This window comes from Anastrepha obliqua, chromosome 2 (assembly GCF_027943255.1).
Source record: "Anastrepha obliqua isolate idAnaObli1 chromosome 2, idAnaObli1_1.0, whole genome shotgun sequence".
NCBI classification, from domain to species: Eukaryota; Metazoa; Arthropoda; class Insecta; order Diptera; family Tephritidae; genus Anastrepha; species Anastrepha obliqua.
In genome coordinates, this window is record NC_072893.1 from 75,080,830 (window position 1) to 75,225,008 (window position 144,179).

Genomic DNA, 144,179 nt, shown 5'->3' on the forward strand with positions numbered 1-144,179 from the left:
AACAAAGAAAAGTGTGTGCCTGCAAAAGGATTCGCATGCATATAAAAAGTAAGACTCAACCCGAATTATGGCCACAATGAAATAATTCAGAGAATGAATTATTCATTGTGATTAAAAAAAATAAAGAAAAACACAAAAAGAAACAAATAACAGTATTATTAAATAACTGTAAACAACTTGAGTAATACGTTGTTCGCGCTCTGTGGCAGGCTCTTAGGCTACAGCAATCTGTTGGGGCACCTTGCTGAAAGTCTGCTCCTTCAGTTGTAATGGATGTTCTTTCAAGAGCTGGAGAATTTAAAATGATAATACAAAAATAAATATTACTGACATCAATTTTTTTCATTATAATCTAGTAGATAATTTTATGGCATTTATTTTTTTGAATGAAACATTCTCTCAAAAAATTACCAGTAATTGCTCAATAAAACGCAAAATAATTGTTTAATCACCAAAATTTATTTTGTCGTCTTCAAAATTGGCTCCATTTGGAGCAATACACATATGCCAACGATTAGTCCATTTATCAAAGCACCTTTTAAAAGCGTTTGAAGAGATCTTCTTCAGTTCCTTCAGCGAATTCTCTTTAATGACCTTTATCGACTCAAAGCGGCGTCCGCGGAGTGGGCCCGAATTCACTTGCTCAAGCTTGTCTTCAGCCACCTTCCGTTGAATTTTTTGAAAGAAATTCAACTCTCTTGGAACGAATCGAGAAGCCACGCGACTCATGCCCAATTGATGGTGTAAAATGTTGCGAATTGATTCGTGAGACACACCAAGGTCACGAGCTACCTCCCTCAAACTTCAATGATGGTTTACCAGCACCAGTTCCTTGACTTTGTCGACGTTTTCATCCGCTGAAGACGTGGATGGGCGACCAGATCGGGGTAAATCTTCTACAACTTCCCGGCCCTCTGAAAAAGCCTTATACCACTCGTAGACCCGTGTTTTTGATAATAGACACTCGCCATAGGCTTTCTGCAACATTTTCAACGATTCGGCACACGAAATCCCGTTCAAAACACAATATTTAAGACAAATTCTTTGTTCGATATTTTTATCCATAGTGAAAAACGCAGAGCACACCTGCGGTTGACTGATATAATTTAATGCCCAAAAACAATCGATCAAACTGTGCGACACTATAGAGAACAGCTGTACTAACATTCCAGCAAAAAAATTTAGAGATAAGTGTAACGCGCGCTTTTTAAATGAACAATTCCCGATAATTTTTTGACAGAATGTAAGAGAATGAGCTCGCATCCAAAAGGGTGTAAACGCCAATTAAATGGACTACTTTTTCCAATTAATCTGGCCGTATGGCGTCAACGGTGGCTTGCATATTGCAATAATCTATTGTTGGGCTTCTCTTGTTGCAACCAAATGTCGTTGATGTTTAGCTGATTAATTTGTGGAATAGAAAATTTAGTTAGCATGCCTCGATAGTACTCGCCATTCACCGTAATGGCAGCGCCTTACTCATTTCGAAATACATAAGGGGGGAGCCTGGTTTATGAGGTCTAAAAATTGCATCTCTTTGCGATTTTTTTTTAAGGAAAAAATTAATTTAGCACTGCAAAGTTTTTTCTATCTTTTAATGAACATTTAAAAAGTATAAAAAAATTTTGTACTGGTTAAAATAAGTTGAAAAAAATGTTTAACATAGGAATTGGTAGAGCGCTGCAACGCTGGAGTTTCCAACTGGCGTACAAGATACAGCTCGTAATTATTATCTAAAGCAAAAAATTCAAATGGATTTCTAATTATCATAATTTTTTTAATTCTAGATGAACTAAGAAAACTGAGAGAAATTCCAAAATTTCAACTTTTTGGAGGTTTTAAAGAAAAAAATTCATTTCAAAAGGTTCATTAGTTTTTTTTCAGTCATGTACGCCAATTCAAAGAAATCATAAAAATGAAAGGTCGAGAAAAGAAAATAAAGTTTGTACTACAGCTGTCCGGTCACAGCGTAACTACCTAACGCTCGCCTACCTTTGGCTTTGTATCTACGGAAATATTGAGAATTAGGCTTTGTAACTTTGTGTGAATATTTTGAAATATATTAGGAATCGCTTAAAACGAAAAAAAAAAAAATGATTTTTTTGACCTTATAAACCAGGCTCCCCCCATAAGGAACGATGATGTCGCCAGTGCTCTATGAACATTGCGAACACATTTTTTTTTCAAAGTTAATTTCTACAAGGTGGAAGCACTATACGTTGCTGAACAGAAATGTTAACACAGTTTGCCATTCTCAGCTGTCAAACCTAGTTATCGATTTGGATAGTTCTCGTGCAGCTAAAAAACACCCGATAGAATTTTCATAGTAGCAATAAAGTTCGAAAATTACTTAATAAATGTAATGTTCAGGATGTGCAGGATATGATGAAAGCTTTCCGACAAATTTCAGTAGGTAGCTGGAGTAACTGCCGCTGTAAACAACGGTACATGTGGGCGAAAAATAAGACTCATTGTGCTACAGTAGTTGACATTTATTTGTGCTTGCAAACGTTCGCATTTTTTGTTTGTGTTTTTTTGTTTCTTGTGTTAATCAAGCTCAAATACTCAGACACAATTTGTTAATTGTACTAAAGGAAGGACATCTGCGATAGTTTACGGAAATCGCTCACCTTTATTGGCAAAGGGCAGCAATTTGGACATTTGGTGCTTGTTTAGTGGAAATATGAAGTGATCTCGGAATTTTTATAAAATTTTTTGTTTGAATAAAGATTCAATCTGACAGAGGTTTTCGTGATATTCAATCTGCATTTCCTTTATCTATATTTTCTATTTCCTGTGTGTATTAGGGTACATTCCCAACATCAGAGCACCGATTTGAGTTTTTATTTTGTAGTTTAATACGTGACGATGTACTATAAAAGTCTGAGTCATATAGACAAAACCGTATTTATTAAAAATAAAAACCACTAAATTAAATACGTACATACATATGTACTAGTATATTAAAACAAAATCATAAAGCGAATGTACCCCAAATGACAATTGGTTGGTTGGTGTAGCGCTTCCGCACCATTTTGTTGCCACCTCCTCGTTACCAACTTGCTTAACAGTTATTTACAGCATGACTATATCCAGTCTGTGCGGTTTAGGAACCTTATTAGTCTATTAACCCTATTAACCTTTGGAAAAACAATCATAGCGATTTTTATTTGTTTTCATCCGCTAACTATGCTCATAAGTGAATGCATTAATTTTAATTTTCGCAAAAACTATCGGAAATATAGTAGTTTGGGGAAAAGTAAATCCATAATTTTCTCGATAGATGGCTTTTGTTTTTTTTTTGTCCCGGGATGACGTCCGTGAAGAGGGAACTCTTATGAGTACTGCTATACCGGCATAGCAGTATGCACGACTTGTAGCCTCACAGCTACACCTACGTACTAAACACCTCTCCACTATCTACCACTCTCCCCGCGGAACTGTCCAAGAAGGAATTACCTCACGGGGCTGGTTGGCTCATAGGCTTCTAGTTAGTTCATCTACGAACCTCCGCGCGTCTTAGATCATTGTGGATATATTTTGCATGAGCGCAGATTCGCGCCAGTTATCGCTCGATTTTAGCATAAAATTTATAATTTTTTCTCCGTTTTATATTCAAGTTTCGGGAGCATAGCGTGGGCATTGGAACAAGCGTGGTTAGCGTCTTCTTCCCTATCCGTGCAGACTGAGGAACTGTCATGGCCGAATCTATGGAGGTATTTTCTGAATACTCCGTGCCCTGAAAGAAATTGGGTTAGGTGGAAGTTTGTTTCCCCATGGTTCCTTTCTAACCACGTCGTAAGAATGGGTATTAGCCCATGCGTCCATCTACATTTCGGTGAACTGTTCCACCGGTCTTGCCAGCGGGCGATCGATCGACGCCTTTCTTCTTCTGCAATAGTTTTACGACTTGTTCAGATAGCCTTATATACCCTGCTATAGCGAAGGAAGCATCGTCCGAAATTGTACGGAAGCCGCAGATAGTTCGCAAAGCGCTTAGCCGATAGACGGCTGTCAGTTTTTTTGTCAAGCTTTTTAAGTTCAGTGCATCAGCCCAAAACGGTGCGGCTTACAAAAGAACTGAGCTGACACCCTCCTGCTATATAGCATTCTTTTGCTGTGGCTAGGTCCACCATTGTTTGGCATGATTCGCGACAGGCAGGACTGCACACTCGATGCTTACTTCACTGCGTATTCCAGGTGCGTTTTGAAGTTTAAACGGCTGTCAGCCATCACTACTGCGTATTTTATAGCGGGTTTTGAACTAATGGTTACAGAACCAACATTTACATTTATAGTTTCTACTATCTTCCAGCTGCTCATTAGAACTACGTCGGTCCTATTCTCAGCTAATTCCAGCTTCATAGACCTTAGCCAAGACAAATGGCTGTAGTGATCGATATGTCGCAAATTATCGGTCAAACTATTTAAAGTACATGCTCGTTGTCAAGGTGACATTTCACACTAAAATCATTATTTTGCTATTTTTTGTTTGTTTCATTCAGTTGTAAGTTACCGGGAATCAACAATGGAAGTCAAGAAAGAGAAAATTCGGTAAATTTTATAGTTTTTCTTTGACAAAGGCAAAAATGCAAGACAGGTCGCTGAAATTGTGAATGGTGTTCATGGTGCCGATTTTGTAAATTATCTATTTGGTTTCATCGATTCCATTCAGTCATGTTTGATGTGAAAGAAAATTGCGATAATGTTGAAAAAGCCGATGAAATTACAGAAATAAACGAAGTTGGAAGGGACAGCACTCAAAGTGTAACCAATTAAAAAGCCCATGAACCTAGCTTGGAAAGTTACTTTTATTCAATTCAAAGTAAAAAATGTGTGAAAATAATACAAAATTAAGAATCAATTTACCTTTGCTCGATATGACCACATTTTGTCTTGACTACGACCTCGACTTGCAGGTATTTTGACCTACTCGCAATGGCTTTTTAAAGCGCCTCGAGACTGGTGAATCTTTTAGTTCGGCCTTGCTCGCCAAAATGGCTCAAAGAGAATAATACACCAGACTCGCTTCTGGTGAATTTGAGAGCCATTGTGTGGACGGTATGAAGTTTGGAACGTTATTTTTTAGTCATTCTTGGTTCACTCTGTGAGGCGGTGCCGAGTCCTGTTGAAACGTTCATGGTTTGCCACCAAAATGTTTGTCTGCCCACGGCTTCAAAGCAACGTCCGGAATACTTTCTTGATAATATTTCGCATTTACCTTGACGCCAGGCTCGATGCAAGCGATTGGAGAGCGCCCATCTGCGGTTACAGCGGCTCAAACCATTACCTGTAGCGGGGGCTGCCTCCTGGTGGCCAATCGATGACTCAAATTCTCGTATGAACGATCGGTCAAATAAACCCTATTGTTTTGGGAGTTTGCGAATTGCTCAATTTGAAAATTTTCTCGTCAATGTTTGGAAATTGACCGATTTCGGCTTTGGTCAAGCGAAGTAACTCCTTCGCTCTCTCAAGTCTGACTTGTTGCTGCTTAGATGTGAGATCAAGCGCCTTTTGGATTTTGTAAGGCTTGACTTTGAGTATGCGGCGGATGCAACGATCAGATATTTTCAGTTCTTTCACCATTTGATTGGTACTTCGCCGAGGATTTCGCTCAAGTCGCTTTATAATTTTTTGAACCAGTTTTCGTGACTTTCCTGACCTGCTCCATGACGTTTCCTACCAGTATCATTGTAACGAGTAATGGTGTGATAAGCAAAAGCTTTATTTATGATTTTCTTTCTTCGCGTTTACTCTCGGCAAAAGGCTCCCATGCATCAGCTGCGCCAGCGGTCTGAAGTTGGTTACACTTCGAGTGCCGGACCCTGTAGTATTCGTAGCATCGCCCAGGACCTAAAAAAATCGACCATAAAACAGTTTTAAACCATTTGCGCACAAATGTTATTTTTGGATTTTTATGATTTTATTTTCTTCAATCTAATATTTAGAACGTCTAGAACGACGTAGGCGAAGAAAAGTTGTCCTCTTTTCCGGTATGCTAAAATTTGGAAAACTTGCTCTGGTAATAAATTCTAGCACTTTTTTTATTTGTTTACATACTTTTCACTTGGTGATACTTTAACATGGTGTCAGATATCTCTAATTGGTACGATAGTAAGCAAAGGCATTTACCGCCGGAGTTTAAAGTCTCAGCAGCAAAGCGAGAAGACCAGTCATCATTATTTATATATAAATATAAATACACCCGTTTTGGGTGTTTGGCCGAGCTCCTCTTCCTATTTGTGGCGTGCGTCTGTTCCACAAATGGAGTAACTTACAGTTTCAAGCCGACTCCCAACGGCAGATATTTTTCTATAAGAAGCTTTTTCATGACAGAAATACACTGGTAGGTTTGCCATTGCCTGCCGAGGGGCGACCGCTATTAGAAAAATGTTTTTCTCAAAGTCATCATTCTTTAGTTCAGGCCAAAACGTGGCTGCTCTTGCGGTCTATATCAAATAAGCAGATAATAACAAAGAGGTAACTTTTTCTCAAATCATATGCCAATTCTTATAAAATTAAGTGTTTTTTCTCTTGGTTTATGTGAACAGTTAAAAGGAAAGTGTACCCAGAGCTGTTTCATTCTTTTTTACGCAAAGTTCCATAGAATACTTGACTGGGATATGTATTTGCGCACTAAATAAGAACCAGTCAAAATCTGATGTAGTTTCCTCATTGAAGATGTAGTAGATATTTTTAGAAACTTGAAGAGCGTTGCTTTATTGCCTTTTCTGAAGACTCCCAAAAAATAAGACCACCAAGAAAACTTAGCAATCAATACAAAAAGGCTAATTGTGTCGAATACAGTGAAACATTAACGAATTGCAATTATTGCTAAGAAAATAAAAATTATAATAATAAAATTTTACTCATTCTCTTATACTCCTGTTTTGCTTATGACAAATTTCAACTGAGTCATCACTATTTTTTTAAATATTGCAATATCCACGAACTTAGGATTAGCTGAAAAAAAACACGAGCAAATTTCCAAGAATAGTAAAACAAAGGTAAAGTTTAGTTTTTTTTGCCCGATTTCCGTAGAGAGAACAAAATATTGGCCACTGACCTGAAATAGATTTTAGATGGTACCAAAACTGTAAAAGTTATAGCTTTATAACTGAAAACTTCACCTTTATATATGTATATATGCTATGTATGCAAATAGGGCCAAGGTGAAGGTCAAATTGCCTATGGTGCGGTTGAGGAACGTCGGTATTTTAACGTATAAACTTCTACATTGCTTTATTGGGACCTAATAGTGCACTCCTAAGTTAATTTAAACATAGGTTTAATAAATGATATCAGTAAAGCAATTATACCACTCTGGCAGCTGCTTTATTATTTACATTATGCTCCGAAAAATTAATGATTATGCCCCTGAGTTTAATGGGCTAAGTGAAAGTTAAGTAGCATTTCCATTTACCAAAATAAATTTCTTCACTTAAGAATGTTTGGATTTCTATTTATTAGCATTAATTTTGCCTACCCACAGTGTTGCCAAATTTCGGGTTTTCCCAGCAAAATTCTGTAGGTTTTGCCAAAGGCAAAAAGACATTTTTTAAAGTATGCAATTTTTGCTTTACCCAAATATTTTTGTTTGCAGGCAGTGCCATCATTTATCATGAGTTCATCAGTAAAGCGCATCTAGCCAATGAAATTATTATAAAGGCACCACACATTGGCAAGTTTTGAATATCCACGTATTTATTTTTTAAATTAATTTATTTTTTTTATAAACATACACATAGTCTATTATATCCAAGACCATTATAATCCAACTTTTAAATTTTGTAAAAATGGGAGTAAGTTTTCGTCCTTTCTTAGCCAAAGTTACGGATTATTTAAACAAGTAAATTATACTTGATATTATGTAAAGTATGTGCCATTGGAGGCTACAACTTTACTCCGTCTTTCAGGCAGCATACGGATTCTTCTGACGAAAAGTTCAAGTTCTTTTGACTTGATCCATTCATTGAGCCGGTTTGCGATGCTCTCGTAGGAGTGAACCGCTCTCCATTAAAGGCTGACTGCTTTGGTCAGAACAGAGGGTAATACGGAGGGTGGGGCAAGATTTCCCAACTGAGTACCTTTAAATATTTCTGGACCAATTTAACAACGTGTGGCCTGGCGTTGTCATGCAGCAAAATCAGTTTTTCATGTGTGTACTGTCCCATTCCGGCCGTTTTTTTTTGAGAGCTCGATTCAAACGCATTAGCTGCAGTCGGTAATGATCGCCAGTGATGGTTCCACCACATGCACAACAAAACCTTTGAAGCATGAATATTTTTTTTTTACTGTCGATTTACCAGGTTCACTTGACAGGTTCGAACATATTCGACGCTTAGGGTTATCATAATAGATCAATTTTCATCGATAGTGACGATGTGATGCAGAAAACCTTTTCTTTTCTGCCGTTCTTGCACGTCACTAAACGACTCCCGTTACCTCTCTCCTTCAACTGATATGGCTCCCAGTTACCTGCTTTCTGAACCTTCCATCCAACTCTTTAGACATATCATCATATGTTCGAAGCTTCGACATGCGTCTTCATCAAGTAATTGTTGTAGTTGAGTATCTTCGAATTTTTTCGGTAGCCCCAAAGCTTTCGAGCCGCTCTGTTCTGATTTCTTGACATTCTACTAATACACCCAAGTCAAGTAGTCATCCAGATTTCGAGATAAAAGAATAAAAGGTACATCATAAAAATTTTGATACAGGAGAATTGGTTAATCGTTTAACAAAAAAAAAAAATGTATTTCCCAAAAATATGAGAATTTTTGGTTTACATTGTCGCTGTAGCCGAATGGGTTGGTGCGTGATCACCCTCCGGAAGCGCGTAGGTTCAAATTTCTGTGCATGAAACACCAATGTGATAGCGGTCACCCCTCGACAGGCAATGGTAAACCTCCAAGTGTATTTCCGTCTTGAAAAAGCTTCTTATAAAAAACCATTTGTCATTCAGAGGCGGCATAAAAACTGTAGATCTCTGTATTTATGGAAGAACAACTAGACAAGTAGGAGTAGGATCTCTACCAAATCCAAACACCCAGCAAGGGGTGTAAGCGTATATATAAGTGCATATTCATATATGGAACGAAATATGTGAGTAAAGGATCTTTCATACTCATTTACTCATCAAACAAATTTAGATATAAAATATATTCGCATGAGAATAAATATACTCAGAGGATATATTCTGGCATTTCACCGTCTAGTTTGCAACGCTTTTCCTGCTAGTCCTAGTTTTCAGAAATTATTTCCGAAGCTTGCAATGTTCCATATAGCATCCAGTGAAGTCTCACATACAGAGAGTTGATTAGTGAGCTTCTAGCTGAGTTTCGCTTAGCTGCTGAAATATATGATAAGCTCCGCTATAACATACAGGGTTTGATTGAAAAGTAATGAGCCTTCCCGCGCGGAGCGTCTGCCAAGTGATCAAACGAATCGGCTGGTGGGGGAAAATGATCGTTGGATCTTTCCCTTCCACTAGAAACCGGTCCCAGTTCGCTGGCAACAGTCAACATCGCTCCGCGCGTGAAAGCTGTTTTAAAAGTGTGTTAGGATTTTGCAGTGGCGAAAATGCAGCGATCGTTGGAGCAACGTTACTCGATCAAATTTTGCTTAAAGCTAAACCGAGTGGCCGATTCGGTTGATCGCTTGTTGATCGCAAACCCTGTAAGTTCTCTGTTTGCATAAGGCTTGACTGGGTGCCCAGGAGTTCGTAAAACCTCTCTATCTAACTTGAAGAGCCTATTTGGTGCGCTTCTAGAACGAAGCACAAACTGTTTTGCCTGCCTCTGTCATGGAATTTTCATCCAGTGATTGATTACTTCCTTTATGTGGACTGTGTACCTCTTCGAACGTATTCCCTGCCAAAAATTTCTAAACCGTGAATCTCTGCTTGAAAGATTGTTGGATAATTAATTGGGTGTCGGGGAATTTTGACCTCGGGCCCGGAATTCTCAGAGAGGCCCGGACTCGAGATTATACGTATTTATATGAATTAGACATAATTGGAAAGGGCTCGCATTTGCAATTTTCCCCCGGGGCCCGGATATGCTCTATACGGCCCTGATTACGACCTCTGATGTGGTTTATTGTGCTTGACCGCAAGGCAAAAATTGTAGGTTTCTGATGAATTTAAGTACTTCCTCAGGTTTTCTGTTCCATATTACCAATGGATTTAGAGTCTCACCACCTAGGGGTCAGTGGAAAGAAATAGTGCCCAATTTTGTTAGGAAATCCGCCTATTTATTGCCATCATAACCTTGTTAATAAGCTGGTACCCAGAAACGAAACAGTGCTCTTTGCTCCCAGGGAATTTATGACAATGAAGCATTCCGAGTCTGGATGTTATTTGTGAGAATGTGAGACTGCAGTAGGTAAAGGCTGCCTGCATGCTGTGGCTCTTCGAATGCATTCACTGCCACAAATTTCTATGCCATAGAATTCTACTTGAAAAGATGTGGGATAACCGTCCTTTAGAATACACTCAACACCAGCACCAGTCCAATCATCTGCAAGCTTTGTCTATCTCTGTACCAGATTTCTGAGTACGATTTAATGACTGCGTCAGTTTTTATATAACAATATTTTTTTGCTATCGTTATAAAATGCTTTTTAATTATTATAATATATCCACAAAATATGTTTGTTACTTGTTTTCAACTTCAAAAATTTGAACCTCTCAAAAAAACTCGTTGAACGTTCAGGTATGTCTTATGAAAATTTTTTCAATTTAGGTAGCTTTTTATTTATTTTCCGAGCATGTTTGATAGAAAAAATATTTTCGAAGTGGCATCACTGCTTGCGACTCTTATTTTATTTTTCCTTCAGCTGATTTGTGAATTCTCTCAGCCTCTACGCTTAATACCTCCTATTAATATCCTGCAGAGCTAATTATCTAATATGTGTAAATAAATGGATACCGCATCCTGTCTGCGTGTTTTCCCTTAATTAACGCCAAAGCAAACTTACCATTAAAAAAAAAAATAACACAAAGCTACAGCGATATTAAAGTCAGAGAAAATAGAACAGGAAAAAATCCAAATGAAATTAAGCATTGAACTTCATCCCATTACCACATGAAATGAATTTCTACTCCTCAAATGTTTCGAATTCAATGTTTCAAGTGCAGTTACTGACTTTCATCGTTAATAGTAGTTTGCACTTTTCCTTTACTTTTGCACTTAGTAACACCGATATGCCAGCCTTTTACCTCTGCTCCTCTTTTGTGTTGCTTTTGACGTTGGTAAATGAAATCAAAGCGTATCAGGAGTAAAAATAAAGATGTGCTAACGTTAATAATTGAGGGGCGCGCGCTTGTGGCACGAATGCATTGCATGGCCCCATGGCAATGGACGTAAAGTGATGAAACAGATGCCAAGGAAAAGAAGTAGGTGATATGTGGCAGGGTATTTCAAGTTCGAGTTTCTTCGTTGGCATTTTTTGGTTTTTGACAATTGTCGCACTTCCATTGTGTCTCTTTTGATAAATGTGGAGTGGAAAAGAACTGAACATTTAGTGAAAGGAATTCGATTTCACTCTAGAATCGTACAAAAATATGTAACATCGATCACAAAAATGGGCGATCTGTAAAAACTACATTTTATAAAATTGTGCATTTGTTCAGTCATTGCAATCGTTGAGAAGAGCCCGGCATAAAAAAAATTTATAGAAAACTTGAATCAACTGGCGCAGTTCAAGCCATAAAACCACATTCGCCCTGCCAGTTCAGTTAAAAAGATCGCTGCTGTCAGGGATGGCTGAAGGAAGATCAAATGCAGCTGAACAAATTCCACTATGGAGATAAGTAAACTGAATTGAAAAGAAAAAGTTGCAAAAGTATACCTGTGCATTTAAAGTTTCTATTATGAAGATTTCTGCATGCGAACAATTTTTCTTTATCCTTCTGAAACCCGCCGAAATGTTTTTTTGTAACTTTTGTATTTCATGTCATTTTAATGCACTTTAAGGCTCATTTTCGCATAGCTGGGTTACTTACCCAGAACTGTACCACCCTAAGCTCTCCTTTTTGTTTCATTAAACTTAAATACTTTAAATGAATTAAAAGTTTGCTCTAAAACTGTTTCGCTAAATTCATAAACAGAAAAGTTGCAACACTTCAGAGTGAACACTTGGAATTTTTTTCTTGTATGGCGATCAACTCAGTCTGAAGATGAATTAACACTAAATTGTTTCGACACTGACGATTTCGTGGAGTGACAGGTAAAACTCATTAATTGCGCTTCGGCAAGAATTCTGCAGCATATTTGTTGACAATAAATTTTTGTACCATTTCTTCTGGTATCTTTTTCTCTGCTATTTCTGCGGGACTACAAAATTTCTCGAGGTCTGCTTTTTCTGCTGCAGATGTGGAAAGCATATCATTATTATGTGTTATTATAAGGGGACTTAGCACTGCGCCCTGAAGGATCTATTATGCCCTCTTCATGGATTTAGAGTATTTCACTGAGTCTAACTTTCTCAAAAAATGTTGGTACAATGACGAAAGTATTCCTATCGTCACCAAGCCATTATTGTACTTGTTTCACTCAGCATTTTAGTGTTGAGTTAATGCTTACGACTAACTGCCTGAGGTGTGGATGTTAGTCGCCTTTTACAGACATCCGTTACCGCGGTCAAATTCTAAGCTACTGGGGTCGAGGCATGTCATAGTTATTCTTGAAGAATCGCGTGAGCGGACTTGATTTCACTTCGTGTACCCAACTGGCGCCGGTGAGCATGAGAAAGAAACGACTTGCGTGCTTTCATAAACTCGGCCAAAATCGCGTATGCGGTTATTGCGCCAATCAAGAAGAAGAGAAAATGGTGTTACTTAGACTCCGGTAAAGTTCTCAATATGCTGTCTGATCATTTTCGCTGATTTTATTAGCAAGAGTTTTATGACCTCTTCCATCTTCAGACTCATAACAGTCAATATCAATACAGCCTCTAATGGATGTATTTATTGCTCCACTTAATATGCATAGATGTTTTTCGAAAAAATCTAGCACAAACTCTTTTTCTGTCTTTATCATTTTCCAGATGGTATGACGAGGTCACGTCGTCCAAATGGATACAAACGTTCTGGCTCTGAAAGTACTCAGCGCGGTGTGAATTTTTTGTTTGTTTTGAAGCCGGTTAAACACTTTATTAGTCTAAATTTATGGTACTACCTACAATAAAAAGTACAGTAATGAATTTCATCTGAATATATATAATAATAAAATATTTTCTACAATTTGTAGATAATGATATTTTTAGTTTCAATTTTCCTTGGTTTTCTTAAAGGCTGATGAAAAATACTAAGCTTAAAAAGCGGGGTTTTCCAAAAACTTTACTTAATGAGTTTTACGATGTATGGTTTCAACTCAAAGAAAAAAATCCGGTTATTGCAAGAAAAGCACCATTTAATGCTTTTGGACTATATTTTGTTTTGTAGAACCATCTCCAAAAATTGGACTGATGTAAATTTATCAGAAGCAATTGAAGCTTGGAAAGTTAGCCATCGAAAATTTAATCAAAAGAGATATTTTCTATAGGTCTAAATACTATACCATTTATCAGTCATAACACAGCAAAACCTGCGTGACCGAAACTCCAACACAATTACACTTTTTTTTGGTTCTCCGTCATCTTTGGAAAATGTGTAAGCAGTAAGCAAACTTTATTCACATATTTTTTCTCATTTTTGCATCAGTAAAAATAAACAAACGCCGTAGCCGAATGGGTTGGTGCGTGATTACCATTCAGAATTCATAAAGAGAACGTTGGTTCGAATCTCGGTGAAAACACCAAAATCAAGAAAAATATGTTTCTAATAGCGGTCACCCTTTGGCAGACAATGGCAAACCTCCGAGTGTATTACTGCCATGAAAAAGCTCCTCTTAAAAATATCTGCTATCGGAGTCGGCTTGAAACTGTAGGTCCCTCGATTTGTGGATCAACATCAAGACGCACACCACAAATACCATTAAACTAAAACAAAATAAAATAAATACATATATAAAAAAAATTTTTTTTTTGGGACTCGAACCCAGGATTTTGGATCGGAAGCCCACATTGGCAGCCGCTTGCCTATCGCGCTATGCTATCAGCGGTGCCCTAAAGTTATTTTGTTTGTCGCTACGTTTATATGTAACTGGTACTGAAACGAATCCATATGTATGAAAAATTTTTCGCACGATTTTCCCAACGCTCTTAACAAAGTGATTGTAATGAGCCATGTTCGGTGGCCGTTTAACGGTCACGCGTGACGGTGACGTGACCGGGCCTCTTCGTGCTGGGAAATTGTAGACTCACTACTACATACATACATAAATATGTCAATGAAAAGATTGATTAATTCAAACATATTTAATTTCAATTTAAAAATACAGTTGTACCTCGATTAACCGGGTTGCTCGGGACCGGGCTCAGCACGGATAATCGAAAACACGGTTGAAAGAGGTTTTTTGAAATATTCAAAAATTTTATTATTTTTATTTATTTTTAAAAAGAACATGTAAATTTGCATCTATTAACATACTTATGAATACAGATACATATCTTATTACTGTTTTTATAATATACTTTCATATAATATACATACATATAGGTACATAAATGCATATTTATATTAATTTAAAATATTCGTTTAAAGTAGTTTGTCTTTTAGAATTCATTTGTTCCTTGAGTAAATGACTTTGTATGCGATACACTTGTATTTTGTCTGGTTCTGAAATACCTGTACCAGTATAGTTTTCTAAGAACTTTAACAAAACACTACTAGCCTCTATTGCTTGAGCTAATGTGGGGGTTTCTACCGTATTACCTCCATCTGATTCCTCTGAATTTGACTCAAGCTCATATTCTTCTGTTTGATTGACCATGTTAACGATTTCATCATCAGATACAATAGCAAACGGTGCGACATCAATATCGCACTCCATCCACTTTGAGATAGCATCAGCTGTAAAACCAGGTGGTATTAATACATCTGATTGTATCTCAATACTAAAAGTTGAATCATTTTCATCATCTTGAGATAGTAAGTTATTCCAAACTTTATTTAAAACACGTGGGGTTACAGAATCCCACGAAGTCGCTGCTGTCCATAAAGCTGACTTAATGTTCAAAGATTTAACAAATTCGTGTCGACTATTAGAATCCACAAGTTTTTGCACGATAAATTTACGGTACTGGCATTTGAAACTCCGAATGGCTCCTTGATCCATAGGCTGAATCAAAGATGTACAATTCGGTGGTAGATATTTTACTGTAACATTATCAGATATCATTGCATTTACATCCGGGTGTGCTGGACAGTTGTCTAATAGCAAAAGAACTTTGCAATTCTTTTCGAGACCAATGCGTTGTAAATGTTCTCTTACCTCTGGTACAAAATTGTTGTTAAACCACTCCAGAAATAGCTCTTGTGTTACCCAAGCTCTCTTATTAGACTTATAAACTACAGGAATGTATTTAACATTTTTTAAACATCTTGGATTAGCACTTTTTCCTATTATCATCAATTTACACTTGTGAGTCCCAGCTGCATTTGCACAAAGTAAAGCTGTGATTCTTTCCTTGGACTCTTTGTACCCCTCAATAGAATATTCATCACCACTCGCCAATGAATTTTGGGGCAAACACTTCCAAAATAGACCGGTTTCGTCTGCATTATAAATTTGTTCAGTTGTAAGTTGTTCATTTTTAATGTATTCGTTTAAGTCTTCCACAAACATCGTTGCAGACACATAATCAGCACACTCCTTTTCTCCTGTGGATTTCAGCCTACGAATTCCATGCCGATTTTTGAATTTTTCCAGCCAACCACTTACACTCGGAATTTATGTTTAATTTACCATGAAAATATTTTGCCTTCTCAGTAATCATTTCGCCTAGAAATTGCAGGAAATTTTCAGTTTATGTGGATGTCTGGATTTGAGTAATATTACCTGTAATGGGACATCCCTTAAATCTTTCTTGTCGAAACCATTCATATGTTGCAAAATCAACCTTTGGATTTTCGGATTTTTTCAGAGTATGTCTATTTTTTAAACCGTGATTGAATCACTTTCCGATTCATATTTCAAAATTTTTTCTTTGTTTTTTATTAAGTCTCGTACAGTTTGTTTGCCAACACCATATTTTTCAGATAAAAAATGAACGGATGGGTTCTTGCGATATTCGTTAATCAGTTCTATTTTCTCTTTAATTGAAAGAACTTTTCTTGCTCTTTTTGTCAGTTTACTTATTGATGGAGCCATTTTCACAAAAGCACCTGTTAAGAGATCAAATTTCACTTACAGACTGAATGAAAGTGAAATTTGATACAAATTTATTACATAAAAACAAAAAATGGGAATCCCCGAATTTTATTTCTTTGCACTTACAGAATGAATGAAAATGAAGTTTGATACAAACTTATTACATAAACAAAAAATGGGAATCCCTGAATTTTATTTCTTTGCACATTCACTTAAATTGAAAAAAGTTATTATACGCCGCACGGATAATAGAGGTAAAGCACGGTTAATAGAGATATAAAATCAAACACACAGCATGCCGGTTAACAGATGTACCCGGTTAGTAGAGGCCCGGTTAACCGAGGTACAACTGTATTAACTCGAACTTAAATGTCCCTTTAGTTTACTGCAGCCGTATTAAAATCACTACCCGATTGAGAAGTACAAAGTTGTGTGAGTTTTAAGCAGGAAGAGCAACAGTTAGTCGATTTAACTTAGTTGCAAGGACACACTTTCGTTTTTAAGCAGAGAGGCGGGTTTGTCTTTGCAAACAAACACACAAAGAAAATAAAACCAAAGAGGCAATCGGAAGTCCACTCATTTATTATCACTGTTGATTTTCGCACCACTTAAGTGAATTTCCTTTGCTACGTCAAACGCAATTTTCATGCTGAAATTAAGTTAGATGAGAATGCGGTAAATATAATATTTATTAGATTTCGCCTGTTTGCTAGAAGAATGTCATAATCGAGATTTGCTTTTTAGTTAAGTACATAGAATTGGTAGCGGCTCTTACCTTCGGTGGTGTAAAAAATTCATAGCACTCGCATTTGAGAAAATATATGTCTTTATTGTTATTTACGAGGTAATAATAAATTAAAAATTCAAGGTCTATTTTCTGATGTTTTGCTGTCTTGGGTTATGGCGTTTATACAGTAAACAAGTATTACGGGATGTTTTGTTATCGACTACAAATACTATAGGATTACGAAGGTATGTCTAAAATGTTACCTCTGAACCGGAAGTTCCCTTTATTGGTAATATTTGTAGCATTAATTTAGAACAACTAAAATGCTCTGCAAACAAGTTTAAGAGAATTCTTGATATCATTTTCGCCCGCGAAAATATCAATACTGGCATTTCTCAGTGGTATTTAGCATTCTCGCCTGTAGATAATCATCTGTCACGTTAGCTCTTAGATCGAATTTTATAAATTCGCTTCCGATAAGCCAGTGGGAAAAATCGCGTTTAACTACTTTCAATGTGATTTTTCCCGATTGCATGACATACAGTTAACTATTAACTGGGATGGCTTCTTTTCAGCTTTTGTTGCTCCTGATTCTTTTTCAACATTTAAATCTCAAAATTGTATAATATAAAAATATTCCTTTAATTCGAGGAATTCTTTTCAAACTTCCATGGTACAACAACGGATTACGAAAGCTAAAAATCTTGCGAAATAAGTTATTTAAAAACTTAAAAAAAATCAAAGGGTCAGTTGTCCTATAACAATTATAAGCAGTACCTGAAAATTTTCGATTGCTTAAATAAATTTCTTCGCAATAATTATATTGAACAGAGTATTAAATCTAGTCCTAAGACTTTTTGACCCGCTTAGCCGAATGGGTTGGTGCATAACTAAAATTCGGGAATGCATAGGCTTGAATCTCCGTACATGAAATAATAGAATTTCCTCTGCAGGCAGCGGCAAACTTCCGAGTGCATTTCTTCCATGAAAAAGGTCCTCATCAGAAATAAGAGAAGGAGCTCGGCCAAACACCTAACAGAAGTGTACGTGCAAATGTACATTCTGTTAAAAAAGTACCGGCTGCAAAGACTATAGTTGTTCAATAAAACGTTTAATAATTTTTTAATCTTTTTTATTTTGTCGCCTTCAAAATAGGCTCTATTGGAAGCAATACACATATGCCAACGATTAGTCCAGTCATCAAAACACCTTTGAAATGCGTTTGAGGAGACCTTCTTCAGCTCCTTCAGCGAATTCTCCTTAATTGCCTCTATCGATTGCCCAATTTAAGTCTTGGGAAAAGGAAACAGGGTTCTAAACCCGGTGAATATGGTGGTTGTCCGATTATATTTGACGAGGTTTTGGTCAAAAAGTGTTCACAATATGAGCCTTGTGAGACGGTGCGTTATCATGGTGCAAGATCCATGAGTTTTCTTTCCACAAATTGGGCCGTTTCCTACCCACATTCTCTCTCAAACGTCGCATAACTTCCAAGTAATATTCTTTATTTAACGTGGAACTATTTGGAACAAATTTCGAGTGCACAACACCATCATAATTAAAGAAAACGAGTAGGATATCTTTCACTTTTGAACGAATTTGACGAGGTTTTTTGGGTTTCGTCTCATGTGGATAGCGCCATTCAGACACCTGTGAACTGGGTTGCATGTCAAATTCATATACCCACTTCTCATCTCCTGTTATGATAAGCTGGATAAACGTTGGGTTCGAATTCATTTCAAGTGCCACCAGCGATGGGTTAAATTTTTTGTGACTCGGCTCAATAGATGCGGTAGTATTCCGCCAATAGCATATCGAGCTCGTCCAATGTGGTTGGTTTAGCGTGGACTAAGTATTTACTTCTTGTAGCCCCAGGGAAAATAATCGAGGGGTGTCAAGCCACACAATCGCGGCGGCCAATTGATGAACGCTCGCCATGAGATAATTCAAATTTCTTTTTTTCTTTTTCACAGCTTCGAGCATTGCGTTGCTTGTATGTCTGATAGTGCCATCTTATTCCTCCACAGGTCGAACCCATCAATGTTGCCGAACTATGGCGACAGGAAGTCGATTACCATCGCTGTGTACTGAGACGCATTGACAGAGCCATGTATCCTTAAACATTGCGAAAGAAGTAAGGTCTGTTGATGCCAAAACACTTGTGGTTTGAAGAGAATAATAATTGTAATTTTTCTTTTTGACAAAGGCGCGAAACCAAATATAGATGATTCTTGGGTAAAATATAGATTTCCGGCTAAGATGTCTAACGTCTATGGTTGCCCGGTTTTAATTCGAGCTTATGGATATTTTTTTATGGATGTAGAGAATGTGTGGGGTTGCGAGGGATGCCTTGAAATCTACGTGTTCGAATCGAAAACAAAAATAGTAGAATATTAATTGTCCACCTATCCTCCTTAGAGTTCGGATCTGTGTCTTAGTAATTTTTGTATTTTTTTCTTTGTAAATAAAAAAGAATTGGAAAATCTTTTTCAGATTTATCTGATACACTATGTGAAAAATGTATCTCACTTCAGAACGACTATACCATAGGTACTTCTCATTAGGCACCTTAGGCCGCAAACTAATTATCAGTGCCTCGTATGTTGAAACTTTCTTATAATATTACAGAAGTTTATCTTGCTAAATTACAATCTTCAGTTCAAAAGTGCAATTGATTAGCTTTAATTTTCTCCTTGTATCAAGTAATTATACCGAACTCGTGTGGCTTTGTACAACCGCTCTGACTTGTATGCACTTACATGTATGAGTTTGTTTTTGCTTCTATGACGCACCGCCTGGCTAGATATTTATTGCAATCATCATCTATCCCGGTTTTTTCTTTTTGTTTGTAATTAATATTTGATGTCTGCGGCATTAACAGACAATTTGTATGGCAGACAACTTCATTTATAGCTGAAAAGCATTAGGGTGGCAAATAGTATTGGAGATTGACTCGAGTGGCCTGGTTGGTTGACTTGAAGAAGTTGTTAATTGCTAAGCAATTTAATGACTTGTTATTAATTTAGTAAGCTTTGTGTATTCATGAAATGGACCAGTGTTGGTTATTAGCACACATAATTGTTTACTTACTAATACAAGGTGGCGCAAAAGTAACCTTGCGATGTTTTTTGGCTGTAATTTAAAAAAAAAAAATGAAAAACTTTGATTCTTCTTGTGGATTATTTTTATTTGGTCTTTTAATTCTTTTTACATCAAGTCGAGAATATGATGTCATGTAAATGGCCGCCGCCACAGTTGATTGCCATTTGAGCCCTTTTTATGGCATTTTCCATCACGTTGGCCAAAACTTCCGGCGATAGATCCTCACATTCTTGACGGATATTGTCTTTAAGAGCTGCAAGAGTCTGAGGCTTGTTGACATAAACCCGCGACTTCAAAAAGCCCCACAAAAAGAAGTCTGGAGCGGTCAAATCAGGCGGTCTTGCTGGCCTGTGCAAATCGCAAAACGGGAGATTAGGCGCCCTGGAAATGCATCCTTCAGCATATCGGTTGTGGCACGTGCAGTGTGTGCCGTTGCACCGTCCTGTTGGAACCACATATTTTCCAATCCCAGTTCATCACGTTGCGGCAAAAAGAACTCGTTGATCATTGTTCTGTAGCGCTCAACATTCACAGTAACCGTTTGGCCCGCGACGTCTTTGAAGAAAAAAGGTCCGATTACTCCTCCAGCGAAAACAGCACACCATACAGTGACTTTGAGCGGGTGTAATGGCTCTTCGTGGGCTACACGCGGGTTTTTAGTGCCCCAGAAGCGTAAATTTTGCTTATTTACGTACCCGCTAAGATGGAAACGGGCCTCATCACTCATGATTATTTTTGATGAAAAATCATCTTCCTCTTGGTGGTGATTAAGGATGGCTTGAGCGTATGTTAGACGCGATTGGCGGTCAGCAACTAACAGCTGATGGACCGTCTAGACTTTGTACGGAAACATCTTTAAATCTTGTACCAAAATTCGCTGTAAAGACCGTCGACTGATACCCATTTGCGTGGCACGTCGTCTGGTCGATGTCGACGGCGCTTCCATGACATCCCCGGCTACGGCAGCAATATTCTCTGCAGAACGGCTACTCCGGGGTCTGCCACGCCTGGCAGCATCTCGTGTTGTGCTAGTCTCTTCGAGGCGAGCGGCTAAACGTCGCAGTGTTTCACCAGTAGGCGTTGGACGGCGAGGAAATCTGCGACGAAATTCACGTTGTGCCAAAGTCACCGACCGATTATTGGTCAAATAAATAGTCAGCAATATTCCGCGTTCTGGAGCAGTGTAGCGTAACATTGTTTATTAACGTGTATTTCGCATGTGTTTACTACACAAATGTCAAAACAGAACTGACATTAGGGGCCAATCGCAAAATTTATAGCATTTTCTGATAGGAGGATTACTTTAGCGCCACCTGTTATAAACGACGACACGCCGATGTATGTTCGTATGTACATATAATGTGTAAGATTTCATCAAATACGCAACAACACTCTTGAAATACGAGGCTCAACTCCAAGCTCCACACATGTATACAGTGTTTGTTATCATTTAGGTTAGGTTAGGTTATACTGCCTGGTTGAAGCCACGCAAAGATCACATCAGAGTCCTATTTTAGCGAAAATATGCATCGCTCAGGATGTGCGTACAATTAGCGGATTTCAGGAGTCGCTCAAGCTTCAGTTCAGGGATGCATTCTAGTCTTTCAAAACCCACATTTGTTGACTGCTTAGGTCCGCTTCAGAACACAAATCGAATAAGAGCCGATGCTCCCAGTGTCAACGAAGTAAAAGCCGCTACCAAATCAGTACCGAACAACGAAGCAACAGGGATTGAGGGCATTCTTGTTGAATTCTTCACGACTCACAACGATTTTGTTGCAGAATTGCTTATCGCTCTCATCCAGAAAGCCTGGGGAAACGACAGTTTTCTGACTGAATGGACTGTTGGTATTACTATCAAAATCCAAAAAAAAGGTGGCTTGGGAGATTTTGATAATTTGCGTGGTATTTTGCGTGTGGCCCGTGATATCTAAAATTATAACAAAGGTCATCCTGGATCGGCTAAGGGATCACCTCTATACCACAATCGACTGCGCCCAAGCTGGCATTCGCGCAGGATCTTTTTGTACTGACTATATAAACGCTGTTAGAATTATCATCGAACAATGCGTAGAGTTCAGAGCAGACCCTAACATCAAGATTTTGAAAAAGCTTTTGACAGCGTGCACAGAAACTGACTTTGGCCTGCGCCGTCGAGGCGTTCCCGAGAAAATCAAACATTCAAATAATTTATCTTGGCGCTAGATGACGTGGGCTGCACAAAGGATGTATTTTGTCGCCTGTGTCATTCCTCTTAGTAACAAGGGACATCCACGAAGCAGCCTAAGGCCTCTTCGCAACTGCGGTCTTAGATGGACGATGACTAGTATGCTGCAACACATCAACTATGTTGAGGATATACACCTCCTGACACATCGCCTAACTGATCTTAAGAAAATGGGTTCCGCCCTTCATAGGGAAGCTATGTATCCTCACCGGCCTTAAAATTAATTTTGACAAGTCGCAAGTGATGAGTCTGGCAAATAAGATGGGTGGGTGTATGGGGATTGCACGTAACCTTATCGAAACAGTAGAGGAATTTACATAATTTCACGCAAAGTTGCCCCAGGCGGCGGCACACGCTCCCGAAAGAGGGGCATCGGTGGTGTTATACCCTGTACGGCGAAAGACCAGCCTGAGTTCCAGTTTAAAGGTTAGATTCTTCAAGTCGAATGTTCTGTCGGTATTGCTGCATAGTAGCTCTTCCTGGAAAATCACCACCCCTATAACCAGTTGCTTACAAGTTTTTCTCAGCCGCTGTCTAAGGATTATATTCGGAATTTTCTGGCCAAAAATAATGCCAACAAGGAATTGCTCGAAAAAGCAAACATGGAGACGCTAGACATTTTAATTAGAAGACAGAAATGGAAGTGGACTGGTCACTCTTTACGCAAATAAGACGGTAACATAGCGAAGAAGGAAATGGAATGGAACCTACTCCCAGCGAGAAGACTGCCTACCAGGCCAAGGGCAACATGGAAAAGATCTGTGGATGACCGCGAGACGGCTTACCTCGTGTTAAGTTGGAAGTTGAAGAAGGCGTTATCCAGTAATCGGCCAAAAGGCGCATCAATGTTGTTGATGCCCTAAGTCCCGTTAGAAATTCACGAAAACAATGATAATGCAAAAATCATCTATATCATCCATATTCGGCGCTTAACCTTGTTGGATAACTCACAACTTGTTCTTCCATAGCTTGAGTCGTTTTTCTCAGCTCTTTCAGAAAATTCAACAAAAATGATTAAATGTTTCTCCTTCAGGCACTCTGTGACAGTGTGCACAAAACGTTTGATGTCAAAAAGGGCAATCATTTTTCCTTCACATTTTTCTGATGAATTAAAAATTTATTCTAATGCGAGCGAAGTTTATGGCTATACTGATCTATTTACAGAATGCAAATGGTTATTTTATGAAGAGCTTTTCCATGGCAGAAATACACTCGGATACTTAACATTGCCTGCCGAGCGGTGACCGCTAATAGAAACCACTTTTTCATTTTTGCTGTTTCATGCACGGTTCGAACCTACTCATTCCCGATTGGTAGTCACGCACCAACTTCTTCGGCTACGGCGGCCGCGGTGGAAATTTTGCACCTACCAATTTTATCATTGAAGTTGGTTTTTCCTATATTGAAGTATAAATGTTTTATATAAAAGAATAAATAATATTCATTTGCAATGCCAAAATTAATCATACGCCCAGGTAAACACGAACAGTTTAACCAACAACTCCAATAATTATAAAGCACAGTGATATTCAAACAATAAAGTTGCTTAAGTAGTCTTAATCTTCAATGGTTCAAATCGATAGTCAACTAATAATAGAGTGTCAGTTTTATTTTAATATACATGCACACATATATATACATAAGCAAGTCACGGTTTTTATCATTGATGAGTTTTGTTGTAACGATTTCGAGGTAGATAAAGGTAGAGTTCTCTATGTTTGTGGCAATTCTCACGCAAAAGCGGTCGATAGCTATTCAATGAAACAAACAGATTAACTCGAGCAGAAAATTAGTGATAACAAACTTTCTCTTAAGGAAGAAAAGAGAGATACACCGAAAAAACCAAAAACTACTACTGAGTTGAACAACTAACTGATCAGAAACTTTATTGCAAATTAGAGAAGCGAAAGTTTGCAAACTAAAACGTGAAAAGTATGTTACTATGAACTCTTCAATCTTTTTACCGGTATTGCATGTCATTATATTGAATTTTATTTACGTGTTTTTGCTGAAGTGGAGGACACTTTTTGACTCTAAAGTTTGAGAACTCGTATTTAATTGGAGCGAATTTTATACATTTGTGGCGGTTTAATAAGTTCTAAAAGCTGATGTCAGCACTATCGTCGGAAGACTTGGCAACACGTACATTTTTTCCATCGAGTAAAACATCTGGCAGCACCGCGGAAAACCGATCTGTCATTGTTGACCAAATTTCTTCCTCTTCCCTTTTCCCTCAGACCAAAGATAAAGCAGGTTTTTCCTTCAAATAAAATCCGAGAAATTGTTCGTTTATACAAAAAAAAAAATGTGTCCAATATTATTTTTGACTTTTTTGACTTAATAACATTTAGGGCCGTTTTCTCGACTAATGTTACATAGTCTTTGTCAAACATTTTATAAAAGTATACTATGTATGCATCATCATATTGGAATGCTCATCTGAACACTTAGACGCCTTTACAACTATAACTATGGTTTGACAGATGAGAATGCAAACTGTGGTAACATTTCTGTTCAGTAATGTTTGGTAAGGTTGGTGCGTGACTACCTTTCGGGAGTGCGTAAGTTCGAATCTTCGTTGGTGAAACACCAAAATTATAGAAAATCGGAAATCGGTACTCAATGGCAAACCTCCGTGTGTATTTCTGTCATGAAAAAGCTCCTCCTAAAAAAACCATTTCCGTTCCGAGTTGGCTTAAGGTAGGTCCCTCCATTTGTGGAACAAAATCAAGACTTACGCTACAAATACAGAAATGTACGCACCAAATATTTATTTATTTACTTTAAGTTTGGAAAGTCATCATAAGTCGTTGAATGCCAAAAAACAAAGCTTCAAAATTGTGGAACTTTACTTTGAAAAAAAAAAAAAATAATAATAATATATGTATATATATGTGCACGAAGTTCATAGAGCAATTCGTCCATTTTACACGTCTGGCCGCATCATGGGCCCTTATTTGTTTTAAAATGAGGGAGAAGCTGCCCTTACTGTGAATGGCGAGCGCTATCGAGTCCTGCTGATTGAATTTTTGTTTTCTAAAATTAATCAGCTAAATATCTACGACATTTGGTTTAAACAAGATGGGGCTACTTGCCATACAGCCCGCTTAAAAATCGATTTAATGGACTGATCCAACGGACCAGGTAACTCGTAGCCATGGCGGATATATGCCGGATATCACATTCCGAAAATAAATGCCATGCAATTATCTACTAGATTATATTAAAAAAATTCATGCCAACAATATTTCTGTTTTGTGTAAAAAAAATACCCGATACTTGAAATACCAGTACTTCTCTCTCTGTGCAAGTTCACGCTTTGATGTCGGCTCGTGAATGATCTGCTCAACTTGAAAGATGGGGAATGCAACCTTGCAAAGTGTCAATAGTTATTGCGAAACAGCTGATTAGCAAAATTTATATAAACGATTCGCAGGTGCGTTCGTACAACAGCGCGCGTAAACATGAAATATACGCGATTCGCAAGCTTTTACCTTCTGTTTGGTGCAGCAACATCGTTGTGCGCGCTGAGTTCACATAACTGATCGATTGTTTGCAATGTAAAGGAACGGATGCTTTAGCCGAGTAGATTTGTACGTGACTTTTATTCGATACTTTTCAACTTAAGAAAAAACCAGATGGCACACCCAACGCCACACATAACTTACAATTCAGTAGGTATAGCTTTGAAATGGTCAATGAATATGTTTTTGCTTAACGCATCTCCCTAGTATCTGATAATTCAATTAAAACAATGCAATATCCATCACCGTCTTGGCGGGTTAGCGGGTTTAAGATTGCTAAGTGAATTCATCTGACAGAGGTGTGTACTCTACAGCATGTTTTCAATTAGCAAACTGCACTGAAAACGACGAACACCACGAATAGTAAAATGTTTGCTACACATCAGCATTTTCAATTGCTGCGCCTTGTTAATTCCGTTGCTACCTAAATTCACCGACCTACGTTTCATTGTACGTAGGCGTTGTTACAATCTATTGATTCGAATTTGTCACAGCAAATGCAACGGGAGGACACGATAGGCGGAGTTTACAACCCGTTGGTTGGGTCGAAAAGGTCAAAAATATCCTGAGGTCATGTGAAATGTTGTGTGGTGTTAATGAAGGTGTAGGAAAAAGTATGATAAACGCAAAAGGAGGAACATTGCTAGGTTGTGAAAATCAAGTTAGTTGTTGGCATCAAAATGGTGTTTGACCTATTGGGCGAATCATTTAGTGACGGTCGGCCAGTTGGCGAGTAGAAAGAAAAGAAGGAAAACAGGAAAATAGTGGCATGAAAGTAAAAAACAAGCTCAAATTCCACTTAGGCCAATTAAGTGCTGAAATGGGGTGTAGAATTCAAACGTGGTCGGATGTCCATAAAGTGCAATAACACCAACAACCATTGAGTAAGTGTATGATATCGTTTGGGAACATCCAAGTTTGAGTACGCATGGAATTACTGATACTACAGAAATCTTCAATGAAGGATAGAAAAGCTGGTATGGGAAATTATTGCCGTATTGGTTAATAATTCAAAAAAAACTGTGGATTAGTATTTGCAGAGCTTCCGTAAATCAATAAAGTGATAGTATATAATTTTATAAATTTATTTTATTGGAGTACGTGTATTAAAGTAAAAAAACTATTGCCATTTAAAAGTTCACATTCGTTTGCTTTTGCCTTCTTATTTTGGAATAATTTTTTTACAAACATTTTTTTACTGAAAAAAAAGAATGTTTTGTGATGAAAATATTTATTTTGATACTTGTGATTAATTGCGTGACACCCTGTTTAATGCTATGTTATGAAGGCATGCTTGTCCATATCTTGTCTCCTAATATATAGGGTGTTAAAAAAGGTATAAAACATATTTAATAGTATGAATAAAAAGAAGCTATTGCGATTTGAGAGAACCATAATGAGAAAAATCCACGATCCTATTCGGTACAATAACGAAATTGAAAAACTTATTGGTGGTGAAAATGTAATACGTTTTATTAAAGCACGGCGGATTAGATGGATTGGCCACATTGTAAGAATGGCCGTCGAAAGAATCCAAAAAAGGGAGCTTACTTTGCGTCCAATAGGAGGAAGTAAGAGGGGCCGACCAAGGAAGAGATGGCTTGATGACGTCGAAGCAGACTTAAAAGCGATGAACGTGCATAATTGGAGGATTGTTGACGAAGCTATGGTCCACCACAGACTGGGAGCTAAGAGATAGAGAGAGGATAAAAATAGGCAAAAAAGTCGAAATAAACTTGGGTCTGCAAACTAACGGTTTTGAATATATGAGAAATTATTTTTTTAGCTTCTTTGTTACTTCAGCTTTCGGGGATATTCAGTAAAAATCTCAATCTATTCGATCTCAAAAAAAAAAAAAAAAACGATGTGAAGGGGAAAGGTATACACCCGTATACCTATCCTTAAAATGGAAACCGCACCCTTTGGAGGCTTATAGTTTTTAAGTCATTCATTGTCAAAACACCTAAAAATTGAACAAAGTTAGTATGCAGCTAGGATTTTACAGAGACGCTCGACTAGAAGGGGTTAGAACTCTTTTCCGCGCAGGCCGGTATTCTTTTGCTGCTCTTCTAAAAAATAGTCCCCATCAGTCCAACTCCGGTTACGATATCCACAGTATTTTTGCGCAGAAGTCGTTTCCGCTTAGGCCCCATCGCCATAATCAAGACTGAACTGAAACACTTCATTTTTGTTCGACAATACTGTTATTGGCAATACCACACAGCCGCGAGGGCCTAACTATCTATTTTAAATTTCATCTTGCACAAAATCAATATTTCGTTGGCTTGTGACAGCTTTTTGAAAATAAATGTCTCCGAGATAAGTTAGTTTCATCAATTTAAGGGGGAAACAATTATGTATCATTTATCAGTAAGAATGCCATTACTAGTGATAGTAGGCGTGTCCTCAAAGCAGAATGGTACAATCCTTCCACCAGTCAAGATCTGCAAAAAATAGCGCCTCGAATCCACTGCTATGTTAGGACATTGAAGGGTTGCTCTTGAATTCTCAGCAAAAGCAACAACTTTTTTTTTGTAATTGCCTACTTTAGTTTCTTTCTAACGGTAACAGAATGGGCTGACCTAAATGCGCTATTGTTTCCTCTCCTTTTCCAAGGTGCAGCAGTGGAGCCTAATCGAACCTAACTTTGCATGAGTTGCATAGCACCCACTTCAAAGTATTGGGTTGGGGAATAAGTTTTTTTTGTGTGGGGTTGTTTGCTGTTTGGTAAAGTGTAAGTATTCGTTCGATAGAGCTCATTTTGCTCTACAAAACTATGTTGATTGTACAGGGTGGCTGATGAAAGCCGCTACTAAAAAAAAATTGAATAACTTTTTTTCTTTTTAAGTTATCTGTTCCATTTTTGTTTTAATTTGCAGATTGATCTTTAAAATTTATTAAAATGGATAACTGGGACACGCAAACAAGAATTTGGATAGTCCGCCGCTATCACGCACTGGAGTCCGTAGTTTTGGTACAGAGAGAGTACAGGCGGATGTTTGGCGGCGATCCCCCGAGCAGATGGACCATAATGAGACTGGTGAATAATTTTGCTGAGCAAGGAACAGTCGCAAGAAGGCCTTATCATCGAAACCCACCAGTTCGGACGGAGGAAACAATCGCTGCTGTAACTGCAGCTATACAAAGCAATCCAAGGGTGTCAGCCGACAGTCTTTGCAAACAGTAATGCACAAAGATTTAGACTTATTTCCCTACAAAATTCAAATGGTTAACAAACTGAATGCAGCAGACTTGCCGATTCGCTTGGAATTTTGCCAGAAGATCCTGCAAATGGTGGAAGAAGACCAAAACATGTTAAACTGCCTTTTCATGTCTGATGAGGCCCATTTCGATTTAAACGGCAATGTGAACAAACAAAATTGTCGAATATGGAGTACTTAAAACCCACAGATACTCCACGAGACGGAATTGCATCCTCTTCGCGTGACAGTGTGGTGTGCGGTTTCTTCACGCTGTATTGTCGGGCCTTATTTTTTTGAAGAAAATGGTCACACCGTTACGGTTACTGGAGACCGTTATTTGAAAATGCTGAAAGAATTTTTCTATCCAGAACTACGCCGAAAGAGAATTCCTTTCAACTCTGTGTGGTTTCAACAAGATGGGGCAACGTCTCACATAGCCCAGACTGTTATGACAGAGTTGCGACGAAAATTTCCCAATAAACTGATTTCAAGAAACTCCGAATTTCGTTGGCCCCCCAGGTCGCCTGACCTTACTGCACCTGACTTTTTCTTGTGGGGTTTATGTAAACAAGAAGTTTATAAAACAAAGCCAACAAATTTGGATGAACTAAAACAATCCATTCGGGCAACAATTGCGGCTATTCCTGTCGCAACTCTCAAAGCAGCACTGAACAACTTTTTACTAAGATGCCGCACTTGTGTCAACGAGCATGGGGGGCATTTAAATTCAATTATTTTTAAAACTAGTTAAGCTACATTTAATAAAATTTAATGACCTTCAACTTGAAAAAAAAATTAATGAATTCCATACATTAAAAAAAGTTATTTGAGTTTCTTAATCTAGCAAAATTTATCAGCCACCCTGTATTATTGAGTTATTTAATTTTTTTTTAGTTTTGAGTCTTAGAAGGCGAATACCCAGGAGGCATAAAACAACACTTTCGATACCTTATCTTCTTTGCTTTTCATCAAGGTCAAAAAGCTGCCCTTGACATTTGCAACGTGTATGGAGAAGGTGACTTTGACGTCGATGACACGACCCGCAGCTGAAGACCTTCCAAATTCGATAAACAATGTATCAAATAACTTTTGAAGGAGAACAGTTGTCATACCAGACCTAAATTGGGGGAACAAATGAACTGCAATCATAAAACGATTCTCAATCACCTTCTCGCAATGAGATTTACCGAAAAATTGGGAGCCTGGGTGCTTCACGAGGTCAACGAAACAACAAAGAAAGTCGCCTTCAAATTGTTTCTCAGAATCTCGCAAGCCAACAAAACGAAACGTCACGGAAGATGAGAAATGGTGCCTATACATCAATATGAAGCAAAGAAAGGATTGGCGTGTCCAGGAGATACGCCAAAGCCGAGAGTCAAGCTGGATCTTCAGCCACAGAAGATCATGCACCGGGCATGGTGCACCGGGAAATGCTCAAAAAGAATGTCATAGTCAACAAGGAGCTCTGTATTGCCCAGCTACACCGCGTGTATGGGGTTATTCGACTGAAAATACCTGGTCGACATGGTCAAACCATACTCGATGGTCACGACAACGCCAGGTCCCATGTTGCGGAAGTCATCAAAGCCGCACTCCAAGAGCTCGAATGGAATGTCCAGCAGCATCCGTCGTATTCTCCGGAACTTGCATCGACCGATTACCATCTATTCAGCTCCCTGTTAAGCCATATGAAGGATATTACCTTCGATAACAAAGATGTCCTTAAAAACTGGCTCAACAACTTCTTTGACTCGAGACCAGTCGATTTTTGGAACGACATCAACAAATTAGTCGTGAGGTGGGAAGAGGTTGTAAACAGCAGCGGCGAATAAATATTGATTAACTTATTGATATAATTATTTGTTTTTGTTTAAATAAAAGTCTTTGATAAAAACGCTACGAACTTATTCCTCGAATACTTATTAATCGAATAGATTTAATCGAAATAATCGGCTTTCGAATATGTACTTCATATGGAAGAAAATTCTCATAAATAAGAAAAAAATTGAAAAAATCAAGGTGATTTTTGAGCGACTTCTAACTTGCCCTTTGTTATATTAAAATTTAATGGGTTATAAAACTACATACCCAGAATTTTTCTAAAGAAAGTTTTGGTGACAATTTTTTTTAAATTTGTTAAAGTTAGTTCGAAGTTTAGAATTTTGATTTGAAAGGTTTTTGTTTATAATGGAATAATTTGTTGCGAAAAATTGAAGAAAAAACTGTTGATTGAAAAATATTGTGAGTATTTTAAAAATATAAAGTGGCTTAATTATGTGAACACAAGTGTATATTCTATGTTCAATTCCAATGAAAAATATGTATATCTGAACCTGTTATTTTCCTTCTCTAGCTACATTCTACCCATTATGTGGAGCATATCTATGTATAAGGCCATATGATGTGTCGTATTTAATTTATGTGCTCCACTGTAATTTCTTTGTAAATAATTAAAGCCCTCTTATACATTTGTATACAAGTCCGCTGAATGGAAAATGGAGTCTTTCTATTAAAAAAACGAAAATTCTCAACAGAATACAAAATTGGTTGCTAAAGTTCGGGCTATCAGTCGCAAGGCTCACAATTAGCATTGGCTTGAGTAGGACGTACCAGTTGATTGGCATACGAGTACATAATTACATAATTATAGTCTTTAACACTCGTATTTGATGTATATTTAACATTTGGTGTCAAGTCGTTTTTGGTGTCATTTAATTACAATTAATTAAGCGATCATAATGAAGTGGGTAATAAAATGTTTGAAACAATGGAAATTTTAATGATTATAAGCAGCGTATGCTTGTATTTTTTTACAAAGAGCTCTAGGTTAGAGTGGACCTGTTCGTATATTCCTGGAATGTAAAAGTTTGCGTGACTATTCGAAACTTGAAGAGAACGTAGGTTCGCATCTCGGTAAAGCACCAGAATAAAGAAAAAAAGTGCGAGTAGGGTAGTACACATAACACAGAAGTGAAACTTCCAAGGCAGACAAAGAAAGAGGGAGAGACCCGAGAGAGCATGAGAGAAAGAGAGAGAGAAAGAATATATATCTAATATATATCTAACTCAAGAATGATAGAAAGAAGATTGCGCCCATCAGAGAGTGCGTGACGTCACGTTTTTCGAGTTGTGCAGTATTGCCAACCAATTGCTCTTCGCAATAAATTTAGTGCTTTTTATACCGAAAATGCGAAAATTTTGAAGTTTCGTGTTTGTTTATTTTTTTTTAATTTAAAGCTACCGAAACTTAAAGTTAAAATAAAACTGTATTATTATACAAAAAAAGGTTAAAAAAGGCCACTCTGGGAAGATTTTAGTGCTAATGAAAATTAGTTGGTTCTTATAAATATTGATATTTTGAAAGTGTGAATTTAATTTTTTGCTCCTTTGAAGGTTATGCAAGAATATTAAATGTCCCTCTTTCAACTCTTCTTAAGATTGAAAACCTTTTTACACATTTTAAACGGCGTTTGAATTTACTAAATGCAGATTAAAACCATAGAGGTGTAATCGTTTCTTCCGGCTATCAATCCTTAGTGGGGCATAGGGCATCAAGAGGTGTCTTCATTGTAAAAATAAGACACCAAATACGAAAAATAATGAAACCATACTGACATTTTTACAAAAAGAGCAAATAAGTCGTTCCCTTAACAAAATAGTCTTAACAAAAAAAACTCAAAAATTAAATTGTACATAAGCATAATACATTTATTTAAAAAACGCACATTCTAAAGACAATTTGTCATGTTAGAAAATGGCATGTAGAATGTCATGAAGAAAGAACACAAACTACGAGGCTAAATAACAAAAAAAAAAAATGCTAAATCAAGTTACGAAAATGGTAATGTGGCCATACTGGAGCTAAAATCACGTAACTCCTTGTCAAGTTCGCTGAGAGCAAAGTAACGGGACCACGAAAGGCGCCATCTTATTAATCTTTCCATCATGTAGCTAACTCAATTCACAACATTTGCAGAGAATACAAATAGACAAAATTTACAAAAAACGGAGAAGGGTCGACCGGTGTAGGTAAACGCAACAACGCGCACTACTCCGAGCGCTTATCATCCGCACAGACGCAGCGATTCCAGGACCGCAGCAAGGGCACAAATTACCGCAAGGTAATACCAATAAATCCGACGCCGGAATGGATAGCACTTTATATATAGTATGCACAAGCACTAGCCAGGAAACGGAAATAAGCGCCAAAAAGGAGGCACCAAAAAATGCCAAAAAAATTGGGACCAAAATACGCCCCAAACAGTAGGCACCAAGGAAATATTACGCCAAAAAGTAGGCACCAAAAATATATTTCCTATAAGTTTGCATCAACGAACAAGCGCCAAAAAGTAGGCAGTGTTATTTCTCACTAGCAACCACGAGGAAAAGCTCAGGGAAAGTAGCCTAAGTGTATCTAAGATATACTATATACGGTATAGCCAATCCGGGTCCAAGGCAAGAGATAAGCTGCTCACCGAAACGACGACGCAGTAAATCCATTATTTCACTGGATGTATGGATGTTGTGGGGATCGCGGGCTTCAATTTCCGGCATCAAAAAGTTGTTTATCATGGCGCGATAGCTTTCGCCATTCACTGTTACATTGGCACCAGCCTCGTCTTTGAAGAAATATGGGCCGATGATTCCTCCAACGCATAGGCCGCACCAAACGATTGTTTTCAATATGTGTAATGATTGTTCTTGAATGGCTTTGGGTTACTCTTCAGCCCAAATACGTCAATTTCGCTTATTGAAGTAGTCATTAAACCAAAAATGGGCCTCATCGCTGAACCCCATAAGTTGGCCTGAGCGCGCGAACACTTTTCACAGAGCGTCGATTTGCATAATATGATTGTACGAATTGTTAAAGTTGTTGAGGCGTAAGTATTTCCATGATGAAATGTCAATGAATACTTAAAAAAACTTCCTCCAATCTGATCACCCTTTACAAGCACATTGCAAATTGGAAACTAAAATTCGTCGAATGAAATAAACCTAGAATTACGCGATTTGCAAAAAGTTATTTGTTCCTATTCCATTTCGCAATAAAATTATCCTTCGCAATGTCAATTAGTTTTGCCGCACCTTTTATCAATTTGGTGTGTTTTCAATGCTAATATATTCATTGAATTAAATGTGAAAAAGTGTGCATTTGTAAACACGTACACGATTTTTTACTTAAGCACACATCAGTTAAGTTTTTCATTAAGGACCGAAGCAGCATCGACTGTGGTAATAGATTTTTAGGAGACGTCATTCTCATTCCACTTTTTCTTTTGTAAACGACAATATGGGTTGGATGAGGGATGGTTTATTGATATGACTTTGGCCTTCAGTACTGTAATGCATACAAAGTACAGCTATCAGGAAAGTTAAAAAGTGGGGAAGTAGCAAGTGGGCAAATAATATAATTTTGTCAACAGAAGAGGGAAGACAGAAATTAAAAATAAAATTAGTTTAAATTAATATTAAAAAAACAATGAGCGTATTGAAGTGGAAGTGAATGAAGAGAAAGCGAACAAAAGGCAAGGTAGTTGATATATGTGACTGCACATACGAGCGAAGTACAAGGAAATGTACCAAACTTGGTTAATTGAATCAGCGGGTTTCGCGCAGTTTTACTTTCATGTACAGACACACAAACCTACATGTCTAGAGCATTGTTACCACTACTTTGCTTTGCAGCTGAATTAGTTCGTCTTCTGCCTACTTTCAATGCTATCAACTGGTATATCTAACATGGCAATGACCAATGGATTATCCATTGTCTGCCTACCATTAGTGTTATACAAGGTCGGACAAAATGAATTAAAAAATAGTTTTGGTGAAGAAAATCTTTATTTTGACGCGGTCCTTTGCTTGTTTGCTTGACATATTGACATATTGCAAATCAAAGCAGACGATTGACTCCACCACATTTATATTCATGTAATCCTCATATCGTGCATCCTTATGTACTTTATATATTATAACACACTTTCTTCCATTGTTAACAGCCTGTGTTTCAAAATTGAATAGAACAAACATATATTATATTATCCTAAAAATTAAAAATAAAAATATAACAATTTTTAACATCGAATAAATGACAGAATATTAACTTTTTGAAGTGAAAACTTCTTTAGAATCGTTGGGAGTGATTTGAGAAAAAGTGAAACGAAAAAAGCGACACTCTTGGCTACGTAGCGTTATATTATATGTTGATATAAACGTAGCGATGAACTAAATAACTTTTAGGCCAGCCCCGACAGCATGGCGCGGTAGCCGAGCGACTAGCAATGTGAGCTTCCGATCCAAAATCCTTGGTTCGAATCACAAGAAAACAAGAAAAAAATTTTTTGTATACAGTTATTTTATTTTATTTTATGATATGTTTATGAGGAGCTTTTGAAGTGAAAACTTCTTTAGAATCGTTGGGAGTGATTTGAGAAAAAGTGAAACGAAAAAAGCGACACTCTTGGCTACGAAGCGTTATATTATATGTTGATATAAACGTAGCGACGAACTAAATAACTTTTAGGCCAGCGCCGACAGCATGGCGCGATAGCCGAGCGACTAGCAATGTGAGCTTCCGATCCAAAATCCTTGGTTCGAATCACAAGAAAAAAATTTTTTTTATACAGTTATTTTATTTTATTTTATGATATGTTTATGAGGAGCTTTTTTTCATGGCAGAAATACACTCGGTGTTTTGCCATTGCCTGCTGAGGGGTGCGCGCTATTAGAAAAATAGTTTTCCTTAATTTTGGTGTTTTCACCGAGATTCGAACTGACGTTCTCTCTGTGAATTCTGAATAGTAGTCACGCACCAACCCATTCGGCTACGGCGTTTGTTTAATTTTACTGATGCAAAAATGAGGGAAAATATTTGAATAAAGTTTGCTTACTGTTTACACATTTTCCAAAGGTGACGGAGAACCAAAAAAAAAGTCGATTTTCAAACAAATACGAGTGCATATGTGTAATTGTGTTAGAGTTTCGGTCACGCCCCAGCAAAACCTGCGTGCATATGTATTTGTAACATTCAAAAAAATGTAATTGTGTTAGAGTTTCGGTCACGCAGGTTTTGCTGGGGACGCTCGTAATAGCAACCGCGTGTGTATTTTTATATTCGTAAATATTTTCATTTTTAAATATTTACCGCAATTATGCCGAAAAATAATGCAGAAAAGTGTCGTGAATATCGACAGAAAAAAAATCAATAAATAGCATCACGGAATTCATTCACGAAAATTTAATAAAGTATACACCAGAAGTATCGCGGATACTTAGAAAAGATTACGATAAAGTTCCAATGATTTTAAGTGGCGATTTTAACGTAAATTTTGCATTGGACACAGCGGTTCCTTCAATTGACTTTCTCAATACAACATTCAATTTAAAAATGGGTAACAATCGCACTGAATCGACAACACGATCAAAAACAACAATTGACGCGGTATTTCAAAGATATGTTGACAACATCGAAACCGAAGCATTTGTATCATATTTTAGCTATCATAAGCCACTCGTATCATTTGTTGACATTGAAAACATTGAGGATGAATAATAATAAAATGAAGAAAATAAAATATGAACTTTAAAGCAATATTATAATGAACCTATAATTATCCCGCTCCTAATGCCGCTTTCGTCTCATTCTCTCTCAGTTTGTTTTACGGAAGATTTCACTTCTATCGCGTCTAACCGTTAGGCTGGTATTTTTTTTTGTGTTCTCCAATTCTCACCACAAACTGTAGTCCAATGAACTTTGATCTGGACTTCCAGACGACCAATCTTTTGCGACTATGATCTCAGGATTATTGTTTTCTTGCCACTGCTGGATGGTTTTTGCCTTATAGGCTGGATCAGAATCTTGCTGGAAGATCTAACGCTCTCCGGCATCATTAAACTATTTTTTTTTTCGAAATTGAACAAGCCTCAACATTAAATGACGAGCATTAATGTGGCAGTTTAACAGATTTTTGGTTCCCCAAATCAGAGAAGATGTCGTAGATGACATTTGGTGTCAACAAGAAAATGAGTCAATTTCATCATTGTTTCAGGAAAGTCCAAAAAGTGATTTAAAACAGAACATTTGAGAGAAAATTCATTCGAAAATTTCAGGCGTTATCGAACACAAAAAAACCAATAATAATAGTGCTTACTTGCCTACACTTGAAAGCTATTCAATGGGCACGAAATGAACTATATAACATAAAAATGATTTACTAAACGGTTTTTGTAAACGAAAATAACAAAAATTCGTAAGTTTTAAATAATGCCCTAAAAACCCAGTTTTCAGTTTTTTAAAGAATTCCTGTTAAATTTGCTTCCACTTTTCTTCACTGATTTAAATGCATATATTAAATGCACAGCAATATGTCTAAATATTGAGTTAATGGCGCATAACCATAGTCAAATTAAAGACTATTTATTTTTATTTTTTGTGAAGGCTAATTATTTTGAGCTCATTTAAGCTTTATAGCTCATTGTCTAGCAAAAACAATTTAAACCTAACTTTAAAATTTTATTAAAAAATTAAATGAAAATTTTACGTAATTCCACGGTTTTTAGTTAGAGTTTCATGAAAGCCTTTTGGTTTGCAGTTTTATAGCCCATTGAATTCTGAAAGTGTAAGTTTGAAATTGCTCAAAAATCCTGCTGATTTTTTTATAATTTTTACCTTGTGATGAAGCGAATTTTCATCATATAAAAATATTTTATGCATTTGTTATATGACGAAAATTTCTCCAGAAATTCCTAATGAAAACCATGGAATTGGGATGAAATGTTTATGAAACTTTTGTATCCAATTTGAAAATTTTATTTAAACAGATATATATATATATATGTACAATTTTTAATAGACTATAGCTATACTTTTATAAACAAAAGAAATGAACATTTAAAATAAAATAATATAGTCAAAACTGGACAAAATGGTGAACCGCTGCCGTTTGTCGCTGGCTATATGAGCACAGTTATATAACTTTTTGTTATATGCTTCATTTTGGATTTGCAACAAAAAAAGTTTGAACTTTCGGGTATGCAATTTCTCTATTGCTTTTCAGCACATTTTTGCATTCACGTCTGATGTGCAGTTTGTGGCTTTAGCTGTTCTACTTTCAGCAAATTCAGCTCATTTGCCAGTCACCAAACGAAACAAGTAAATAACTTCAAGCATTGAGTAAGTGATTTCACTTTTTTGTTTTAATTTTACAAATGCATTACTTACTCAATGTTTCAGGTGAACAATGAGGCATAACGCTTGTTTGACAGTGTTGAGTAAACAGGTAATAGAAATTTGCGCAAAGTAGGCTGCTGGTTGGAAGGGAGGCACTAAGCTGACTTTAAAATAATATCGGCTTATGATTTTATTATTGCTCTAATTAATTAATGTGTGCTTTAACTCGGAGCTATAATTGCGCTCAAATACTTCTGTATTAAATATTTTTATATGTTTGCTAAATGGAGCTATATACCGGGTGTAGTTTTAGCTGCATAGCAACTATTGATATCTATAACTATTGCTTGACAGCTGAGAATGGAAAACTGTGTTAACACTTCTGTTTAGTAAGGTCAGTAAGGCGAGATATCATCGATCATTTAACGACAGAACAATGCATAAATATTGTGCAAATTTGTTTTGAAAAACATAAATCTGTTGGCGTAGTTCATAGAGCACTGGCGGGATCATTGGCCCTTATTTCTTTCGGGGTCATTTATCTGGATGAGGAAGGGGCTACCGTTACGGTGTATGGCGAACGCTATCGAGCGATGATGACTGAATTTGGGGTTAGAAAAATTAATTAGCAAGCCGGCGCAATTTGCCATACAGCGCGCTTAACAATCGATTTATTGCAATACTCAAGTCACTATTAACGCCATACGGCCAGATTTGTTGGAAAAAGCAGTCAAAAGTACGACTGACCGAATGGATCATGCAACTCTTAGCCGCCGCAGACATATTCGCATATCATATTCAACAAACAAATGTCATGGAATTATTTACTAGATTATAATAAAATTCTAAGAATATTTCATGCGATACTTTCGTGCAATTCACAGATAAATGCAAAGGACCTCTCATCTTGGTATTTGAAAATTATGATGGCCAACACAACACTACGACGGCGTTATACTCCTACGGAAGACTCTTTGGGTTTGAAACCCTGAATGATACACTGGTTGTGCACAGCAGTAATTATACCATCTACTACGGTATTGCAAGATGGTGGAATACCCTTGAGAACGGCGAGAACATTAAAAGAGTTGAAAACCGGTTGATAACCGGTGCAATGTCAACCACACCATCGAAAGCACTGTATGCGATATTACACTTCCTTCCGGTAGGCCTGCAGGCAAAGTGTGTGCAGTGCGGCAATAATCTGAGCACTTTAAGTAAGTGCCCGACTAGAAATTTTGGTAAGGCGGTGATTAGGCGCAAATAAGGCAAACCGCATTCCAAATTTGCGCCTCATAAGGCAGCCAAACTAGGCCCAAGTCCCGAAAGGTATCGCCACACATCTGCCTCAATAGGCGCAGGTTCGAAAAACCGAACTTCGGTAATACTCCGGATGCCCTTCTACAAATCAGTTAGGGATTCCAATTTATGCCTAAGTTAGACACTGCCACAGATTTTCGTGACCACAACCAAATTTGGTATTGTTCTAGCATGCCAATTTTTGCCTTGCCTAACGTGGGCCTGGTAAGGTAATAGTGAGGCGTGCCTCAGTAAGGCCAGCCTAATTCGGGCCTAACTGATTCTTCGGCATGCCTCACTGTAATTCTAGTCGGGTGGTCAAACACAGACTATGGCTACGGCAAAATCCTGGATGGCGCGTTGGGGCTTCCCGTACAGGTGGACTATACAGTAACTCCTAAACTTGTCATTACAACGTTCACGATCCCTCTACTCTCGAGGGAGGAGTGGGAACGGGACGTAGTAAGACAGGGCATGTCCATCCATGTATACACAGATGGCTCAAAGCTCGAGGAGAGGGTGGGCGGAGGTTTATATTCCGAGCATCTGGAGATTTTCTTCAGTTTTCGGCTTATCGACTACTGTAGTGTCTTTCAGGCTGAACTGATGACAATAATGAAAGCAGTGACACTGGTACAATATGATGCGATACCTGGAGATGATATCTACATTTTCACTGTTAGCCACCCGACGATAAAACCCCTCACAAAACAGTCGACAACCTCCAAGGTAGCTATGAAATGTCGCGCATCTCTTAACGAGATGGCTGAGTCATTTCGCTCAAGGATAATATGGGTACCTGGCCATCGCGACATTGAGGGTAACTGCAGAGCCGACAAACTAGCGAAAATCGGTACCAAATGAGTACATAGACAATGATATACGAAGGGTGCCTTTTATATTTCGGGATTTGGCAACCCTGGTGTTGCAATCTGGCAGCTGTATCACAAAGTTTGACATTTTTTGGCTTTTACGTACTCAGAACGTTTTGAAATACCAGCGCTATTTGTGTTGTTTACAGTAACTTAAAAGATTCATCTCGGTCCAAAAATGGAATTAAATCTTGAACATTTTCGTGCGATTATTTTTTACAACTTTCGACGTGGATTAACTCAGCAACATTGCATGGATGAACTTAACTCGTTTTTTGGCGATGAAGCTCCATCAAGGTCCAGTGTTTATCGATGGTATGGTGAATTCAATCGTGGTCGTACTTCACTCCAAGACGAATTTCGTGAAGGTCGTCCAAAATCAGTTGTTGTTCCAAAAACCATTGATGCTGTGCGCGAACTGATATTACAAGATCGTCATGTGACCTATCGTGAGATTGAGACAACCTTAGGCATTAGTGGGACCAGCATACATTCAATATTGCATAAACATTTGACTGTCAAAAAAATTTGTTCGCGTTGGATCCCACACAATTTGTCAATCGCTCAAAAAAAGCCTCGTGTCGATTGGTCGAAGGAAATGCTCAAAAAATACGATCGTGGGGCTTCGAAACACGTTTATGACATCGTGACCGGTGATAAATCATGGATTTACGAGTATGAGCCCGAAAGTAAACAGCAGTTGACTGTAGGGTGCTTCAAGATGAGCCAAATCCAACAAAAGTTGTTCGCGCACGAAGCACTTCCAAGCAAATGGTCGCCTGTTTTTTCGGAAAAACTAGAACAACGCAGAACAGTAAATTCTGAGTGGTACACAACCATTTGTTTGTCAGTTGTCTTACAAGAAATTAGGACAATGCGAGCTCTGACACATCGGCTCAAACAACTGCATTTTTGAGCACCCAAAACATCGAATTAATGGGTCATCCGCCGTATAGTCCTGACTTGACACCGAATGACTTCTTTTTATTCCCGTATGTAAAAAACAAACTCAGAGGTCAACGTTTTTCGATATTTGAATATTTGGTTCAAACGCATGCAAAAGTGTATAGATCTTCATGGAGAATATTTTGAAAAACAATAAAGTGATTTTCGATGATTAAAATTTGTTTTTGTTCTCTAATCCCGAAATATAAAAGGCACCCCTCGTAGGTATACCCTTGCAAACATGTAAACTACGTTCTGCGAAGAAATTGTAAGACTCTCGATGCTAAACGCACGGTTCTACTTATCTAAGAAGAGATAAGCACAGTCTTAACACACTGATTTCAGTTATTACGGGGCACTGCCTAATCGGTAAGCACGCGCAGAGAATGGGTGTGCAAACACATGACTTCTGCAGAACTTGTCTAGACGACGAAGATGAAGAGACGATCCCGCACCTTCTGTGCCACTGTTCTGCTATATCCAGACGTAGACTCGCCATTTTGGGTGGACAATCCTTTAATGAGTTGCAAGATCTCGGCTCTGTCGAAATTACGAATCTTACACAATTTTTGAAAAGTGCACATTGGTTTTAGGAGGGATAAGGGCTAGTTCCCCACGCGGCAACACAATGGGCCATGAGCCTGAGTGTGCCCCACAATGGACAATCGCTTCAACTTAATCTAACCTAACACATGGTTACATAATTGAAAATGCTAGATTCCAGGTTATTTTTGTTTAATTGTGAATTGCGCTATGGTAAAAAATTCAGATTTTTACATTCTATTATCCCTGAAAAGCAACAAAAAAGGCCTTCAAATACATTGAAACACATTTTTTATAAATGTGTTGGCCTCTTCGTACATTATGTAACAAATTACGTGCAAGACTGAATATTCAAATATGCTTACATATAATATATATATACATATACACTCTCTTCCTCTCGAATTACTTTGATCATTTGCAACTATGAATACGCAAACGCATATACACGTACTCATACCTTTTTTTTGCTTTATAGAAATATTAGTATTCTCGAATTTATTTACTTAGCTCATATAAGCAAATACTGCTTGTTTTGCATTTGAATTCTATATATGCAGGAAGAATCGATTAATGAAGCGCTGGGGAAATTAGTCTTTGGAAAAAAGTGGCGGAATATTAAATAAATTTTGAGAGTGTCGATTTTCACAAAATCAATGGAAATTTATTCATAAAACGCTATAATCGCTCATTCGTATATTCAAACAACGAGGGGGAAAACAAAAACTTAATCAAATAATGGTAAATAATATAGTAGAGCATATGAACAAAATATATCGCTGTGTAGTGATACTAAATTTTGCAGTTTCAATTTATTTCATATTTTGAAAATACAGATTTTTTTTTAACTTTTTAACACTTTGCTTTTACTTACAATATAATAAAGGGTATTTTAAAAATCGCTCCCGGATGGTGTTTTAAAATAAAACATGCAATAAATTTTTTCAACCTCCATTATTTTTATTCAAATTACGGACATTAACAATTATATCATATGTAAAAAATCCCCTAAGTTAAATGCTCATGTTTAGCAAGTCTACAGGTAAAATCCGCCAATAAGTCAATTCATGAATGCCTAATTGTTGAGAACGTCGAGATATCGATGTTGAAGGTTGTTCAGCAACACTTTGCAATATTCTCAACAGATCGTCCAGTTTTTGGTCTACCAGTTCTTTTTCTATCATCGACAGAGCCAGGTTTTTGAACCTTCGAATTGACAACTCATTCTGACGATATTTTCAACCAAAGATCGACCATTTTCATACCATATATATATTTCTAAGATGGTGATTTATATAAGGTCGATCGGTCGTTTGCGTTGTGTAGGAAGTACATTTATCAGGTCAGTCCATAAGTTCGTGCGTTTTTTACCCATAATTTCACTTTTGCACGATTTTTGCATACAAAAAATTGTTCGCGGAATATAACGGAACTATTTATATTTTCTTTGATGTATTGTGCATTCAACAAGTGATTTTAATCGCGGATAGAGGCACGTGTTGTTAAAAAATAAAATGGAATCTTCGAACGCGTACAGAGGCATATTTTGTATTTTTTAAAAAAAAGTGGTAAAAATGCAACAACTGCTGCTGCAGAAATAAACACTGTTCACGGAGAGGATACTGTGAGTGTAAGGACTGCGCAAAAGTGGTTTTCAAAATTCCGAAGTGGTAACTGCGACGTGGAAGATGCACCACGCGCTGGTCGTCCTGAAGTCTTTAACTCCGACACATTGCTCGAACTCGTGTAAGCTGAGCCAAATTTGAGAGTCGATATGATAGCTCAAAGGTTAAATTCATCGCATGGAACAGTTCACAGGCACCTGATTCAGTTAGGAAAGGTTTCAAAGCTGGGAAAATGGGTTCCGCATAGACTTTCCGTCTCCAACCTTCAGCAGAGAGTGGATGTGTGTTCTCAGCTGCTGCAACGGCTTGAAAATGAAAGTTTTTTGAACCGTGTCGTTACTGATAATGAAAAATGGGTCCTTTACAATAATCCTGTTCGCAAACGCCAATGGTTAGATAAATAACAGAACCGACCCCTAGAGATGGCCTTCACCCCAAGAAGATTCTCCTATCTATTTGGTGGGATATGGCCGGTATTGTTTATTATGAACTTCTGGAACCAAACCAGACGGATATTATTCCCATCAGCTATCAAACCTGAATGAGGCACTTAAAAAAAAATCGACCGTCTTTAGTGAATAGACGCAAAGTTTCGTTTTACCACGACAACGCAAGGCAAACATTAGGCAACCTGAACGAGCTCGGACTAAGCGGATGGACCATTTGAAGCTCTGTCGCGGTTAACATTTGCATGAAATAATCTTCGAGCATTAAATTATATGGGCTGTACTATCGATTTAAATAAAAATTTCATGCATTTTTCTGAATTTTACGTGTGTTTTTTTGAAAAACTTTCTTATAGCTCTTAAAAAATCACCCTTCATATATTTTTAGCAATTTAATGGTTTCTTGTGTTGATAATTTAATTTTACTACACTTTTTATGTTTCAGAAGGTAGTGTGAAGGCATTCGTAAGTTAAAACTTCGGTAAGAAAATGTAAGCGGCTTGAGAAAAGCGGCTAGAAAATGTGAGATTATCCTCATTTGTGGTTTTGCACCAATGGGGATGGAAAGTCTGAACACAGTTTGCAATAAAAGCATCACTTCTTTCTTGCACAAACCACAGTTTCAGCTGGGACATAAGCAATATTGGACAGCCACATTGAATTCAATTCAATTGTGTTTGAATGGAGGACATATACTTGATCAACGCTAACCCCCCACTCTTCGCCAGGCCAAGCAGATGACTGAGTGCCCAGTTAAACGTCCATTTGGTTTGTTTTGCAAAAGGTTACTAATTATTCATTTTTCTCTGGATAATGGTTTAACACCTTCTACTGACATATGGTCCATATGAACATCAAATTGAACACTAGTTTTTTCGCCTGACGCCGCATCATATAGAAATATTTGCAGTCATGTATGTAGTATGCATGTATGTATGTACTATACATATCCGTGAAGGTATTGCAGGTGCTGCTTATTTATTTATATCTAAGTATTTATTTTATTTGGCTTTTACAATCATTTTAAATATTTGAATATGATAACATTGCTGGCGTGTGCTACCGATATGGACCTCGCCAATCACGGAATTTTTCTCGACGCCAATGTATTTGAGAAAATTTTACATTTATTTAAGTATTTAATATATGCTTTATCTGGTTTGTTCGCCTTTGTATGTACGCTTCAAATGAATTCTTTTTACATTTTTATTTTGTTTTTTTCCTACTCATCAGCATCTATGAACTACATACTCACACTCACCCTCTGAAATTGTTGGAATTCGAAGGACGTGTTGTTTGTGAACATATTTGTGTTGGATGTGTGTTGGTGTATTTTTTATTGAATTATTTGCTTGCATCTCATATTCTTTGCTTTATTTTATCGTTTTCTAAAAATAACGTTAAATCTTCTTTTTTAAAGTTTAAACATCATTCAATGTATGTTTTATAGAAGCTCCTCTAAAACTGTGCTGCATTCCTTAAACGTGGAATGTGGGGCACGGGCTCACGATTTTTTAACTACAAGGTCTGGCACTCGAACACTTGTTATCAATTAAAAATACCATAAATTTAGTTTCGAAAATTACTTTTGTTCAATTCAAAGAAAAAAAATGTGTGAAAATAATACAAAATTAACCTTTTGCCTTGATTATGGCCTTGAGACGGTTTAGAAATGAATCGCAAACTGTGACCTGCAGGTATTTTAGCCCACTCACGGGCAATGGATTTTTTCAGCGCCTCGAGGCTGGTGCATCTTTTAGTTCGGACTTTGCTCTCCAAAACGGCCTATAGAGAATAATCCATCGGATTCGCGTCCGGTGAATTTGAGAGTCACTCCAGCTTTTTGAGATGGTGCCTGTTGAAACGTCCATGGCCTGCCACCGAAATGTTTGTCTACCCAAGCCTTCAAAGCAACCTCCATAATACTTTTCTGATAATATTTTGCATTAACCTTGACGCCAGGCTCGAAGCAAGCGATTGGAGAGCGGTTACAGCGGCCCAAACCATTACCCGTGGCGGGTGCTGATCCCTGGTGTCCAATCGAAGACTCAAATTCTCGAATGAACGATCGGTAAAATAAACGCTATTGTTTTGGGAGCGTTCGAATTGCTCAATTTGAAAATATTTCTCGTCCGGAAAGACAATGTTCGGAAATTGATCGCTTTCGGTTTCGGCCAAGCGAAGCAACTCCTTCGCTCTTTCAAGTCTGACTTGTTGCTGCTTTGGTGTGAGATCGTGCGCCTTTCGGATCGTGTAACGCTTAACTTTGAGATCTTTTTTCAGAATGTGGCGGATGCAACGGTCATATATTTTCAGCTCTTTCGCCATTTGATTGGTACTTCGTCGGGGATTTCGCTCAAGTCGCTTTTTCACTTTTTGAACCATTTCACGTGATGTTGCACCCACCATTGTAAGGAGTAATGGTGCAATAAACAATCGTTGGTTGTGATTTTCCATCCAAATATAATGCAATCACACTATCACTTTTTAAACCCATTACTGATTTTTTTTCGCGTTTACTCTCGGCAAAATGTTTCCGTAGGCTTGTAGACAATACTCTGGACTGTCATTTAGCCAACTAACAGACAGCTGATGCCCGCGCGAGTACCGGACTCTGTAATCTAAGTTAGTTAGTGCATATAGGCAAGTGTTTGATTTTGTCAACTTAGCTTAGGCAACTTAGCATTTTTTAACGGCTAAAAACGACGGCTGTTTTCAAAAAATAGAATTCTTTGTCATAATGGAAATCAAGTATTGCATGAAAGGCTTTATCGGATTCATTGAATGGTGGAACAAGTTGGAAGAATAAGCTTCAACGTGTTCTGAGAATGAGTTTGTTGCTTTTGCTTGAAATCGCTGTATTTCTTAGCTCCGATCACTATATCCAATCTACCTGCTTACGGAGAGAAAATATGCTTTATAACATCATTATTGCACAAAATATCGAAATTAAGACATGAAGGAAAATACTGTCTTTTTGTTGGCACACCTTTTTGATTTTATCTCAAAGTATATCCGAGTAATATTTTTTTAACTCAATTTATTAAATATAATCTGTCATTTAAAATAACGTTCAGTATTACATCTAGCTACACTTTAAAAAAGCAATAGGGATGGTAAATTTGTGGAAAAAATTATATTGTTTGGGAACATTTGTTTTTTTCATTTCTGTAAACCGGTCAGCTTTTCGCCCATTCGTGGATCACTAATTGAAGAAGAAAGACCATATTGGTGCTTACACCCTTTTTTTGGGTATTTGGCCGAGTTGCTTCTTCAATTTGTGATATGCATCTTAAGGTTGTTCCACAGATGAAGGGACCTACAGTTTTTTGGAGAAACTTTTTCCATCTAGCATGACATTGCATTGCATTTAGTCCTTACTGCCAAGTGGTAGAAATTTCAGAGGTGATTCTTCCCGTCATGGTCATCGTTCAAAAAGCAGCCCAAATCAAGGGAATAGGGTCGAACTGGTAAGTACTCGCACTTTACAACCAACATCCGTTGATAAGGTTTGATAGCCATTCGACTAAACACTCGCACAACTTCAAGGTGCTTCCTCGTCAGTGCATTTAATTAGGGTTTTTAGCAGCTATAAAATGAGCTCGGTGACAAGTCATCCAATAATCTTAAAAAAGTCTCACCGGTTTTAGTAATTATGTTTAAATTACAGTTAGATTACTCTTCCACAAACAGGTATAAGCAAGTAGAAAGCGTAAGGCTGCAGAATGGTCGAACGTTGAATTTTTTTATTATATAGAGAGAACTTTTAGTTGATTGCAAAAGTCTACTATAGTCTTAACTTAGCCGAATTCTATGTGCCACTATTGGGACTTACGCTAGTGGCAGGGAGTCCTCTGAAGTGATTACTGTAGAAGCTGTACGAATAAATATAAGCGGCAGACTGCTGAGCTCCTTCAGTGCAGCTGTTCACCACTAATGAGAAAACGGAAATACATCTTGCAAGCATTTCGACCAAAAACTTGGGAGTATCTATGTGATAACTGACCAAAGTTTTATTAATATATGTATGTAGTTTATTGATTCTCAGTTAGTTTACAGAAATTTATAATTTCATATCTGCATTAAATCAAAATCTTTTAACACCGTACTAGCCTATCATAATCTTCTAGAAAAATATGCCATTTCACACTCCATTATCAATTTCGACAATTTGAGCTTGCCAAATTTACACGTACATACCTTTTAGCTAGTCACTTTTTAGCTCCTCCGTTTTATTTTCCAAAACACTACGGCCGTTTCGTTCGTATGCTGCCCTTAATGCGAGCAATTGCACCTCATCCGTTAACTGTTCTTATTTAGGTATCTGTAAAGTGTTACATTCAAACACAAAACGTTGCCTCGTTTTGCACTACATTTTCCGTTTTTGTGCAGCTGTAAAACGACATGGAAACTGCAAGCAATCTTTCCAGAATCAAGATGTCTATGTGTTAATGGCTGGCTTGGTGAATATTGGCATATCACACCGCTTTGCGCTGCAAGTGGGCTGTTGTACGAGTATGCATTTCTTAGTTGGCCATATATTTTGCCTAATGAAGGCATGAATAAAATATAAAATTTTCAAAACTGCTACTATGCGACACCTTTCAACAGCTGTTGCCAATGCTGCTCCTGCTGCAAAATACCTGACTCGTCTTATCATCAGGCCATCTTCCTGATATATTGTGCAACTTGTCTATGTCTCTTGTAAGTATGTTCTTCTATTTTTGGTACTCGCTTTTTTCATTTTTCCTTACAACTTATTATGTTCTTTTTACCCCGGGAATTTTGAATGGATTTTATAAAAGTCCTTCACCAGACGCTTATGTTCAGCCTCCACTCAAATCTTCTCCGTCATCTCTCGTTCTGCATTAACTGGCAAAGCAACCTAAAACCTGTAACTAAACCGTCTAACTTTCAGCTCACTGCAGCCATTCCTGTTGCAGCTACGTTTAAGGATAAAGAAATTTGTCAGGATGCTGCTGCTGCTGCCTGTGTAGCAATCATTCTCTGGCCATGCTGTGTGCAGTAATAGGTTCCTTTTGGTGCTGCAGCCTTTTCTGTTGGCAGAATTTTGCGATTGCAAAAATATCTTTTACTGTGCCGCTGCTAAGACGAATTTCAATAAGTCACTAACAACTACTTGAGGTGATACGCAACACGTGCCACATTTCGTAACATGGCTAAAGCTATCAACGGGTGTTTCTTATTTCTTAGACGCGCATAACATTGGATGGATTCAGCTTTCAAGCCAACTAACTAAGTAAGGACATGCTTTTGACGTTTGAATTCAGTGCACTATGACACATCTCCTTACGAGGTTTAAAACCGTGGAAACTCACATTACCGTGCTCATAAGCGTTCGTCCGAGATGTTTATACGAATTGAACGTATCCGCGGGAATATACATCTAATCGTCGCCATTCTTAATAACTCGCTCTCTGCTCGCCCACTATCTGGAAAATAGTGAGAATATATCTTGATTGATTTATGAACCAATTAAGGTAGTACTTGAAACCATTGGACACTCGTTTTCGAAGCTTCTGTGAACGAGCTAAAACCAATTTATTTATTTTTTTTATTATTTTATTGAGAAATCACCTTCAGCGAGGATACTCATTTCTGAATTAATGATTATATGAATAACCTTTACAGGCCTCATGAGACCCCTTACATACCGAAAAGGTCATTATTTGGTTTGGTATGCATACCCGAGACATCAATGGTTCATACTTTTTTAAATTTACGGTAAAAAATAGTTGTGGGCTTTTTAATCAACTAGATGATTGCTAGGTATCGTGGCTCTTTTTAATCCATTTTTATTTCGATAGTCAAGTCGCTGGTCTACGCTGGCAAACCAACTACGATTGAAGACTAGGAAACTAATATTCCTAGAGTTCCTATCTGGTTATGCTAACAAAGGTGACACAAAATTAGATGGTCTATCTGACAAACAATTTGGCTTCAGACGGGCTAGATCGACTGTGGACTCTATTAGAACGGTGACAAATATAGCGCGCGACGCCATTAGCGAAGGACACATACGGATGAAGTTCTGTGCAATTATCACGCTAGACGTCAAAAATGCGTTCAATTCGGCGAGGTGGTCAAACATTTTGCTGGCTCTGAGAAATCTCTAAGTCCCTGGAAATCTAATACGCATAACACGAACCTACTTTAGGGATAGAATCTTGCAGTATGATTCGGATGACGGTCTAAAGACATACCTATAAAGTCACTGGTGGCGTCCCTCGAGGATCAGTCCTTGGACCCTCACTGCGGAATGCCATGTACGACGGAGTACTTAGGTTAAAATTGCCGGATAAAGCAACTCTCGTAGGCTATGCCGAATACATCGCTCTCGTGGTCACAAGAAGCTAGACCACCTGGTGGAGAAGTGTAATGATGCATCAACTAGGGTCCAACGATGGCTTTCTGCAGCGGGGCTGAAGTTGGCCGCACAAAAAACAGAAGTGGTCCTCGGAACTGCGCGAAGAAAAAAATAGTTCATGAAATTGCGAATAGGTGGCCATGAAATACTGTCGCCAGAGGCAATAAAGTATTTAGGCGTACTGATTGATGCTGCTTTAAGCAACATTTAGGAACTGTGGGTTCCAAAGCAGCGGCAGTCAACGATGCTTTTACAAGAATTCTTCCTAACATAGGTGGACCGCAAGGCGCCAGAAGGTACCTCCTGGCAAGTGTGGTGGATTCAGTCATCTTATATGCTGCTTTTATATGGGCAGAAGCTAAGCCATCGAATGTTAGACCAGTAGCTCAAGTGGGACTACTTTGAAGGTGATAAAATAGAAGTTGATGCAGAAATAAATATTTTTTGAATGGAATATTTAAATCAAATAAAATACCATCCGAAGCAATTTTTTTTAAGGAATCCTTTGTTATTAATTTTCGTAAAGCACTTTGTTAATTTTTGCACACATTTGATGCAATACCTCAAATTTAACAAATTAAAGGACGATCCGAAGCATTTATTTTTTTATTTTTGGTTTAAAATATCAGATAACGCTGGAATTTCAAACATTTTTTTTGTTTTTAAATAAATTATTTTATATACTAAATCGCTTATAACTAAATTTGCCTAACAGCATGTTTTTAAATTTTTAATTTAATTTAATTGAATTTGAAAATTTTTTTGTTGAATTTGATTAGGAAGATTTTATTGTAATTAAAAAATAAAATAAAAAAAAATTCAAGATATTTCAAATAAGAAACACCGAAAAACTCTAATTTTTGGTACGAGGTAATAAAAAAACTGTAAGGTTGTCTGACTGTGAATCTGGCAACATTGCCTGAAGGTAAACTCATGACTATGAAATTTCTCAAAGGGTGGGTTAATTTATGCAAAGTAGAGCTCAGTTTAGTTCGCACTAAGAAACTCTGCTTAATCTTGCCAAGAACTATTGTTAAGTAAAGGAAAGGTATAAAGCGGATTAAGTCAAACGAGCTTGAGTAGCTAAATGCACGTAAGAACTCAAGCAATCCTATTGCTTATAGTCCGGGAGCCAGGGGTCATTTTGATCTCATCATTTCATGCCGACTGATTTTAATACTGAAGGCAGACGCTATCCTATGGATGACGAAACCAACCGACAGCTGGTCCAGTAGCGGTGGATACGTGCGTGGGATGCTGCGAAACGTGTCGAAGAAAAATTTTTAACAACTCATTTAATACCGGCTGAAATTTTTTTTGTGTATTGTTGACATTTAGTAGAATAAAAAAAAATAGTCAGCTGCGTCATAGAGGTGGGAAAATACGTCAGCTGAACAGGCGAACTTGTAAAATAAATTCAAAAGTAAAACTACTTTATGCCGATTGGAATTTTTTTACATAATTTTGGACACATATGAAAATATAATAATGATGGTCAGCTGCGTTTATAGCGTATGAACGCAATGATACATTATTTTTTCCGACACGTTTCGTACCCTCCCACAATCACCTCCACCGCGGGTGCGCCAGCTGACGTTCACTTTCGTTATTCATGAAAGCTGAATCACAAGTATAGTCAAGAACTTAACGGTATAAAAACGCAGTCCAAAATCTATCCCTGGCTCCCGGACTATTATGGTTACTATTAGATTTAATTCCCAAGCAACCTCTTTGAGTTGGCAGACAGCTGCACTATGGGCTGGCATCAAGAAAGGTGGCCAAAAGTCGGTTTTGGAACTGGGACCAATGGAGTATATTTTTGATATCTATACACTTTAGAGCAGCTATGAGCAAAATTTCAGAGAATTTCGTTTAGTAGTTTTGCCATTAAAGGGCGATAACCATTCATACTTCGGCTTTTTTTGCACTTGGTCATATAGTTAAAAACAGTGCGAAATTCGAATATCGCTCAAAATATTTTTGGTAAATTTTACGTTTTTGTATTCAGTTAGAATATTCCAACACAGATTATACTGAAAAAGCTTTGAAATAAAGGAACTTGACGAAAAAAATTAATTTTATTCTTAAAATGTTGTTTTTTACCAAAAAGTTTTAGCCGTCGAATGCTGGCAACTTTTGGCACTCCATGATATTAACAAAATTTCAATATGAAAATATTCTTTGAAGTATCTATTATTACCTATTAATGCGCAAATGTGCGCTTTTTAGTATTTTCAGAGATAACGGTAAAAACGTATGTGCGCTCTGAACAGCTTTTGTACTGTGTCTATGTTCAAATGCCCATAACGTTTTACTGAATTGACAGATTTGAGTCATTTTTGATATATTAAAAATATTTTTAAAAAATCGTTACACAGCCAATAGAAATGTTTTTTTTGTTTACATTACAAAAGTAACAAAGTAGCCATGATAAATTAAAAAAATCGTTGGGAGAACGTAATTCTGATTGGGGGAAGGTTTTTTTAAATGTCTAGAATTTTGCTTCTAACAACATAGTAGGCATTAAATCAAAAATAAATTTCAGAAAATTCGAAACTTAGTTGGTCGGCTCATTGTTAAATGCAATTTAATCAAAGCTGTTTCATTATAATGGCGACATTCACGAAGAAGGAAATTTTAGATGCCAATGATGCTGAAAAAGGAAGCGGTGTAAAATATATTTTAAATAAATTACTAATTGAAGAAAATAAGGTACATTCTGAGGATCTTAAGCGTTTAGTTAAGATGGTTGCGTCTCTTATTTCTAAAAGAAAGGTTAAATACAAAAAAACCAAAAAAAATAATAAATCATTTACAGAGAAAAATGTCGAATGGATTAATTCACAGTTTCTCATTCCAGAATTAAGAATAAAGTCTAGTTCCGATTCTTCTTCCTTGAAACGTGGTCGCCCATGTGTTGAATTTGAAAAAATGTCAGATCGATCGAAGCGGCGGGCAATTGCAAAAATAAGCCAGCAATGTGAAAACGATCCTCTAAAAATATTATTGGCGGCACGACAAGCTGCAATAAAGTCTCAGGAGTGCGAATTAAGTTCGGTTTTGAAGAAAATCATAGAAAACCCAGAGTATTGCGTGAAAATAAAGCAATCCAGTAAAGCCACGCTTTCACTTATTGTGAAATCTCCTGAAGAAGCTCTGGCTTTTTTGATCGATAATGGGCTTTCAAAATCAGTTTATACAAATATAAGGTTAGCAACAAAATTAAGCGGAGCTGATGTTTGGCCTCCTTACGATCGATTAAAGGAAGCTAAAGAGCAATGTAGACCTCTAAAAGAATTCATTCAAATAAATGAGAATGAAGCTAAGTGCGATCTTCAAGCGCTTTTAAATCATACTGCCAGAAGAATTGCCGAGTTGCAGCAAGAAGTAGTACTTTTATATGCACAGAAGTCTAATTTTTGCGACATTGAAGCTGTTTTTATTTTTTCTTGGGGGTTTGATGGAACCAGTGGATTTCCATCATTCAAACAACCTTATTCTGAATCAAGTGTAGAAAAAGTTGATACAAATTTACTTGCTTGTACATGCATTCCTTTAAGATTAGTAACGTCAAATGGGACCATTTTGTGGAACAACGCTATTTCTCAATCTGAAAAATTTTGTCGCCCAATTTCACTTAAATGGATAAAAGAAACTACTGAAATTATTAAATCACAAAAGCAAATAATGGACGAACAAATTAATAAGCTCGAGTGCTTGGAAATTGAGGTACAACATTTTCGTATACGTTTACATTTTTCTTTGCATATGACTCTAATAGATGGTAAAGTTTTAAATGCACTTACTGACACAACATCATCACAGTCATGTCCAATTTGCCACGCGACACCAAAACAATTCAATGATCTTTCCAATATTGCGACAGATGTTTTCTTACCAATTACTGGCTCCCTGCAGCATGGCATAAGTCCATTGCACGCTTGGATTAAAATTTTGGAATGCTGTTTAAATATTTCATACAGGAAAAATATAAGAAAGTGGAGAGTCTCAAACGAAGTTGATAAAAAAGAATATTCGCGCAGAAAAGCAGAAATACAAGATATTTTGTGGAAGAAATTGGGATTGAAAGTGGACATGCCCAAGGATAGAGGTTGCGGAAACAGTAATGATGGCAATTCACCTCGTCGGGCTTTTCAAAATTCAGAAGTCTTTGCAAATTGTTTAGAGTTGAATACAGAATTAGTAACCAACTTTTCAATAATATTAATGGCTTTATCCTGCCATCTGCCGATAGATCCAAATAAATTCAATATACTGTGCCATCAGACTGCAAGAATTTATGTTGCGAACTACAATTGGTATTTTATGCCTGCGACGGTTCATAAAATATTAATTCACGGCTCTGCGATTATAGAAAATAGTATTTTACCTGTAGGAATGTTTGCAGAAGAAGCTTCTGAAGCCCGCAATAAAAATTATAAGTGTTACCGTGAGCGGCACAGTCGGAAATGTAGTCGAGAAGCTACAATGCAAGATATGTTCTTGCGTTCTATGGATTCCTCAGATCCACTAATAGCGTCTCATAGCTTGAGTTCACGACTACAAAAACGAAAAAAATTGCCTCTTCCATCTGCAGTAATTGCATTACTCGCATTACCAGAGGTTCCGCAAAGTGAAGAGTAACGGCCACTCCTCAAAAGAGATAAAAAAAAAGTAAATCATAAAAAAAATATAAAAATATAAAAAAATTAAAAAAAAAAAATCTTAAAAAAGCAAAAAAAAATATTTTCAGTTGAAATCAATTTTATTTTCCTAAAATATCTTTAATTTTCAAATTAAGAAAAATATAAAATAAAAAAATCTTAAAAAAAAATCGTTTTAATAAAAAAAAAACCAAAAAACCGTAAAAAAAAATTTAAAAAATAAAGAAAAAATAAAAAAAAATAAAAAAAAAATTAAAAAAAATAAAAAAAAAAATAAAAGTGGAGTCTTCTAAACCTGTAACCTCCTCGTGGTAGGCTCTGGAAACTGCAAATGTTCACCAAACTTTGCAGGCTAATAACAGGCTTATGAAAGTGCTGGAATTTTCAACTTAGGCGCTTGGTATAAAGATTTTTCAAATTCTGAGTCCAGATTCGAAATCAGCGACCTCGAAAACCCCTTTATGCAAATATTTGTATAAAAAATTGATTTTTTTTAATTTCGGCCACCATATTGGATCCGCCATATTGAATTTTTAAATTCTGAGTCCAGATTCGAAATCAGCGACCTCGAAAACCCCTGTATGCAAATATTTGTATAAAAAATTGATTTTTTTTAATTTCGGCCGCCATATTGGATCCGCCATATTGAATTTTTAAATTCTAAGTCCAGATTCGAAATCAGCGACCTCGAAAACCCCTGTATGCAAATATTTGTATAAAAAAATTGATTTTTTAAAATTTCGGTCGCCATATTGGATCCGCCATATTGAATTTTTAAATCCTGAGTCCAGATTCGAAATCAGCGACCTCGAAAACCCATGTATGCAAATATTTGTATAAAAATATGGATTTTTTAAATTTTCGGTCGCCATATTGGATCCGCCATATTGAATTTCTAAAATCTGATTTCAGATTCGACATCAGCGACCCCAAAAACATTTATACACCAAGTTTCACGAAAAAATGTTTTGATTTCGATTTATGGCCGCTTTTCCTTGATGCCAGCCCATAGTGAGCTGTCGTCGAATATCTTTCGAATAACTACATGTCTTTGAACCAAGAAAGATAAGTGCCCAACTGTTAGTTAGTTTTATTCCTCAGGGCTCACCCGTTTTGTCTATTTAATTTCATTCTCAATCAATTTCTCCCAGGGTCAGTTGCATGTGCTGTACTTAAGCGCGCTGACGTGTGCAAGCGAAAGCATTGCATGCAGCAAGTTTTATTATCTAAACGGATTTCTTATAAAATTAGTACGAAAGTTGAACTATGTAAAAGGAATAGAATTTAATGCTAACTTGGGGTAGAAGATGCATTTGCGGTGGGTAGGCAAAAATAGTTCATACGAAAGGCACGAGAATGCTCAGTCGACAAGAATGTCAGCCAAGTAGTAGGACACGGCGCGCCTAGGCAGCGAGGCAAACTAACTATTTACTAACTGGCAGGCAGGAAGCTGTAACGGTGAGTGTGTTGCTGCTGCTGGTAGCAGTTTGTAACCATGAAGTCGCACATGTTCCAGCAACAGTTGAATAGATTGTGATCATGTTTGTGTGTGCGCATTACTACTGCCACATGGATGACTGCGATGCTCATGAGAATTCATGTGTGTGTGCACGACATCGTGTTGAGAATATCACTCAAGTGCTGTGCGATTTCCGTGGTTTGGATAAAAGTGTATTTAAAAGGGTTTGTATAGTACGATACGAACTAGAAATAAGAGCACAAAACATATGAGCAAGAAACATTGTTGGAAAAGAAGTTTGCTGTAGAAAGTAGTAGCTGAGTATTCTTGCAGTTGAAAGGATATGCAGTGCATAGACGTCTATTGAGATTTACTCGCCAGCCAAGCAGTCATTCAAAGTCGATTGGCAGCGAAAGCGTACGGAAAGCATAATAGTCTTCAACGCTGCTACAATTTTCTGGCTGAAATGGCGAAAGCGGCAATGGTGTAAGCTGATATTAACATTTGACTTCAATTACATTTACAGAATTGTGAGCATTGTGTGGATTGTGAGCCAAAGTCATTTCACTGAGAGAAGCTAAAAAGTGTGTAAAAGAAGGAAATGCGAAGAGCAAGAAATTCATGCCATTCGCATTGGAAATACGGATTGTGCATTTTCTTTGAAATTTGGAATAAACGCATTAAACGAACATTACATACATTACGGACATGCATTTCATTGACTTTTATTTAAAGCAAATCCACGTACATACACACATACATACGTACGTCTAATAAGTGCATGTTGCGCTTAGAATTATTTGTTCTCATACTCGTAAACCAAATAAAATAAATAAAACTCCAAATCCTCATTGAGTTTTGCGTGGATTGTCTTTTGACATTTGACATTTTAGTTATTTTATTATAAAAGATGATTCAAATACAGTTATCTTTTCGATCAATGCTCAAAAGCTTGAACAAAAACCTTAATAGAAGGAAGCCATAGGATAAAAGGTCGACAGAATATGACCTAATAGCAGGAAGAATAGTTAAAGACATACTTGACAGAGCAAGGAATAAGGAATGTGGAATATCTGCAATGCTACCTGTTACCGATTAAACTATTATACAGGGTGCATACGGTATTTGAGAACAGCTTGAGAGTTAAACTAATTATCCTTATTTTGAACAAAATTTAGTGAAACGTGGTGAATTTTTTACCCAGCATTAACTTGTAATCTATATACTATATAAAAATTAAGCCGAAAAAAAGTGTGCATTTGTCTCCGGTAATCTCAGCAACGCGTGTAAGGAAAACAATGAAAGTTTCACACATTGTTGGTGTTGCTTTGGCAAAGGTTTCTGTGAAGTTTGGTTGAAATCCGATAACGCGTGTGTGTGCGGTGTGCCAGTTAAGTGAGTGTGTTTTTGCTATTTGATGCACGTATTTTTTGTACCGCACATAGCATTCATTAGAATTGAATACATTTTGGTCGTGTGTGTCTGGACCGATTATTATGAAATTTGGTATATATATATATTTTTCCACGGTGAAGGTTAGTATAATATGTTTATTGATTCCACTCACCACCAGGTGGCGCTGCCGAAGGCCAAAACGAGGACCCGGGTAACGCTAGGATGTGTTTTTACATTGTGGGTATCAAATCAGAGCTACTGATGAGTGCTTTAATACAGAGTATTTTTTAGATCTCTGAGTTACCAGGGTCTCGAGATATAGCCGAAAAGGTGGACCGAGGTACCCTTGGATGTGTTTGTACAATATGGGTATCAGATGGAAGCTGTTGATGAAAGCTTTTAAGTGAAGTAATTTTTACTGCCCGTTTCCGGGATAAAGAAAGGAGATGGAGCTGGAGATGGAAGAGGAAAAGGAATAGCTACAGGAAGAGGAGGAGGAAGAGGAAGACCACTTATTATTAACAATTAAAAAAAAAAGTCAAAAGAAATTTTAAAATGTTACATATCCGCTTATTATATAAACGTTGATCTGAAGTCAGTTATAGTGAAAAATTCATTGTACATTGCCGGCGTGATTGGTGATCGTTTCCTTAATTTTTTGCAGAAAGGTTATGCTAATATGAGATATTACCTATATCATTCATATATTTACGTATTACCTGTGTACTCACAAATATACGGTTGAAGCAAATATATGTCAGTTTTTTTACTTCGCCTGGAAAAGTTTATATAAATTTAAGAAGAGTAAATAGAACTTCTTTTATATCAGACTTCACGCAAAAAAGTCATTTGCACCTGAGCACATAGCTGGGTTAAAGCGGAGGGGAATAGAACAGTTCTCTTCTCCTTCTCCGCTTTTTCGCAGAGATAATGTCGATAATTTAACTGGCTTAATGACTTTACAACCAAACTTTTGTCAAATAAGTCAAACGAAAGAACAGTTAATTCAAAGTATTTTCCCAAATTTGCCTCAAAATTACAAAAATCATGATTGGCTTAGTGAACGAGCCATCATGGCTGGCAAAAATAAAGATGTGAATGAAATGAATACGGCTATTTTGGCTAACATACCAAGTCCAGAACAAACATATCGATCCGTTGACACTGTTACAAATCAAGATGATATTGTAAATTATCCCACTGAATTTTTGAATTCCTTTGATTTACCTGGATTACCGCCACACATGCTAAACTTGAAAATATTAGAACTGATTATTATGTTGAGAAACATAAATCAACCACGACTATGTAATGGCACTCGATTAACAGTTAAGAGATTGATGAATAACGTCAATGAAGCAACAATTTTGAATGGAAAATACTCTGGTGAAGACGTTTTAATACCGCGAATACCAATGATACCATCGGATATGCCGTTTGAATTCAAACGTCTTCAATTTCCTGTTCGCCTTGCATTCGCGGTTACTATTAATAAGTCACAAGGCCAAACTTTATCAATTTGTGGTATTGATTTAGAATACCCATGTTTTTCTCATGGCTAACTTTATGTTTCATGCTCAAGAGTTGGTAAGCCATCGGTATTGTTCATTTATTCAACAACGCATGGAAAAACGAAGAATATTGTATACCAAAGAGCATTAAAATAAAAAAAGTAATAAAGTAAATCACATCAAACGTTTTTTAATTGCTACTACTATTCAAAACTTCTTTCATTACTATTCATGCGCGAGAATTTTTATAAAATACACACAGTATTTTTCGGCTTAATTTAATTAATTAATCTAGATTTTTTTAAAGACGACCAGCGGAACGGGCGGGTTTTCGCTAGTATATCTATAAAATCGTGCAATAAAATGTCCATTAACTGCATCCATTCACCCCGATCCAGGTCCGGAAACGATTGCACGCCCTAATCAAATGCTAAGAAGAAATGGTGTTATGAGGATGCTAACGCCCCATGTGCAGTTATCAGGTGATGAAGGTCTGGGGAGTTTTTTTGTTTCTTTTCGGATGGAGGTTTAAATCAAAATATCAGAAACATTCTAAAGGTGCCGTCACACCAACGTCTAACTTCTGGGTAGAGCCGCCAGGTTTCTCTCCTACAGGCATATTAAGAAAAGTTGCAGTAGTGTTATGTCAACTCACTACCGTCTTGTCTTCTGAACGATACTGTATTGAGTGTTTCACTCAAAAAGCTGTGCTTGTCGTCGGTTCGGCAGAAACTGTTCGCCTTTTCTGTTGGTGCACCGCTTTGCGTTCCCAATCAATATGACGAAGTCGCGTCATGATCTTACCTGCGAACGTTTGGGCTGCCGCTTACCGCTGGTTGCGCACATATCTCGTATGATGGTCCGGGGGATTGTTGAAGACCTAGGGCTTGTTCAAGGATAGCTCGTTATACGCAGCAGAATTCACTCGAAATCCTTGAGTAAAAATGGTGGTGGAATGACAACACCTAAAACCATATAAGTGGATACAAACTTTGTGTGCATGACAACAGGACTCTCCGTAAAATTGGAGCATAACCATCTCTCATTTCTACGGTTGGCCTTTTCTTATTGGTCAACATTTCTTTCGTCAAAAAAAAAGAACCCTAATTGATTAAAATTAAAATTATTGCTTTCATACCATTATGTTAACCGTTTCTATCAATATTTTTTCATTATTTAAAAAAAGTGTATTTTCATTATTTAAATAATAAATATGTCTGTGGCATGAACTGAAACGCTTCACAAAGAAATTTGTTTTATCCTCATCTTAGTTTTAATTCAATCGAAAATATGAAAGCTATGAAAAATCAATTTTTATTTTCGGGTTCCACCTACTCTAATCCAGCAAGGAACAAAGTTTTAGCAAAATTCTTTAAAGGTTGCAGTTTGGTGGGAATGAAATTATTTTTTATGAAAATTTACTGCTTGTCGCAAGAAAACAAAAAAAATCTGGCGTCACTACATAGACAATTCTGCGCAGTGTTGAAATTGTTAGCATTTAAGATCAAAATTAGTGCTCTGTTCACCAAACGTTCCGTGCGCAGCGCCCAATTTATGATCTTCGTGGACAATCAGCAGATCTTTCAAATCGTTTTTTCATCCATAAACTTGAGACAACCGAAATGGTAACCACGGAGGTCGTGTGATTTAACGTCAGTCGACTACTTTTTGTTAAGCTACGTGAAATGTTTGCTATGTAGGCAAACCACTGTGACTTTTCAATTTCGATTGCAATTCCACTTTCGATCGATTTGCAAATGGCGTAATGCACGAGTACGTATGCTCCCGCTTCGCTAGACTAATTTTTCTGCATACTTAATTATAATACAACTCGAAAAGTAATTAGAATCCCGCTATTAAGCCTTCATGGACTACAGAGCATAGCATCAACAACTAATGGCAACAAAATTTGGGGTGTTTTTCAAAAATGACAAAAAAAATCGTTTTTCATCAATTTTTAGCAAAATATTTTTTTTTTCAAAAATTTGTATCAGAAAAAATTTAGCTTTTTTCCAATGCATTTTTTTTTTAAATCCAATAAAATTTTTTCGAAGAAATTTTTTTCTAAAATAATTATATTTTAAGTACATATCTTAAGATGTAAAAAAGAAAATATTTTTAAAATATTAAAAAGGACTGAATATTTCACATTGGAAAGCTCTATACCAGAATACTCAATCTTGAATAAATTGCAAAGCTATTAATTTTTTTTTTAATTTTGGCCGAGCTCCTCCTCCTATTTGTGGGGTGCGCCTTGATGTTGTAGCACAAATGGAGGGACCTACAGTTTCAAGCCGACTCCGAACGAGGGGCGACCGCTATTAGAAAAATGTTTTTCTTAATTTTGGTGTTTCACCGAGATTTGAACCAACGTTTTCTCAGTGAATTCCGATTGGTAGTCAAGCACCAACCCATTCGGCTACGGCGGCCGCCAATTTTCGGTTTTTTCAGTTTACTTTTTATTATGTATTCCCAAGCCTCAAATAAATAGTTTTCAGAAAAATTTAACATTATAAACGATTGTAAATTGCATAATAAAATAAACTAATAACTTAGATTTTTTGGCAGCAAGAAATCGCTCAGTTAGCCCATTAGTTCGAAAGTAACTTTTTGGCGGCTTTTTACAAATTCTTAAAAATCCTCACCTTTGCTTTTCCATTGGCCGGCGGCGATTGTCTTCACTTCGACCAATTCAATTCGTTATTGTCATTTGTCATTTTACTGTTTACTTTTGAAGTACTCTTAGGAACTTTGTCGCAGCTTTTATGTTAGTAACTGCGCCAGGGTGATTTATTTCTACAATGAGTAGTGGTATCTCAATATGTATCTCACTCTGCGTATGTCTATGCACTTCGACTTGAAAATTTTCTGCTACAGATATGCACTTTTCGATACTTCCCTGTTATGAAATGCCCAGCTAGTCAGAAGAAATACTAGTTTACTACTAGAATTTCCCTACTGAAATCGAACTACTCCGAAAATGACCAAATTTGTACCGAGTATAAAACGATTTATTCATGCCTGTTCTATTTGGATTCATTTTGATTAACTTTTATTTGAAAATGTTGTAAGCCATTGAAACATCGCTCAGTTATAATATTAAGTAGCCAATTGAATATATGTATTGTCGGTTCGCCCACTAAAACATGTTTAATATTGTTGGGAAAGACAAAAAATATAGTTTTTATTGTATTGTAAATCTTTTATTTTATTAGAATTTAATAAAAATGCTTTAATTTAATCTTTGGAATGATAGCAATTTTGTTATATTTATGTACAATATTTATTTTTCTTTTCTATCAATACTTAAAAAATGTAAAATTAATGTTACTAACAAATCTAAGACTGTTAAATGAAACTGTGTAATATTTTAAACTAGACTAATACAAGGTTTTTTTTTGTTTTTCATGAATTTATTTGGTTTTTAGTTACCCATTTTAATCTGAATTTGGTCCAGAATTGGGCTCGTATTTTCTTGTTTATTTTTAACTAGTATGAGACTGGTGTATTTCTGTTCGAAATCTGAAAATTGACATTTCGTAGAACATCGCCACGTAAAAAATACCTTTTGCTTGTATGCAAAAAAAAAAAAAACAAAACAGTTGTCTGACTAGTTGGGCCTGCGACTCATACTATGTAACTAGTTGTGTGGTAGTTTATAATAGTCATCAGCACATTTGACTACAGCGTTGCTCTTTTCCATCTGCGTGTCTGCACTCCGTTCACGTGCCTGTGCTTGCATTCCGCATATCCGTTTTACACGCAAAGGTTTCTGTGTATACGGAAATTGCAGTAATAAGAATCTGCCATAAGTTGCAATTCGCCACTGCGTGACGTGACTTGAACGCTTAGCTGCTGGAATGTACAATTGCTGGATGCTCGGGCTGCTAGTTAACAGAGTGACATATGACCTTAGTCAGCCCTAAGTGTTCTTACACTTTCCACTTGCTTTTTCAGCGCTGAAACTTACGAAGCTAACTTGTTTTGAAACTTTCTCTATCCATACAGTTTATGCTTACGCTCTTCACGATGTCAGCACCGGAAGAGGATCAGAAGTAGGGAAGTTGTATAAGGAAAGGAGTACGCAGTAATTTACACAGAAAACAATTCTTCAAAACTTTTAATATGTATAGCTCTTCAAGTCTCGTCTAATGTATACAGAATTATGATTTTTACTTATAGTTTTCGAAAGTTTCTTTACTTGTATGGAGGCAAGAGATATAATGCAAGCCAAATATCCAACAGGATCAACAAGTAGGGGTTGAATGTAGTGAAAATGGGCCCCAGTGTTAAGAATGAGCGAATATTTAGTGTTGGCATAACGAAGATGAATGTTTTGTATATAGAAAACTGGAGGTATTGGGTGAACTCCACACTCATACTTACATATACAGTAGTGTATGAAATGACGAATTAAGCAACCGCAAAAATGTCCGCATACTGTTTCGCTATAAAAATAAAAACTTTCCCCGAAAAAGCATTAAAATATGTACATACTATTCGCTAGCCGTAGGAAAGAAACATTGAGGGTAATACAACAATCGTTTAATCTTAACTTGACAAGGTTCAGTGAGCTATTTACTGAGTGAAAATTTCTTAGGTGGGTCACTAAGAAATTTATGGTTGAATTTTTAATAATTTAATATGTGGTTTTTCCATTCATTATTATGGCGAAATAACTTAATTTTTTTTTTTTTTGCATAAACGGAACTATTATCGGCTGTAGAGCCAACCGTTAGCTGTTTACAATACACGACGTTTTAGAATCAGTAATGTATCCTCTAGCAATCAAATTTCATATTACAAACGCTGGAAAAACAGAAGCAAAACAGTATTTTTTCCAGATTTTCTTACTGTTATTGGATATGGCGATGGATGTCAATTTAAATTGTGGCTCCCAAACCAGCATCTGTCCTACAACTGAAAACAGTTGTTTGGTTTAAATGCTATGACTGCTGATTACCTTCCATTGCTGTGTCAAATTAGCAAAAGGCGCACCCTTTTGAAAACCCTTTGCCAGGCAAGCACTCTTTCCCAGCTTGGCCACAAGAGTTTCAAATTGTTCTGCGCTCATAATATTCATTTGTAATGTCTAAATTAATGCAAATATATACATACATCTTAAAAAAAAAAGTAATTACATTTACAATTTTTTTCAGTGACGACAGAAATGCGATCATTTGAACTCAACATAGTTAGCAACTTTGCTTAGTCAGCGTATATATGTAAGATATTAAGAGTTATCGATAACAACTGCACGAATATCGATTTTCACAAGGCGATCTTATCTTGGGTTGCCGACGTTAACTATAGTAGGGCTGAATAGGAAAATATTTTGATGTACTCTACTAAACCTGGTATGCTCATTGGATATAATTTTTTCATTACTGAAATGAGGAAAAACCAAGTCAAACTTTCATGTAATAAAAATTTAAGGCGTAATTCAGAGTTACAAATATATATGGCAAACCGTTTAACGGCAGTTGGTAATCTTAACAAAAAATATTGTGCTCCCGAAAATGGCAGAAACAGAAAAATAACCAGAATCTCCATATAGCGGTAATTTCCAAATTACACAAAATACAAATTTCCGCACTGAGTGACGAGTGAAGAAAACTTACTTAAAATTAATATAAATTCACTGAAAGATTTTTATATGACTCTTTAAAAAGTATGTGTTAATGATGTATAATACATTTTTTTTCGATTTTTACGATCCCGCGATTTCGAAGACAACGGATTTAGATACTTATTATTTTGCAACAATTTAACTCGAAATTATTAACTTCTGAATACTTTTTTGCTGACGGCGTTTGGTATTTTCATCGATATAAAAAAGTGCGGAGCATTCGTTGCAATTCGTCGAGGAATGTTTGTGATATCATATTAAAAAATTTTAAGATGAATAGTTGAGTTGGTCTATCAAATTCCTTGAGTATTTTGTATAAGATTCTTGGTCCATGATGACTTAGTGCGACGGTGGAGTATCGATTTGAGAATCTTGGAGTTATTCATCCTCCAAAGTAAATATTTCCGGTGAATGCTGCAATGTAGTGCAGAACTGCACCCAGAACTTTAACCGAAACATATAGACATATGCAACATAAATATTCAAAAAAAGGCATATACAACATATATATTCATTAGATTCTGGGTCGTTAGCTTGTTTGTGTATTAAAGTACAATATGATAATTTTAACTTTTATGGAGAAGCAAGAAAAATTGTCCAAATGTAGACACATGTTTTTTATGAGCAAAACAGCTGTTGCTCAATTGTCCAGACTTTCTTGATGTTGGAAAAGAGCAGCCAATTGTAATCAGAATCGATTTTAAGTTTCGATAATTTTCAATTCTGACTTGGATTTCAGCACGACTCTGAATGAAATGGGGTGTTAAACGGCTATAAAACAAAAGGAAAACTGCTATAAAACACAGCAAAGAACAAGGAAATAAATTCATGAGAAATAATCCAAAAGTATCAGTAAATAAATTAATACATAGTCGGCTTAGGGGAAACAAAAAAGAAGTCATATAAAAGTGTTATACAAGGTGGCGCAAAATTAATCTACCTATCGGAAGACTTATGTATAATTTTTGCAAATGGTCTCGCCCGTCAAACATATTTGACACTTGTGCACTATAAATAAATATTTCCGTCACTCAAAATCATTTTTTGTATTTAGTAAAAAAATTATTCAAAAACAAATTTGGATGATTAATTTTGCGCCACTTTGTAGAAATGAGCCAATTGACCACTTCCAACACGATGGAGAAAACTAAATTGTGTTTGGAGAAAGCGATGCGTCATCGGAAATAGCGAAAATTGATTCTAAGCAAAGAATGTCTTTGATTATTGAAAATGGCTCGTACTCGTAATGTGCGCTGGGTAACCATTCACACCAACTCTATTCCAGATACTCGCAAGAGAGGTGAATTGTTTATTATGTTACCATTGTATTACGAGGTTTACGAGTTGAACTGCATTGCGGCTACAGTTGACGCATGCAGTGGTACAAACATGCAAGCAGCCCTTAACCCATCCCCTGAATAGTAGGTGAGTGGGTACCACTTTATCGTGACTAGTTGTGCAGAAACGTTGTGGCATGGCAGCATGAACTTTTCAGCATGGCTTGGTGGAGCGAAATTGATAAAGTGGCTATAATAAATTTATAATGGTGTATGTTGCTGTTGTTACTGCTGTTGCTACTGGCACCTATTGTGTTATTGTTTCGGTTATAGTAGCAGCAACACTTGCAAGAACAAACAGTAACATTTCTCTGTGCTCTAACTGCTGCTTTCTGGCATTTGACGCATCTTGTTGCTCAGTTTCCTGGGCATTAGGTTCACAATATGGGAAAATTTCCTCTTAATGGGTTGCTTCTTAATAATGAAGCTTATTGCTGTATCCTGACTTTATTGTAGCCACTGTAACTTCTTGAGGATTTACACCATTTTCATGCGATGTGAGCATGAGTAGGTGCTCAATACAAATGCACTCAGTTGTCTTTATGTTCGTGAAACCTAAATGAAATTAATTACAAAGGATGTAGAGATTATACGCACGTGCGTGGTACATGATTTCATGTACATCGAACTCAAATTACAATAGTAAATTTGTATTTAACACCCTTTGATTTGCAATCATACAAAGTAAAGCACAAGCGATCAGAAGCAATTAGAAACGAATTCCCTCAAAACATGCACACGAAATGCCATAAACAATACGTTAAGATTAGGTTGACAGCTTGATTTGTGGGTTGTTTGTGTGATTGCCGTGGAGCACCAAACCGATTGGGCTTTTAATGTTGTAGCGTTTGTTTCGATTAATTAATAGTTAATGGGAGTTTCCAATGGGAGTTTACAACCTTTTGTGTTCAAATAAAAAACAGAATAATCGAGAAATCGAGATGGAGTTCATTTGAAGAGTGTTAGTACATACATCTGTGTTCACAATAAGAGCAATGCGCCACATTATAAAGTTTTAATTATGTATTCATTTTATATTTAATTTTTATATTGGGCATGGGAATAAGTTTCCGTCCTCGTAAAAGAGGTGTCGCTGTTGATACTATTTTTGTGTTCGCTCTAGTACTGATGATTTGAAGGTGTATATGTGAGGTCTGGATCGCAGTAGTTGACATTCGTTTGAAGCGTAAAGTTCCTTTTTTATCTGACGAAAATACGGCATCTGCAGGAAGTCATGCTTCATTATTAACTTTTAAGGGGTTCCGGTGGTCTAGAGCTCGAAATTTAGGGTATATTTAAATTTTTTAGGTTTTTTTTAACTTTTTTTACATACACAAATGAAAGAAAAAAATTTTAATAAAAGTATGTATGAAAAAATATGAATTGCCACATTGTGTCGATACAAGCAAACACAAACCGATATATTGTGTAAATATAAATCAAACGAAAGCAGCTGTTTTCTACGAGCACAAGTTTTGCTCAATTTTGTGTATCTCAAGACAAACAGACAGGTAACTATCATACTACGGTAACGTCAGTGAGTAGCGCACTATAATGCTTCGTAATTTGTCACCGAGAAAATTCGGTACGACCAATACGAAGGATGATCAAGCGTGTTTCTCTTTTCCTCTCATTTTTTTGCATCTTTCATGAGTAATCATATTTGGTGCTCGTCAAATATTCCAACTCTTTTTTTCTACGTGCTTAATTTCGTGAGTCCGATAAGATTGATGTGTAGTGGCGGAACAATAATTTTTTCGTTGCCAAATTTCGATTGCCCTCTTATCGGTAATTTTTTTTATTCCAATATTGATCATGATCTCTACTGTCCATGGAGATTTAGTGTAGCTACTCCAACTGATGTTCTATATATTTAATTTGTATGTAAGATATGTATGGAGGTACTCTTCTTTCAATGTTATAGAGTGATCGATAGGTATAGATAGACCCATACTTGTTACCATTGTTCAGCATTGATATGTTGAAGAATACACAAAAAGCACAATAACTGATTCCCCAAATTTCATCCTTTTTTTAACAAAATTATTCATGTTTCTGCAGTTTAAAATTTAGAGAATGATGAAAATCACTCAAAAAACCAGATCCTTTTTTTAACAATTATTATTTTTATTGACTTTTTGATCAAAATTGGTCACGATTTTTTTTATAATTTGTCTGTGTATAACGTAATCGTAAGTAATGTTTTACATCAATATTTTTGTCACAACTTACAGGAAAAATATAAAATCATATCGCAATATCTTCAAAACAAGTTCTGACTGGATTAAATTACCTAAGATACCCTAGAAAACATATTTAGAACTCTACGGAAAATAGAAATTTTCTTTTGTATACCAGTGTTATAGTTTCATTTTATATAGATTTTCATGAGTTTTAAAATTTTCTGTGAGCATTATTAAAAATCATATTGTCGCTTAACGATATTCAAGCTTAAGTTCAAATTCTGATTAAATTAAAAAATAAATACTTTTGCAACTGCTTAAAAATAGTAGGTGTGCGGATTGTAGTGTATAGGAAAAATTAGAAATAGTGAACAACATAATTATAGAAATCGATGCAAAATATTTTACTTCAAAATTTATTGCCACTACACATTGCCATTACTCCTTGATAAAAACATACCGGTTCAGTCTATAACTTTTGTGTATAGAAAAGTTTGCACTTCAGATTTTAGAACTAATATTTGCAAAAACTGCCAAAAACTCAATTTTCATGAGGTTCAACCTCATTTTATTGAAAAACTTGCCGAGATGGAGCATTTTGCTAGATACGAGTGAGAAGCACATAAATAATGATTGGTGTGCTCTTGGACTCAGGTTCGCATGACTTTTTAGGGAGATTTTGAGCGAAATAAGTAGTGAAGTCCTCTTTCGACGAGTAAAACCAACTCTTTATAAGTCTTTCATCGTGCCCTTCCTATTTTATGGCGTAGAAGCGTGGACGAATACAGCATCCGACAAGACTTTCCTTAGAGTGTTTGAGAGAAGATTATACAAACGATTTTTGAACCTTTGAACGTTGGCAATGGCGAGTATCGCACGTGATGGAACATTAAGCTCAATGAACTTTACGACAACATAGACTTAGTGCAGCGAATAAAGATCCAGCGGCTCGGTTGGCTAGGTCATCTTGACTGAATGGATGCAAACGCTCCCATTTTGAAAGTATTCGCTGCGGTACGAGCTGATGGTAGTAGAGAAAAGGGAGACCTTCTTTGCTATGGAAATATCATAGAGAGAAACGCTTGACTTTTCTTGGTGTGTCGCCGGTGAGCTCAAGAAAGAAACTAAAGGGTTTTCCAATAACAGGTGTTATTTAGATTAGATTAGAGATGATTAACGATTTTTTTATGGTCGGAATTGGATGGTATTGATCTGTACAACGTTTATTTTCAACAAGACGGCGCTACGTGCCACACAAGCAACGAAACCATTGATTTTTTATGGGAAAGGTTTCCGGACCGTGTTATCTCTCGAAGAGGTGATTACAATTGGCCACCGAGATCTTATGATTTAACACGTTGTGACTTTTTCATTTGCCTGATATTATTTTCCACTATTAATGGCATACCTTCCTCTTTATAATGAAATAAACATTCGACCATTTATATTAAAAAATGTCATTTTTCTTTCAATATCAAAATAACACCTCTTATTGGAAACCCCTTTACTTGGGCGTTTTGCTAAACTCGATCAAAATCGCTTAAGTGGATATCACGTAAAGAGTATATGGTCGAGCATTTTAAATATCGGAGAAGAGTTAGAGTGTGGCAACAGAAAAATCTTTGCTTCACAGAACTGCAAAACAGGTTTTAACTTTCCACCCATGGCCACAAGCCCGCATGCCGAGAATGAAGCAAAATGTAAGACACTGCTGTCAATGTGCTTGTTCTTCTTTGATCCACTTTCGCAGCTACCAACAATTATTTTCCATTGTATATACAGCAGATACAAAATATTTCGTAAAAGTAAACACATTTAAAGTTAGAGAATACAATTTTCTCCTTGCACCAACTTTGAATGCACAAGTTACGAGAAAAGTAATTGTATGATTGCATATGTGTGTGGGTGTATGCAATCTTCTTTCACTCAACAAACCTAAAAATGCCAGTCTTCAATGTCTGAATCAATCAATTTCGGTACAATTAAAAAGTTTTAAAAAGAGAAATAAAGTAATAGAAAGCCTCTTTACGATATCACTCATTCACACACACTTTTAGAGCAAATAACGGCTCCCAAAGGACAATGCAAGACACTGCTGAGTACTACATATATGTAGACTCTGAGGTGTTTGCGTTGACAGCAATGAATAGTTTTCAGTTAGCTGTAATTGCATGGTTGGCATAAAAATGGTTAGTTGTCTTTTCTTTTTAAAGCAATACGGATTGCTACAAGAGGAAAAGGGATACAAGTATTATGACAATAGGAAAGCACACAGTGATTTCCGACCAAAACAAAAATGAAATAAGTGACGCTAGCTGTCAAGTGAGGCTTGAAAACATCTTAAGCAGAGGTATCCAAGTGCACACATATACAGCACAAGTTGTAGGCGGTAAGCGCATTCGCAGCCCAAATATGTGGAATTCAAATCGGAAAAGTAGAAAAGTTGCGTTATCTCGGGAGTGTCATTAATAAGACGGCGGAGCCTTTGTGGGATCATGTGCATTTTTTGGCCTAACACTGCCTACAACAATAATCTCTGGGCTAGGACAAAACAAACTAGGACTCAAAAATTTTTTGCACTTTTTTAATTATTCATAATGATATATATGAGCATTATTGAGCACTTATTTTACATTCAGCTGTCTTGCAGGGGATTTAAGCAAATACATATTTAACATATACAAATGTACACAAGTCTATATATTAGTAAGATGTTAAAACATAAACAGTTACCAGAGTTTAAATAGTTGCCGCCATCGCCAACATTTTGCACAACTAAACTTTGTGGTGAATGCTTTCTTTATTTAACTTCCGGCTGTCGCAATGATATGCCCGGTATGCGCCAGCAACAAAAGAATGTATTAATATTATATATGCTTGTGTGACAGTAAAGTTGTTTGTACATATGTATTTCACATATTCACAGGATGTTGACATAGCATTTCGTTTGGTTGGGGTGAGATGTCTGGCGGTGGCTGATAAAGGCAAGTGCATGCGGGGATATAGTAAATATTTGCCAAGGACTTTGATGTGGGTTTGAATAAAAAAATTAAAAAAAACTGAAAACTAAGTAAGAGCTACTGAAAAGCTGTCGAACCGCAAATAAGGTATGGTGGTGAGTCAAAAGAAAAATAATTCATGAGCAACTGCACCGAATCTGCAAATGGCCGGTAGCTAAGAGCACAGAAATTATTTAAAACTATATAATTTTAAAGAATTCAGGCTTGAATCAAACATAAATTCAATTCATTATACTTATGAGCAAAACAATGTTACTTACTGTGAAGTTATGAGAAGAAAACTAAAAGTATGGAAATATTAGGAGGTTGAATTAGTTTTAAAGGTGACACACAGATGGCGCTATTTATCACTTTATCGCGTTGGCAATACTGAATATATATTCATGACAAAACCTCATCCATAGGCTTTGTTTATCAGTATCTGTCATTTCGCTGAAGTATAAACAACGCAGTGTTTTCGTGCTCCGAGTATGTCAACTTTCGTGCCGTCGAAACGCAATTTGCGATAACCCAAAACGCAAAAAATCATGGGGTTTGCCCGGCCACGCATCAACGTCGACGGCCAAGCAGAATATTCACGGCAAGAAAATCATGCTCTGCATTTGGTGGGATCAGGTCGGCGTCGTATATTTTGAGCTGCTTCAACCGGGCGAAACAATCACGGGGGATCGTTACCGACTGCAATTGATGCGTTTAAGCCGGGAATTGAAAGAAAAACGGCCGGAAACGGTAAAAAGGCACGACAAGGTTATTTTGCAACATGACAACGATCGGCCGCATGTTGCTCAACCTGTCAAAAAATACCTTGGAACGCTTGGCTGGGAAGTGTTACCCCACCCGCCGTATAGTCCATACATAGCTCCCTCCGATTATCATTTGTTCCGGCATATGAGTCTCGATTTGGCGGACCAGCGGTTCTCCTCGTACGAGGCTACCAAAATATGGGTTGAGTCATGGATAGCCAAGCAGCGGCCAGAATTTTGGAGAAACGGCATCCGGAAATTGCCCGAAAGATGGGCGAAAGTTATAGCTAGCGATGGCCAATACTTCGAATAAAATATTTTGCACCGTTTTTTCACAATAAAGCCCCAAATCTTCGAAAAAAACCTTTAAAACTAATTCAACCTCCCAATATGTATGTCATAAAATAGTAATCTGGATATTTCGAAGCACAACGAAAGCAAGCAATAAATATATATGTATGTATGTATTGTGTAATACATCAATAAAAGATTCTCAGCCTTAAGATCTACAGGGTTGCCAATATTCGACGGACCCATCTGGCAACCCTGTATCTTTTGACAGAGACGTCAGATCGCTTAATGGCATACCGTGTTGGAAGCGTCAGTCCAAGCAGATTTTTACCATGGAACAGTACACGCCACGCGAGCGCTCCCAAATTATTGAAATTTACATTCAACAAAAGAAGTCAATTGTGAAAACTCAACGTGCGTATAAAAAATTAATTAATGTGAAAAGTGCGCCTTCTAAGAACACCATTAAACGTTTGTACGAAAGGTTTTCGACTGGTGATGCTCTTTCTAATCCAAAGAGGCCAAATCAAAACCGACCAAGGCGTCGCCAAGGACATCCCAAAATCGCCGTTCTCAGCAGTTGCGTATTGCTCGGACCACTTTACAACGAATTATCCGCATTGGTTTGCATTTTATCCTGTATAAGATTCAATTGACGCAAAGATTGTTGCCTGCGAACAAGCCTCGTCGATTGGAATGGGCCCAAAGAGTCATCGAAATTCGTCGGGTCCGTCGAATATGGGTATAATACATTTAAAAGATTCTGAGCCTTAAGATCTACAAACTTGATCATTTAAGAAGCCTTTTAAATTGATTGTTAAAGTGCCAAATCAATGCAAGATGTTAAATAAAGAATGCCATCAAATTAATAGAAAAAAGTCTGACTTGAAAAAAAAAACGCTCAGATCTTACTATTATGGGCCGTCTTAGAACTCTATTCATTGTTCACAATTACAGTCCTATAGTTCCATTGCATTCACCTAGGTTCCCCTTAATTTTTATAGAAGAAGATCCATCGTGGTTTTTATATACCATTCCATGGCACTAGACCACTTTTTTGAAAAAAAAAAATAATAATAATTTTGTGGAAACAATATGTTGAGTGTCCCCGAAAATTAAAAAAAAATTAAGATCAGAATCGTTATCCTTCTCATAGTCATAATCTTTGAATGTTTTTTTTTATTAAAATAATGTTACAATAATAAGCAATATTCTCTTGATAATTTAACTTGTTTTAAGAACCAGCTTACATTATAATCACTACTCGTTCTCTATAAACTCTGCTACCGTTGTGCGTGTTAAACGTCTTTGAGACGAATTCAGCCGAAGTAAGCTGGATGCTGCATCGCTGACATAATTTTTTAGTCGCTGTGTGTGAGCTTTGGCAAATTGCTTCGTTACTTCAGTCACAGTTGGTATGTCAAGATTACGATGAAGGTGGCTATTTCTTATATATGGCGCGTTTACTATGTTTCGCAGGATTTTGCTTTGCAGACGTTGGAAAGAGAGGCTTTATTTTCCATTTATTAGCCAATGTAGCAATAAGGTTAACAGCTTCTTGCAGTTTCTTCGTTACGTTTTCGATAATATTGTCGACTCAATTTATCTAGGGCAGTGTCATTCGCAAGACTTGCAGTTACTTGCTGATTTGCCGATTTTAGATAGTGGGAATACAGGAGATATAAGAGAATGTGAAGTAAATTTTGTCTACATGGGCACATTTCTGATACTTGTTGCACCCAATGCGAATTTATGCCAATTTTCATCTTTTTAGAGAGCTTCGGTTGTTTCTTCAATCTTATGTTTTCGAAGAATGTGCTGTCTTTGCTTCTTTTTTTCAGTGTTCATCTCATCGCGCTTCATCTTTCTTTCGTGTAGCTTAGCAAAGCTTTCGGGTGATACTGAACCGCTGTTTAGAGATATCCAAAAATACTAATAAGATGTATAAAAAATAGTTTAAAGCCAATGACTAATATATTGGCGGCCGCCGTAGCCGAATGGGTTGGTGCGTGACTACCATTCGGAATTCAGAGAGAACGTAGGTTCGAATCTCGGTGAAACACCAAAATTAAGGAAAAGTTTTTTCTAATAGCGGTCACCTCTCGGCATGCCTCCGAGTGTATTTCTGTCATCACAAAGCTCCTCATGAAAAAAAAATATCTGCCGTTCGGAGGCGGCTTCAAACTGTAGGCCCCTTCATTTTGTGGATCAACATCAAGACGCACGCCACAAAGAGGAGGAGGAGCTCGGCCAAACACCCAAAAAGGGTGTACGCGCCAATTATATATATATACGTATATAATATTATTATACGAGTATAACCCGATTTAGAATTTATTTACGGTATAATTTCCACAATAGCATAACAGTCCATCGCACAATCAAGATTTTTGCCTCAGTTTGTTTTCGAAAGAAATAAAAATAAAAATAAAAATAAAAGGACTCAGAAATGAAAGACAACAACATTTTTTTTATTATCAAAATCCAATAAATTTGTGTCGAAAAACGTTTTATACTACATGATATTAATTTTATTTTCAAAATATTAATTATTAATATTAATTATATTTAAAAAATCTTCCAGATCAAATGACCTCTTAAAAATATGCCCAAGCTCAAAAAATGAAATAAAAATCATAAATCACAAATACTTTTTTTTGTAGTCACAGCTGTTTTCAATGTAGAGCAACATACAAATATCTCAAAGCAAAATAATCAAATAAAACTGAATCTGTCCAAAAACACTTTTCTGTTTTGGTTATAAAATTAGATTTTGCTCAATTTTATTAGAAAGATGACTTGTAAAAAAACGTGCCAGATCCACGCAGTTTAATATTTGCGCAGAAGTTTTGGGTCTGCGGCCTCCTGTGTTTACTTCACTTTCAGCATCACTCCATGGAATTCAATTTGGGAGCCTGTAAAAGAAAATTTGAATTTAAGTTAAGTCGGAAATAAATACACTTTTATGTACTAGAATTTATTAAAAATAATAGGGCTATTCATAATTAAGGGCAATTGTTTTACCATTGTTTTTTTCCCGCCTCAAAGCTTTACATGTTTCTTTTATGAGAAGCTTTCTTGCGGCAGAAATACATTCGAAGGCTTATCATTGACTACCGAGTGGGTCTACTACATATATAGCAATCACCAGGATCTTTAAGCATTTCTCTTAAAGCTAGAAAGATAGAAAGAAGTCAAAAAAGCTCATGTTTCTTGGACTTTTACTAAATCTATTAATTTAATCTAAAATTTTAAATACTTTTTAACGAATTTTTCTTTTAATTTCTTTTGGATCGAATATTTCTAGGGGAATACAGATTAGTATTTGGTAGTACAGATTAGTAGTAATATAGTTGGTTCATTTTAAAAATTAAAAAAAAAAAAATATTTTCGAAAATCAAATTTTTTTCGATAGAGCGAACATTTCCATTACTTATGGAACACGTTTTCATCGATGTGGTTGCCTCGGCTGCTTTCGCAATAGCGCATCCTTTTAAGCCAGTTTTCCAAACCGGTTTCTGGCTTTATCTCACGAATAGCTCACTCGATATTATCAAAAGGGAGTGTTTTGTTAATTTATTATTTGCATAAAGTGAATAATCGATTTACGGTATTCCACAAAAAAGAATCCAAGATCGCCTAAGTGCATGTCTTTAACTTCCGGCCACAAAATATCGTTTACGATTTCTATGCTTCTGTAGGGCTCACAGTTGGCCGAAATGGTGTTTTTAGCAGCATTTTCAAAGAAAACTAGGCCCACTTCAGTTCCGCGCTAAACTGTCACTCCCTAAGGATGAATTTTATTTTCGCTGATTACGTATGGGTTTTTCGATCTCCGGATACGTCAGTTGTGCTTGTTAACAGATCCCTCGAGGTGAAACTGTGCTTACTCAGAATAAATGATTTTCATTTCTCTTCAATAAACTTACTATGTGGGATACACAACATTGACTTTGGAAATGAGTTTGCAGTATTTCCCAGCGTTGCTCAAGCGTAACGCGATTAATTTGGTTCAGTGGAGATATTACACTGACTTTCGGCCAAGATTTCGAGCGGCAAATAGCTCTCTCTGTCAAAATAATAGATAATTAAAAAAAAACGTATATGAGCCTTCCTGTACGGTCTGTCGGTGAATCGAAAGTATTTTAATCTTGACTTTAGCGCTCTGTGGCGATCAAATTGATCAAGAAGAAAGATACAAATGGTTTTTGTCTAGTTATATTGTCAAAAAAAAAACTCATTTAACTATAGATGTGCGACAAGTTTTAGTTATTAATATGCAGCTCAAAATCCTTTTTTACTGATTGCAAACTATGATATACTACTACAGCGTCCGGCACTAGAAGTGTAACGAATTAAAAACGCCATACATTTAGTTTGGAAAATTATTTTTATTCAATTCAAAGTAAAAAATGTGTGAAAATAATCAAAGAATCAATTTACTTTTGCTTGATATGACCACCTTCTACCTTGACTATAACCTCGAGACGGTCTAGAAACGAATCGCAAGCTGACCGAATGTGAGTTGCAGGTATTTTGGTCCCCTTGCGGACAATGGATTTTTTCAGCGCCTCGAAGTTTTGCTTTCCAAAATGGCTCAAAGAGAATAAATAATCCATCGCGTTCTGGTGAATTTGAAAGCCATTATGTGGACCTTATGAAGTTCTAAACGTTGGTTTTTTAGCCGTTATTGGTTCACTCGAGCTTTGTGAGACGGTGCCGAGTTCTGTTTAAACGTCCATAGTCTGCCACCAAAATGTTTGTCTACCCACGCCTTCAAAGCAACCTCCATAATACACTTTTGATAATATTTCCCATTTACCTTGACGCCAGACTTGAAAGCGATCAGAGAGCGCCCATCTGCGGTTACAGTAGCCCAAACCATTACTGGTGGCCAATGACTAAAATTCCCATATGAGTGGTGGGTCAAATAAACCCTATCGTTTTGGGAGTTTACGAACTGCTCAATTTGAAAAATTTTCTCGTCTGAAAACACAATGTTCGGGAATTGATCGCTTTCGCCTTTCATAAGCCTTTTGGATCCTGCAAGGCTTGACTTTGAAATAATTTTCCAGTATGCGGTGGATGCTACGGTTAGATATTTTCAGTTCTTTCGCCATTTGATTGGCACTTCGTCGGGGATTTCGCTCTGGTCGCTTCCTCACTTTTAGAACCATTTCACGTGGCGTTGCAGTCATTTGATGACCACCTCCATGACATTTCGCGATGCTACCAGTATCAATGTAACGAATAATGGTGCGATAAGCAAAAACTTTGTTTACTTTAAAGTGCTCGAGCTTACGAACAATCGCTGGTTGTGATTTTCCAGCCAAATATAATGCAACAACACTATTACGTTTGAAATCCATTACTGATTTTCTTTTTTCGCGTTTATTCTTGGCAAAATGCTTCCGCGCGTTTGGGAACAATACTCTGGACTGTCAGTTACCCAACTAACTGACAGCTGATGCCCGTGCATTAACTGCGTGAGCAGTCTGAAGTGCGTTACCCTTCTAGTGCCGAACCCTGTACTTTAAGTGTACGTATTCCATTTAATATTCACGCGAAAATAATATATTTCCTAATATACAATTTTCTACAATGAGTATCATGAGTACTACAAGAATGAGGTTGGCAATGAGTTGGAAACTGTTGGGGCCAGAAACAGGGACTAAGGGCAAGAGAAAAGTGAACAAATACCCATTATTTTTGCAGATGCGCGTCTTTAAGGCACAAGTAAAATATAATACGATCGAGGACTAGTCAACTCCATAGCATTCTATATATGCCGATGATTGTAGGCGCAGCGTAAAAGCTGTTCTTCGTTGCAGGTTGAATTCTCTCGTCTTTATCATGACTTAGTCATTCAGTGTCGGAACTATAGCCTCAATACTCATACCTGCCAAGTTTCGATGCTTCGTACTACTACTTTTTTTGTATATCTTAGTATATCTTAGAAAAAATTTCATAAATAGTACATAACTGAGTATTTTAGCTATATACCCATTTACCCATGGCGGCTCCTGCCTGCATACATATGTACATATAATCAAGTTTAATGCCAAAAAAATTTGAAGTTGCTCACATAAATATCTTCGATTTTCTACAACGGTTAGCCCAAGACAGTTTTTATTAAATTTGCATAATCGTTGAATTACATCGATATGACTTTTGGCAAGTTCCATTTCATTCAGTGCTTATGTTATAATATGTGAGCTCTACGATTTTTTTCTTTCGTTTGTAAGACCAGAGTGTAAGTAAGCGTTTGTACTTTGTAAAGGAAAAGAAATTGACTTGCTGCCAAGTACAAAACTTTGCAAAATATCTAAGTTGGTGGGTGCCTTTAGATGGCTAAATTTGCTCATTTGTGTGCTTGGCTAAGTATGCGTGCGCTAGCCTTTGGCAGCAATGCTATATTTTTTTGTGTGCTCTTTTTTTTTTGATCAAGTGAATTTTAAATTATGCAAATTTAAAATATAAAAAGTTTAATATATAAAATACAGCAAAGAAATTGATCAAATATATTTGCAAGTTGACTGACTGTCGCTTTGCAGCACAAATTTGAAGTTGGCAGTTAGTGAAGTGAATTTTGATTTACGTGTAGCATCTTTCTCTTGCTCCTTGCATAGCAATTCGGAGTTAAAGTTGAGCTGCATATCGATGGTTTTCGAGAAAAGCGACACAACTCAAAATTAACTCAAAATTCAGAGTTTTGCCGTTAAAAGCAAAAATCAACTACAGAGTTTATATATTTTTATCTGGAAAAGCGTCATAAGCGAATCTTTAAGCAATTCTGAGAGATGGCGTTAGTGTCGTTTTGTCAGGTGATCGAATTGGCGCGTCACTTATCTAGAAAACTGACCCAACTCAGTATTTTGTATTTTTGAATTATGTCACTTTTCTCGAAAACCATCGATATGTACTCATGTAGGATATCAATGTTTTAAAAATGAAGAGACAGAACATTCTTTTACATTGAGAACCGCTCATTCGACTTTTTTGTGGGCATGAGTAGAAAACCAAAAAATTCTAGCCATGGAATATAAACAAATCTTAGCAATTTAGCACTCCGCTTCTCGCGCTTGAGAAAATTTTATTTATATCCGATACTAGAGCTCCGTTATAGCAAGTCTACATTTTTAGTTGTTCACCAGTAGCTCTAGACATTGTTTAAAAAAAGGTATTATTAATCTATAAAATTATTTGATATAACTTTCAAAAGCGTGCAGAATTGAGCATAAAAGCAGAGGTCAAATATACTAAGTAGTCAGACATTTTTGTTACAAGGCTTAAATTTCCGTTCATTTTTGGAAACATAGATGTAAGTGTATACGAAATTCTGAAATTTTTGACCAAAATTTCAATCTTCTTAATTCGAATTTTTAGAATAGCTTTTGCTATGCAGTTTTATAGCCCATTCAATTTCAAACTTGGCTTCGCTTCGAGCTTGTTGTTGTTGTAGCAGCATAAACATTACCCATATGTAAATGTACGGGGAATGCTACTGGAGTGACAATCCCTGGCCGGATATAAATCTGGGTCATTCCGGTAACGTAGAACCGACTGTCGATTTGAGCTCTTTATCGTTGGTGTTCAAAACTCTGAATTAAGTGTTCCCTTGTTTACTAACGGATATGGTATATACATATATCTTTAAACAAAGTGGTCTAGTTTGGGAAACTTGAAACAAAAGAAAGTTTAAATGATTCTTATGGATTTATTTCGAAAACATCGAATTTAGGTTTCTTACTTTATTTTTAAGGCATAATAACTTTTAAATCCTGTGTCCAAATTTCGAGGAAATCGAAAAAAAAATTAGGGAGATATATGATTTTAATCAAATCAGTCTAGTTCGGGAAATTCGAAACAAAGGAAACTTTAAATGATTTCTATGGGTTTATTTTTAGAATAGCGAATTGTGTTTTTTTTTTACATTCTTTTTGTAAAGTATAACACTTTGTAAATACTGTGTCAATATTTCATGGAAATAAGAGAAAATTCTATGGAGATTGGATTATTTAGTTTTAACCCAGAGAATTCAAATTTTAACAGCCTCTTCAATTTTATTTTTCGTTATGGTTTAAAACTTTGAATTGAGTGTTCGTATGTTCTTATTGAAGAAGCGATATAATGATAAAGAAAAATGTTTTAATCTCTCTAAATTGAAACAAAGAAGTAACGCTTTGTATAACACTGATTTTTTGGTACGAAGGTTGACATGGTCAGAGCACAAAGAAGTTTTAATATGTGCACTACAGCAAAACTATGTGCCGTTTTTTTAAATATTTTTTTCCTCCAAAGTAATGTACGAAGTTTTTCTTATCTTTAAAAAATACTGTTTCATTTTTCTTTAACGACTGCTGCGTACATTCGGTATTTTTTTTTTCTATTCATTCGCCCTTATACTTTTAAACCACATTTGCTACATCCACGCTCCGGAAGAAACAGAGTGAATGCAGTTGTAGTATATGTGCATCTGACGAAAAGCAATACAATGCTGACAAATTTTTGTATGCACACAAATAGTACTTGATTGTTGCAAGTTGAAAGCTGTACGTGAATGCGCTACTTTGCGGCTGCTTCTGCCGCGATTTGTTTATAAACAATTGAGAATGTATGACGTTGCAGCCACAGGAATCTGCTGCAGCGTTTGCCGCACGACGCACGATTTTTACTCTTTTCAACCTAGTTTTGTTTTTTTCCGCCTCTTTATGTATTCTTTCTATTCGCTTGTTTCTTTAGCGTTTGAATATAATACAATAGTTGTTGTAAAATGTGGCGTTTGCGGCGAAGTTTTTGTATAAAATGCAACAATTATAGTTGAAATGAGAGGTTGTTTGCTTTCGTTTAGTTTCATTTTGCCGGAAAACTAAGTTTCGTTGCTGTCTGTGCGGTGGCCCTGTCTGGCTCAACCTGGCGTATGAGCAACTTTACGTACATAAAAGTATGTGAGTATGGACATGTATCTATCAATGAGATAGCCATGCTTCAAGACAATATTACAGCATTTAATAATTTAGATAATAATAATAAAAAATACAATGAGGGTGAGTAGCGACAATAACAAAAACAAAATCCACTAAATGTTACAACAAACTATCTTCAACTCGTCTCCACGTAACTAGTCGCAAGTCATCTATAGTTACATTATTAAGTGCCAAGCTGTGAAATTATTATAATTATTATTGATTTATAGAAATGAGAATTTTTAATTGAACATAATTGTTCACCCTTACGAGTAGAATTCTAGAAAAAGCCATAAACGGATATGTCAGTAATTGGGCATAGCAAAACTTTATATATACTTATATAGGCAGCGTACAATTTAGAAAAGCGTGATTCTAAGTCTAGTGATCTGTATGTGGGCCAAAACATTGTGCTAATTTTGCATGGCGTCTGGTCTTTCTATCTACAATCCGCGATTCGGAGGTATTTTAAGGAATGTGCACCCTAATGATGTTAATACCGTTATTCACGGCAAGAGTCTCCCTTGCCGGTTCATCTGGTTTTTCATTACCTTCAATATTCCGATGTCCCGGGACACATATGAAGATGACTTTATGGTTTTCACTCAAGGTGGTCAGGCTATTCCTACTTTGTTCCACCAGTTAAGTAGTTGTTGTAGCTGAATCCAGTGCCTGGATTGCAACTTGGCTATCCGAAGGAATAGCGATATTGCCCTCGAAAGGGAAATCTGCGATAAGTAACCTACAAGCTTCCCAATTGCCAGTATTTTCGGCTGCAAGACACGACTGGTATGAATTAAGGAGATTGACATATTTTTCAATTATGAGCCTATGAGAATATATACCTGCTTCAACACCACAATCCATTTTGGAGTTATCTGTATAGACTGTAGAGTCGAAGTTGATAAGTGAGAATCCCCTATTCCATTCTTTCCCAGATGGAATGTGAATGGCAAAATTTCGATTGAATGCTACCGTCGGGATGATATAATCAATCCTCTCTGTCGCAGTAATAGACTGGCACATTTAACCTAAATGCTCCCATGGTTGCCATCTTCTTGATATGCAGATCTACCGGAATGTCGTGTGTCAGTGCGATAAAATCCTCTCTATGACAGGATCTGATTGCACCGACCGTTATTGCACAGGCTGGTCTTTGTATTCTGCCAAATAATTTGATGTTGTATTCTCTCCCTGGAGCTTTCCACCAAACCACCGAGCCATACGATAAAATGGTCATATAACCGCCTTGTCCAACTGTAATATATACTTGGGTTGAAGTCCTCATCTTCTTCCAAGCATTCGTTAATAGGCATAAAAAGCAATTTCTGCTGTCTTTGCCCGTTCTTCAATGTTTAATGTCCAGTTAGGTTTAGAATCCAGAATTATTCCTAAATACTTTACATTGGTTGAAAGTGAGAGGATTTGTCCATTAATATTAGGTAAAAGTTGGTGGCAAAAGGCACAGGTTCTCTTTTACTCGCGTTTAAACTAAGCCTAAACGCCTAGTCAAAGGGCGCTATCCCTCTGATCGTGTTGGGACACAGTCTCGATGCCAGTAGCACCACATCATCAACGTACCCCACATCTATTAAGTTTTATTAAGATTTCGCTAATCACACATAACCAAAAAAGTGGAGGCTTTCACTTTTTGCTTCATGAGGTGCAAAAACATCAGCCCGATAGTCTGCATATAGTTCTGCTCTATGGGAATTGTTGTTCGCCCATTTCCCTTCTATTCCCTTGTCATTTGTGGCCTTTTTAAGTATTTAGTGCATTTCCAGAAGGAGTACTCCACACGACGACTGTTGGACAATGAATGCAAGCGACAAGAAAAACTATCATTTTTAAGTTTCTTTTTTCCGACTAAGGTCTTTGGTCATTTTGTATAGCTTAGATTTATCTAGTGGTGCTCGAATTTGATCGCACTTACTGCGAGTTTTCGTTTTAGTGAAATAAGGTCTCTGATTATTAATATAAATAGTCATAATTTCTTTCTTTATTTTTTTTTATATTTGGGATTGTTAAAATTATGTGTGGTACAGATAGTGTTTGGAATCGTTGTTTTGCTATGTAATGTTTCTATTCAATTACGCCATGTCCTATAACGAAATTAGTCAGAAATAGTAAATAATTGGCGCGTAGCCTTTCTGGGTATTTGACCGTGTTTCGCCTTCTCTTTGTGTCGTACGTTTTGGTTCTTTTCCCCAAATGGAGGGACCTACAGTTTCAAGCTGACTCCGAATGGGAAATATTTTTCTTTTTCATGATAAGTTTTTTCATGGCAGAAATACACTCGGAGGTTTGCCATTGCCTGCCGAGGAGCGACCGCTTTAGAAAACAACTTTTTCTTAATTTTGGGTGTTTCACCGAGATTCGAACCTACGTCCTCTCGCACCAACTCATTCGGCACCAACTATGGCGGCCGCCGAAATTACCTAAGTAATAATGTCTGTAAGTATCTAGGAAGACGTTTTAGATAAACTTGTATATATAAAATAAACTTTCAAAAATAAAAATTGCGAGAGTTGGAAGTTTGATTTGAAATCTCCTTCTCTGATGCTGTATATAAAACAAAATTAAAGATTAATTTATTGTAAAGAGAAATGGATGCGGTGGAAGATTAAAGTGAAGAACCACGTATTACTAAGAAACTTTAAGAATAAAATGTGAGTAGCTGCTCAGAACACAAGAAGGAGCACGAAAGCACCAAAGAGCAACGTAAAGAAATCAAAGTATAAAACAGCCACAGGAAGCTTCATAAAATGTTATTCTTCTTCATTTCATTATCCGGAAAACACTTTCGCTGTCGTATTAGTGCTCGCCAAACACTGTTTGCCTTGGTTAGCTTATTTTTAACCAACTTTACGGCAAGGAGTATTAAAGAAAGAGGATGACCAGGCGCCGGTTGCAACTATCTACTTACAACATTTTCAGCAGCAAGAAAGAAATAAGACGAAATAATGGTTATATGGGTAAGCTTTACCTGCACTTGGGAGAGAGATGGAGCGCGCAGCTGGCAGTCGAAACTTCAGTAAACGATTACTTGTTCGATCAGTCCAGCCAATTGTTGCCAGAAATGCGTATTTAATGGACGCGTGCTTCGAGTGGCTTAAGTGAAATGCAGCGTTGTAAATGAACACACATATGTACAGGCAAATTTACTTAAAGGAATGCGGAAAACGCAAAGTTGTGCCAGAAGAGTAGAAAGGAAGTAAGCAAGAAATATTAAGCTTACCATTCGTAGTGGACTGCAGAAATTTTGTCAGTGGAGTAATGCGATGGTAGTGGATTATATGCTTATTACTATTTAGTTATATTATATTTATACCACACATACACACCTACTAAAGGGCCATGCGCATTCCTCAGTCAAAGCAAAACAATGCTGGATTTTCGTTCGTTATTCTCTCCACATCAAAGCGAGACGATGCGATGGATGTGTATTGAAGCATGACGCCGGCCGCCATTTGTAAGCAAAAGAAAGAAAAATAAAAAATAAGCCAAATGTGGGTAACATATTTTCTGGATCATAAATGAGTGAGAGTGTATGACTAACAGAAAGGCAGCTAAGGGTCACTACGCAAAAAAGGTAGCTATTTCGAAGGTCAAGTAAAGAGAAAAGCAAACGTAAGATACAAAATTAACTGAACCGTACGCAGGTGCTGAATTTTATAGGTATCGAAGCAGGGCGAAATGCTTGGAGGAATGTAGTTTCAGCTTGAATAAATTATTACAAATCAACTCAGCCATTATCGATTGATTTCGTTATTTCAATTTCAATTTCAATTCTGTAGTATCAATGAAAAATAATTTTGTAAATGTTTAATAGGTCAACAACTCATTTGTGGTAAAATGTGATAACATTTCTGTGGAAATTTTTTTGCGCTTTTGCACTTTTTCAGAGTTAATATTCTGAAAACAAAAAGCATATATAAAAAAGAATTTTCGCTGCAGCTATTATGGCGTAGAAGTTTATTAAATTTTTTGCTGGTCCAGAAAACAGAAACTTAAATGCAGTGGTAAAAATGTCGCTTGGATATTTAATATATCATCATATTGCAATGTGGCAGCGCCATGGGACTAACCAATAATGGCTACACGGGAGGAGTAGCAATAAATTGAAATAAATTACAAAAAAAAAATATTTAAGCAATTAACACGCAACAAACCACTTATGAATTATCAATGTAAACCACAAAATAAATACTACACTTTTATATCGAAATTAATTAAATAAAAAAATGAAATAAAAACTATAGAAATAACCAAAGTACTTTCGATATGTAGGGGTTTCTAATTCATAATTTAGTAGCTGATTTGAGCTAAAACCGTCAAGCTGAACAATCTGAGGTTTTTTAAGTCTACATTTTGAATTTTGAAATACGGATATCGGATTTGTGAGTGATTTGATAGATGGTTTGTGTTCTGGATCGGTGGCACCGCTGGCTAATTTTTATTTGGAAAAGCTGCTGGAAATGCCATTTCGGTCAATGGAAATGAAATTGAATAAATGGACTTGGAGGATCCTTGGTTTAAGCAAAATAATGCTCCATTTCACAAAACCGATGGCACAATAGATGTTTTAGCTCCAAGTTCGGTAATCTTACTATCAGCCACCTCGGTGTGTTGAAGGACAATTGTTATGCGAACAATCCATTAACGTTACAAGTCCCTAAGGTGAATGTCGATCAAAAGATAGCCAGATCTTGGAAAATAGGGTTTACTGAATCCGAGGCTGCGAGGAAGTCGCATAAATGAAAACGTGCTCCACAAATATTAGGAATTTTAGCTCTTTTGAATAAAATAATAGCAAACGACAAACAACTGACGACGAAGCAACTGAATATTGTTCATCTTTTTTTAATAGAGTAGAAAGAAAAGCAAATGTAGTGTCAGATTCAAGCTTTAATCTGAGCATAATCTGAGTCTAGCACATCAGGTATTTGAAAGAAGGAATGGTTAAAAATACCTAATATTAAGTTTCTATTAATTTTTGCTCCATATTTCTCAAAACCTGGACGTGATGAACACTTTCGAATTTAAAACACGTATTCAGCGCAGAAAAATGCATCAAAGGTCACTCACATATTTAAAAAATAATAATTTTGCAGACTTTTGTGCTATTTATACCAGCAAAAATGGAAAGTGACATGAATCGGTTGAATCCATTCAAGTCGCTAAACAAGATTCGTGAAAAGTGCATAAATGGCTCGTTTGATAAAGATGTAAAGAAAAAATAGAGGTTGTAAGTACTGAAAAAAAATTCAGAAAAATATTAATTTACTACCTGAATTTTTTTGCTATTTGTCCATTTAGTCATTTGTTATTTTGCTAACAAGCCCGGCTATAAAAGAGCAAAAAACACTACTATTAAACTGCCCCTGCTGGAAAAACTGGAGATAATGAAACGAATTTCTAGTCTAGAACTTGTACGCCAATTAGAGGGCATCCCTTCTCCGAGTTTTAGAGTATCAATGCAGCAAAGTGGACGTATATAATCATTGTTCCCATATAAAACGTAATCAGATTGGAGGTGCTTTTTCCAATAAGGCTTTTTTGGCAGATCTCGCGTGACTACTGTCAAACTAAATGCATAATTTGTTCAGTATTCATTGGCATTTCATCATAGAAAGGCTTACGCCTGTGAAAAATGTTCATCGAACGCTAAGGCTGACTTATGACGTACATACCGTTATACCAAAGAGGCCCATTTTCGTCTTAATGGCTACGTCAATAAGCGAAAATGCCGTATTTTGGCTGAAGAACAGCCAGTACTCTCGAATGGTTTCGTATTATTCTTGAAAACAATCTTATTTTTTCAATGACGAGGCTGGCGCCAATATAACAGTCAATGGCGAACGCTATACGCACCATAATAAACGACTTTTTGATGTCGAAAATTGAAGTCCGATATTTCCACAACATTTGGTTCCGACAAGACGGTGCTACTTGCCACACAGCCCGTGAAACAATGGATTTACAGTGTCGTCTTTTCGGTAAGCAATTTATCTCTCGTCTCGTACTAATGGATTGTTCACCAAGATCGTGCGATATCAACCCTTTGCACTTTTATCTATGCGGGGATGTAAAGTCTGAATGCTTTGTGGATAAATCAGCTTCGATTGAGACATTGGAAGTCAACATTACAAAACTTATTCACGAGTCATTCAAAATTGATGTTTACGCATGGCCAATTGGTTTTAGCATGGTGAATTTCGTTCCCGAATTTTGGTGCATGAGTTGAAGTTTCTCTGAACTTCTGAACATTCTCTGCAGCTATGGACGATTGAGACTTCCTACGCTGCGTAGAAACGCAAACTAATGTTGAATTTAATAGAACCATGTCAGTTTGGTACGTGTGGATTTCCCTGCAGAGATTCTCGAAAAAACACATGCATGTGCGCAGCTCGGAATTCACTTTTAACATTTTGGGCAAACTGCTCATGCGAGAAGCGCTATACATATAAAAAAAAAAAAGAAAATTTAAGTTAAAAGCGAATTTGGTGCAAAAATGTGAGATTTAGCTCATACAAATTTTTTCCGGTATAGGTAGCTTAAAATAGTTTAACTCTATAGTTCTTACTCAGATTGTGAGTAACAACTAATTTTTTATGAAAAAAGTTTTAAGTTTTTAAATTATGATCTTAAAAAACTTGTTTTAAACTTGTTTGTAATTTTTTTAGTAAGTAAGGTAATCAATTACAATGTGATGCGATACCCAAGGTGATATCTACCTTTCACAAAGAGCCAGGCGGCGATAAAATGCCTCATAAAGCTGTCAATAATGTCTACGGTAGACATGAAATGTCGCGCATCCCTAACGAGAGAGCTGAGTCATTTCACACAAGGGTAACATGGATTCTTGGCCATTATGACAATAGGGGGTTTTTCGTTACTTATAGAGGGAACGAAAGGTGCATAAAAAATATGTATATATACTTTTTAATTTAAGAGCTTTTTTAACAAACTTCTTTTTTAATAAGTAAAATAGTTCTTTTCCTTTTCTTTAATTTACAGGTTGCTATTTAAATGAGGTTAGACTAACGCGCTGATAGTACACCTTTGAGCAGCTCTATCAACCAGTTTCTACAGTTCGAATATGGAAAATAATTGTATTTGTAGCTTTTGTCAAAAATTACATGTAGGTATTTCGACAAGGAACTCATCTGCTTGTTCACCGATAGCTACTTTGCCAGAGGATTCTTCGAATGAGGGAAGAGAACGAAATAATGTTCAACTCGACTTCGACACTGTTAAGCGAAATTGTTGACTAGGGATCGATTCTAACGCGGAAGTTCTCCAAGGATGTAACTGAACCCGAACTGTGGTCGAGCCATACCTTTTTGAAAACAATTTACTCGAGTTGGGGTCCGTTATATTACTAAGTATTAAATTAAATAAAATTAATAATTAAGTGAGCCTAGTGACTAGGTGTATCTGAGAGGAGTCACTCTTATGTGAAAAACTTTTTGTGCATTACACGACTGTATTCATTTCATAAGCCCTTTGAGAGATTCAGCACTTAGCTCGCCAAATGAAGTGATAAAAAAAGCGTAGCTTGATAAATCCCAACAGCCAAGAGGGAAGTTAACAGAAGTCGCTTAAACAAAGGACTGGTATGCCAGCATACATTTTGCTAAGCAATTTGCTCCAGAAACTTCACATTTCGGTAACTTACCTGCTCCCAAGGCCAAGGAAACCATCTAATTTGAATGATTTAAAATAATGGATTCGAATAATAATTGGGATGCAGGCCGATAGCCTCTGTTGCTTAATTTTGCAATGTGATTATTTATAATTATATTTCATGTAAATAAATAAATAAATAAATAAATAAAAATAAATATAATTTTTGGGATAATTCCCTCTTCAATTTTCTGCCTATGTCTTATTCAGCTAAAAGGTCAATTAAATGCTTTAATTTTTTTAAACTATTAAAACAACTGGATAAAGTTGCGTCATCTTTTAAATGAAGTGAACAAAAAAAAATTAAATTATAATACAAAAACAAATTATGAGTTGAAAAATAGTTGCTTAAATTTCTAAATGTGGCAAAATTCATGATGACTTTGAAATTAAATGCCCTGAGTACTTCTTGCCCATTAGAGGGTTAAAAAAAATGACTCTGCTCAATTGAATTCTGCATTTTGCAATTTTTTGTTTTTTTTTTTTGGTTTTACATTTTAAATAATTTATGCGCGAATTTGCTACGAATGAATTTGTCATCATAGTTATTTTCACAAACAACTAAATATTTATGTAACAATTCTTGCTGTAAAAAATTGAATACTCATAGCTATTTTTTGATACAAAGTTAGTTACAAAAAAAAGGAATTAGAAAATATGTTTAAAATGTTTGTGTGCAGTGGACCAAAAGTTACTCACTTTTTGCTGAATATTATAATATATTTGGTTGGAAATGATTACATTAAACAAATATCGCATGATAACCTCCGAAGTGTCGCACAACAAAACCGCATTTCATGTACATGTATGTTTTTATTACCACTAACCGCTCTTGTGACGCGCCGGCGACGCTATCGACAGCATGAAATGCGCCATGGAGTGTAGTGAAAAGACTTCTTTTTGTAATAATACATTTTTCTGCCAAAATTCTGATGCTGTTACTGACATTAGAGAATACGTTATAATAATAATAACAATAATTAGTTGCTATAGCGCCGTCTGGTGGGCGCATAGTGCCGCCAAAAAGGTTTTAAAATCACTTCGGTTTTGAGCCTTTGTCTTCACTTGAGGCCACCTTCAATCGGCACGACAGCAACAAATGATAGTAAATTATTGCTAAATATAACAAATAAGAGCAAATTACTAATAAGTTTAAAATATTAATTTCAATTTGCAAAGTCTAACGTCAGCTCCCTTATTTTTGCTTGCTTATTCATGCCCTCTTACGACACGGCGAATTCGTAAGGCGTAATCGTGTATTATATCATTCTTGATATCAACCGTTTTTAAGTGACAGCCATACCAAGCGAATTTATCATCGCTTTTTTTCAATAGTATTTTATGCACGTTATTCATGCGTTAAAAGTTTAAATCAAAAAACTACAATTTAAAGTAAAAAAAAAATTTTTTTAGGAAAAAGTGAAATCATTATTACTAACTTCTATCTAATACTTATATTACTACAGCGACCGACACTCGAAGTGTAACCAATTAAAAAGGCCATTAATGTCGTTTGGAAAATTACTTTCTTTCCATTCAAAGTAAAAAATGTGTGAAAAAAATATAAAATTAAAAGTCAATTTACTTTTGCTCGATATCACCACCTTTTGCTTTGAGATGGGTCAGGAACGCATCGCAAGCTGCCCGAATTTGGTTTGCAGGTATTTTGGCTTACTCGCGGACAATGGCTTTTTTCAGCGCCTCGAGATTTGTGAATCTTTAAGTTTGGACCTTGCTCTTCAAAATGGCCTAAAGAGAATAATCCATCGGATTCGCGTCCGTTGAATTCGAGAGCCATTGTGCGGACGTTATGATGTTCGGAATGTTATTTTTTAGTCATTCTTCGTTCACTCGAGCTATGTGAGATGCTGCCGAGCCCTGTAGAAACGTCCATGGTCTGCCGCTGAAATGTGTGTCTGCCCACGGCTTCAAAGCAACCTCCAGAATACTTTCCCGACAATATTTCGTATTCACCTTGACGCCAGGCTCGATGAAAACTCTTGGAGAGCGCCCATCTGCGTTTACAGCGGCTCAAACCATTACCAGTGGTTGCCTCCTGGTGGCCAATCGATGACTCAAAACTTCATATGAATGGTCGGTCAAATAAAGCCTATCGTTTTGGGAGTTTATGAATTGCTCAGTTTGAAAAATTTGCTTGGAAATTGGCCGCTTTCGGCTTCGGTCAAGCAAAACAACTCCTATGCTCTCTCAAGCCTGATTTGCTGCTTTGGGGTGAGATCATGCGCCTTTGGATCTTGTAAGACTTGACTTTGAGATCATATTTCAGTATGCGGCGAATGCTACGGTTAGATATTTTCAGTTGTTTCGCCATTTGATTGGCACTTTATAAATCGTTTATTTGTACTCTTTTAATGCCTACCAACCTGAAAAGTAGGCATGTCCTAGAAGAATTGATTATATTCATTGGCTTAATAAGTAAATAAATAAATCTCAGTATTTTATATTACGTTATTGTATGTATGCATGCAGCGCTTCCCCAAATTCACTTTAAATACAATACAAAAGCACACTTCTCAGCTCTTTCAGAAAACAAAGTGTTTGGCAATCAATTGTAGCGATCGAATTACAAACGCTCCACTTAAAGGTGGAGTTTCTACACTATAATAAGAAACAAAAAGTGTTTGCGGTGCAGTAAGCACTCGCAAAGAAGTACCGCATTAACCAAGCGCATGACAAGAAACATAAAAACAAAGAAAATGAGAAACTGAATAAAGAAGCGATTATTGTGTAAATAAATGCTGAAAAAGACACCCTCTTTAATCATCGATGGCAACGTAATCCACCACAGTCGATACAAGTTGCGGGAACAAATAAACTAAATGCTGCCAGTGACGCATGCGCGCCACCCATTGCACAAGGTAGTTGTGGTGGCAAACCGCAAATCTTTGAAGCGCCTGCAATGAACCGCAATGAACAGACTACACACATACATACATATGTAGCTACCTTAAGGAATACTCTGAACACTAAGAAGTGGGTAAAAAGTGCACTCGATGTTAGCGGGGGTGTCCGTAAGTGCTTAGTAGTGAGATTTAAAGTAATGCGTCTGAAGTAAACAACTTGCAATCAACCAGAAAATGCACAGTTGCTTACATACATACATGCATATACTCGTTCAACCCAATACAATTCCCTGCAGGAAAAACAGTTGTGAACTAGAATGCTACCAGACCACTTTTCAGCTCAACAGTTCGAGTTATATCTTTTTCCCATGCTACCAAGTGGTATTTTTGTCATGGCGGCCGCCGTAACCGAATGGGTTGGTGCATAACTACCATTCGCAATCAAGAGAGAAAGTTGGTTCGAATCTCGGTGAAACACCAAAATTAAGAACAAGTTTTTTCTAATAGCGCTCGCCCCTCGGCAGGCAATGACAAACCTCGGAGTGTATTTCTGCCATGAAAAAGCTATCCATAAAAAATATCTGCCGTTCGGAGTCGGCTTGAAACTGTAGGTCCCTCCATTTGTAGAACAACTTCAAGACGCATACCACTAGTAGGAGGAGGAGCTCCCACTATTTAGGACTGGTAGCGGCAGGCTACCTGCCGGAAAGCAAAATAGATTAACGAAACCAACGCAAGACTGAGTCTTGTCGAGGCCCTATGCTCCTAAGTGGAGTGAATAAGAAAAAAAATGTTTATATATAATATAAAGGGTGGTTAAATTTTAAGGGCCGATGTTGAATGTGAACCACACCTAAACGTCAAGTTTTTTTCTGCATTTCATTTGACTTTTCAATTTCAGACTAATTTAATTTGAACCATGGAAAGATACACAATCGAACAACGCGTTAAAGTTAGTCAGGCTTATTATGAAAACGTGCGTTCAAATCAAAATGCATATCGCGCATTTCGTGAAAAAATTCATCTTCAATGATGAGGCACATTTTCACCTCAGTGGATTCGTCAATAAGCAGAATTGCCGCATTTGGGCGAATGATAATCCAAGAGTGATTGCCGAAAAACCAATGCACCCACAAAGAGTGACTTTTTGGTGCGGTTTCTGGGCCGGCGGCATCATTGGGCCTTATTTTTTCCAAAATGAGGCCGATCAGGCAGTTACTGTGAATAGTGTTAGCTATCGTGAGATGATAACGAACTTTTTATGGCCCGAAATGGAAGATATGGACTTGGACGATATATGGTTTCAACAGGACGGTGCCACTTATCACACAGCTAACGAAACAATGGTTCTTTTGCGCGAAAAATTAGATGGCCGAATAATCTCACGTCGCGGCATTGTCAATTGGCCGCCAAGATCATGTGATTTGACACCGTTGGACTTCTTTCTTTGAGGTTATTTGAAAGAAAAGGTGCACGTCAATAAGCCAGCAACAATTCAAGAGCTAAAGGATGAGATAATTCGGCACATTAACGGCATAGAACCTCAATTATACCTCAGCGTCATCGAAAATTTGGTCCATCGGATGGAGGGTGCCGCTGAGGCCACGGCGGCCATTTGGCTCCAGTTTGTATTCGGCTTATGAGAGCAGCAGTCATTTTATGAATTTTACTACTTTGAATGCGTTTATGCAATCATTGATTAATTTCAGTATCTTCTTATAAATAATCATCTAATCAACGCGATGCCTCCATATGCGAATAATATAATATAAATATTCTTATTTAAAAAACATTAACTAACTTGCAGAAAAATTAATAATTTTACTGAAGGTTTAATTCTAGTCAATGACGAACTGGTATGCTTTCTTATATTAAGTATTAGTATCTCACCTAGAATATTTCCATAGTAGTTTGGCTTTTCCCTGCAGGGATCATAGAGGCCCCATCACAAGCGCACTTTAGTAGTAAAAAAACAAAAAGGTTCAATGAGAAAGAAATGGAGAAGATAAATGCATGCTGCAACAAATTCACGTTCGCGATGAGCCAGCAACAGCTGCACGCGTGCATTATTTTACATTTTGGTTGCATAAAGTGAAAGTTGAGAAAATATAATATGAACTAGAGTGGGTTGGTCTTCTGTTTATTTCTCTCCTCAGTGTAGCTAGTGCAATGTTCCGCGGATTTGTAAGAATGTCAGTGCATTTGCTTACTCGTAGCCCAAGGCCACTGGTACATTGTACGTGAGGAGGCCAGCTGAGGTGATTTATATTTTAAATGTAATATTGACTGCTTTTAATTGAGTCTAATTGCTTTCAACTAAAGAAGTAAAGAGAATGTGTCTAGTGGTGAAAAAAACAAGTACCTCCTGTCATAAAACAAATACTCGGCGAATAAGCATATCGGCACCCCTGTTATTGTTGACAGTTATGATTTTGAAGTTGTAAGAAACTTCGTTTATTTAAGAACCAGCATTAACACCGATAATAACGTTACCCTTGAAATTCAAGGAAAAATCTCTCTTGCCAACAAGTGCCACTTTGGACTAAGTAGGCAATTGAGTACTAAAGTCCTTTCTCGACGAACAAAACTAACGGTCTACAAGGCTCTCATCATGCGCATCCCGTTCTATTCTGTTGCGCAGAAGCAGAAGAGGAGGCGCCTCATGGAGTGTTTGAGAGAGAGAATTTTTTTTGGCATAAACTCGAAGAATGAAGTTAGACCTTTGAGGCAATGGTAAAATTCATAAATACAAGGTGGCGCAAAATTAATCACGTCTGTTTGCCTGCAGCTGTCTAGTTCAGAAGTAAACATTTTTGACTGACTTACGAGGCCTATCTTCCGATAGGGTGATTAATTTTGCGCCATGTAAAGGGTGATTTTTAAAGAACTATAGGAAAGTTTTTCAAAAAAACAATGTTGTCTTCCAATGCGTTAATTGAAGCAGGCTTGTCTGAATTGACTGAATAGACATGAGCTTTAACATAGCCCCACAAAAAATAATCTAAAGGCGTTATATCGCACGATTTGGGTGCCAATTGACAGGTCCCGAACGTGAAATAAAATGTTCACCGAACTCGCCTCTCAACAAGTCCATTGTTACGTCTTGCTGAAACCACATGTCATGCAAGTCAAGCTCGTGCATTTTAGTCAAAAAAAAGTTGGATATCATTTCTCGGTAGCGCTCACCATTCACAGTTACGTTACGGTTCGCAGCATCTTTGAAGAAGTACGGTCCAATTATATCTCCAGCCCATAAACCGCACCAAACTGTGACCTTTTCTGGATACATTGGTAGCTCTTGCAATTCTTCTGGCTGATCTTCACTTCAAAATCGACAATTCTGCTTATTTACGTACCCATTGATCCAAAAATGAGCTTCGTCGCTAAACACAATTTTTCGATAAAAAAGTGGATCTTCGGCCATCTTTCTAAGAGCCCATTCACGAAAAATTCTTCGTTGTGGTAGGTCGTTCGGCTTCAATTCTTGTACCAACTGTATTTTGAAAGACTGCACACCTAAATCTTTTCGCAAAATTTTCCACGTTGTTGAGTAACAGAGGCCCAATTGCTGCGATGACGAATCGATAATTGATGGTCATCATTAACACTGGCCGATACAGCTGCGATATTTTCTTCAGTTTGCACTGTACGTAAGCGTTTGGTGGTTTGATGTCCAATAATGTAAATTTTGTTCTAAATTTAGTCATAATATCTCGAATAGCCGCTTCAGTGGGTCGATTAAACTGGCGATAAAATGGAAGAAGCGCGCGATAAACTTTCTTAACAGAACACGCATTTTTATATAAAATAAAATTCAATGATTTGCAAGCGTTGTTCGTTTGTAAGACGATTCATGGTTAAATTATATACCAAACTGAAGATATTTGACAGTGAAACAAAGCACGAAACGTGCGCTAGGTATTTAAACCAACTGTTTAAAAAGATAATAGCGAAAACATCACCCGTTAGGTAGATGTAGGATATAAACAAACAAGCAGTGGAGCAAAATAATGATTTCCAACACTCAAAATAAGTTTTTGTTTTGGTGTAGTAATTTATTTTGGTTTGGTATTTTACAATATGTAGAGATTTGTAGTTTAAAAATATTTGATATATACATACATATGTACGTATATGCCAAAAAATTATGCTGGACTTAATTGTTTTTCTTTCTCAAAAAATGGTAAAAACGATATTTTTATCCCCCCTACACAAGATCGACCTCCATTGCCGGCCCGTATTTGCTTTACCTCACAGCGCGCGCATCATAAATTACACTATAAATGTGCACGTGATAAATGCGAAAAAAGTCAAGACTTTTCTACGCGTGTCCACAATAGAAAACTATTTAAATAAAATTTTTCAAAATGTTATTCCATACTTTTCTGCGGTTTCGTATACTCCACAACACATTTTTACGTACGAGTATTTACTACTCTCTGCGATTGCCTAATGTCAGTGAAGCCAAAAGAAGCGATCAAAAAACGTTGGCATGGAACATAAAACGCAGCCTGCATTGTGCGTCTCGTTTAATGCTCGATTACGTAGTTATACCCGCATAACGCACTCATGCGCCTCTATAATTTAGTTCTTTTCATTCAATGCACATAACAGCAAAAACCGACATTGTTTCGCTCCGAGGTTATGCTGTTTCCCTATGTTACGTTATGCGGGTAAGAGACGTACTATGTATGTAGCCACATTTGTTTATCGAAAATAGATTGCTTTCAGCATCAACGACAAAGTGTATTTGCAAGAAACAGGATCAAATGTGAGGAACGAGCAATTGCTTGCAGCCGCAATTCAAGGCAGTCACAATGTGAGTATCCTGCGTTGGCGTACTTGTGTACACACGTACATCAGATGTGTATATTATTGTTCTTATTGACAAAGTGCAGTAGTGCGAAAGGAAGTCGCTACTCTGTTGCAATATAAAATACCTTATATGTGATGCAATGGGGGTTTCCTTTAGAGGTATAGAAACTATTTTTTCAATATTTATTATATATAATTTAGATATATAAATATATAGGATAGGTTAGGTTTGACAGCCGCATCGCACATAGAGACAACGATGCCACTTAGACCACGAAATGGTTCCGTTGTGAGCCGCGGGGGCTAGGCTACATCTCCCTCTCCATATTAAACCATCCTGAGCTTTTGACAAAGCGTAAAAGGTTGTTGATACCTAAAGTGTATAGATTATCTATATTCGTACAGAAGTAGGATTTCAAAAATCGGTTCCTGCTTCTGGCTAAAGCTGGGCATGTGCAAAAAAGGTGTTGAATTGTTTTCAACTCCTCCTCATTTCTGCAGCTACGACAGAAATCATGCGTGTAAACGCCTAATCTCCTTGCATGATTTCCTATGAGACAATATCCTGTGAGGGTCCCTACTAAGGTCCTCATTTGAAGTCTACTCAGTTTTATAATACTCTTGAACAGACGTAAATTTAGCCTTGGCCATGTTTGCCTAGCAATTTCACAGGTGCTAACGCTTATCCATCTTTGATGTGTAGAACTGATAAGTGCGTTCTTAATGAGAAGCTTACAAGTTGCGAGAGGTATCTCCATAAAATTACTTATGTCTGGCATACCGGTACCTTCTCTTGCAAGTTGGTCTGCCCTACAGTTCCCTGGTATATTTCTGTGGTCTGGAACCCAGCATAAGATTATACGATATTACTTGACCATCTCACTTAGAGACTGGCGACACAAACGCAAGACACTCCTTGATGTTGTTTGGAATGCATCCAGGGCTCATAAGGCAGCTTGGCTGTCTGATACAATGCAGATATCCGTTGATGATATTCTGTTTATCTTTAACCATTTTAAGGCTTCATGAGCAGCGTCTATTACCGCTTGAAAAACACTACAGTGATCCGGTAGTTTAAAGGATTCACTAATTGACAACTCTTCGCCAAATAACCCTGATCCTCTCCGGTGTCCATTTTAGATCCGTCCGTGTAGATCTTAACGGGTGTGTTGGGTGTTGGATCTTCTTCAAGCCATTCCAGTCTAGAAGGGATTTTCATTAGGAAGTTCTTTTCGAAGCAAAGAATGGGAGGGTGATAATCACAGTCACTGGGTATATCCGTGTAGGAGTCTAAGATGGCTGAATGTCCATGTGTGACAGTCCTCCATTGTGAGCTCGCTTTGAGCCTTAAAGCGGAGTAGGCCGCTGGGTATTGGCAGAAGAGAACTAGGGATGGCATATGTAGCATGATGTCCAAAGCCATGAATTGCGTGGTTTTCATGACGCCACATATTGCTAATTCCGCTGATCTCTGCACCTTATTCAATAAATTAGAGAAGGTTTTTTTCTGCATAGCACACCACCAGACAACATTTCCATATAGAAGAATGGGTCTGATGACAGCAATATAAAGTCAATGAGCAACCTTAGGTTTAGTTCCCCAGGTCTTACCTAAAGTCTCTTACAGGCATAAAAAGCTAGGTTCGCTTTCCTGACTCTTTCTAAGATGTTTGACTTCCAAGTCAGTTTCCTATCTATGTTTAGTCGCAAGTACTTGGTTTCTTCCGAAATCACAAGAGCTTCCCCCTTGAGCATAATTGGACTTAGCTGAGGGATTCTGTGTTTCCTAGTAAACAATATGAGTTGCGTTTTGTCTGGGTTGACTCCTAGACCACACTTTTCTGCCCACCTAGAAAGTATATCTAGAGCATTTTGTATTAGGTCTCTTAATGTAGATACAAATTTACCGGATACAGCAATAACAACATCATCGGCGTAAGCTATCACCTTACAGCCCACCGATTCCAGTATTAACAGAAGTTTATTTACAACTGCGTTCCATAAAAACGGCGAGAGGACTCAACCTTGCGGTGTACCTCTACTTACCAATCTCCTGAGCACCGATTCTCCTAGTTTCACTTCAATGATTCTGCTTTATAGCATTTTACTAATGAAGCCCACCAAGCCCGGTTCTACCCCAAGATCAGTGAGTGTTTCAGTAATTAACACCCTCCGAATGAATATATGTATATACATAAGTATTTCTAATTCTTTTTAAAAGTTGAACCATTTCGTATTATGCTAATATATAGTTATTGTTTGTTTTTATTGCCGGTATTCTATCCCAGTCCTTATTGATATTTCTAAAAGTTGGTCGCCTTAAGCATACGCGACTTTTTGCGCTCAAGTTTGGCTTCTGAGTCAAAGATTGTTCAAAATGAATTACCTTATTGGAAGATTTATAATTTTTACAAATGACATCGAACGTCTATCATACTTCGAACTTGTGAACTCGACAGCTGGAGTATAGAAAAAGACAAGCAACGGAGCGCTGGAGTTCTGAGATTTCCATGACTCAAAACCATTTATTTTTTATTTATTAAAAAAGTTTGGATGATTAAGTTGGCTCCACCTGGTAGTTGGTTTTCCAGCGTAAGCTGTTGTACAAATCTGCCCAACTAAATAGTGTAAGAGGCTAATTAACTGGCCCATTACTTGAGATGATTCCATCAACAAAATTTTGTTTAAATAAAATTGTGGTTCGGAAAGCTCTATGGCTTATTACATCATCTTGACCAAATGATTTCGTATTCAGGTAATTCGTATTGCCGAGGGACCCGTTAATCGGGTGTTTATAATTTTCTTTTAAAACTCATCATTGGTGGTAACCTTAACTCCATTCTTAGTTTTTCGAAAGCATGGACTAAACCGCCCAAATGGTAACTGTCTCGGTATGCATCGATAGTTGGGCAAGCGTCCCCTTAATGTAACAACTTCCCTTGTTTATATGAGCGCTCAGACAGAAGAGTGTCTCACAACTCAAGAGATTTGTATAAAAGACGCGGTCTGTGAACCTTTATACTAAGCAATAATTTTGGAAATTTCCAAACTTAACCCTGTTCGGGTTAAGTTATTGTATTTAGTCCCGCCTTAAGTTACGTTACAAGTAAAGTCCGTTATAGATATGAAATTATAATATATTTTTTAATGCAAAAAATGAAATTTTCATTCGGAATGGTCGCCTTTTGCTGTCATACAAGCTTTCAAACGAACTGACTGCTACTACAAATGTTTAGGAAAAACGTTGATCGTACGGCTTAAAACTGCACGTCCATTTCTGGAACAACATCGAAACGCACACCACAAATAAGAGGAGGAGCTCTGCCAAACACCCAAAAAGAGTGTACGTATATAAATATATATATGTCTATATATATATTCTTTTTTTTTGCAGACTAAGTATAAGTATTATCCTCAAATAGTCTTGTAATATATAATATTAACTGTTATTTATCAATGTTTACGCTAATCACGCTCCATCAAATATAACTTGTAAATAGTGGTTTCTACACTTCCAAAGTGGCCTTTCGACGTGAGTGATAAAGACAACAACTATTGAATGAATACGTATATCGAACCGTTGATGATATGTCTAAAGATTTGGATGTTGACACATCAAACGTTTGCACGCGATGGGAGTGGTCCAGAAAGCAGGTAACTGGCTGCCACATTGTCTGATGGAGAGGGATATAGAAAGACGTTTGGCGACGTGTGAGATGTTTCTTGAACGGCAAAAGAGTAAAGGTTTTCTACATCGCATTGTCACTGGCGATGAAAAATGGATCTATTATGATAACCCTAAGCGTCGAAAATGTTGGAGCTTGCCAGGTGAACCAGGTAAACCAACCAAAAAAAAAATAAATATTCATGATTCAAAGGTTTTGTTGTGCATCTGGTGGGATCTATTATGAACTCCTTTAGCCAACTGAAACCATCACTGGCGATCATTTCCGACTGCACCTAATGCATTTGAATCGAGCTCTCAAAGAAAAGCGGCCTAAATCGGACGGAAGATCTGACAAACTGATTTTGCCCATGACAACACCAGGCCACACGTTACTAAATCGGTCCAGAAAAATTTACAGGAACTAAATTGGGAAATCTTGCCACACCCGCCATATTTCCCAGACGTTCAATGCAGTCAGCCTTTATTGGAGAGCGGTTCACTTCTTACGAGAACATCGCAAACTGGCTCAATGAAGGTCAAAAGAACTCCTCTTTTTATCAAAGGAATCCGTATGCTGTCTGAAAGATGGAGTAAAGTTGTAGCTTCCAATGGCACATACTTCACATAATATCATTTTTTTTTTTGTTTAAATAATTTATCACTTTGGTTATGAAAGGACGGAAACTTATTCCCATACCCAATGCAAAAAAAATTAATTTTTCTACGAAAACATTTTAAACAGAAATGAAATGAATGTGTTTTGTGTTTATTTTATAAATTTCCCATTGATAAAAACTCTTTTACCAATACTTATATACATAAAAAAAGCACCCGTTACATGCTCACGCCCATATATCTCTACTAAACGTACATTAATTAGCGCAGTACTATATATGTTTAAGAAATTTCTAAAAATATACGCGTACCCTAGTATTTCAGTGCGCTTTCAGAAACCACTTAAAATAGCTTTAAGGCAATTAGAAAATTTTAAAACAATAAATTAGGTTACCAGAAAAAGAATAGTAGTTTCTCCTAATTTTTGTGTGGTACATAAGCCAAAGCGTTATACAAGTTTTCTTGCTGAATTTATATTAAATCACGAAAGTAATTAAATTTGTAATGCGCTGTCACTTCAGAATATTCTCGTATGAACTCGGGATGTCAGATAACAAGTAAAAATTGTAATTTGTTTGTATGTAAACGAATAAAAAAAAGAAATGGACCAAACATAAATCGGTCTCGCAAAATCGTTTAAGATTTTCGAGTTTCGAAATGCAAAATAACTTCATTCCTGACTCCAATGCACCTAAATTAACATCAAAGAATACGCCTAAATAGAAAATAGAGGTCCAAATTGAGTATTTGTTCCGAGGGGCGCACACATTGTGCATGGTTTCCTTTTATCCACCTTGATGAAGAATCTGAGCCTGACGATAAATTGGACAAGCTCGTCGCAATTTGATCATGATTGTTGTTTTGTGTTGCCTGTTATTACCCTCAGAAGCTTGGAGGTGACCTTGGGAAACTCATCAATATAGGCCCACGCTTATCACGAGCGGAACATTCTCCACTCACATTCCATCAAGGCGGGAGTGAGCAGCGTATGGCGTTTGAAAACAGTGCTTGGTGATCCTGTTCACGGATGCCTAGAAGGTGGATGGAAGGTTTGGCGGACCACTAGTGCATGTTACGTGCGAGGGTAGCCACAATCAAAGAGGTGGGTGATTGGCTGCGCACTGGTATAGCAACTGTCAGGGAATTAAACATCTACTCTGTTAGCCCTGGTTCGCTCGAAGCTGGTTAGGGAATGCCTGGTTTAATGAATCATCTGAATTGCTTGAAATCAGGTTCTAAGTACGAGTTCACAAGCATATTGCGAGAAACTGCTGCTCGGATGAGCTAACTAGACAGACGCCATTTGAAATGGCTTCCCTGCGAAATGAAAGGGTTGGGATCTCCTTGGCTACCTGCGGAATGGTCGTTGAAGGTGGGTTTTGTGTAAACTAAGCATGTATACAAATTTGTAAGGTCACAGACGGATCGGAGGCATATGTGGGAACTTCTAAGTTTAAAAAAGCTTTAGCTTCCGAACATTATTGTTGTGAGATTCAAAAACTTCATCAGTAGCAGTACTAGAATTTGATTTTTTCGTCCCCTCTTCAAACAACCATTTAACCTCACCTAATACATCGAGCTTTTAATTGAGACCCTCCATAAACAAATATTTCAAAACGGGTTTAGAACCCTCAGATCTTGAGCAATGGAACAAAAGCTCACCTGCTGATTGGACCCCACGATTTCCATGATTTTATCGGTATTCTCTAGAGCGTGGAGTATCTCCGGAACAAAACCGCTTTGCCGTAGTATCCGATAGAGTGTCGGGTCTGTAAGAAGTACACTCTCTCTTTAAACGCTTCCTCCGACGCGCTCAAGTTGATGGTCATGTGTTTGAAGAGTGCATCGAATTTCCTTCCATTTTAGAAGGCTGTGATGCACAACTGACTTCACCAACATCTGAATGGTGGAAATTAAATAAATAAATTAGAATATAAACACAATGCAGTAAATTTTGCGTGATTGCGGCCAATACTTGCTAGACGAAATGTTAGTGAATCTACAGAGGCACACATTTTCATTTGAGCACGGCGACGACATTACGCGTTTGCAGCAACAATAATTGTTGCTAAACACAACAGCTCGGCAGATTTAGTAAGCACATTATCTTCGCTGTTCTGCTTTGCTACATATTTGTCTGTAGGATTGTCACTGTGTCATAGAATGTCTCAGCACGTGCGGCTACGCCTTTTTAACTTCACACACGCCGTTTGAGCAGATGGGAGACTATGGCATGTTCCTACTTATGCGCGTGCATGCGTGCTCTCGCTTTGCATTGCGGGATTTATTTACTATTACGAAAGCAAGCCGCAGCATTGACTGCAATTAATATACGAAATTTGACAAATGAAATTATAAGAGGAAGGCTGTAAGCAGCCGACGAAGTGAAAAGCAGCACTTGTGGTGATATATTTAGCATATATGTACGTACATATTTTAGCTACATACATACTTACATATGTGGAAATCGTTGGTAATTATCAACTGAAGTAAATTCCGTACACCTAATTATTTACCCTCGCCGGCATTATATTCTTCACATAAGCTGAAACATTTGCAGGAGTCTTACCGCAGTAACGAAAATTAAATTTCAAATGTCTGTTTAAGCGGATTACACACCCCTTGTCAGAGCGCACACAAAAGTGCTGGGTTTATCACACATTAATTAACGATTTCGGCAGATCCATTTGATGTTAAGGTATGTAGTAGGGACGCCAATCTCGGCGCTTTGAAAGCATCGAAAATATTATACCGGAATTAGTTGGATTGTAGCGAGGTAGTGCATTTATGTTTTTCAGGTTAAGGTGTAAGAAAATTTCTGAATAAAATCTTGAAAGGAATCTGGCATTAATCCAAATAACACAATTTTTTTTTGCTTTACGAATAAAAAAACATTCGAATTCTGGGACCCTAAAGCATTGGATCAACAACTACCGCTAATATTGGCATCTCTAGCGCTTAGGAGCGCCAAATAAAGTTGGTTTAAGATTAGATTAGACTAGATTAGATTATTTTCTTTATTATGGAAATATAAAGGGTGGTTAAGTTTCAAGGGCGGGTGTTGATTTTGAATAAAATACAATTTTTTTAGGAAATTATTGTCATTTCTCTTTATTATGATAATATTGGTGTGGCTCAATAACGTATGGAACAAAAGACGGCGGCACACCTCCATCTGATAGTCCCAATTTTCGATGACGCTGAGGCATAATTGAGGTTCTATGCCGTTAATGTGCCGAATTATCTCATCTTTAGCTCTTGAATTGTTGCCGGCTTATCGACGTACACCTTTTTTTTTTCAAATAACCCCAAAGAAAGAAGTCCAACGGTGTCAAATAACATGATCTTGGCGGCCAATTGACATCGCCGCGACGTGAATTTTTCTGAAGATTCTGAATAAAAAGTTGGAAATTTTGATGTATGTTTTTTTTTTTAATTTGTAAAGCTTGAGCTATTGTTGAGCTTTATTGTTTTGGTGGTAGGATGCACCATACCTTAATATCGCCTCTGTCCACTGTTCAATAGGGCAATCTGTTGATGCAAGTAAAAACTTTAACCCTTAAGTCTCTTTGCAGTATTCCAAGTCACTAAGCGAAAGTTTTCTATGATAGTTATCACCTAGTACAAGACTGACTTAATTTTTGTTACTCGCTTTGATGACCTCAGCGTACACACATATTCTACACTTTTATGCCGCCTTTAAATTGCAGATGGTTGTACAAGGTGGTACTTATTTACTAAAATTTGTGTGATTTAAAATTTTTATTTTGACCTTTACGCGATACCCTGCTTGTCTGTGTGTATACCGCAGCTGTCTAGTTCACAAGTGTCAAATAAAATTGACGTACGACACCATTTGCAAAAATTATAAATCTTCCGATAGGGTGATTAACTTCGCGCCACCTTGCATATCTCACGACTTTCATGGCAGTTTGTTATTCCCTATCGAGGCTTTTGTTACTTTATGTTCACAATGGGCATAGACTCCAAGACAAACCAAATGGTAGCCACTACAGTAGTTCTATAGCTAAACAAATTAAAAAATCGATACCACACTATATCAGCGCAAACAGATTTGGAACACCCTTTAATAGTGGTACACACAAAAGGCGTATAAAAACTAAAGATAAAAGCCATTAAAAAGGAAATAAAGAAAAATAAATACCAATTTGCATTACAGTTTGGTGTTGCTCAACGTAAACATCAACTTTTGTCGGATGCATTTAATGCTCCTCCTCCTCTTCCTTTGCGTGCCCACACACACACACACAGAAAGTAGGTATGTACGTAAATGTTATTCCCACCATCGCCCGCACGACCAACTTCAATTACTGCTATCATTATCAGCAGGTACGAGCATAACGGGTATTTTCGCTTATATTACTAGTTATGTGCAGCATTTAAGTTTGTATGTAATTTGGGTAAGCATCCTACCCAAACAACTTCAGACATCATTTCACTTCGTAGGCAGCAGTTGCCCACTTAAGACCACCCTTTCGAATGTCTTGCCAACATTTACATATTTTTGGAATTTTCTTTGGGTCAAAACGGTAAACACCAAATTGTTAAATTGCGGAAACACTTAAGTGATAACAAGTAAAATGATTTTGTTACGTTCACCCTCTTGCTTCCATGAAATTCGCTCCAGTTTTCCTCACTCCACTGGTTGTCTGGTGGTGGTTGGTGGTTAGTGGATCCCCGCATAAGACGGCAAGTGCCCGTTAAGTGTTGTTGCGGTTGGCTTTGCGGTTAATCAACTTTATACCAACCACCCCTAAAACATCTAACCATTCCCTTCAAACATTTTTGCCACTTACAATTTCACCCACTTCCTTTATGCTCGTTACGGCCGGCTTCTACTGCCATCCGCTTTCTATTCATTCAATGCTCACGGTTTGATTTCTAATGAGTAATAAGTGTTTGCCTTTCGCTGCAGTTGTGTGCTTTTACGTTGTAATTAGGTTTGGTTAATGGGTATCTACAGCCGCGCAATATTATGTAGGGTGTAACTAACATACAAAGCAGCAGTTAATTGAAGGGGAAAATCCGTTTGTAAAAGCTGATAACAGGGTAAGGCTGTTATTCAGCGATTATAATTGGCATGATGTGGTTGAGAAGCAGAAATAAGTGAGTCGTGGAGATTAGTAAATGAATATGAAACGAATTGATTACTGAATGCCTTAAATGCCAAGAAAATTTGGTGCTGCCGTGAAAATATTTTAATCGAATTGATATCAAACATATTTTTTGTTTTATGCTCAAACACTTAACATAAGAAAGAAAAAAATTTTCCGCACAAGTAAGGAAGGATAAATTTATTTTGGGCTGGCTGGTAATTTTCGGAATCAACCATATACAATAGCTTGTAACATTAAAAGTAGGAACGGAAATTTAGTCATAACATATAAAAAATGGACGTGGTTCCTATCCGATCTCACTAATAACACTGTATGCCTATGAAAATATACTGCAGGATATACATCAAACTACGTAGTCTTGCCATAAATTCTATAACAAATTTTAGAATGCGTACGGCGAGAACAAATTGGCAGAAAAAAGTGCCCTTTTGTTCGAATGCATTATTATAAATTAAAATCGCATTGCAGTTATTGCATTAGTTAAGTGTGGTAAAAGTGGAATTGAGATGTCCGAATTGCTGAAAAAACTTAAATTTTCCGAATGTAGCGGGCAGCCATAAAATTCGTTCGAGAAAGAAATCGCAGAAATACCCTTAGAAAGCAGAAAATCATATCCAGGGAAATGAATCTATAGGCCAGATCCATGCGAAGACTAATTGGATATAGACTCTACAGAAATTTGGAGAGTCTCAAACAATCTTTGGTTCGAGCAGCGACGTCAATATGCATTGAAACCGTGCGTGCTGCAATAGCGAAATGGCATAATCTTTGGAAGGCTTGTGTAAAATCAAATGTTGAGGTCGAATGAATTAAAAAAAGAAATAATTGTTTTAATATTTACATGATTAAATAAATTTAACTTCATTGAAAATATGTTATAATTTCATATCTATAACAGACTTGACTTGTAACAGAACTTATGTCAGGACTAAATATATCTATATGTCTATATCGATATCGATATCGATTTCTTTATGCTTTTGAAGGAATGAATAAAAATGAGTTTTGCACTTCAGCCTAATTTTCTTTTGTGCCTTTTAATATCCACAGTAACTGTTTCAAACACAGTTCTCTTAATAAACCCCGATTACACCCCCTGAACTACCTTTGATTACACGGCTCAATATGGACTTCGTCTGGCAAAGCCATATAATTTGAAGAGAGCTCACGTCTCTGAGAACTCGCACTTCTGTTGTCCCATAGCAAGGAAGGGTCGAAGTTCTATTATTAACGAGGTGGCAGTCTTTCTAGCCAATGCATCCAGTACTTCATTCCTAGTTATACCCACGAGCTCTGAGAGACTCTATGAGACTAATGCGATTTGTGCCTTCCTAGCAAATTCAATTTCTCGGCGCCCTCAAGCAGTAATGAGAACTTAACCTCAAAGCATGAGAACGCCTTGAGTGCCGCCTGAATATCACTCAGAATGGCGATTCTCTCATTTTCATATGCTGTTGTATACCAGCTTTATGTGAACAAAATTATCATGCCCTTGTGGCCACATGCGTGAGTATAAAAAAACATATGGTTTTTGCTATCCAAACTGAAGCTGCAAATGCGAGGAATTAGTTTAAAAATCAGAAAATAAGCTGCAGTTTTTCGATCTAAACTCTTTCATAAAGATTGGGTAAGGTTTAGCAGCCGCATCACACATAGAGATAGCGATTCCACTTAGACTACGAAATGGGTCCGTTGTGAGCCGCAGGGGCTGTGCTACATTTCCCCTTCCAGATTGAACCATTTTGAGCTTTGGACGTAAAAGGTTGTTGATACTTAAAGTTTATAGATTATCTACAAGTATATTCATTAAGAAATAGGATACTAAATATCGGTTCCTGCTTCTGACTGTGTTGAATTATTTCCAACTCCTCCTCATTCCTGCAGCCAGGACAAAAATCATGCATGTAAACGCCTAATCTCCTTGCGTGATTTCCTATGAGACAATGTACTGTGAGGGCCCCTACTAAGGATTTGAAGTCTACTCAGTTTTATAATACTCTTGGACAGACATAGAATTCGCCTTGGGCATGTTTGCCTAGCAATTTCACAGGTATTGTCACTAATCCATCTTTGATTTACAGAACTGATTAGTGCGCCCATAAGGAGAAGATTACAAGTTGCGAGCCGATAAAATTATTTATATTTGGCACACACGTACCCTCTCTTGCAAGTTGGTAAGCCCTACAGTTCCCTGGTATATCTCTGTGGCCTGGAACCCAGCATAAGATAATGATAAGATAATCTTTCATGAAGATTAATACAAAAATTAAAGGAGTCATAATCAGCTTTAGAACCATTGCACTTTGAGTATGCAAAAGTATAGATTTGAGCCATCTCTTGGTGACCATTTCAGGTCACCTCCGCGAAACTTAACTACGACCTCATGTGAATTGGTATCAGTAATCTATCACGTACCATGGTTTTAGGTTTGTGTTTGAATTTTTCTTTGAGTTTATGGTTTATTGCTACGAAACTCCATACGACATCACAAGATTTTTATATCTGAGGTATGAAAAAATAAAAAAAAAATAAATTTTTATATGAAAGGTTTTTATACTTGTACTTCTATATTCTTATTCCAATGATCCATCAATATTTTTATACCAACTTTGTATTCTTTATCAGTCTCTTCCGTGAGCCTATGCAGCTCAGATACCGTTTTCATCGAAGATCTGGAGAGACGTCTAATTGGTGTAATCAGTACACTTTTTTCCCCATTGAAGAGATAATCATTATCATTTTTAAAACATTATTATAATCAATCGTTTTAATAGATTTATGCTACAGCAAATATTTAACCCAGAAGTGACGTAAATCTTGAAAAATGGATTTAAACACCATGGACCGGCATTCAAAAAATTTTTTATTAAGACTTTTATGCTGTTACACCCACATTTACTATCGAAAATATTATTAAAAAATATTTTCCATTTTATGTCATGAGACACCGCATATCAGCTAAATATGCGTAAGTAAAAACTCCAAAACTGTTATGGAATATTTTTGAAGTGAAATGAAACACACAAAAACTTTAGGTGTTAATAAAAAAAGAAAAATCAGACGAGTCTTTTTAGTAACCTTAAAGTTGCTTTGAACATTGTACCTTTGTATGTATCTATGCATATTAGGGAGACCAATTTTTGATACTTTTTTCGAATTATTTAAAAATTTATTTTGTTGAACAATACAATTGAAGATAAATTAAATTAAGAAGAAGCGGATTGTTCGATGTGTAGTTCTATTACAACAGAAATTACTCCAAAAAGTCGTTTAAGGTAAGTAGGCCTTTCTATTGGCTATATTCTTTCAATTAAATTTTTTCGCCAAATTAAATAAAAAAATGTTTATATAAATACATTAGGGTACCTTACTCTCCACAGAAAAAATCGGTACTATTTTTCCATCGGAACTATAAAATACATTATATTTTAAGACTTCCGACAAAATATTTCTGAAAAATACTCGTATTAAAACTTACGTGAAGTGGACCGATTTTAAAATACCTCCAAGCTATTCATATTCATCATCCATATACACCGCCAATCCAGAAATAAATCATCATCATGGTCATCAGTTAGCGCTACTACTCGGGCTGGGGTTTGGCTTGCTAACTATTCTCCACTGGCTTCTCTATTATTTGCTAGTGACCGCCAATTCCTCATTCCAGTCATTTGCGCGAGTGCTTTCCATTCTTATGACATGTTCTAGCCATCTTTTCCTTTAGACTGAGCAGTTCCGAGTTGCTTCGCAGTATGTACTCGCCTCTCTCATTTCTCTTCGGGCCGAAGATTTTACACAGTATTTTCCTTTCGAATACATTTACTAACCCTTCTACTAAATTCATCAACACCATACTCCGGAGCCCCATGTCACTATTAGCCAGACTATTGTTCTGTACATCTGCATTTACTTGCTCTAGATAAAAGTTTGATTTAAACAGTTTTATGTGAGCATAATAGGCTTTTTTGCTGGGAGTAGATACTCTTGGATACCCTCCATTGTGCTTGTTACTATGACGTCTAGGTATTTAAATTTATCAACGCTTTCAAAAATATATTTTTTATATCAAAACCTTGCACCTGTTTTCTTTCTGCATTTCTAGATGGAACCATGTATTTTGTCCTTTGCTGGTTCACAGCTAAACCAACTCTTTTAGATGCCATTTCCTCGTTTGTAAAATGATTTCCGAGGTACCTTTTATTTCGTGCTAGTAAAACAATGTCATCGACATTGTCATCTATACATCTAAGAAAGTCATCTAATACAATCCCAACACAATGGATCTCACAGCAATGTACCTACTAATAGATCAAATCTCGAAAAAATTTATTAAAAAAAGATTGGGTAATATTCGTACAATAAAGCAATTACAATTAAGCTTTTGGTAGTAGCTTAAAAAACAAAATTCAGTTTGAATTCGATTATTGAAAACCAAAGCGATTACCCTAATGTACTTTCGTATTGCCCATAAAATGTACGTGAAATCATTTAAGCTTCTACATGATTGCTATTTAAGTTGAGTAGTCTGAAATAAATTTTTAAACTCAAACACCTGAGCACCATAAATGCGTTAAACTACTGGCGCGTGCCTAATCCGGTTGAGTCATTCTGCAGCTTATTTTTACGCGTTGTACGTTGTAGTCTGTATGGACAGATTTGTTGCAGCGCTGCCGCATATTAAGGTGCAGTCAGACGTGGTAAAGGAAACGATTGTTGAAAGACTTTAATCGCTGATTTTCGAAAATGAAACCCGGTTGTTCTTATTTTTAGTATAAGAAGAATTGAAGCCGAACGACCTACCGCAACGCAGAATTTTTGGTGAATAGGCTCTTGGAAAGTTGACCGAAGATCCACTTTTTTATCGAAAAATTGTGTTCAGCGACGAAGCTCATTTTTGGATCAATGGGTACGTAAATAAGCAGAATTGTCGATTTTGGAGTAAAGATCAGCCAGAAAAATTGCAAGAGCTACCAATGTATCCAGAAAAGGTCACAGTTTGGTGCGGTTTATGGGCTGGAGGTATCATTGGACCGTAATCTTCAAAGATGCTGCGAATTGTAACGTAACTGTGAATGGTGAGCGCTACCGTGAAATGATATCCAATTTTTTTTTGCCCAAAATGCAAGAGCTTGACTTGCATGACATGTGGTTTCAGCAAGACGTAACAATGGACTTGTTGAGAGGCGAGTTCGGTGAACATTTTATTTCACGTTCGGGACCTGTCAATTGGCCACCCAGGTCGTGCGATATAACGCCTTTAGATTATTTTTTGTGGGGCTATGTTAAAGCTCATGTCTATTCAGACAAGCCTGCTTCAATTAACACATTGGAAGACAACATTAAAGCATTCATATGTGAGATACCGGCCGAAATATTGGAAAGAGTATGCCAAAATTGGACTAAGCGGACGGAGCATTTGAAGCGCAGTCGCGGTCAATATTTGCATGAAATAATCTTCAAACATTAAATTATATGGACTGTACTATCGACTTAAATAAAAATTTCATGGATTTTTCTGAATTTTGCGTGTTTTTTTTTAAATAATATAATTTCCTATAGCTCTTAAAAACTCACTCTTTATTATTGAGCTTAACGCGTGATCAAGCTTTTCAATTTAGTGTGAAAGGGACTTGAGAGGATTTTGTCTCGTTTGGCTTAATGAGCCACTCTTTTAACCAATAAGTTATTTTATCAAGTCCTTTGTGGAGTTTTTGGGAGGTCACCTCCACCCCCAAGTCAACTGTGATTACGGCAGTGTCATCCTCGAACATACCAACTATTGTTTCTTCAGAAGGTGAAAGGTCGTATGTGTATTGTAAGTATAGAATGGGCCATAATACTGTCTTGGGGTACACCAGCAGAATTTTCAAATAGTTCAGGCTATTCTTCGCTGTTTTTGACAAAGAAATGTCGATTATTGAGTTAGAACTTAATAAATTATTGGAAGTGTCTCTTTTATTTTATAGAGAAAGCCTTTTTCTCAAACGCATTTGGCAGTTTCAGTACTTCTCCTGTTATGAGATCATATCCAGTGTCATCCTAGTTTTTTAGTTTTTTATCACTTCTTTAACTTCATTTTTCGAGAATTTTTGCCTGGATATGGCATCTGCAATAAAAGCTATTTTTCAGCGTTTTCATTTACTGCATTGTCCCACTACCTCCCAAAGTGTTACTTAGAACTTAAGGTTCAGATGAGAATCAAATGAGAAGATAATGTATGAAGGAGGCATAGACATGTTTTTCATATGATTTCTTTTTGAAATTAGCTCTGTTATTATTACTAAAATAGCATTGAAAGGTAGCACAGTTATCCCAAACTTTAATTAGAATAAAAAACCTTTTCTAATCACATATATGTACATACATACATTCCACTCAGATGTTCACCTTTTGATACGTAAAGGCAAACAAACAGTCCATATTTGCATCCACCCGCGAAACACACTTTTTAGTTTGCATGACTTTTGTCGCTTCTGTTTAATTAAGTCAATGCAGATAATGAGCAAAAAATGGAAAGCGTTGACAGCAACTTCATGCAATAGCAACTTCAACATACCAGCAACAAGTAACTATGCAATATCCATGCACACTTGAGCACACGTTCACATGTGTCTAAAAACACAACGACACTAAAAAATAAATAAAAAGGCAACAGGCAGCAAGCCGACAGCAAAGTAAATACGAGTACAAATAAGTTCCGGGCAAAGCACTAAAGTTTGATTGATTTACTCTGGCGTGTGCGAGTTTATTCCCGACGGTAATATATGTATATACATATATACATATTTATGTACTTAGGAAGCAACAAAGCGATTATAACCCTGCAGGGAAATCCACAGGTACCGAACTGGGTTGCTTCTTTGTTGAAAGCAATGAATAACCGTTGTTTGCTTACTTTTTGATAAAAACAAATAATAAATTTTTACACGGCGGCTTCGTAGGTAGTGTCAATTTTCCTCTGCTGTGTCCCACTTGCGTTGACTTTTGACGGGTGTTAAATTCGACGAATTATGTCTATGAAAAACAAAACTGGGTTTTAGCTTACGCTGCAAGGAAATGTGGCGTAGCACTAAAAGTCCCGGCTTGATCTTTCAAGAGACAAATAATTTTATTTTTTATACTTCTTAATATTCTTTTTTTTAGTAATTGTGCTACAGTTTATCAGCTTATAATTTCCGAAATCAAAAAAACATCTTTTTCAAATATCGTATTATTAAAAGTATTATTCGATTTCCGCAAAGAAGTCTGAAGATTTTCCATTGCAATAGAGTTAACTCAAACAGCTGAATTTTGTTTACACTTTAGGCCTTTTGATTTCAGATCTGACCATATTTTTAGGTAAAGCAGTTTATATAAAGATTCGTGTTTTTGGTTTGCCTTGTGACATTTGTTATGTGATTAATGTGATTATTTACTCCTCTAGAGCGTTTCCTTGTCAAGTGATCGAAATATTTTGAAAATCGTGACTAAAATCTCTGAAAATTTGTTGAAAATGTTGAATTTTATTGCTAATTTCTCTGAAAGAAGGCGTTTTTCAATTATTACAAAAAAAAATGAATTTCTCAAAAATTTCGAACAAAAAGATTAAATTGCTTTTAAGGTATATTTTAACTTAAAAATTAAAAAAATATATAGAATTGTTGAAAATAAACGTAGATATTTCACTTTTAAAACTCTATACCAAAATATTCTACATTGAATAAATTCAAAATTACACATTTTTTTCACACTTTTTTCAGTTTACTCCTTATTATGGCTCAAGTCTACAAATGAACCAATTTCCAGAAAAATGCCCCACAAAGCCGAACATACTTGGATCACTTGACATGGAGTCGCTCTATTATCAAACTACACAGCAATAGATTAGGTGGATGTTTTGCCATGCTATACCATCACGTGATCAATAAAGCGACGGCTGGTATCCACTATCCTTTTAGGAGGCAGCACCCGCCACTGGTAATGGTTTGGGGCGTTGTAACCGCAGATGGGTGCTCTCCAATCGTTTTCATCGAGCCTGACGTCAATGTAAAATATTATCGGGAAAGTATTCTGGAGGTGAGCAGACAAACATTTCGGTGGCAGACCATGGACGTTTCAACAGCACTCGGCACCATTTCATAAAGCTCGAGTGAACCAAGAATGGCTGGAAGATAACGTTCCGAACTTCATAACCAAATGCGAATCCGATGGATTATTCTGTTTGGGCCATTTTGGAGTCTCACCAGTCTCGAGGTGTTGTTCGCGAGTGGGCCAAAATACCTGCAAGTCACATTCGGGCAGCTTGCGATTCATTTCTGGACCGTCTTAAGGCCATAGGGGACAGACAAGGCAAAAGGTAGTCATATCGATCAACAGACGGAAAAGTGGGCGAAAAAACGCGCGAGAAATCCGAATCTTGAAAGAAAGGCACTGAGCATAATTCAATCCATGGGGTAGACTTTGCAAAAAGTAAAGACAAGCATGCAAAAAAACAGAAAATCCAAAATGAAAGATAGGAAAACAAGGCTGGGAAAATTGTATAACCGATTGCCTCGGAACTCACTTACATAAAAATGGGTTCTCAAATATTACCATTACCAGGCCGGCAGTACTACTTAAAAGAGAAAGGTGGTACAGTGGATGCGTCGCTATACAAAGTGAAGTCCAAAATGAACAAGACTGGCGCCATAAAAATGTTTTTGATGGCACCATCTTTTTCATCAGTTAGTGCGTTGGAAGCTACATCCCTAGCGGACTTCCAGTGAAAGCTTGATGACATTCGGTTCAATGGAAGCGAAGTTATTGCGTCTAAAGTATCAGTAGCTTGTGTCATCGGTACAAAACTGAGTTTCGAACAAAGAGTTAATATCAAATTTTGTTTTAAAATCGGTAAAATATTTACGAGACATTTGAATTGATGAAAAAAGTTTATGGCGATGATTATCTATCTCGTGCCAGAGTTCGTGAGTGGTTTACACGTTTCAGAGAAGGTTGTGAAGACATACATGACAATGAACATACGGGTCGCCAAAAATCAGTAATCACCGAAAATCCCTGTATGTCAGGTTATTTGTACTTGTGGACTTAAAATCTCCTCATTTTACATGTCAGGCACTAAATCTGTTGAAGTTTACAAAACGGAATCCCTTAAGCGCCCCTTCTACCAATTTTTGAACGCGCAATATATCAACAAAATTTTGGCACGCCAAATGCTCCATAATAGCGCCAATAGAGAGATATTGAGCTATTGTGAAACGAAGTCGTAAGAAGGATGGACAAGTTGCTCATAATCTTGAAAAGCTTAAAAAAACTATCTCAAAGCAGACTATACGATAACAAAACTGGGTGTGCAGACCTAGATGAGACCGCTTAAAATATAGCAACACACCTTCACAGAACCAGCCCCTTGCTTCGCAGTGGTCCTTTTATTCTACGGCTGATACAACGCTATTTTCCTAACTTCGTTTAAAGTCATGCATTCTCCTCGATTATTGAGTTTCTTCTTTTAGGCTAGTCGTCTTTTATTTATTGGGTATGGAATTAAGTTTCCAACGTTTCGTAACCAAAATTTCGAATTAGTAAAACCATTAAATAATACCTGATATTATGTGAAGTATGTGCCACTGGAAGCTACAACTTTACTCCATCTTTCAGGCAGCATACGGATTTCTCTGAAGAAAAATTAAAGTTCTTTCGGTCCATTCATTGAGTCAGTTTGCTATGCTCTAGTAAGAAGTGAACCGCTCTCCAATAAGGGCTGACTGCATTGATCGGTAATAGGAACAGATGGTAATTCGAAGGAGCAATGTCTGGGGATTACGGCGGGTAGGGCAAGATTTCCCAATTCAGTGCCTCTTAGTATTTGTGGACCGATTGTCCAGACGTGTGGCCTGGCGCTGTCATGCCGCAAAATCAGTTTTTCATGTCTACCGTCTATTCCGGCCACTTTTCTTTAAGAGCTCGATTCAAACACATTAGCTGCAGTTGGTAACCATCGACAGTGATGATTTCAGATGGTTTAAGGAGTTCAAAATTAATCACACCAAATGCCCAACATAACCTTTAAAGCATGAATATTGCTTTTCGCTGTCGATGGGCCTGGCAGCGATTCACCTGGCAGACTCCAACATTTTCGAAGGTTAGGCTTATCATAATAGATCCATTTTTCATCGCCAGTGACGATGCGATGCAGAAAATCGTTTCTGTTCTGCCATTCAAGAAGCATCTCATACGTCACCAAACGTCTCTCGATAGTTGATATTGCACCCAATTATCTGGCCATTCCCCTCGCGTGCAAACGTTTACCGGCGGTTGATCTGTCAACATCTAACTCTTTAGACATATGATCAAGGGTTCAACATGCATCTTCATCCAATAACTATTGTAATTTAGTATCTTCGAATTTTTTCGTTGCCCCTTCGCGATCTTTATCACTCACGTCGAAATTCCCTCTTTGGAAGCGTCGAAACCACTCTTTACAAAGTTGTATTTGATGGAGATTGGTTACCGCAAATATTGATGAATGTACGACAAGTTTCAGCTGCACTTTTCCTTAAAAGGCTTTCCGCAGATGCTGTTTTTTCGGGACGAACGTAGGCATTTTTGATGTCAGATAAAAAAAGATCTTTACGCTTCAGCTTCAAATGAATGTCAACTACTGCGATCGAGACCTCACATATACACTTTCAAATCACCAGTACTAGAGCGAACAGAAAAATAGTATCAGCAGCGACATCTCTTTTACGAGGGCCGAAACTTATTCCCATACCCAATACAACTGAAGAGTACATTTCTAATATATCTTCTAATGATGTATTGAACTATAAAATGATGGAAGAGAAGAAAGTAGAAAGAATTTAGCAATGACAACTTGGTACTGGTGAGACTTTAGGCTGATTTAACAGATTTCTCTCTTTAAACGATTTTTCGAAAATTTATAAGAGCAAATGCCTCCGACAGCCGAGTGATTAAAATTGCAGGCGATGGAGTACCAATTGGAAGGCGATTTTCAGGCAGACCTCCCAAAAGGTGAGCACTGAACTGGATAGCTACTTTAACAGAGAATTAACATTAACTATATTGTTAACATATAATTCAGTGCATTTAATAACAGAACAATGTATCATATGTTAAGCTGTGATGCTATTTATAAAAATTACAAGTTTATGTATTTATTTGCATCAAACTCTATTAAGTTAATATATTAAAGTGTATCGAAGAAAGTGTAAAGAAAACTAAGCAGTGTCTATAATAAAAGTATAAGAAGAAAAGAAGAAAATACAAATTTACACTCTTTTGTTTTTGTTTCATACTTTTCAACCGACATTTATTTAAAAAAATTACTGTTTTTTTTTAAATGTTGAAACAACCTGAGTATGCAATTGCTGATGTAGACACATGGTGGCTCCTGACTTTCAGTACTACATAGCTGCTATGCTTGAAGGCTAAGCAGAAGTATTAACATATTCATACATATATTCATATGCACAAAGTTTGAATGTTTATCTTTGATTTATGAAGGACACTCATGCCACTCCTAAGCCACTTGAACACACATAAACGTACATATGTACAGACACATATATAAAACAACATCACTCTGGAATGCTAAAATACACTTAAATGCCTACATTTAAATGTAGCGTGAGACCATATTACGAATGCAGCATATAAATTCAAATGTGGGCACATACGTATATGATGCATATGAATGTACTCAACTCTAAATGTCATAAATATAAAATGTTATGTTATTTCCCACTCTGTAATGCGTTTATACCACGAAAATATATTGGTGCTATTGCGGATGAAATACCTGTGCGCATAATTGTCCGCTTACAGGAAATTCAATTTTATTTTAAATATACACTAAACAGCCAGTAAAATACAGGTGAACATGCAGCCGGAGGGAACACTTGAAAATCAATAATAAAAGTCAGCCGTGAACTCTCGTTCATAGGTTTTTGAACTTTGCACAGACATGGCCTGCCTAAGTCAGCTGATTATCTGTGCTGGGTCTTCACTATGTCACTGTATGGCGCAAAACTATGTTGGCCCTATTTGCTTTTTGGCCTCTTTGTATTGTAACTTTCAGTCTGTTGTCATTGTGACTGTGTGTGTGTGCGACGCATCCCTGCAGGGAAAAGTCAAACCAGTGGAGAAAGATTCTAGTTCAGATACTGGTGTTTAATAGAAAAAAATCTTACTAATTCGACATAGACTAGAATAATGTGAGTAGTAAAATGTTCGATTTGTCTGAAAATCAGTTGGATCTTTTTTAGAAAAGAAAACTTAAGTTCAGATAATGTAATGTATAGTTTGTAATCGTTTTGTCAGTGGAGTAAGAAGTGTTTTTGTGTGTGCTCTTAAGTAAAGGGTCTTTCAAAATTCTTTCTTTTGCTGACTTTTCAAAAGTATATATGTGTGTGTGTCAGCAGAGTAAGACGTGTTTTTCTCTGTGTGCCCTTAAGTAAAGGATCTTTCAAAAGACGCGCCTAGATGTTGTTTAAGAATAAAACATGTAAATATATAGATTCTCTCAGGTTTTACTATTCTTATTTAAAATAAGTCTCTTAAAAATTATCTGAGAAAAATGACCTCACTCAAATGTCCACCGCGTCTAACACGTCTAAAGGTAAAATCCGCCAAACAGCCGTTTGATGAATGCCTAATTATTGGGAACTTTGAAATATCGATGTTGAAGGTTATTCAGCAACACTTTGCGCTTTGCGTCTGCCAGTACTTTTTCTATCCTCGACAGAACCAGTTTCTTCAAATTTTTTTACTAACCTCTGAATTGTCGATTCGGATGATTATTTCCACCAAAAAATTGCTAATTTTGCTAGAGACTCAATCATCCAACAGTTGACTGCAGTAATGTCTGCATCAAAATAGTGGCTAATGCGGAAGATTAGCGAGCTGGCTGTTGAAATGGCAAATTTAAAGCTGACAATAACCGATATTGCAAAAAAGAAAGGCTGTTTAGAAGAGGTACACAGAGGTTTTGGCTCTTTGCAGTAAACTCATAGTGAAAGAATTCAGAAAATAAGACTAAATTAGTCCGTTTACCTGATCTCAGCTTATTTGATTCGCTGACGTAACCAGGGTCATGACAACAATTTGTTTAAGAATAAACTGGGATTCTATAGGTGATATACGAAAAAATTAACACAGCCATTGACTTCGTTGCCATCTTAACAACGACTAATTGGACGAGCGTGTGAGTACGTGTGAAATGAGTGGACAGAATTCAGCTACCGAGGCCTCGGTGATGTGCCAGCCGATGTTGCTCGCACAATTTTGTTTTTTACTATAGCAAATTGGCCAAACCTGCTAATCTATCATCCATGCAGTGAGCTGGCCTTTGCTTAGACTCAGATCAGTACTCTTGAAAGCAGTGCAGTTTCAGCAGATATAATAATAAACGGGCTCCCACCAGCAGCTGGTGAGTATTTGCCTGAACTATTCAAACAAACCTCCGCCCTTGGGTGATGCTTTGGTGTGTCATTGAAGAGGTTGGAATTTCCTTGAAATTTGAGTGCTACCGGTTATTCTGGACACTCTAACACATATTATTAATCACTGTTTCATAATTTTATGTTTTCCAAAAGAGTGGGAAAAGTTGTCAAGCCCTCGAAGCAATTTCATTCTCTACTTATTTGCAGAAAAATCTTCGAAGCAACCAGGCACATAAAATATGAAATTTAACTGGCATTAATTTTATAATATTTATATTACTACAGCATAGAATAAAGAATACCTTAAATTTTATTTCCTTATTAGTTTTTTTAAATAATTTGTTTTAATTTTAACCAATTCTTGTACCTGAAAGGAGTTTTATGTAATCTCAAGAAAATACTTACTTTGTTTTTTAATATGAAACAGATTATTTCAATAGGCTGAATTCGAATGAAATGAGTTTTTTACATTTTAAGTTACCTCAAATGCTAGAATTTGTTAAGTTAATATGAGCCGATATTTTATTGTTATTTTTGCTAATGTATTGCCGCATAATTGGCATTTCGTAGGACAACACCGTTTTAAAAATAAGAGTTTCTAACATGGAAAAAATATAGAACACGAGATATCTGAGCTGAAAAAAGAAATGGTTGTATTCGAGTTCACAACTTGTTATTTTCCCTGCAGAGATGTTTCGTGCCAAGAATTTCAAATACCTCTATTCCTTCTATATGTGCATGTGTTCGTGTCTCCAACTCAGCGGCAGACTGACAGAGGTGGCCATGCAAGAAGCGTGAATTTGTATACGAGGAAACGTACTCGAGTGTTTATTTTTATTTATTGCCTATTTAGAATTTTAATTGGCTTCGTTTTCGATGTTAAAGAGCAGACACTGCTGCAACCTTGGCTCCGCATGGATACAGAAATGGGCAACTTAGTATTGATGAGGACAATGTCAGACACAGAAAAGCAGTAATTAGACGAACCAACGCGGAAGTTCAATATCACTATGACAAGATTAACCACCGAAGCGCGGATAAGCTCTGTTCTAGAATTTCAAATGATTAAATAGAGGTTTTTTCAAGATTTGACACCATGTCAATAAGCTCCAGTTATGTTAATGGCAATAACTAATAACTTTGGGTCAGTTTTGGTAATGACTTAGGGTTAGGCAAATACCAAAAAATCCGATATAACTTCAAAATTTCGCTCCATAAGAGAATGCGAAGACGTAAAGTCAGAGTTGAAGTTTCATGGCTTACGAGCTATTAACGCACATCCCTGGCAAAAAATGTAGATTTGAACCAACATCAAAAAATCAAATTTAAGCATTAAAAAACGGGAAAAGAAGATTACCCTTCGTATAAATATTTATGGAAAACATATTAGCAAATACATAGATAAAAAATATAAAACAAAAAAAATATTAATTGTACAATACTTAAAATTTTTCACACAAAATGACGCGATGTTGTGGTCAAATTGACACAAGACACTAAAGCGTTACCCAACATTTTCATAGATTCGTGCGTTTTGACACTAATCACTAATCAGTAAGACGTGTTTTTATTTGTGCTCTTAAGTAAAAGGCTTTTTAAGAAAATCGCCTAGATGTCGATTTAAAAGAAAACATGTAAAAATTTAGATTTTCTCATATCGCTGGTCGACGGGTTGCCTTTTCACCAAACTTTGAAGTTGTCAAAATTAAATGAAAAATTTGAAAAATATGATTTTCCTAAAAAACCAATACCGCTATTTCTTTAACCGATAATGTATGTTCTTAAGAGCTCTGATTTTAAACTTAAAACATAATTATTTTTATCAGCTGCGAAGATGTTTCAAACAAATAGCAAACCTTGGATTTACCAAGAAGACAACGACTCCAAGCATCGAAGCCGAAGGTGAGTAGAGTCGGAACATCAATCTAGAAAAAAAATTTTAAGCTATATAAGTAGACAAAAAATATTGCCTTTCAAAATAAATGTATGTCCTGGACAAATTTTTGTATTATAAATATATTTCTCAATGCATTATAGAGTTGAAAGGTTGTGAAAATACGTCAATTCAAAAAAGGTATGTTCTAATATTCCAACCAGAGTGAAATTTAATGGCAATTTTTCAGAGAGTTTGGCTGACGCCGTAAACCTTTTCCCAGCTCAAATCCAATTATATCGTGGACTTAGTAAACACCAGCCATGATTTTTTTTCTTTACGCTCTGTTCGCGAACACAACCGCGAAAAAAAGCATACTCACTCGCTCTCCCTCTGAGGAAGAGACTTCGTTTCTTTTTGTTTTTGTTTTCTCTTGAGCGCATGGAGTTCAGCCATTCGTGTGACGCTCTTTTAAGAACATCGTGTAAGGAGAGATACGATTAACGTTCGCAAAATGAAACTCAGTAAGTGAGAAAATGAGTGAAAAAGTCAGAGTATAATTTCAAGGTCTCGACACACGAGCTAGCGTTACGAAAAACCGTCACGAAATGTATAAGCCTATGGCATACAAGCTATTCTCTTTCTCCGCTTTGTGCGGTGCTTCGTAGTCTCCCCACTCTGTAGATACGTATTATACACTAATACTATGCCATATACTGCAGCCTACGGCCTATGTCATATGGTGATATCCGTACACACGCGCTGCGCGTAATATTACAAGAGCGAGAAAACGCAGACGCCTAGAAACGTAGAATAGAAGGATTGTCGATATACTCTTTTAATTGTCAAAGTCTACGTGCTCATGTTTCAGACATATTGAATCCAGTTATAGAAAAATTCAATGTGGTAGTTTTTCATGAAAGCATGTGCCAAATTAGCTTGTTTAAGACGCTATGCTAGTGATTTTAAAGACCCATACACTAGACAAATGTAATATAATGCTTTAGTCCACTCGAAGTTGGAGTATGCCGCCGTCATCTGGAATCCGATGTATTTCTCACATTCTCTTAGAATTGAAGGAGTTCAATGTAAGTTTGTACGTCTTGTTCTTCAACTTTTACCCCTGTTTACATACGATATAATATCTGGTACCATTACTGTTTCAGGGGTCCTAATAATCCATTTTATGGAGTTCTCAGATCTAATTACCTTAAGTTCGCCCCTCTTACAAGAGCACTTGAAGAGATAATTCGCTTCCTAGAAGTCTTGATCTTGATTTTGTGATGCCAAAGCCTCTATTTAAGTCACTCATTGTGTCTTATTATTTGTGAAACAAACTATCTATTTAATTTTAGTTCTTAGGTTTTGTTATTTTACTCTGTCAATCTAGTCGGTAAGTAAGAGATTTTGTCTTATTTTATAGATTTAATGCTAATTCATTGCGAGATATAAAAATTCAGCTCTAAGTTCAGACAACTTTTTGACTATTACCCGCTTTTGTTATAAATGACGCCAGGGATTCACGAACTGCCTCAAAGAAAATTGTTTTAAATCTACATATATTTAAAACAAAATTAAGTAACCATATAACGGATTGGCGTATTGTGAGAAGCATTGCATCAAAATTGAATTAGCATAAATATTTTTGCACAAAATGTACTTCAAACTTGGCACGCTAACACAGTTGCGCACAATCCCACCGGAGAAGTGCACGCATAAGATAATTTTAATAGAATTTAAATCTCTGCTCCTGTTGACTGCCAGCACTTATCCTGCGTGCGCACGCCTCCATGCGTATTCTAAAATATGCCAAAACATGTGTATGTTCGCAGTGAGCACTTCATAAGCACTTCATGACTGTCACATGAGGATTTAAAATTTACGATGATAGCGATTTTCTACCTTATTCACATTTTGATTTGTGCAGCTCAGCATGTCTGCCGACAACTCGCGTAAAACCCCAAAAATTCATTAAGCGTAAAAATATGTTAAGCAAACAGATGGCAAAAGCAGCAGTAGCAGGAGTAGCAGCAACGGCAACTGGGGAAAAGCAAAGGTGGATGCTGCTGTGCTGCTGCAAACACACACACATTCGCGGCGATTCGTGCAGACATGCTTCGTCTTCATAATACGAGTACTTGCATGAATTTGCAGTCCAGACGCTACTATTTTCATCCTCCTTTGGGTTTCTTGTTTTTTTGCATTTTAAATGGCTTGCTGCTATTTTCATGGAGTTGCGGTGTGTTTTAACTGCCACCGAGTGCGTGGGGTTTTTGTTTGTACAATCATTTTAATTATTATACTTTATGCTTATTAATTTTTTTGCAAGGCCTTTTTATTTTTCTTTTAATACTCTCTATTCAGCAGCCACTCGGCACCTTTGCCTCTCATTTCATTACTTAAAGCAGGGCAGTAGTTCACTAGGCGAGCTATGTTTTTGCTAGATATTAATGCGAACCAAATGATATCCATCCGGGATTCACACATATTTTAAGTCTCGAAAATTCCTATTCTATTCTCTAACAATCTTTGAATTTTCAAAATTCGGAGTCCCTAATGAAGTATATGAAATGGAGGCAGACAAATCCCTTTACAGGAAAAAAGCTACACTGAAAAGCGCTTTGCATTTACAATACTTCTATGGTAGAAATCAGCTCGGTTTTTATGTTTATTGTTCAACTCTTCAAACTACTGAAATTTAATATTCGTGTTTTATTAACTAATATTAAAATAGTATGAGTGAATGACCATCCAATTCAGGTTCTGACTTTATCATTTCAAGTATGTACCAAGTTGTATAGCTTTTGTCCCGCATAAAACGGATTCAAGTGTTTCCTTTTCGCTTTTAAGTTTTTTTACCCAGCGCTGTTTTGGCGTACCTGAAGTTACTTTATTAGATGTGTGTACGAGGAAGACTAGCTAAATGTGTCTAAATTTATCCATCGTCTTTTGTTTTGATACTAATGAAATAATTTTCAGTTTAAATGAAAAAGAAATAAAATTGTGATCCATTTATTTACAATATTACTTATGACATCATAGTTGTGCTTCGCAAAAAACTTTGAAACAGGTTTTTTCGAGTTAACTTATTGCAGAATAATGATTATCTCAATTACGGGATTACAATAAATTCGTGATCGGGATCGTTAAAATCGAAAACAATGGCATCCCTAGTATTCAAGGTATGTGTAATGTTGGTCCACTCACGTGCTTACTCATAAAAACACGAGCTGGAGTTAGTTCGCAAAATTTTCCTACAAGTACTTGTACATTAGGGAGGATCAACTTTTTTCCACTTCGTCAACCATAAGAACTTAGTTCTAAAGTCAATTTGGAACCATCCAAATTTTAGCTTGCAATAATTCCTTAACATATTTACTCTCTATATTCTTCAAATATGGTTATTTCTTTACAATACAATTTTTTTTCAAAAAATTTTTTTGAAAAGTATATTTTATTCTAAAACAAAAAAAATATAAGTGTTAAAAGGAACCAAAAATATTTCACTTTTCAAAAATCTACATCAAAATTTTGTACATTGAATAAACTCAAAATAATAATTTTTTTTTAATTCTCTCAGTTTACTTCTTATTATACTCAAATCTACAAATAAACTAAATTTGAGAAAACTTCACTACAATATCAAAAATACTTTAATCACTTCACGTGGAATCGCTCCATATTTTTCATTCATTCAGTACTTTAGGCCGCGAACTTATGAGTCGCACTCTGGTAAAATGGAAAAAAATGTTTTTTTTCTGTGAATTAAAAATTGCAGATGCAGTTAGTCCGCATCCTTCAAAAAAGTTTTCGTCAAAGAAAATTGTGCAGCCCCATTTCGTTTTAAATTATTTCATTGTCCCGTTGCAAAATGATTCCAAAATCATACTTACTTTTCTCGCCGCAACAGTGGCATAATCCTTCAGACTTTTTTGAACATTTTTCTACTGTGGGCTAGTGTAATTAGTTCCAGAACATAACAATTGGCATAACTAATGTCATCATCACGTAAAAGTAGGCAGCATAATTTATTTGGTTGATATATGTAAACCGCGCACAGCTGACGCTCAAAAATATTCTAGCTCTTGGCTGGTCTGACATTGTTCCATTTATCCATTGTTACACTATAAAATTTATTTATTTTATGTAGTTCTACTAATACTCGAATTTAAACATACATATAAATATGTAGATACATTTCAGCATGAGTAAACCCAATCCTTTTGTTTATTAACTCACTATTTCAAATTATCGAAAGCCATCGGGTTGCACAAGCGTACTTGTATATAAAGTATATCGTATTATATTTGTGCCCCAAATTTAGGCTCTATACAACGTCATTCAATCACTGTCTACTGTCAACTATTTATCGAAGTCGATGATTTTAATAACTGATGAGACCGTCATATCACTCTGCGTGGCCCACCAGATACATAGTAGTTTTCGTATATCTAACCCTTGATACTCGTACAGGCATATACTTGTATATAAGTAGTACGTACAAATATACACATATTTCACTAGCTGCTTCATCAATTAGTGGATTTTGAAATATACCTAGCACAAAGTTCAGCAGGGCTATCATTAATTTTGAATTATAAGAGCTGCCATTCAGCGTTGCTGTTAGCACTAGAATAAACTGACAGTAAACAAGTTTTTGTTGTTGGTAGTGTATTTAGTTAACGAAAATACATATACATAAGTACATGTGATTTGCATGAGCGACAGTAGTTAGTTGGCTGCATTGAAGCCCAACACTGAAAACAACACTCATATGCACATACATACATACATATGCCTTCTTCCAGAAAATAATAAAGTATTATGGTAGGGATAGTCTCACAAAGAGATAGTTTTGCTCTATCCATTTTATGGCTGCATCTCAGTTAGTGCAATACGGCTGCAGAGAGGGGCAGTTGGGTGTACGTTGGATGTCGTTAATGTCTCCAGAATGTTACATATACATATATGTATAGTACCAAAGTAAAGACTCAAATTGGACCTTTTCGCAAATGGCGTATGGTCATGAGTTGACTTCATCTTTTGATGCATCGTACTGTTTCCAATGAAATATTTTTCAAGGGAAAATTTCTTTTGAAAATTCTAGAGGGGTAAATATTACATATGCCCGTTAACAGTATTGGGTTTTATTAGCAGAGAATGGAGCATTAACAGTAGCTTTAGCAGTAACACCTGTGTTAAGCAACAATGAATGGAACGAACAGAACCGAAAAGTAAAGGTTCATAAAATTGGTTATAATAATGCGATTTAAGTCAAATATGCGCCGTTTTGTTCGATGACGAGTTCCCAACGAGATGCAAACTTCATAATGCCACTCTTATAGAAGCTCGCTTCCCTATTGTCAAAACACTCGGAGAGCCAATTTTCACAGGACTTTCTTGTGGACAACTTCCGACTACCAAGCTCGTTCGCCATGGACAGAAATAGGTGGTAATCACTTGGTGCGAGATCCGGACTATATGGTGGATGCAAAAGAACCTCCCATCCGAGCTCCCGGAGCTTCTGGCGCGTCACCAAAGATGTGTGTGGCCTGGCGTTGTCCTGATGGAAGACAATTCGACCTCTGTTGATCAAAGATGGCCTCTTCTGCATGAGTGCTGCATTCAAGCGGTCCAGTTGTTGGCAGTACAGGTCCGAATTGAGCGTTTGGCCATAGGGGAGCAGCTCATAGTGGATGATTCCCTGCCAATCCCACCAAACACACAGAAGAACCTTCCTGGCCGTCAATCCAGGCTTGGCCACCGTCTGGGCAGCTTCACCGCTTTTCGACCACGACCGTTTGCGCTTCACGTTGTCGTAAGTGACCCACTTTTCATCGCCAGTCACCATCCGCTTCAAAAACGGGTCGATTTTGTTGCGATTCAGAAGCGATTCGCATGCATCCTTACGGGCAAAAATGTTGTTTTGCGTCAAGTCGTGTGGCACCCATACATCGAGCTTCTCTTTGAATCCAAGCTTCTTCAAATGGTTTATAACGGTTTGATGACTCATGCCCAGCTCTTGGCCGATGCTATGGCTGCTACTATGCCGGTCTCTTTCGATCAATTCAGTGATTTTATCGCAATTTTCGACGACAGGCCTTCCGGACCGTGGCGCATCTTCGATCACCTCTGCACCAGAACGAAAACGTTGAAACCATCTTTGTCCGGTGGAAATGGAAACTGTATAGGGTCCATAAACTGCACAAATTTTATTGGCAGCATGAGATGCATTTTTGCCTTTATCGTAGTAGTACTGTAAAATATGCCGTATTTTCTCTTTATTTTGCTCCATGTTTGCGACGCTATAACTCACGAACGACTAAAAGCAAACAACAATTAATCAAACACGTGTTAGCACATGAAAAGAGCTTTCCAAAAAGCTCTAGCGTGAACCGATGCGACGAATACAACTAGAACTACGCGCTTGCAAAGACAAGCTTGCGGAAATACCGCAAGACTTTCTTGACAACCTTTATAATATAATATAATAATATAATAATATAATAATATAATAATATAATAATATAATAATATAATAATATAATAATATAATACTTGAACTATTGATTTAAGTATGTAATATAAATAAAAGAGCTAAATCAGTGGCTTCTGAAAATTTATAGCAACTGATGCAAGCTTTATAAAAGAAAGCTTATTTTGCGATTAATTTGGTTTAGTAAATTTCATGAAATTTGTTATTTCTTTAAACAAACACAAATATATACATATTTTTTTCCAGGAAACTACAAAATGGCAAGCAGACTCACGAGCTTGGGTGTCGGCGCTCGTTCATTCATTCAATTCATTATGAACTCATTTTACTAATTGGCACATTTCCTTTTACAAATCACGTCATAAGGTTCAACTTTATTATATTATCAGCAGCTTTCAGAACAAACAAGTTGTAAATCAAACCAAATAGCCCGCGAAAAAAATTTTATTTCTATTTTAATTTTTGCCAGTATCGAATAACAAATATTCTGGCATGAAAAGTCAATAGCCCAACACGCTGTAAATAATAATAAAGTATAATATTTTAAGGCGTTGATTTCCTTACGTAAGCAAAACGAAATGAGTCGCTATGTATGTACATATAACAAAAGGCCAAGAAATTAGGATTATGCATTCGAAATGGGGAACTAAATGGCGCAGTGAAGCGATATCAAAATTGAGTAAGAGCTAAAGAGGGGTAGGCTGAGTAGCGCTAGGTAGTGACGCAGGGTAGAGTGAGAAAATCAATTTTCATTCTCTCCGCCTTCGGATCTTTGGATAAAGTTGCAAACTTGTAGGTGAATTATAAACAGAGCGAATAGCTTTGTGCTGGTCTTGAGCAATACAAAATGTTGGGCTATTCGAGTTACGATTGGAAGAGTTAATTAATGAGCGACGGGTTGGCGAACTGAACATAAATAAGCAACAACTGCGCTAAGCTAATTAATAACTGATATATGTCAAAGCTTGTACAATAATACAAAAGCAATAAATATGTTTCACTTCTCGTCGTTCTTTGTTTGTGTATGAAGCTCTTCCCAGCATTAACTTTTAGCTTGGATTTAAGTTCTTACATCACATGGATGGTGTAAGTTTTTATTAAATAATTTTTTTTTTATAAAATTATATTAAATTTTAATAGTGTTTTTTTTTTGTAATGAAGATATGCAATCAGACAAAAATGTTTTTGATGACGCCATCTTTTTAATGAACTAGGGTGTTGGAAGTTACATCCCTAGCTGACTTCCAGTGAAAGCTTGGTGATATTCGGTTCAGTGGAAGCGAAGTTATTGTGTCTAAAGTGTCAGTATGTTTGTGTCACCGGTACCAAAATGAGCTTCGAACAAAGAGTTAATATCAAATTTTGTTTTGAAATCGATAAAACGTTTACCGAAATATTTCAAATGATAAAAAAAAAGTTTATGACGATGATTGTCTATCTCGTGCCATAGTTCATGAGTGGTTTACACGTCTCAGAGATGGTTGTGAGGACATAAATGACAATCAACATACGGACCGCCCAAAAGCAGTAATCACCGAAAACTCCATCGAAATTGTTTGTAAATTTATCAAAAATTAACCGAAATTATCGTTGAAACTCATGGAATCGGAGTTGAATATCTCCAAAATATCAATTTATCGTATTTTAACTGATCATTTGGGCCTACGAAAGGTCTGCCCACGTTTCATTCCACACAAGTTAACTGAGCTCCAAAAATTGCTCAGAATTCAACATTCGAAAGACCTCATTAAAGACGCGAGAAAAGACGAGAACTTCCTTTACAATATTGTAAGTGGTGATGAAACGTTGTGTTTCCAACATTAACCTGAAACTAAGTCAAAGTGCGGAATGGAAGGCTTCAGACGAACCACCACCCAAAATATCAATTTGATGCTCATTTTTGTTTACGATTCCAAGGGAATTTTCCAAGGAGTACGTACCAACGAGCCAAACCGTCAATGCCATTTTTTGTTTTGGCGTTTTGAAGCGTTAGTTGCATTGCATTCGTCGAATTCGCCTTGAATACCGCTAAGGAGGAAGCTGGCGCTTATTGCATGATAATGCACCATCTCATCGATCTACTCTAGTTACTGATTTTTTGACTAGCAATTGCATTTTAATCACCGTCGGCATCAATCATTCACCGTAGTATAGCTCTCTGTTCGGAAAATTGCATTTGGCCATGAAAGGAAAACGTTTTGCGACCGTAGAGGCCATCGAAAAATTCAAAAGGCTTGTACCGACATCCCGAAGGACATGCCAGTCGAAAAGATTTCACTTCATCAAAGTTTTTCCAAACAAATAATCCCAAAGTATCAATTCGGTGTGAAAAGAGCATTCGACAATTGAACAGGTCCATATACTCGTGGACAAAATAGAAACAGCGCTCGACTAATAGCAATTTTGTTCAGCAGTTTTCTTGGACATATAACAAGTTTTCGACCGAATGTGGCAAACTGTTACCTTGGACAGTATGATCTCCTTCTCTGCGCACACAACCGCTATTGCCCCTAAAGCCCCAAATAACAACAAGGTCCTCAAATCGCTTGCCGGCAGCACTTAGGGAAAAGACAAAGAAATGTTTCTATCGACATTTAAGGCAATTGACCGGATGGTTCTAAACGAAGCTGCGGCTGTCTAGCCGCCTGAAACTAGTGATACGCAGTGAGCGATTTACCAAAACAATGCCAGCGACGGGTTGCCTCCTGAGTTCCCCGCTACAATACCTATATGACAAACGGCACAGATGCTCCCTGTTAAGGAGCACAACAAACTGCTCAGCAAGTAGTTTCTGACAGGGGGCTAGCGCAGGTCTCCCCATGCAGACACCTGCTTGACCCTGAGCCTCCCAGGCACGTCAGGAGGAACCTCTTTAATCACGCCAACGAGATCCAAGGCAAAACAGATCGACAATTACTGGACGGACAGTGTACAGACAGACTATAAACGACATTCATCGGGAGACACTTATCACCTTCTTAAGCTCCCCCCCCGAATGCCGTTGTCGGAGTCTAACTACCACCCATAACAGACAAAGAGCTCCCGCGTTGCCGAGAGTACCGCGTAAGCTTGGCAGAATTACGTCCTGGATACTGTAGCAGGTTAAACTCCTACTTATCCAGAATCAGACTCCGACATACTAAACATATGCCCAAAATGTGAAGGTACTGCGCACGACACCTTTCACATTCTGGACCCAACCGTTAGATGAGATAGACGAAGACGGCCGGTGATCTATATAAAACTAAGAGAGATAAGTATACTGCTACAACAACAACAATAATCGAATGCTGCACAAAGGTCTACTCTTTAAAATCAAACAAAAAAATTACCGCTAAATCACTTATTAAACATCTGTTCTGTGTAAATTATGAACATGAATTCTGCAATTTTCAACAAATTGCAAGTCAATATTTTACCAATGCCAACCACAAATTGTGTTCTAACCGGCACCTTTGCTGATGACACTGCTATTATGACGTCAGCAGCAGCAAATCGACACAAATAAATTTCCAAATTGCTCTGGAGCTGGCGCTTAAAAGTGAATACAAATAAATATTCACATCTAACTTTTACCACAAGGAGAACCGAGTGCCCACAAATCAACTTAAATCTCACCTCAATCGCGCAGTGTGATACAGCCAAAATACCTAAGCAGTCTTGTTCATAAACGGCTTATGTGGAAGACGCATATCTTTGCCAAAGGTCTTCTATGAATTATAAGTATAGGCAAAATGCAAACTAAAAAAATAAAAAAACGCGACGCCATACGTTAGGGCGGGCATGATGAGAGTCTTATAGACCGTTAGTTTTGTTCGTTGAAAGAGGACTTTACTACTCAATTGCCTACTTAGTCCAAAGTAGCACTTGTTGGCAAGGGAGATTCTACGTTGGATTTCAAGTCTCACATTGTTGTCGGTGTTAATGTTGGTTCCTAGATAAGCTGTTTTTCGATGATAGGAGGCTCTTCGTTTTGTCTTCGTTCACCACAAAACCATTCTTTATTATGCAGTTTGGAATAGGCAGAAGTGTTTCAATCTTTATGCCAATTGAAAGCTAAAAAATTCATACAATTTTTATAAAAATGTCCAACTTTTTAAGCAGAATTTTTAGAAAAATTTCGGGTATGCAGTTTTATAGCCCATTCAATTTTAATCAAAAAACGTAAGTTTCAATTGGCTCAAAATTTGTGCTAATTTTTGGTAATTTCTTTCATTGATAGTGTTGGGTGTTTTCTTCCATATAAAAAATATTGCGGCCATTCGTTATGTGGAGAATATGCACAAGACCGCCAACAAAAAAATTGTCAAAATTAACGCGAATGCTCACTCACTTTAGACTTGCACTTTAATAGACTAAAATTAAATGGGCTTTAAAACTGCCTACTGCAAATTTTTATAAAATGTGTGTAATTTGTATGAACATTTTTTTAGCTTTTTGTAGGAGAATGAACTATATTTTCATAAAAAAGTTATTAAAGTTAAATAGGAAATAAACCGTTAGTCAAAATTTTTGAATAAGGTTACAGTTACTTAACGCTGTATTATTTTGTAAGCAAGTTTTTAAAGTTAAAGTTAAATAATAAGGAAATAAGTAGTCAATACTTATCAATAAGTCATAGCACATCGTGCTCGTGAAAAATGTCTTTAAAAACATAACTAGGTTTTGGGTTTTTGGACTGTTTCTTCTGCTGACTGTTTGACGGATTTTGATATCTAAACCTTGCATATTGAATTCATCATCCAATTTTCTTTTATAACTGTTTACTAAATAGAGAAAAAACATTTTTGAGATATAGAAATCTTTTTTTTTTTAACCTTACGTGCTTGTCCCTTTTTATAAAATTATAAATCTTCCGATAGGTGATTATTTGGAGAGCTTTAGTAGCTTTGTGGTTAGCCTTATTTTCCTTCCAGCTTAACTTTTTATCAAGAACGAAGTCAGAAACTCTTTTATGCATTTAAGAAAAAAACAATAACAGAGAAATTTTAAAGAAATTTAGTAACAATGGGACAGATATCTTTCTATCTGACAGGCATTTTTAAGTTAATACAAATTAATAAAAATATGCGTCACATAAAGTTGGTCATGCCATTTGTTAAACATTTTGAAATTCATACGCCTGGCATATTATCATATAGTATGAAATTTGGTACGCACGGATTTAGACGTTTCTTAACTTCTATATGTAGTTTCATATTATATCACATCTTGTGGGCATGTATGAACATTATCTTAGCCATTATGAAGCCTTCAGTGATGGATTAAATTATAATACTAAAATTGAATGTCCAATACCAAGTCGTTTGCTGCCTTTCACACCATTTACTTCTTCCACAAAAGTTCATCTCTTGTGGTTTTTTTCCTTTTTTCCTTCCATCCCTATTTCTAAATCTCCTATTTATCGCTTTGTGCCAAAAACTTTTTCAATTGAAAATATTTCCTTCATTTTACTGAATAGTTTTGTGTAAAGTTGAAAATCCAATTCAAATAGAACCATTTTCATACAATTCTACATTTAATAATAAAATACACATGGACACGTATAGCAGTATACCGTTATATTTAATTCAACAAAACGTTTCCAGCTATCATTCATTGGCAATCGTTGCAATAATCGTAAAAGCTTGCTATTATAAGAATTTAAGGGTTTCCGCTTTTGTGCAGCAAACCCTGCCAGAAGTTTGAAGCAAATTTTTTAAAGCAATACGGGTTAAAATTGAACAGGGACGTTTTAATTTCGACTGAAAGAAAATTTAAGAAGAAAATATCTAATCATTCCAAGAGAGTTGCATTTCTTTTAAAAAAATTATGGCAAGAAGGTGACTGAAGACATGCTTGAACAAGTGAATTCGGACCCAACGTTTATCCAGCGCATCATAACAGGTGATGAGACGTGGGTTTGACGCCCAAACCAGTCAACAGGCGGCTGAATGGCGTTATCCACATGAGCCGAAGCCCAAAAAACCATGCCAAAGACGATCAAAAGTGAAAGTCATGCTACTCGTTTTCTTTGATTATCATGGTGTTGTGGACTCGGAATTCGTTTTAAATGGTTCTATGGTAAATAAACAATATTATTTGGAAATTATGCGACTTTTGAGAGAGAATGTACGTAGAAAACGACCTAATTTGTGGAAAGATAACTCATCGATCTTGTACCATGATAACGTATCGTCTTACAAAGCTCATATTGTGAACACTTTGTGACCAAAAACTCAGCAAATCTGTATCATCGAACAACCACCGTATTCACCGGATTTAGCCCCCTATAAATTTTTCTTTTTCCTTAAACTTAAATTGCCACTCGGCGCACGCCGCCTTGAGTTGATAGAGGCCATTTAGAAGACTTCCCTGAAGGAGCTGAAGAAGATCTCTTCAAACGCCTTTAAAAGATGCTTTGATAACTGGACCTATCGTTGGCGTATGTGCATTGCTTCGAATGGAGCCTATTTTGAAGGCGACAAAGCAAATTTTCATGACTAAACAATTTGTTTGCGTTTTATTGGAAAATTCTCGGTACATTTTTGACAAAATGTATAAGTATATATTGGCGCTTAGATATTTGACCGAGCTCCTCCTCCTACTTGGGGTATGCATCTTAATGTTTTCCCATAAGTGGAGGGATCCAAAGTTTTATGGAGATTTCGAAAGGCAGATGGCTTTATATAAGGAGCTCTTTCATGGCTGAAAAACACTTGGTGGTTTGGTATTGCTACCGCTATTGAGAAAAAACTTTGTTTATTATTTGGTTTCAAAGGCGTTACGGAATGTTAGTCGCACCAAGCCATTCGATTACGGCGGCCAGCCAACGTAGCCGCTGGATCTTTATTCGCTGCACTATGTCCGTGTCATCGTAAAGCTCATACAGCTGATCGTTTCATCGCCTGCGATACTCGCCGTCACCAACGAATTGGTAACTAGGCAAATTATTATGTTGAAACCAAAATAAGCCCGGTAATGGTAAAAGCTATACCAACACGGACTTTTTTTGGTGGTAATTTTTTTCAATAAAATTAAACTTCATTTTAATATTTAATTTTATTTTAATATTGACAAATTATTATACATATATTTTGAGCATGCATACCAGTTTTGAGTCGCATACCAAACAACAAGTTTTCGCTAAAGTAATTTAGGTCCATGATCTGGAAATAGGCAATATTATAAACTCAAAACATTAAAATATTTTGTATGGGAATTAGTATTTCGAAGTTCTCAACCAATTCACACAGTCTCTAAAACTCGCTTTGACTAGCCGATCTTTTTTAATGTGGAGGATATCGACGATGTCGACACTATAAGTATAAGTATAATAAACTTCCATACAAATTTCGACAATGAAAGGATACTGAGCTGTAAACAAATTCTGATGGAGTTATTAAAAAGGCAGATCCAAGAACTAAATTCGTTCAGAGAAGTCATTGAGTTCCTGATATAAAAGAATTTGTGCTGTTCGTGAGATTGCTAACGATGATTCCCAGGGTCATCAGTGCGAATAAAATGAGTTGTTCACATAACAATTTTACATGGTTATCCAGATAAATGAAGAAAACAATTTATTTAAATGTTTATTTGGTTTTTGCTCCATACGATTATTGCTGAATAAAACAATTATGGATATAACAGAAATTGCTATTACCGCTAGCTCTCTATTCCGTTCTTGTATACACGAACTATCCACACAGGGTGAAATCGAAATGCCGGTCCTGCATATGGAAGTAGGACTAATTGTATTTTCAGGTCGAAAATCAGAACTCACTTGCCAACAAATGAATACTAAGCAGTAACTTAGTTAAGAAATTAGTGAAATTCTTTCAATTCATTTACAATTATAGTTTTAGTTTACTTCGGACGTTTTATTTTTCCACTTGTGATATGATACTTCGAATTTCAATGAAATAGGCTGCGCAGCTATAGGCCTCTTCGATTCGCCAAGATTTAGCAAGTGAGTTATACTCGTGAATTATTCCAGTTTTATGAGGTATAATCTTATTCCACAGTGGAAAATCTTGCTCGATAACTTTATTATTGCTTTCACATGTAAATTTTTCGTCAAGGAGCAAAGCAATTGAAGAAGTGGTCGTCGCTATTTTCACAAGCTCACTTGAAGGCCAGATCAGTAGGAGACAATCGTCTAGTTTCAAGTCGCAGCTCACAAAACACTCTCCCTATTCACAAATTCTGACTGCTTATAATCAAATGCCTGCCTCAATTTGGTCAGTTGGTTAGAGTAGAGCTCCACCATATACACAGCAAACTTCATTCCAGGTTGGCGGTCCTTTGCGGCTTCAAACCGCAATTTAACTACGACCTTTTTCCGCAGTTAATCTCAGATGTAACTAATTTTTCATAGTTAGTTACTACTCGCTTCAAAAATAAGTGGACTTTGTTACGTTCCGACAAAAAATCATGGGCGTCAACTCAATCCAAAAGTTCATTTAACGTCAATCCGTGCGCCATCTGTACATCGAGCACCTTCTTTAGACCAGTCTTATGGTCCCAAGAAGTTTTCTGGCTAAACTTCAGTACTTAAGCTGTATTGCACAGCCCACATGTTGGTCCACCCTGTCGATTTCCATAATTTTACCGAGATTTTCGACGATTGGCCTACGAGAAAGTGTATCATCATCGATGTCCATATTACGAGAAAGGTGCTGCCTAATTAGTATGTCTGGCAGCCTTACATTATGGTATAGTCTGAAAGGCGAATATAAATTTGGTATAAGTAATTGGACATTTATCTCCTAAAGGGATCGGTGTGCTAATAAAAGAAAAGAGAAATTCAACTCTTATCGTGTGGCACAAACGGCAGTAATTGCAGTTAAACCCGGTTAAATGTTTCGAAATAAATATAAATACAAAAGAAAAAGTTGTTGGAAGTTTATGATTACAGATGATAAAAACCACAAAATTGAGGAATTTTGTAATGAAAATCAATACATGTATAAACACAAGTCGATTCCTGAGTTTGTATGTGTGTATGTATGCATATAAATACATAGGTATAATAAACAATACAAAACTAGAGTAAATCAATAACGGCCCGTCACTTTACGGAAATACTCAATTTGATACAAATAAAGTTTAAAAGGTGATGTTAGAGAGTTTAAAAAGTGATTTTAGTGAGTTTAAAAGGTGATTTAGCTTAGAATGGAAGCCACTTCCATTTTTCAAAACATCGTAGCTAATAGATGTGTTTACTTCTTTAGTATCATTCCATATACCAAATTTGAATCATACAATTTTCTTTCATAATTAGAATTGAGTTTTTTTGCAAACTATGATGATATGATGAATGATATGAAAAGTATGTGTGTAGATATATGTCAGAGATAAAGGTAGCTTTAATATAGCAACATTTTTTATGGTACTGCCACATAACTTTAAAGCATAAATTTCAATTCTTCTTCTTCTTAATTGGCGCGATAACCGCTTACGCGATATTGGCCGAGTTTAACAAAGCGCGCCAGTCGTTTCTTTCTCGTGGTAACCGGCGCCAGTTGGACACACCAGCTGGTACCGCATCGAATACTTTCAGAGCCGGAGCGCTTGTATCCATTCGGACGACAAGACCCAGACAACGTATCCGCTCAATCTTTATTCGCTGTTCATCGATTCATCGCCTGCGATCATCGCCATCGCCAAAGTGCAAAGGTCCAAAAGGCAATCTCATTGGCCGCCGCCGCTGTTTCGGTCGTTGTCGGCTTTTCGTCGCCTGTTTTGCTGTGCTTCACGTTTGGCTTTGTAGCAACGTTTTTGCACTTTCTTTTTGTGATGGGCATCCTACCTTCACTTTCGGTCGATCGCTGCCCTTTTTCGGCCAGTCTCTCCTCAACCTTATTGGCGAACTCCGGGTTTGATGCAGCATACCCAGCGCGATTTGCAAAGTGAGTAAGGCCCTTTTCAACTTCCTTTTTAGCCCATTGCAATCGTTCCGCTTCAGCTTGCGTCAGATTGGTCATGCTACTAAACCGGTGGCAGATTTTGACCACAGCCTTTTAGCGAGTTTTCGCTTTCATCCCCTCTTTGGTTGGCTTAGCTCTAAGCCCTTTCCTACTCACAGAATTGGCACCATCAAGCTTCACCGGAGGTCGAAGTAATGCTTCCTCCTCGTTAGAATTCACGCTTGCAACACTTTCCAGGTCCGAGTTTTCGCGGACTATGGCACCCGTGCGTTGCATACGGTTCTCATAGGTTTGGCAGTAGCACCACGACTACTGTAACCTGCTCCCGCTACAGTAGAATTTTGGTCGCTTGAGTCAGTATTCTGGATGTTGTTCCACAAGGTGGAAAGAAAGCAAAAAAAATTTTGTAATTTATTCAAAGTATTTGCCCTCGCTAGCTATACATTTTTCCCATCTCTCGGGCAATTTGTGTATACCACGCCAAAAGAATTCTTCATCTTTCGAGGCGAACCACTCGTCAAGCCATTTCCGGACGTCTTCGTACGAATCGAAGTGCTGTTCGGCGAGCGCGTGACCCATCGATGAAAACAGATGATAGTCCGAAGGGGCCAGGTCTGGTGAATAAGCGGGATGAGGTAGCACCTCCCAATTGATTGTCTCCAAGTAGTTTTGGACCATTCTTGACGTGTGCGATGGGGCGTTGTCGTGGAGGAAAATCAGCTTCTCATGTCTTTGTTCATAACGAGGCCTTTTTTCACGCAAAGCACGACGCAATTTGATGAGTTGTTGGTGGTAGCGATGAGAATTAACAGTTTCACCAGGTTTCAACAGCTCATAGTAAACGACACCCTGCTGATCCCACCAAACGCACAGCATCGTCTTTCGTCCAAAGCGATTAGGTCTTGATGAAGAAGTTGATGGTTGGCCGGGATCGACCCATGATTTTTTTCGTTTAGGATTCTCAAAGTATATCCACTTTTCATCGCTAGTCACCACAAGATGCAGGAACGACTTTCTTTTATGCCTAGCCAGCAAGATTTCTCATGTGTTTTGGCGTCGCTCCATCTGTCTATCGTTCAATTCATGGGGTACCCATTTTCCGACTTTTTGGACCTTTCCCATGGCACGTAAACGCATGGAAATGGCTGGTTGAGTGACACCTAACTCCTCGGCAAGCATTTTTTGCGATTGGGTATCGTCCTCATCCAAAAGAGCCTGCAATTCATGGTCCTCAACTTTTCTGGGCCGATTTTCACGCTTCTTGTCACTCAAGTCAAAATGGCCGTCTTTGAACCGACGAAACCAGTCTCTGCAAGTTGTTTCCGATAATGCACTGTCACCATAGGCCTCCACAAGCATTCGATACGATTCGGCAGCCGATTTCTTCAAATTAAAGCAAAAAAGTAGAGCTTCCCGCATATGCTTTTTTTTTGGCACAAAATTAGACATGATTACGCAAGGAAAAAAGTGTGTTGCTGTATGAAATCACTGATGATGTGCAGTGATTGATGTAAACAGGTGTCGAACCCATGCAAAAAAAATATGGCATTTCTATGGTAACTTGATATGCTCACTAACGCCATCTACGAGCAATCAGCGGATTTAAGCTTATACACCTGGTATGTTTTGAATACACCTCTTATATATAAACATAAATATTAATATAAATATAGATATATATATTTTTTTTATTTTGATTAATTGTTTTTTGTTTATTTTCGATTCTTGTAATAATATAAAAAATAAATAAATTTATGAAAATTTGTTATCAATAAGAAAATAATCAACTTATATCTTTTGATTTAAAGTTTGTTAATATCATATTTCCATCTCAAATAGACTATGAAACTGATAAATGGCCCCACATACTCCAAACAAACAGTAAAAGAAACGAGTACATCAAGAACCACAAAAGTTAACAATTAATTTCCGCAGGTTCACTAATCATGGCGACAGTAATCAAAAAAATCGTTTCGGTACCTTTTGCCTTTAGGTATTACTTTTTCACCTTTTATTTGAGCTTATCCTATAAAGAGACTAATACTACTCTTTTGTACTCGAACGGGTATGAAGTGAGATTAGTTGGTCTTGAAAGTCGAAATTTGTTCATTGTTCGATTGGTAACGCAATAGCCGGTGGGTTACAATAGGTTAATGTACCACACTTGAGGCTCGGTATTCAAATCTTGGCAAACAAATTTTTTAATTATTTTTCGGCTTAAATTTGAATCATTAAGTTTTTATTTAATTCAAATATTACAAGTAAAAACAAGCGGGGAGAAATTCACATACTCGAAAACGGACTCGAATCAGAGCCTTCAAAAGGTTCAGAGCTGAAGCTGTACTCTTCACATTATGCGGTTGTCGTCATGTACGGTTGTCGTCATTAACGATGGTTAAATACGTTTTCTTCGCACCATTGTTGTTTCAAATTTGGAAGAAGCAACTCGAAATTATCGAATTAATAGCCAATTGTACCAGATGGAAACTACTCCTGGAATACTCTTTTCAGTGATTAGTCGCATAATTTTGTACACATACATACTCGTGCATGAACCCAAAGGCTTAAATGGAAATTGATCTCCTTAATGTGCGCCGCGCGCCACCAGTTCATTATATTGAATACCAAAGTGCTCAAATTCATAGCAATCATTCGTGCCGCTAAAGCGCTGCACAACACAGCTAAGTGGAAGACGAGTACGCTTATCATCAGTTTTCAGCCAACGAGGTCTGCTATCATTTCCGCTGAAGAAGAGCACATACTGATAGCGCAGGCGAAGCTTGGTGAGAACGACAAGCCAACGACATATCCAATCAGTCACTCTTCATTGTCAGACGACAGAGTGACAGTTTGATGGCGAAAAGCAATGACACAAATATGAAAATCACGAAAAAGTAACTTCAGCAGCGAATTGCAGCAATACTGGAAATGATTGCCTTGACTTAGAAATGAAGGAATTTTTTAATAAGAATATTTACAAAGAAATTTGAAGAAAAAGAAGCAATACGAAATGCAGACGAAACGAGATTTTTGCATTCCAGTATCTATTTATGCGACAATTTGGCATTGAAAGGCATTAAGGACAGCAACAGAAATTTTGGTAAACAAGTTCAGGGAGGAAAAAGAAACGATGTGAACGAAGTTGTTAAAGAAATTTACGGACTAAGCGCCAGCAAAATACCAACAAGAAATGGGACGTTGAAACACAAGCAGCTTTAGAAAGTAGTAGTAATTTACTCAACCGAAGAACAATCACTACGAGGTTCGCAAAGTTGAAATTGAGTGGGCAAGTTGATTGAATTATGCAAAACTGGTCGTTGCCCATGGGTGGGAAAATACAAAAAGGCAGTGAATTCTGCGAATGTAACTCGATAATTTTTTTTATTATCTTTTTTGTTTACATTAACCTCACCTAACTTTTAGTTTTTGTTTACATAGTTTTTATTGTTGACATATTTTGATACTTTCTTTTTAGTTCTCTTATACCCCTCATGATCATTTATATCACCGCAAGGTTGCGCTCTTTTTTCCTTTTCATCAATCCACGTAATATTTTATCTATCATTCCTTCCTAAAGCGAATACAAGTTTGGGTGCATAAGCTTCCGAAAATTATGAGGGTTGCTATTTATATTTATTGTCTAACAATAGAAAAATTAACATAATTGGTTGAAAACGGTTTTATTGTTTTCGAAACACCACTTTCCCGAACTATCTTCAGAATATTCACAATATTAGCATGGAAAGTTATATTATCGTCTTCAAAGTACTTTCGATCAATTACAATGCAGTTATGCCAGTGTTTGAACCAGCTCAGGAAACATTTCTTCAACCCGGTTTTCGGTATAGCCATCAGAGCCGTTTTCTATGTTTTCATTATTTCCTTTCGCCTATTAAAAACGCATTCCGCGTAGTGGTTTTTTGACTCTATCAAGCTATAACAAGTGTATTCGATGCCTATTGGATGGTTTTCTTTTCGTTCTTGGACAAAAATTCACGTATGATGATGGCACCGTGCGTCAATGCGTTGTCAAGGTGCAAAATCCGCGTGTCGTTTTCCCACAAATCCTTTCCTTTGAGAATTGCTGCACGTAAACTTCTTATAACCCCGAAATATTGGTACATATAAAAAATAAAGAAAACAACTGCTTACAAGTGGCATCAACGCTTCAGAAGAGATCGTGAGTCCATCGAGGGTGACAAACGCATTGACAGGCCGTCGATATCGAAAACTGATGAAAACATTAATAAAATGAAATAAAGTTGATTGATAACCGCAAATTACCCATCAGGGAGTTGAGAAAGGACTTGAACATTGCTTATGGGTGTGTACATAACATTGCTGTTAATGATTTGGTTTGCGTCGTGTTGTTGAAAATTTGGTCCCAAAGGACCTGAATTTCATTACAAAATGGACTGCATTGATATCGCCATAGACATGATTTCCAAAACGCTGAATTCTACCCAACACTCATTAACCCCAACATTACTAAAAACTTACTTACATAAAAGAAAGAATTTGTGGGAAACCAACTCCTGGGTTTTGTACCATGATAACGCCGCGTAGCACAGTGCCATGACTGCTCGTGAATTTTTGACCAAGAACGAAACGAATACCATCCAATAGCCATCTAATTGACTTGATATATTCCAGCTCGATAGAATCAAAGACCCACTACGGGTTTACGTAGGCGCGTCAAAAGAAAGCAATGGAAAAATCAAAGACGGCTTTGATGGCTACATCGAAAATAGAGTTGCAAAAATATTTCGTTGGATCAAGCACCAGCGTAAGCGCGTGGCAGTACTATGAAAAAGATTATGTCACATTATGCCATCTACTCAAAAGGCGACTTACGCTAAAATCATGATTAAGGTCCAAAGAACAGCTTTTTTATGCATCTCTGGGGCTTAAAGACTACCCCAAACAAAGCGCTGGTAGTGCTCTTCAATTTGCCTGTCCTAAATCTGGTAGGGAAACACGAGGCCGCCGGCTTGGCGCTCAGGCTCAAAAGTATGGCGCTATGGAGAGACCGGTGGTTTGGCCACGCTTCTATTTTGCACTCTCTGAATAGTCACAAACAAGAAATAGACTACTGTATCCCTAGACTCATCTTTGAAAGGCTCTTCAAGACGAGTATACCGTCAAGAAGGGAGTGGCAGACACCAAGGCCATGGAGAAGGGGGGAATTAAACTTTTATAGAGATGGTTCCAAGCTAGACGATAAGGTTGGCTATGGAGTTTTCTCGAAGGAATTAGGACTGGAACTATCTGGCAGAGGTACTAACTATAAAAGAAGTGGCTACATATCTAAATACGCACAAAAACGACTATAAATAAATTAGCGGATAGCCAGGCGGCCATCAAATCAATGAATGCGGCTTTACTAAGATCGAAGGTTGCACAGGAATGCCGGGTAGCTCTAAGTGATATTAGTGACGCATTCAAGGTCAGCCTTATTTGGGTTCCGGGACATAGAGATATTGAGGGAAACTGTAAAGCTGATGAGCTAGCCAGAAAAGGTACTGCTCTTCAACTGCTCAGTGATAAAAGTACCATTGGAATACCCATGGCCACGAGTAAACTAATAATAAAAAACCACATTATCCAAGAGGCCAATAGGTCATGGAGAAATGAAGATACGTGTGTAACACCTAGGCTACTATGGCCGCAAATAAACAAGAAAAGGACAAAGGAATTGCTTAGTCTCTCAAGAGACAATATCTCGAGGGTCGTGGCTTGTTTAACCGGTCACTGGCTATTTGGCAGGCATTCCTCAAGACTAGGAGTTTTCTTTCATGAATATTGCAGAAGTTGCAGATATGAGGAAGAGGAAGAAACAGTCGAGCACTGCCTTTGCAATTGTCCAGCCCTAGCTAAAAGCAGAGCAGGTTGTCTAGGTAAATACTTTTTAAATGCTCTTACAGAACTGTCTGGCGTGGGATTGGCATCAATACTACATTTCATAAGAGCCACAAAACGGTTTCACGAGAGTAAATAAACAAGGTTCCCGTGTAGCACAGTGGTATCACAACGGGCCTGTAAGGTCTAAGTGAGTTGGTCGTGCAGACCGACTGCCACCATAACCTAACCTAACCTATGTCACATTTGCGGAATAAATTTATAGTTTGAGTATTTGAATTTTTTTATCAAGTTGACCTCT

General features: G+C 36.9%; 1 protein-coding gene across 1 annotated transcript; it reads right to left on the minus strand.

Moving 5' to 3' along the window:
- Window positions 1-14,615: 14,615 nt before the first annotated feature.
- On the minus strand, window positions 14,616-15,728 carry LOC129238209 (jerky protein homolog-like). Its single transcript, XM_054873251.1, has 2 exons — window positions 15,521-15,728; window positions 14,616-15,451 (listed from the first exon to the last, which is right to left on the minus strand). Exons 1-2 carry the CDS (start codon window positions 15,726-15,728, stop codon window positions 14,616-14,618), a joined length of 1,044 nt encoding a protein of 347 aa, XP_054729226.1.
- Between the last annotated feature and the right edge of the window lie 128,451 nt (window positions 15,729-144,179).

Bases quoted from the DNA above. Each gene is read 5' to 3' on its own strand.
- LOC129238209 (XM_054873251.1), bottom strand. From the start codon at position 15,728: ATGTTTGTGGAAGACTTAAACGAATACATTAAAAATGAACAACTTACA. The intron at 15,452-15,520 runs GTAAATTGATGA...ACATTCCTGTAG, and splicing joins TGCAGCTGGGACTCACAAGT to TTTATAAGTCTAATAAGAGA.